The following is a 144,179-nucleotide window of genomic DNA, read 5'->3' on the forward strand; positions in this document are numbered from 1 at the left end:
GGGTTCACTGTTTAAAAATCAGGGCCCACTGATTTACAACAGAGCTGTGGCATTTTTTTTCCTCTCAGTGAATCATGAGTCTTTGTAACTGTTTTCCTGAAAATCTAGTGGAAGCAGAGTCCTTGAATATTTTTAAGGCAGAAGTAAATAGATTCTTGTTAAGCTTGGGGATGAAAGTTTATCAGGGGTAGGCAGGAATGCAGATTTATGATTACAACTAAATCAACTATGATCTTATTGATTGGTTGAGCAGACTCAAGGGGCTGAATGGCCTACTTTTTCTTGTATATTCATATGTAAGTAAGTGTATCATGAAGATGTATGTGGAGCTGAGCTGTGTAAAGTAAATTGTGTCCCACCATTTTCTACTGGAGGGAAGCTGTGTTTGACTTCCCAGTTGAAGAAATCGCAATGTCCCAGTTACAACATGCTTGATGAAACCAGACTAGAAAGTTCATTGCTTTCAAGTTAAAAGCAACATAAACAAGTTACATATGAGATTGAAAATGCAATTGTAACTCAAGTGAACACAGGTGAGGAAGTCCATTTAGTCCAAGTCAATAGAAACCTACTGAACCCACTTGCAGACTCTATTGAATGACGCAAAGTCCTTGCTTCCATAACCCCGTGCAGACGTTCATCCACGTATTGATTGTTCTTTTTGCAAATGAACTTCTAGCACACAATAAACTTTCAACAGCAAGGATTAAAACCAATAAATTGTTTAGTTTACGTAAATACAATTTATGATAACTGCAAAAGTTATGAATAACTGGTTACATATGAAACTATCAAATTTCACAAAGAACATTAATGTAATAACACATTGGTTTAGGGTTTTTTTTAATATATCACTGGCAGGAATGAGGTCTCTGATCCAAATGTGTTTGCAGCTACATGCAGAATAAACTAACAGAATAGTCCCATAGTACGGGCATATAGTTGACAAATGAATTTCAACTTATATGAGTTACTATATTTTGGTTAAAAGAAATGGTCACATATTGTTGATAAGTTATTATATGCTAAAAGTTAATTTGCAAATAGAACAATCAATATCTGGATGAAATTCTGCTTGGATTGTGAAAGTGAGGACTTTGGAATCATTCAATAGACTCTACAAATGGGTTCCATAGGTTTCTGTTGACTGTGGATCAAATTGACTTCCTCATCTATGTTCATTTGAGCTACAATTACCATAATAGTTCTAAATGGGATACAGGAACAGAGGGATCTGAGTTTTTAGTTGCATCAATCGTTAAAAGGAACAGATTAAAAAGGAAAAGCAAACCAAGCACTAGAGTATTTTCTTGATGAATATGAGTAAAAAGTTGAAGTATTAGATATATAGCAACAGGAGTAGGCCACTCAGCCTATCAAACCTGTGCCACTATTTAAAAACAATCGTGGTTGGTTGAACAATTAAACCTTTTGACTGTACTATCCCCACAATCCCCTTTACAGCATTGTTAATCAGAAATCAAGCAATGTCTATTTTAACCACATTTAAAGACTCAGCTTCCACAGCCCTCTGGGGTAGAGAACTCCAAAAGTTTAGTTTAAAAAAAGGTCTGTCTAAAACGAATTCTCCTCATCTTGGTGCCAAGTGGCATCTCCCTTATCCTTTTAGAAGCAAAGAGGTTCTTCTGCAGCTGTACAGGGCCCTGGTGAGATCACATCTGGAGTACTGTGTGCAGTTCTGGTCTCCAAATTTGAGGAAAGACATTCTGGCTATTGAGAGTGTGCAGCGTAGGTTCACGAGGTCAATTCCTGGAATGGCGGGATTACCTTACACTGAAAGACTGGAGCGACTAGGCTTGTATACCCTTGAGTTTAGAAGACGGAGAAGGGATCTGATTGAGACGTATAAGATTATTAAAGGATTGGACACTCTGGAGGCAGGAAACATGCTTCCGCTGAGGGGTGAGTGCCGAACCAGAGGACACAGCTTAAAAATACGGGGTAGACCATACGGGGACAGAGATGAGGAGAAACTTCTTCACCCAGAGAGTGGTGGCTGTATGGAATGTTCTGCCCCAGAGGGCAGTGGAGGCCCAGTCTCTGGATTCATTTAAGAAAGAGTTGGATAGAGCTCTCAAGGATTGTGGAATCAAGGATTATAGAGATAACGCAAGAACAGGATACTGATGAAGGATGATCAGCCATGATCATATTGAATGGTGGTGCAGGCTCGAAGGGCAGAATGGCCTACTCCTGCACCCATTGTTTATTGTCTTTTAAATTGTATACCCTGGTTCTGGAAATGTGCCAACCTGGGGAAGCATCTTAATCGCACCTACCCTAACCGCTTTAAGAATTTTGTAGGCTTTAATGAAATCAACTCTCATTCTTTTTACTCTAGAGAAGACAGACACAAAGTTTGCCCAATCTCTCTTCACAGGATTGTCCCGCCATCCTAGGATCAAATCTGGTGAACTTTTATTTCACTTCCTCAATGACAATAATATCCTTTCTGAGGCAAGGAGACCAAAACTGCACACAGTATTCTAGATGCAGTCAAAAAAGTTCCTATATAATTGAAGCAAGACTTAACTACCCCTGTATTCAAATCACCTTGCAATAAACGCTGGTGTTCCATTAACCTTGCTAATAGTGTATTGCACCAGTATGTTAATGACATGGTAACAAGGACACTAAGTTCCTTTGTATGTCTACATTTTGCAAATTTTTACATTTTAAAAACACTCTACACATTTGCCCCACCTCCAAAGTGGACAGTCTACCAGGAAGTCTGCTAATATTGTCTGGTCTACATCTGACTCCAGGAACATAGCCATGTGTTTCCTCTTAAGTGGCTGAGCAACCCAATCAACTCAAGGGAAATTAGGGCAAAAATTACTAGCCTTACTAGTGGCACCCATCGTCCAGGAATGTAATTATGAAAAAAGATATAAATGCACTAAAAGTAGGGAAAAATAAAAATCAATTACAAAGGTGTTAATAGAAATGAGATATTACATCTATCAGAAAGGATGAACAGGTTGGGAATCAATTTTCTTGAAAAAGGCATAATAGAGATATTTAAAATTATGATTTTGATTAACAAGGAGGCCTGAATGTATGCAGAGACAGAAGGACTCCTCACCTTAGCCAAATTATTGCTGGAGCCACGTATCCAGAATTCATCATTTTTGATTGGGTTAGGAGGAATGAAGTGGTGTTTCACATATCCAAAGTTTGCGGAGACAGCAGCCATCATTTAGGAGTAATTTTTGTTACCTGGATTCCTATAATATGAGTTGTGGGATTTTGTATTGAATGGAAAGGTCTAAGCCTTGTGTGAGTGTGTTTGAGAGTGTGTAGTGCAGTGGGGTCACCTGTAGTGTGACATTAAACTAAGTTCCTGGTTGAGGCCATCCCCATGGGTACTGAACTTGGCTATCAGCCTCTGCTCAGCCACTTTGCATTGTTGCCTGTCCCAAAGTCCAACTTGGAGGATGTCACCCGAAGGTCAGAGGCCAAATGTTCCGTATCACTGAAGTGTTCCCCGACTGGGAAGGAACACTCCTGGCGGGTGATTGTTGTGCGGTGTCCATTCCTCCATTGCCATAGCACCTGCTTGGTCTCACTAATGTACCATGCCTCAGGGTATTCTTGCCTGCAGCATATGAGATAGACAATGTTGGCTGAGTCATCTGAGTACCTGCCGTGTACATAGTGGGAGGTGTCCCCACATTTAATGGTGGTATCCGTGTCAACACTCTGACATGTCTTGCAACATCTGCTGTGACAGGGTTGTATGGTGTTGTCCTGTAGGTTTGGCATTTTACTACAAACAACCTGTTTGAGGTTTGATAGTTGTTTAAAGGCGAGAAGTGGTGGTGTGGGGAAGGTCTTGGTGAGGTGCTCATCCTCATCGACAATGTGTTGCAGGCTGCCAAGAACATAGTGTAGCGTTTTGGCTCCTGGGAAATACTGGACAACGAAGGGTACCCTGTCGGTTGCAGCTTGTGTCTATCTCCATTGGTGGTCATTATGGTTTCTTGCTTTGGCAGTCAGAACTGACAGTCGATGAGTTGAGCATCATACTCTGTTCTTTTGAGGGCATCCTTGAATACTTCCAAGTGCCCATCATGTTCCTCCTCATCTAAACAGATCTGGTTTATGCACAGGGCTTGTCCGTAGTGGATGGCTGTTTTAATATGTTTTGGGTGGAAGCTGGAGAAGGGTAGCATCGTGAGGTTATCCATGGATTTGATGGTGGAATGAAACTCATTGATATCACTGTGTTTCAGTGGCTCCTCACTCTAAGTCCAGAGGAAGAAAATGTCGTCAATATATGTATAGTGTTGATTGGAGGTCCAGTGTAGAGACAAAGTCTTGATTGAACCTGTGCATGAAAATGTTGGCATATTGGGGTGCAAATTTGATCCTCATGGCTGGTCTGTGTGTCCGGATGAAAAACTGGTTGTCAAAGGTGGAAATGTTGTGGTCGAGAATAAAGCAGATGAATTGTAGGATGGTGCTTCGAGATTGGCATTTATTGGTGTTGGCTGTTGCCATGATGCCATCATTGTGGGGGATGCTGAAATGTCCATTCTGACAAGGAGTGCTCCCAATTCAACTGGTCCATGGGTGCTGAGTTTCTATAAGAAATCTGTAGTGTTACGACAGAAGCTGGGGGGGTCCCCTGTATAATGGTTTTCAAGATACCTTCAACATAGCCAGAGACATTCTCACACAGGGTCCCATTGCCTGATACAATGGGATGTCCTGGTGTGTTGGTTTTAGATTAGATTACTTACAGTGTGGAAACAGGCCCTTCGGCCCAACAAGTCCACACCGACCCGTCGAAGCGCAACCCACCCATTTACCTCTTACCTAACACTACGGGCAATTTAGCATGGCCAATTCACCTGACCCACACATCTTTGGACTGTGGGAGGAAACCGGAGCACCCGGAGGAAACCCACGCAGACACGGGGAGAACGTGCAAACTCCACACAGTCAGTCGCCTGAGTCGGGAATTGAACCCGGGTCTCAGGCGCTGTGAGGCAGCAGTGCTAACCACCGTGCCGCCCATAAGCTTTGTGTATCTTCGGAAAGCAGTAGAAGTCACCTACACGAGAAGTACGTGGGATGAGAGCGTGTAGGGAACTCTGACATGCACGCACACACATATAAGTTTGTGAGGTGAATTTGTACTTTCATATGTAAATGAACCTTAAATGAACAGAGTCTTACATGAATCCATGTTAACTCAATTTTTCAGATTAGAATCAGTCTAAACAGGATGGCACAGACAACAGCACACAGGGAGCTTAACACCTTCAAGATATTATCTGGGCTGACACCAATTGTTAAAGTTAACCTGAGAATGTAACTTGTAAAAAAAGTTTTGTGATTTACATATGAAAGAAGTGAAACTAACATGGTTACTCTAACAGATGAGAGACTTGACAAACAATCAAGGTATATTGCAATGTATAATTTCAGTAACATCACACTGTAAACTTTTGCTATAAATTCTGTATCTTACAATTGTGTACTCCACAACCACCTGATGAAGGAGCAGCGCTCCAAAAGTTAGTGTGCTTCCAATTAAACCTGTTGGGCTATAACCTGGTGTTGTGTGATTTTTAACTTTGTACACCTCAGTCCAACACCGCCATCTCTAAACCAAGGCACTGAGGCAGGCATTTTGAACAACCTGTTTGGCAGCCCGTGTGGCACTACTTCTGGGGTAATAGGCCTGATTCTAATTCGCACCCACCCAAAAATGTAGCCATTTAGCAACTCTCTGCCGATTCAGATTTGTGGAGTCAGAAAATTTCACGACTCTGTTTACCTAATTTGGGAAGAAAGATCTGGGCCAGAGTGAAGGCTTCCATTTGTGGCAATGATCAATATAAGATCATCAAGTAGAAGAAATACATGTATCCAGAGATTGAACATGGACTTCACTATCACAAGGAATGGTTGGAGCACACTATATAGGTGCATTAAATAGGAAGCCAGATAAGTATTCAGGAAGGAGGGAATGGAGAGTTATTCTGAGAGTTAGATAAGAAAGGGAGAAGGCCCAAATAGAGTATAATCACCAGCATAGATTGATTCAGTGGAATGACTTGTTCCTGTGTATTCAATATTGGATATCCTCAATGACATTGAAAGGGTAAAAGCTGAAAAGGTTAAATAGAGCTTCAGCGAGAAGTAAAATAAAAACAAATAAAACAGTAGATTAACATGTGCCTCCTAGACAGGATAGCAAAGTGCCAGAGTCAAAAAGCACAGTGCTGGAAAAGCACAGCTGGTCAGATAGCATCCAAGGAGCAGGAGAGTCAATGTTTCGAGCATAAGCACTTCATCAGGAATGTCCTGACAGGCTGTGCTTTTCCAGCACCACACGTTTTGACTCTGATCTCCAGCATCTGCAGTCCTCACTTTCTCCCAGCACAGTGCAAGGCCAGGAAGTGAGTGGTAGAACCAATCATGCAGTGGAGACTGCCCAATCAGCAGGATATGGGGAGGCCTACAATGTCTGATGTATGTCCTGTGGGAAACAAGTGACATCTGGTTAATATAAGGTTGTCAATTGATTGTTAGGAAGTGAATACATGACTTAGTGTATAAGAAATGAGAACTTGTGGATTTTTGCCAGAGCTCAGTCTTCGAATTTTCAATCTCTCGTGTACACATGAATAAAGGATCATGACCTGTACCGGAGTCTCCTAGGTGTATGAGAAGTTGAACAATCACAGTAATTCAATGTAATGTTACAGCCAGATAAGAAGTGGTGGACCAGTTTTCCACTTTTCTCACTAGTAGTTCGACCAAGTTTTGACTTTCTTTGTAAAAGGATGCTGAATTTCCAATCAAGTATACTTTTAACTTTATTTAGTCATGTATGAAATAGCCACAAAAGTATCCTCGAGTTAAACAAATTAGGGAAAACACACACACACACTCACAGAATGACATTACAGATACTTAACCTCGTCAAAATTAAGAATAAAAACTTGAGGAAAGGCAATAAAGGCTCACTCATTGTATCTATACGTGTTAGCTCTCATTGTAGTGATTGTTTTGCAGTATTGGTTAGTACGTTCTCCTGGAATCACTGTTTCTAGATCAAACTCTTCCTTTAAAATTCTTCAAGCTATAACCAGGTCTAACAGCTTAGAGAGAGATTTCAAAGGAGGGGTGTTTGTATTTGTGTTTGGCAGTTTCTATTCTCTCCCTGAATTCAAATTCAAGCACTCTCTATGTTGGTTGTATGTTCCAAAGAAACTTGAAGAATTGGGTGTCTCACATTAGTTTGTTTTCAGCCATTGTTTCATAGCAGAGGTGTTCTGCTTTATATATCCAGGTAGTTCTGGGATTAAGTGCGTTTCTGCTGTATGATTTGGCTAGAACGTCGCTGAAGAGTTAGGGAATGGTATTTTTGAGAACGCACTTCTCTGTTGGCATTAGCATGATCCCAGCAGGGATCGATTCCCGTGCTTTGTTCTTCACATGCGCTGATGTCCATGCTGTTCTGTGCATGTGTCAGGTGTCCGCACCGTTCTGGACATGCGGGACATTGGTGCTGGTCTTTGTGCCATTCTACACATGTGCCAATGGCCGCGAAGTCTCTGTGCCATTCCATGCATGCACTGTATCAGCTGCTCATAGAGCAGCTTTCTGTGAGAGATACTGTACAGGGAACAGGTTTCTTACAATTTTTAAATGTACTGTGTTAAATTTACTTTTGTTTCATTAACACATATGATTTCAACCTTCATTCAGGCTGTGCTATACTTTGTATTAGACTTTTGGTGATCTTTGCGTGACCGTGAGTGATTTTTTAGCTGGTCTGCGCCTAGCCCCACTTTTTCCCAGAGGCTCCATTATTTCTATTAAGTGATTTTCCATTCACTGGAACACAACTATGGCATTACAGCAGAACTACCTGTATGTCTCAGCCATTTCACTTGAATGATCTAGCCTCCATCTGAAGGAGATAAGAATGAGTCAATTCACACTTCCAGTCTTCATCTCAAGGAAATGTTATGCAGCTACAAAGTGAAACAAATTAGTTTTGGCCATCTTTGATTCCAGTCATACAGTCACAGTCATAGAGATGTACAGCATGGAAATAGACTCTTTGGCAGTCAATGTTCTTTGTTTCAGTAAAATCCCTTTTATCAGTTGAAACTACCTTTTAGTTTCAAATCTAACCCGTGACAATGATACTGTTTAATATTCCATATCACACATTTTCATAACAGTGACATGATACTACATTGTTCCTGACTTGGTTGCATTTGAAATTAGAACAGATCCACTTAAATTTATCTGAAGAAACTATATATTGTTCCAGATACTGTGCTAATTGGCATGATAGTCCTTTTTCTTAAAACAAAAATCAAGCTAGGATTAAACACTTGTCATGTCAGTAACATTCAAAGCATCTTTCAATCTGTCCCTGCTAAAAGCATGTGATCTCCCCCATTCTTTGAAAGGATTTAATTTTAAGGACATTTCCTTATGACAAGATGTTATACATTGTAGACTGTGAAGTGTGGAAGAAGAGTAGTTACAACTGGTTTACAAACTTAGTTGCACATGAATATAAATCATACTATGGCATCTGGGGAAATTAAATTCATTTAATTAATTTATGCGCTATTGCTAATGCTAGTATTACTACTGGTGACAACTAGGATTGATGCATCCTAGGTAGCATGGATTAGAAGTTAGCAAAAAGATAGGAAACAGAGGGTAAGGATAGATAGGCATTTCTCAGACAGGAGATGAGTTGAAAGTGGTGTTCCCCAGAGATCAGTGTTGGGCCTCTTACTTTTCTGATTTCTGTCAAGGATATGGCGATAGGTGTTGAGGGCAAAATCTCTAAATTTGCAGATGATACTAAGATGGGGAGAATAATAAGTTGTGAGGATGATGCTAAGGGACAGACATTTGTCAGATGAATTTCAATGCAGAGAAATGTGAGGTGAAGCATTTTGGTAGAAGGAACAGGACTTTACAGGTTCAAATGGCACAACTTTAAGGGGAGTACAGAATTAGAAGGTCCTTAGAATTCACATGCATGGTTCTCTTGAGGTGGCCAGGCAAGTTGAAACAGTTTTTAAGAAAGGTTATAGGATCCTTGGGTTTATAAATAGAGGCATAGATTATGAAACAGGAAGTGATGCTACACCTATACAAGTCATTGGTCAGACCAGATTTGGGGTAGTGCATTCAGTTTCTGGGCAACATATTGGAAGGATGTTAAAGCCCAGGAGGTAGTGAAAAGGAATTTTACTAGAATGATACCAGGAATGAGGTATTTTAGATACAATTAAAAATTTGTGAAATTGGGCTTATTCTTCTTGAAGCAGAAAAGTTTGAGGTGACCTTATTGAAATGTTCAAAACTATGAACAATTTTGACAGGTAGAGAAGGATATTCTGTTTCTACTAGTTGGTATGTCAGTAACTAGGTATCACAATTTCAAGACTGTCAGTAAGAGAGCTAAGAGTGAGATGAAGAGAAACTTTCTTTATTCAGGGGAGAGTTGTTCTGATTTGAAATACGCCACTTGGGAGAGCGGTGGAGGTTGATCCCCTTAGGAGATTCCACAAGACAGCTTGATATATATTTACAAGTGATGAATTTAGAGGGCTTCAGAATTTAGAGGGATGGAGAATGGGACTGGCTGGGTAGCTCTTTTGGGAGCCAGTACAGACATGATGTGCCAAATGGCTTCCATCTGTATTGGAAAATTCCATGATTTTATGACTATGAAACGACCAAAATGTTACAAAAACCCAACAAACTCACTAATATCTGCTGTTCTTACGAAATCTATACATGCCTGCAGACTCACAGAAATACAGATGGTTCTTTAACTTTTCCCTGAAGTGAACCAGCAGGTTGTGACACCGTAAGATGTTTGCTATCATGGGAATGAAATAAACACTGTGATGCAATTTACTTTTGTCCATAAAAGGCCTCAGTCAATATTTCTCAGATTACATAAAAATAGCCTCCAGCTGCAAACATTAGTCCCATATTATCGTGAATTCTTCACCAAATTTCATTGCATGAAGTAACTTCTCTCTGAGTATTTCGATGCTGCTATAGTTGGGAAGGTCCAGGGTCCTAGTACAAGTATAGGCACATGGATATGTGGAATCTGGTTCTTCACTCCTGTTGTTAATAATCTGAATTCTGAGATTACCAATCCCTCCCACTGGGATTCTGTCACTTCCGGTCAGGAAGGCTAGGAATGAAAAGGAGCAGACACAAATAAAAATCATATGCAGAAATAAGCAGACTTTTTTGTTTTGGAAAAAAACGAACATTATTCCCGACTGGTGGCCAAACCTGTATTTGCTACTTATCTTTGAGGAATGATAGCTGGAGCCCTGCACATCCCCAAATCATCAGAAGTCAGACAACACCAGGTTATAGATAAAAATGAGGACTGCAGATGCTAGAAACCCGAGTTTGGATTAGAGTGGTACTGGAAAAGCACAGCAGGTCAGGCAGCACCAAAGGAGCATGAGAATCGCTGTTTCGGGCAAAAGCCCTTCATCAGGAATAGAGGCAAGGAACCTGCAGGGTGGGGAGATAAATGGGAGGGGTGTGGCGAAAGTAGCAAAGAGTACAATAGGTGAATGGGTTGGGGATGGAGGCGATAGGTCAGAGAGGAGGATGGGGGAAGGTCGCAAAGAGTATAATGGATGAATGAGGGTGGGGATGAAGGTGATAGGTCAGAGAGGAAGGTAGAATGGATAGGTGGAAAGGAAGATAGGCTTGTAGGACAGGTCATGGGGACAGTGCTGAGCTGGAAGGTTAGAACTGGGGTGAGGTGGGGGGAGGGTTAATGAGGAAACTGGTGAAGTCCACATTGGGATTGAAGTGTTCCGAGGCGGAAGATGAGGCTTTCTTCCTCCAGGCATTGGGTGGTGAGGGAGCAGTGGTGAAGCAGGCCCAGGACGTCCATGTCCTTGGCTGAGTGGGAGGGGGAGTTGAAATGTTGGGCCACAGGGCGGTGTGGTTGATTGGTGCGGGTGTCCCAGAGATGTTCCCTAAAGCACTTTGTGAGGAGGCGTCCAGTCTCCCCAATGTAGAGGAGACTGCATCGGGAGCGATGGATACAATAAATGATATTGGTGAATGTGCAGGTAAAACTTTGATGGATGTGGAAGGCTCCTTTGGGCCTTGGATGGGGGTGAGGGAGGAGGTGTGGGTGCAGGTTTTGCAGTTCCTGCGGTGGCAGGGGAAGGTGCCAGGACGGGAGGGTGGGTTGTTGGGGGGCGTGGACCTGACCAGGTGGTCACGGAGGGAACGGTCTTTGCTGGGGATGGGGAGGGAGCAGATTATAGTCCAACAGGTTTATTTAAAATCACAAACTTTCAGAGTGTTGTCCCTTCATCAGCAGATAATATCAAATATGACTTTAGAAATCTGCTATAATCTTCAGTGCTAAAAACCTATACCTGCCTGGGGTTCTGAAGCATATGCATTTTGTGGTTGTGGCTGGCTTAATGCTCCCTCTTGGCACTGCCTACTGGTCCAAAATACATATCAGCTCACATTTTAAACTGAGAAAGCAGAAACATACAAATTAGGGAGTTTCTGCCCTTATTCCCTGCACCTTTGATCTTGTCTGCTGCAAGGTCAAAACACCAAGTAAGTTCAAGCTCCAGATATTTAACTTGACCAGTCCATATATTGCTATCTTTAAAACTGAATTTGAACTTCAAAGTGTCTGTAAAAATGCCAGAATATCAATTAAAAATAGATGGAATTTTACTTATTCGATCACTAGGATATTAATAGTTATCACAACATAGAATTCCTACAGTGTGGAAGCAGGCCATTTGGCCCATCGAGTCTGCATTGACCATCTGAAGAGCATCCTACCCAAACCCAACCCCGACTCCATTTCGAATGATGAACCTACCTAGCCTGCGCATCTATGGCCAATTTAACTTGGCCAATCCACTTAACCTGCACATCGCTGGACTATGGGAGGAAACCAGAGCACCCACAGGAAACCCACAGAGATACAGGGAGAATGTGCAAACTCCACACAGTCATCATAGCGTGGAATCAAACCTGGGTCCCTAGCATTGTGAGGCTACAGTGCTAACCACTGAGCCACAGTGCCAACGACAGGCAACATCAGCTCATAGATGAGGAGATTCAGTTACAAGAAGAGACTATGGAATCTAGGAGGCTCATAAATGTTAATGGAAAATGTGGGAGGTATTCCAAACTTTAAAGTGTTTAATACAGAAGGTAAAGATGAATGTTTTCCACTGGTAGGAGATCCTCTAATCAGAGAGTGCGTATTGAAGTTAATTTGCAAGGTCCAGAGGGATGTCAGGAAGAATTTTTCTCATGCAGTAAACTATGATGATCTGGAACACACTTGTAGAATGGGTAGTGAAAGGAAATTCAATAGCAACTTCCAAAATTTGGAACATTCTAACTCCTGCCGCCAACTGGGAAGGCACCAGAAATGGCAGCTGGCACGTAAGGAATTGGTCCTGATGCCTTTCCAGTCAGCAGCAGGAAAATTGGTGAAGTCTAAAACACTTTGGCATGTGGGTGTATGGACCAGGAAAAATTATAATCACTGGGTTGCAAGAAGGCATGGAGTTACCATAAAGGCAATCTGTGCAGTCTTCACGTTCAAAAAAGTAAACAATTTAATATTGGTCTAAATTAAAAGAGATGGTCACGTGCACAGCTGGTTCCCCATTTGAAAAATCTTTGAGGTGATTACATCAGGTGATTGAGAATTCCAGGTTCCAGGTTTGTGGCTGTGAGACCCATATAGGATGAGGAATTTTTTCAATACTTTATTATAAATACTTTTCTATGGATTTTCACTGTCAATTTCTCTACATGCAAGAGCATATATCTTTGGATTCCAAGACATGTTCTCATCTAAAATAATTGACTGCTGGGGGAAAATACCATTATTTTTGCCATTACTACAAAATAAGAGCAATCATTTTAGTCTGAAAAAATACTAGCTTTCAAAAACACAACTCAGGAATAGAAAGCTGACCTGCACTTAAAGGAGTCTGCCATTTTAAACAACCTGACACTGACACTGCTTCTGCACGTGTGCAGTAACTGCCCCGCCCCCCCAACCGTCCCTAGTGTTGTGGCATGAATAAATAGTCTTCTTGAATAGGACTACAGTGCAAGGCAGTGTAAGGGTGAGCAGGAAAGTGAGGCAAATTGAATATTTCTTCTGAACATTTTGGACCAAAACAGACCATTGCAAAATGGTATGATTGTTTAAAGATTTGGATGACTATATTAATAATTTCTCCTTCAAACAAAAGCATATTTTCCTTACTTGTTCACAGGATGTATGTCATTAGCTAATCTGTAATCGCTGTTGAGAATCTCACAAGGGTTATGGCACAGATGGAGGCTCATCATGCCAGCACCATCTCATTAAATGTTCATCATCGGCACGAGGTAATTGCTTGCTTTTTCCCCATATCCTTGCACATTATTTTTTATCCACATAAATCATCCAATACCCTCTTGAATGCCTCAATTGAACCTGCCTCCACCACTCTTCCATGGCAGTGCATTCCAGACCCTAACTACTCACTTTGTTCAAATGTTTTTACTCATTTCACCCTTAAAAAGGATGGCAGATAGGAAGGCCATCTTCAGCTGCCACCTTGAACCAGTGGGATCCATGTGATAGTATTGGAAGCGAGTTGCAGGATTTTGACCCAGTGAGCACAGGAATACCTATTCAATTCACGATGGTGCATGACTTAGAAAGAAGGCTGCACTTGGTAGTCTCCTCATGTGCAAGCACTCCTTGTTCTTCCAGGTATTAAAGATCATGAAGCTGTTGTCAAAGAAGCTTTGTCAAATTGCTGCAGAGTATCTCATAGATGATGTACAGTACTATCAGTGTATACTGGCTGCAAAGTGAATGAGTATTTAAGCTAGAGGATAGGGTGCTGATCAAACCTGTTGCATTATCTTGAACGGTGTTCAGCATCTGTTGGGGCTATAGTCCTCCAGGCAACTGGGGAGAATTTCATCACATTTCTGAGTTTTGCCTTTTGAATGGTCGACAGGCAATGGGAGAAGCTACTCAGATCAGAATTCCCAGCTCTGTCCTGCTATTCTGCCCACATATTTAAATGGCTGGTCCAGTTAAATTCCTGAACAATGATAAACCCTGTGATGTTGATATTGGGGGATTCAGAGATAGAAATGCCATTGAACATCAAGGGAAGAAAATTAGATTCTCTCTCATTAGTATTGGTATGACTTTGTAATGGGCCATGATGGGACACAAGTCTGTTTTATTAAAACACAATGAACATGTTTACCAAGAAATTGTTTCTTCATATCCTCAGACAGGTTTTCAAACACTTCCCAAAAATTCCTGACTATTGCATCAGTTCGTGCATATCCATCATAAATTGCATTCTGTAAAAACAACATAGAGATTAATAGAGATTGATCTGTTATCTCATATCTTTAGGTAGTTGAGGGGTGAGTTGAGATCTTTAAAATATTTAAGGGGAGTTTAATTTTCTTGAGTAAGGGATTTTGAACAGGGTGTTTGAAATGTTATTCAGGGTTAAAAATCAGGAACAAGATTTACATACAAGTGGCAAACTGTATCATACCCCAAATAAGGATATTGAATGTGGGGCTCATTGAAAATTAAGACTGAAATCAATGGATGTATGTTAGGTAAGCTTATCGAGGGATGTGGGTCAGATTTGCTTAAAAGGGAGAGGGCCAATGGATGAACCATGATCTAATTACATGGTGGAACAGATTTGAGGTAAATGACTTTCTTCTATTACACTTCCACCCAGTTGTACTTTCCACTGAAATTGAGTGACTAATACAATCCCCACTGGATGGTGTAGATTAAAAGTATCCAGTGATCATGATGAAGAATTTGTGTGTTTTGGACTTTAGAAGCTATTGTATTATCACACACACGTGCACAAACAACAAACAAAGTTAAATACAAGTGCCGCACCTGTTCCAGCAGCTCCCACTCGTACTTGGTGTTCCCCTGGATAACATCCCTTAGTTCTTCAGGTAGGAATATGTCCACAACTGGCAGTGAATAACGGCTCCTGAAACCTCGTGAAAAGGCTTCAAATTCTTGCTCTACAGTTGTGTTAAGCCTATAATCCACATAGGCATCAACAAACTGTTTTCTATTTTAAAATAAAATAGATTTAGGGAATGAATAATTTGCATATACTCCCTCAGCCTTTAAACTCAAGGGAATAAGTCTGATCTCCATTTATCCATGTATCATATCTACCAGATGCAAACGTTATTAAAATCTTATAGAAGTTTCCCATCTATCACTTAGGATCATATGAAATAGGAAAAGGAATAGGCCACACAGCCCATCAAGCCTGTTCCCCAATTAATTAAGATCATGGCTGATCTGATTGTGGCTCTAATTCCACTTTCCTGCCTGTCCTACTTGCCCTTGACTCCTTTGTAGAATTAAAGTCCAACTCAGTCTTGAACAATTCACTGTCTTTTCTGGAAGATAATTCCAAAGGTTAATAATACTAAGAGAAGAAATTTCTTCTCATTTCCATCTTCAATGGGAGACTCCTAATTTTTAACACTGCCCCCTAGCTTTAGATTCCCCATGAGGGAAAACTCCTGTCACCATCTACACTTCTTCGGGGGCCCTTCAAAATCCTTTACGTTTCAAAATCCTTTATGTTTCAATAAGATCACCTCTCATTCTTCAAAATCCCAATCACACAGAGCCCATCTCCTCAATGTATTTTCATAAGGTAGTTGCTTCATCCTGTGAATCAGTCTAGTGAATCAACAATGAACTGCTTCCCATGAAGGTAAAAAAAGAAAACTGCAACAGTACATGGGATTCTTGGTGTGGCTTCACTAATGTTCTGTATAGTTGTGGAAAGTGTAATGACTCATGCTGAAAGAGCCTGTATTTTCTTTGACTGTGTTTGCTGACACCGGTGCATGCCCCTTTAAATGGTTTCAGGGGTACGTGGTCCAGGAGTTCGGTGGGTGAGGCAAGGGGAGGGAAGAGGAGAAGAGGAAGATGGGGGAGGGGTGCAGAAAAGGATGACACATTCTCACTCCATCCTTCTGTGGCTTCTATAGTCCCTCCCCTTCCTCACTCCACACTACCCCCATCTTCACCCTACCCTTTTCCATCATCACTCAAAACCCCCCCCCATCCCCATGCTCACCCTGCTATGCTTCACTCCCCTCCTCACTTCCACCCTTCCCTATCCTTGCTCCCGTCCCCATACTCATTCTCCCACTTCCTGCATTCTCATTGTTACTCTCCTCACTTCCCCTTTCCCTTGCTTCTCCCACTTCATTTCCCCCTTCACCATCCTTACTTGCTGCATCCTCAATCCCTCCGCATCCTCAGTTCCCCAACATCCTTACTTCCAGTCCCCTATGTCCTCACTTCCCCCTGCCATATCCTAATTCCTTCACTTCCCCCATTCTCAGTCACCCCTGCTCCATGCAAGTGTTTTTCTGGATTAGCGGACATGCACAATTGCCCTGTTGCAGGTGTCTGCGGGATGTCTCTTTAAGAATAATTTAGACTGGGTTTTTAAAATTATTTATATTGGCTTTCTAATTATGACATCATTAGGTTCCAAGAAATGTCCACGTGACCTGTGGTTGTCATGGAGATAAGTGGCTAAGAAGCAAAGGCTAAAATGAAACAAGAAATGTTGGCTGACACCAATGATCTACTGATAATTTCCAAGTCTGCACGCCCACCTCCAATTGTTTCCATTCTGCACATGCACTTATGAAATTTAAAAAAGCTGATTTTAAAAGCATTTACAAAATAAATTTGCTTGATATTTGTTTTACATGTCCCAATGTATGCTTTCATTGAACTCTGTGTAATTTGCATGTTTACTAACTTTTAATCACTCAAATTAGTTCCACTTTTATTGCTTCTACCATGCATGCTCTTGCACGTCAGCAGGCACAGCCTAAATAAAAAGCAATGTGATTGTGTTTTCCCTGTTTGGCAGTTCCATGGACTGGGAATGTGTGCATTCTCCCTGAATGGAACAAATTTCAGTTTGCAGATCTCTGGTTCTGCAGCAGAGTTTTGAGAACAGAGACTGTGCTGCCTTGTACAATTAGCAAAGTCAGAATGCTGAAGACAAGAAGAGTGACAAACTGAGAATTGGACAATACCCTGCTGTTTCTGCCCATCAGATTGTTTAACAAAGTCAGACAGTAAGTCTCTGGGAATCTGTGCTATCAAGACTGTTGATATCTTCACGGGATGTGGGTGTCGCTGACTAGGCCAGCATTTAGTGCCCAACCCTATCTCCCAGAGGAGAGTTAAGGGTTGATCACATTGCTGTGTGTCTGGAGTCATATGTAGGCCAGACTAGGTAAGGACGGCAGTTTACTTCCATAAAGGACATTAGTGAACCACACCCTTTTTATCCCCAATGATTGACAAATGGCTTCACTGTCATCATAGACTCTTAATTTCAGACTTTTTTTTATTGAATTCAATTTCCACCACCTTTTGTGGCAGAATTTGAACCGAGACTACCAAAACATCTGAATAAACAGTCAAGCAATAATACCACTAGATTACTGGCTCCTGCAAGTGAGAGAGAGAGGGGTCATAGATGTATGCCCCTTGTTAATGGTAAATGTGTCCAGGCACTTCGGTCAGAATACAGCGACTGGCTAATACTACTCCTGGTGAAGCAATTGGATGGGAATAGAGAGATCTTACAAAATGAGAACAGGTTGGAAACACTGTTGGGTATCCATGGTCCTACATTATGTGGAAATCAATGCAAGTGCTGTGACTGCACAATTGTAAATGTAACTGATTAAAAAGCAAATCAATTCAGCAACATACAATGAAAAGGTTACCTTAATGAAGATTTTTTTTACCTATTATGCTTTTGAACTGGTGTGTTGTTACCATTAGGTATGAGTTCCTTCCTAGCTGTCATCCCATCAGCTGTTTCTATGGGAATCTGCACACAGAAAAAAGGGATACATTTTCTTTTGTTCCTGGCCTTTGTATTTTTTAAACATATTCAAAGTACATTCAAACTGCATCAACTTTAATGTTTGTTTATTTTCTTATGAATTTGATTAACTCTTGCCCAGAGTATTGTCCTCCAGGATGTTGTGAGCTTGGAATTGGGAGGGCTACTTAATTAATTAGGGTGGTGTGAGACCTGACCCTGTCACCTTCCTGCCTCCTCAGGATTTAGGTCTAGGAGGGAAAGGCTCTGAGTCCCATCCCACCACCAGTTGAGCCTCAATTAAGAACTACTTAAGGACTTCAGCTTGCTGTCATTGGGTACTGGCATCTGTCAAAACCTGACAGGTCAACCTCTACAGGCAGTATGTCCATTTTGGAAGGAGTGAAATGCAATCAGTGGTCAATTGAGGGGCTGGACATCATGTATGGGTAAGAGCCCACCCTTGCCCTGGACGTCCTTTGCCCCTCCAGGGTGTGACTTCTCTGGGTCCTCCACGATCATGGGTTCTCTTTCAGCAGCAGCTATCTGCTCTGATTGGTCACAATTTCAAGATAGTCAGCAAGACAGCTAGGAGTGAGATATGGAGAAACTCCTCGACTCAGTTGTTACGATTTGGAATAAGTTACCCAAGACAATGGTAAAGGCAGATCCCACAGTGGAGAACCACGAGGTATCAAAGCGGTTTCAATATTTGAAAGTGATTAATTTATGGAGATAGAGCTGGAAAATGGGACTAGTTGGGTAGCTCTTTTGGGAGCCAGTATAGACATAATAGTTTGAATAGCCCCCTTTCGTACTGTAAAGGTCTATGATTCTATAGTCGACAGCTCAGATCAGGCAGGCCATCCAACCCAGGGGCCTTAACTCGGGGCAAAGACACACTAGTGGGCTTGCAAAGGCCTGATTGAAGTTAGATTTGAGCTGAAAATGTGTTGCTGGAAAAGCGCAGCAGGTCAGGGAGCATCCAAGGAGCATGAGAATCGTCGTTTCGGGCATGAGTCCTATAGAAGGGCTCATGCCTGACACGTCGATTCTCCTGCTCCTTGGATGTTGCTTGACCTGCTGCGCATTTCCAGCAACACATTTTCTGCTCTGATCTGCAGACCTCACTTTCTCCTTGGAGTTAGATTTGTCCAGCCATCCCTGGAACACAGTATTGGTCTCTCACCATCCCTTTGGCAGACTGGTGAGATCATTGTCGTTTCAAATCGGATTCTGTCCGTTCACACTCTGTCAAGCACTGAGTTTATCAAATGGCTTTGTTTCTAGTGAGTGACTATGAGAATAAACGTATTGTCCCAACCTCACCACTGAGTCAGGCATATTTCATATGGTGGCCCAGCCTATTTCTGAGGGGTGTGGCAATTGATAAGGCTCAGAAAAAGGAGGCAGAATTAAAAGGAGTTGGAAAAGACTTGAAGAATGGTCGCTATAAAAGAAAATTTCATCAGTAAATGAGATAGCCAAGCAGTAAATGGGATATCAAGAGCTCACTGTTCTCTCCCAACATTCTCCTGAGTAACTTGTATAAAGGTGTTTCCATGAGGCCAGTCATCAGTTTTAACTTCTTTTGACCATCTCATTAGCTGTATATGATACCAAAGGTAGAGCACATCAAAGATGGAAATCTGAAAACTTAAGCAGGAATTGTAGGAAGTGCTCAAGCAGCCTATAGCTTCTAGATGGAGAATGGTTCAGAACTGTGACTGGGGGGGGGACAAGGGTCTCATGAAGGAACAGGCCTTTTCAGAAGGTTAGAAGTGAGGAGATGGAAGATATGTTTGGTGGTGGCTTCATGCTCAGGATGGTGGAAATGACAGGGGAATGTGCATTGAATCTGGAGGTCAGTGGTGTAGATGGTAACACCACTGAGGAACATCATTGTGATTCTGCAAGGGAACAGAAGAGAACAGGCAACAACAGAAGTGTGAGATAGAGTGGACATGTCAAAGGACCTGTTAACCACAGTGAACACAAAGGTAGGAGGGAAAATCCTTGACTGAGGCAAAGGGAATATACTGGGAATGCTAATGTGGAAGTCTGTCTTGTCAGTTATGACAAAGATCACAGCACCTTGCAGAATGGAATAAAAATTTTGTAGGATATTAGGTATGAGGGAATATGCTCAAGGTCTATCTCTCAGAACCAAAATGAGAAGTCAAGGAAGAGTTGGTAATGGAGTACACAAAAGGATAATGACAGCAAACATGATGAAAATCTCCAGTTCAGGGTGAGGGCAGGACTTGCTATCGATATTGTCATCAATACACCAGGAAAGACTGGTGAAGATGGTAATGAGTAGAACAGGAACAAGGAATGCTTCATATCCCCTACAGAAAGGCAAGCCGAGTGAGGACACATGCAGATGGTCTTAACAACACCTTTAACTTGGGAGGAACTAAGTTGTCAGATAAATGAAAAGAACCAATTTTACCAGGTAGATGAGGGTAGTGGTGGATGGCAATTGCCTGGCCTTCCATTCAAGGAAGACTAGGAGAGCACTGATTGTTCTGAATGGAGGTATGAAGAAATTGGAAATTGGTGGTGAAATGAGGATGGCTAGGGCCAGGAAACCAGAGGCTGTTGATATGATGGATGGCATTCAAAGAGTTACTGATCGAGGAGGGAAGATGCAAGATTGGGGATATATGCTAAAAATAAATAAGCTCTGTGAGGACAGGAATCAACTGAAAGAATGGGCCACCTAAGAGCAGTCTTCTTTGTGGATCTTGGTGGAAAGGAGGAAGATATTAAAGACTCCATGGGTGTTATTCAAAGAAGGGCAGCGTCCTGTTAGATATTTGTTTTAAGAAAAATCTTGTAGAACCAGCTGCAATCTTTCCCATTCCCTGGCCCAATATTTGCCTCAAAACCACTCCTGGCATGTGGTTGAAACGTACCTTCCAATATGGGCTAGAAACCTGGGGAATCAAGGCAGGTGCCTACAGACCTGAAGCCCGCTGTTGAGCCTTCTTGGTCAGTATGTGCACTGCTTGCATTCTGATGCTTCTGAGTGTACTAGTCCTATTTCCCTGATCCCTCTGGTTGTTTTGTTGCCTTTCCATTTTCAGTCAATTTCAAAATGAACTGATTAGCGACATAGTACAGAAGTAAACTTACTGTAAAATCCAGATAAAATGTCTCTTCAATATCATCATACTCATAGTCAAGGACATCCTGGAGTGATCTGTATTAACAGGAAAAAAGCATACTGAAATTGAAAATGAACTGTATTGCCAGTTTCAAAGCATGATTTATTTAGATTATGCAGTTAATTGTAAAGTGGTTAATATCCATTGATCAGAAAGTGCTCATCAAAACAGACTTAAAACACAGTACTTATGGCTAACTTGTGCCAAGACATTGTAAAAATCTGAAGAACAGGCACAGTTATATTTTCTGTTGTGAATTTGAGACAAGGATGCAAGGTCCATTTTTACAGAAATGTCAGCAGTAAGATCAGCAAGCAGGAGTAGGTCATTCAGCTCACTGAGCTTGCTCTATAATCTCTCTCCTACACAATAACATCATGGCTTGTGGCCTTAATTCCAGTTTCATGCCTGTCCCCATAAACCCTGACTTTGTTGCAGAACAAAAATGTGTCTAACTCAGTCTTGAATATATTCAAATGATCCAACCCCTCCCGCTCTCTGTGGAAGAGAATTCAGAAAGCTAAAAGTAAAATTGCCATAGATCTACCGGACCATAAAGCTGCTCTCTCATTAGACAGAGGGTGAGGGTGAGAAAGAGTGAGTCCTTCATGGTAAACTGAGCTAGAGCAGGAATTGAACATGTGTTGTAGGTATCTGCATCACAAAGAACCCACCATCTAACTGAGCTAACCAACTCCTGTGCAAACTAATGACCCTCAGAGAAAAAATTCCTTTAATTTCAGTTTTAAGAGGGAGATTCATTAATTCTAAATTGTGTCCTGGTTCTAGATTCCCCAATGAGTGGAAACATCCTCCCAGTAGTCCCCCTGTCAAGCCCTCGCAGAAACTTACACCTTTCAGCTAAATAACCATCCATTTTTCAAATCTCTAAAGTGTATAAGCCTAACCTGCTTAACCTTTCCTCCTAAGACAATGGCACAAGTTTAAGGTTGAGATAATTTGGTGGATTAAAGCAAGAGAAGTTTGGAATTCACTCACTTTCCTTCTGTTGGCGAGAGTTCCTTCAAATCGTCCAATGTTGGCGGCACGTGAAGCAGCTTTTTGTACAAAGCCAACGGGAAGTGAAAATTGCAAATGAAACCATTGGACACAACAAATCGGCAGAGAATTCCCAGCAGATAAAATGCATCATCCATCTCTGGTTCCTATTGCATATTTTGAATATAAAAAATTGCATAATTCTTGCATAAAAAGTCTCTGTAACATTTCTGACAGCAAAATCCAATTTCAGTTGACACCACGAGAACCATTCCCAAATTGTGTGCTCTCAGATGGTGGCCTCACCTGCCAGGTGGGTTTACTGAAAAATCTCAATGTGAGTTCGGGATGATGTTCCAATGATTAATCAACCTATTCACAATATCATGCATATTGTGATTCATGCTCTTCAGAGTGTGAGATTCCCCATAAAGAGCTCAAGAGATGGGAGCTGTCATGGCACTGAAGAACTATTCAGATGAACACTTGAAATGCTACAGCCTATAAGGTTTCAGGCCAAGTTCTACATAAAAAGAGATTAGTATTAATGGATGTTTGATGGTTTCGACAAGATGGGCTGAAGGGCCTCTTTCTGTTGTGTAAAAACGCTCTAAAACACCATAGCTCAGGTACTTGCAGGAAACAAGACACTTGAATTACCAACAGGAATACGGTCAGAGCAACATCCCTTTAATAAGCCTGAATAGATGTCCATGGCTGCAGGGTCCTGGTTCACATACTGTACCTTGACGCCATATCTTGACACGTTCACAATCGATATGTGGAGCTTGTTCAAGGATCAACTATTGAGTGTCCTGTCAGGCAGGGAGGAAAGGGTCATGTGAGGGAGCCGTGGTTTAATAAGGAATTGGAATCCCTTGTTAAAGGGAAGAGGGCGGCCTATGTAAAGATGAGGCATGAAGGTTCAATTGGGGCGATTGAGACTTATAAGGTAGCCAGGAAAGATTAGATTAGATTACTTACAGGGTGGAAACAGGCCCTTCGGCCCAACAAGTCCACACTGACCCGCCGAAGCACAACCCACCCAGACCCATTCCCCTGCATTTACCCCTTCACCTAACACTACGGGCAATTTAGCATGGCTAATTCACCTAACCTGCACATCTTTGGATTGTGGGAGGAAACCGGAGCACCCAGAGGAAACCCACGCAGACATGGGGAGAATGTGCAAACTCCACACAGACAGTCGCCTGAGGTGGGAATTGAACCCGGGTCTCTGGTGCTGTGAGGCAGCAGTGCTAACCACTGTGCCACCATGCCGCCCCAAAGAGAGAGCTAAGAGCAGCAAGGAGGGGACATGAGAAGTCCTTGGTTGGTAGGATTAGGGAAAACCCAAAAGCTTTCCATAGGTATGTCAGGAATAAAAGAATGACTAGGGTAGGAATAGGTCCAGTCAAGGATAGTAGTGGGAAGTTGCGCATGGAGGCTGAAGAGATTGGAGAGACACTGAATGAATACTTTTCATCAGTATTCACTCAGGAACAGGACATTATTGCCGATGTGAATATTGAGTCACAATTAATTAGAATGGATGGCTTTGAGGTATATAGGGAAGAGGTGTTGGAAATTCTGGAAATGGTGAAAATAGATAAGTCCCCTGGGCCTGATGGCATTTATCCTAGGATTCTCTGGGAAGCAAGGGAGGAGATTGCAGAGCCATTGGCCGTGATTTTTATGTCCTCATTGTCTACAGGAATAGTGCCAAAAGACTGGAGGATAGCAAATGTGGTTCCCTTGTTCAAGAAGGGGAGTAGGGATAACCCTAGTAACTATAGGCCGGTGAGTCTCAATTCTGTGTGGGCAAAGTCTTAGAGAGAATTGTAAGGGATAGGATTTATGAACATCTGGATAGGAATAACGTGATCAAGGATAGTCAGCATGGTTTTGTGAAGGGCAGGTCGTGCCTCACAAACCTTATTGAATTCTTTGAGAAGGTGACTAAGGAAGTGGACGAGGGTAAAGCAGTAGATGTGGTGTATATGGATTTTAGTAAGGCGTTTGATAAGGTTCCCCCGGTAGGCTACCGCAAAAAATATGGAGGTATAGCATTGAGGGTGTGTTAGAGATTTGGATTAGGAATTGGCTGGCTGGAAGAAGACAGAGGGCAGTAGTTGATGGTACAGGTTCATCTTGGAGTGCAGTTCTGCAAGGATCTGTTTTGGGACCATTGCTGTTTGTCATTTTTATAAATGACCTGGAGGAGGGGCTAGAAGGTTGAGTGAGCAAGTTTGCAGATGATACCAAAGTCGGTGGAGTTGTTGACAGTGAGGAAGGATGTGGCAGGTTACAGCGGGATATAGATAAGCTGCAGAGCTGGGCAGAAAGGTGGCAAATGGAGTTCAATGTAGGTAAGTGTGAAATGATTCACTTTAGTAAGAGTAACAAGAAGATGGGGTACTGGGCTAATGGTCGGATACTTGGTAGTGTGGCTGAGCAGAGGGATCTTGGTGTCCATGTACACAGATCTCTGAAAGTTGCCACCCAGGTAAATAGTGCTGTGAAGAAGCCATATGGCGTACTGGCTTTTACTGGTAGAGGAATTGAGTTCCGGAGTCCTGAGGTCATGTTGCAGTTGCGGCCGCATCTGGAGTATTGTGTGCAGTTTTGGTCGCCATACTATAGGAAGGATGTGGAGGCACTGGAACGGGTGCAGAGGAGTTTTACCAGGATGTTACCTGGTATGGTAGGAAGATCGTATGAGGAAAGGCTGAGGCACTTGGGGCTGTTTTCATTGGAGAAAAGAAGGTTTAGGGATAACTTGATAGAGGTGTACAAGATGATTAAGGGTTTAGATAGGGTTGACAATGAGACCCTTTTTCCACGTATGGAGTCAGATATTACGAGGGGGCATAGCTTTAAATTAAGGGGTGGTAGGTATAGGACTGATGTTAGGGGTAGATTCTTTACTCAGCGAATTGTGAGTTCATGGAATACCCTGCCAGTAGCAGTAGTGGACTCTCCCTCTTTATGGGCATTTAAATGGGCATTGGATAGGCATATGGAGGATAGTGGGCTAGTGTAAGTTAGGTGGGTCAGCGCAACATCGAGGGCTAAAGGGCCTGTACTGCGCTGTATTTTTCTATGTTCCATGTTCTATCTACAAAATCCACTTTTTCTGGGCATGGGAGTATAAAAGTAGTGATAAAAGTATTCTGAAATTTCTGATGGCTATTTTTACAAAGCACACACTACAACAAGCCTTACCCGGCTGGGAAACCAAAGCAGCCCCGATTCTTCGTGTTGCTGAAATATCTGCCCATTGCTATGTAGTTCTCGACCAAGAAGGGTGAAGAATTCCTGCGTCACCCCATAACCAAAACTGTCTTCCCCTGTAAATTCAACCTGTACTGGCAGAAATCAAGATTAAAACATTAATGCCAACTGAAATATTGACTAGTGTATCTTTTGATGTCCCTTTGAGTAAAATTTAGTGGAGCCTAGTAGGTCATCCTATTAGAGGGATGGAGTGGACTGGGAGAAATTGGATATAGGTTCCTGCATTAGATTCCCAATGTCAGGAAACCTATCCACACAATTAAATCCAGGGCAGGAAGGGCCCATTGGGAGCAGGATGCCAGCTAGGTTCATTAACAGGCTGACAAAAATGTCAATTACAACTCAGCTGACTGGAATGCAGCGGTGGGTGAGGGATATAAATGAGATATGCACAGCTTGCATGTGCCTCCATAAAAGCTTTATGGCAAACGGTAAGGTTTGACTCATTGTTGAGGTGTACCTTCTCATCGACAGGCACTGTGTGCCTGAAATGAGGGGCCCAAAAAGGTGGGTAGGCAGGTGACACACACAAACACAACACACCAACCTGGCCTCACTTATTTGTCTCCAGTGACGATGCTTTGGCTTGGCCTTGGTACATTATACACACAAAAATCAGGCAAAAGAGAAGGCCCCCACAGCGTTGCCCCCATTGTCAAGCAAGATCATGGTTGATCTGATTTTCCACATTCTCACCTCCCCCTTGCTTAACCTCTATTCCTCTTGCCCATCAGTTATCAGCACCAGCCACTGCCCAAGGTGGGGGTTATGGCAGTGTGGTGGTATTGGATGAGATGGGGTGAATTTTGAGCCCTGGGATCTTTGATCCTGCATGACACCCATGGCTTCATTCATTAATTGTAAGGGTCTCACTGCATGACTTAGATCTAGGCTTTGCTCCTCAAACACAATTAGGTCATTCAGTCCATCAAGTTCACACTGACCATCCTAAGAGCATTCCACTCTCCATATACCTGTAATCCTGCATTTCCTATGGCTAATCCACCTAACCTGGACATCCTTGAACTGTGGGGGAAAACCAGAGTACTGGAGGAAACCCACGTAGACACAGGGAGAATGTGCAAACTCCACACAGACAATTGCCCAAGCATGTAATCGAATCTCGGCCCCTGGCACTGAGAAGCAGCTGTGTTAACCATTGGGCCATCATGACACCCACAAAGTCTGGAGATTCTTCCACATTTCAGAGGTGTTGTGAGTTTACGATCAACCAAATATGCTTGTTGTTCTAGCTTAGTTCCCACTGACCAATACTCTCTCCATCAGGGGAGCACAACCAAGAGCCAATAAGGCACCACAGGCATGTTAATTGATCCCCCATGGCACTGCACATTAGAGAATGTTGTAAGTGGGGACTATGACTGCCGGTCTATAGCCACATCCTGTGAATGACTTTAAAAGGAGAAATAGGCCAAAAACAGAAAAGCCTGAGCTGGCCCCTTTGTTTGTCTTAAAGGCCAGGGAATTGCCAACACCAGACTAAAGTGAAGCCATATTCAGCAAGCGCTCGATCTCAAATCTGCTCTAGAACATGGAGGTTGTTACAGCAGGAATTAAGTTGCAGGGGATAAAGAAACAGGACGCACGATGAGTGTCTTCTTTATTACAACTGCAGAGACTTCAACCTTTGTAAGCACTGAGAGTCAGGGATGGTGTGTGGGCATAAAATATAGGAAAGACTGATCATTTCCAAACAGAGCCAAATCCATGTGGGAGAAAGGATAAATACGGTATAGCTCCATGGGATTGAGAGGTGGGAAACTCAAGGAAGAGTGAGGGAATCTAGTGAAGCGGTGATAGTGAGGGAGTGAGGAGTTTGGGATATGAACAACAAATGGGAAATGGTCATCTCGAAGGGGGAAGGCAGCAAATAAAAAGAGGATTTTTCAACCAGAAACATAATATATCCTTATTGCATGCTTTCGAATGAGAAAATGGTTTTATTCTGTATGTGAAACTTTTTTTTAAGGATTAACAAATAAGGGATCCTGCTCATCCTACACACTAGTATCGAAAATAACTTCCAACTCTTTGGTCTGTTCTGTGGAAAATCATCTCTGCAAAGCAATTCAACTTATGTTTCCTAAAGTGAAATAAGTTCTCACAAAGCAGTGATCGAAATTATTTTGAAATGGAATCTAAAATTACAGCTTTTGACTTTGCGTGCAATGCTAATATTAAAACTACTTTCATGTCATCTTGACTAGTTGTGGTCAGATGCAAAAAAAAGTCACAAGTGATAATGAATCCTAGTCGTCCAATGAATTGTAGCAGTCAATACCTGGAATGCAGCATATTGATCCCCTGTTCCTTGGGACCTTAAATTGTCCAGGACATCTCGGAGAACTGCATCTCTGGAAACCTCCAGCGATAATATTGGCTCAGATATAAAGGCTTGCTGAAATAAATTATTTCACATGTAAGTTCCACTTTACAAGTGCACATAGGAAGAAAGAGAGAAAACACATGGTGGTGACCTCAGGACCAACACAGGAATTGAACCTACACTGTTGACGTCGCTCTACATTACAAACCAGCCATTGAGCCAACTGAGCTAATTCAACATAGACTAACATGTATTATGCTTCACAACTAACTGACGAAGGAGCAGTGCTCCAAAAGTTAAAGTTTCCAAATAAACCTGTGGGACTATAACCTGGTGTTGTGTGATTTTTAACACTCTCTAATGGGAGAGAGATGGTTTTGTCCTATGGGACCATGGCTACTCTACCAGTGAATGAGTCACACAGTTTCCTTTCCATTGTGTATGAAGACAGCTGATTGTAATATTTTATGTGGGCCTTACAGTATGTCTACAGTAGTGAGTAGAGTGGGTTCTTTCTTGATTATATGTTTTGTTAATTTATATCTCTTGATTAAACTTAAAAATATAAGCCAAAAGTATTTATTTAACCTGGAACAGCATTTTGTTGAGGAATAAGACAGAGCTATTTTCTGGGTCTGTAGATTGAAAGAAACCTTCAGTCAAGTGAAATGCTCTTCTTGTCGGATGTGGGAGTTTAGGGAGAGTTGACGTTTTACTGAGGATTATATTTGCAATAAATGCTGTTGGTTTCAAATCCTATCAGATCGAATGGATCGGTTGGACAGACAGTGAGAGGCAATGAGGAATTTACAAGAGCAAGGGGATGTGATGGATGGCAGTTATCAGGAGGGAGAAAAGTCACAGATACAATCACATAGATGGGTTAACTCTTGGAAAGGTAAGAGAGGTAGGCAGGTAGTGCAGGAGTCTTCTGTGGCTATCCCCATTTCAAACAAGTATGCTGTTTTGGGACTGCTGTAGGGGGTGAAGGGATTCTCTGGGGCATGTTGTGCGAACAGCCAAATTTCTGGTATTGAGACTGGCTCTAATGCAATGAGAGGTATGTAGAATTTCAAGAGATCGATTGTGTTTGGGGACTCTCTTGACTGAGGTATAGATAGATGTTTCTGTGGCCAGCAATGAAAAATCAGAATGGTGTGTTGCTTCCCTGGTGCCAGGATCAAGAATGTCTCAGAGAGGTTGCTGAATGTTCTCAATGGGGAGAGGGACCATCAGGAGATCATTCTACACATTGGAACCAATGACATAGGAAGGGAAAAGGTTGAGATTCTGCTGGGAGATTATAAAGGGAGTTAGGCAGGAGGTTAAAAAGGAGATCCTGAGGAGATCCAAGATGGCGGCGACTCAGCAAGTCTGAGTTTACAGTGCTCTTCCCAAAACCTGGGTAAAGTGAGTTACTCACCCCCACCACACTTACCAAACCACCCAAAAAAATTTTCTAACCTTAATTAGCTGCTTACTATTATATTTAAGCAGTTTAATATTAAGTGGATAATGAGTAAACCAAAGGGATCCCGCAGCTCTCAGAAAACAAAGACCCCTCCCCCACCCTCCTCTCCTCCGGCTGCAGCTGATGTAAAAACAGGCCTTGAACAGATGATTGCCAGGCTGGAAACGACACTCGTCAATTTCATCGCAGAATCCAGACAGAGATGGAATGCATTCGAAGAAAAGCTGCAGAAACACAGCCAGGCTCTCGAGGAATTACAGGGCCGAGTGGAGGGGGCGGAGCTAAAGTCCACGACCTCCGAGGCTGCAGCACAAACAGCTACAGAACAGGTGAGAGCTCTGGAGCAGAGAGTCCGGGCCTTTGAAATCTACATGGATGACCTGGATAATAGAAATCGGAGAAAGAATATCCGTCTTCTGGGCCTCCCTGAACAAGAAGGGAAAGGACAATTAGCGGTATTTCTGGAGCGATGGCTGCCCCAGCTTTTAAACCTGGGGGCTGAAACTGACCGGGTAAGGGTGGAGTGGGCCTACCGGGTCGCAGTACGCGGATCTGGCCCAAACCAGCGCCCACGCCCGGTCCTGTTCCGGCTGCAGAGTTATAGGGAGAGGCAGATACTCCTGGACGCCTCCAGAAAGCTTGGAAAGGATCCTAAAGCCATGATCCATGAAGGATCCAAGATTATGTTATTTCAGGACTTCTCCCCAGCTTTGGCACGAAGGAGGAAGGCGTTTGATGAGGTGAAGAAATGTCTAAGGAACTTAAATATTCAATACACCTTACGCTACCCAGCGACGTTATGCTTTACCCACGAAGGATCCGAGTATAATTTTAGATCACCAGAAGAGGCTAAGGAACTTTTAGACTCGTTTAAATAAATCGTAAGAGACAATTTATGTTGGCTTGCCTCTTCCACACTCCGTGGGGAGAAGTGGATACTTTACTTTACTTTTGCTTCTGGGAGCAGGGTTGTCTTCCCTTGTTATTTTATGTTATTATACTTAACTGTAATCTGTTGGAGTTGTAATTTTATAGTTATGTGTGTTTGTACGTGGCATTGATGCTATCAGATATACTCAGGTGTGGGTGGGGAGGGGTGGGGGTGGGGCGCTCACTGTTAACTCTAGCTCGGTATTATATCTAAATCCTATTAAGGAGCGCCCGGGTCAAGGGTGGGACACTGTTTGGGAGAGGATATGGTGGACCTTTAGAAAGGAAGTAAGGCCCCCTGAGAACAAGGGGGAGGATCTCCATTCAAACATGTTTTTTTTTGTTCTTATTGTTTGGAAATAGTTTCCTTTTTATTATACTGTTATGAGTGTATTAGAGAACATTTTCTCTTGTTTGAAGGATGTAAGTGACTCAACTATACACTCTGGATAATTGTGGATTAGATTAGTAGTTAACTGAGTTTCATTGTTTTTCTTTCTTCTTTAGTATCATTCCTTTGAATTTTGATGATTATATATTTAAGATCTATTTTTATATTAATGTTTGTGCTTGAAAGTTCTGTTTATTTTTGTAAATCTGTCAAAATATTAAATTTCTAATAAAAATAAAAAAAAAGTGAAAAAAAATGGAGATCCTTGAGAGTAGTAATATCTGGATTACTCCCGGTGATACGAGCTAGTGAGAGCAGGAGTAGGAGGATAGAGCAGATGAATGCATGGCTGAGGAGCTGGTGTATATGAGAAGGATTCACATTTTTGGATCATTGGAATCTCTTTTGGGGTAGAAATGACCTGTACAAGAAGGACGGATTGCACCTGAATTGGAAGGGGACTAATATACTGGCAGGGAGATTTGATAGAGCTGCTTGGGAGGATTTAAACTAGTAAGTTGGGGGTGGGGGCGGGGGGGAACCCAGGGGGATAGTGAGGAAAGAGATCAATCTGAGACTGATACAGTTGAGAACAGAAGCGAGTCAAACAGTCAGGGCAGGCAAGGACAAAACAGAGAACAAGGTAGGACTGATAAATTAAACTGCATTTATTTCAATGCAAGGTGCCTAACTGGGAAGGCAGATGAACTCAGGGCATGGTTAGGAACATGGGACTGGGATATCATAGCAATTACAGAAACATGGCTCAGGGATGGGCATGACTGGCAGCTGAATGTTCCAGGATACAAATGCCACAAGAAGGACAGAAAGGAAGGCAAGAGAGGAAGGGGAGTGGCGATTTTGATAAGGGATAGCATTATAGCTGTGCTGAGGGAGAATATTCCCGGAAATACATCCACGTAAGTTATTTGGGTGGAACTGAGAAATAAGAAAGGGGTGATCACCTAACTGAGATTGTATTACAGACCCTCTAATGGTCAGGGGGAAATTGAGACACAAATTTGTAAGGAGACCTCAGTTATCTGCAAGAATAATAGGGTGGTTATGGTAGGGGATTTTAATTTTTCCAAACATTGACTGGGACTGCCATAGTGTTAAAGGTTTAGATGGAGAGAAATTTGTTAAGTGTGTACAAGACAACTTTCTAATTCAGGATGTGGGTATACCTACTAGAGAAGGTGCAAAATGTGACCTACTCTTGGAAAATAAGGCAGGGCAGGTGACTGAGGTGTCAATGGGGGAGCACTTTGGGGCCAGTGACCATATTAGTTTTAAAATAGTGATGGAAAAGGACAGACCAGATCTAAAAGTTGAAGTTCTAAATTGGAGAAAGGCCAATTTTGATGGTATTAAGCAAGAACGCTCACAAGCTGATTGGGGGCAGATGTTTGCAAATAAAGGGACAGCTGGAAAATGGGAAGCCTTCAGAAATAAGATAACGAGAGTCCAGAGACAGTTTATTCCTGTTAGGGTGAAAGGGAATGCTGGATGACTAAAGAAATTGAGGGTTTGTTTAAGGAAAAGAAGGAAGCATATGTAAGGTATAGACAGGATAAATCGAGTGAATTCTTAGGAAAGTATGAAGGCAGTAGGAATATACTTAAGAAGGAAATCAGGAGGGCAAGAAGGGGACAGGAGATAGCTTTGGCAAATAGAATTAAGGAGAATCCAAAGGGTTTTTACAAATACATTAGGGACAAAAGGGTAACTAGGGAGAGAATAGGGCCTCTCAAAAGATCAGCAAGGTGGCCTTTGTGTGGAGCCACAGGAGATGGGGGAGATACTAAATGAGTAATTTGCATCAGTATTTACTGTGGAAAAGGACATGGAAGATACAGAATGTAGGGAAATGGATGGTGACATCTTGAAAAAATGTCCATATTACAGAGGAGGAAGTGCTGGATGTCTTGAAACACATAAAAGTGGATAAATCCCCAGCACCTGATCAGATGTAGAACTCTGTGAGAAGCTAGGCAAGTGATTGCTGGGCCTCTTGCTGAGATACTTGTATCATTGATAGTTACAGGTGAGGTACCGGAAGACTGGAGTTGGCTAACGTGCACCACTGTTTAAGAAAGGTGGTAAGGACAAGCCAGGGAACTATAGACCAGTGAGCCTGATGTTGATGGTGCACAAGTTGTTGGAGGGAATCCTGAGGGACAGGATGTACATGTATTTGGAAAGGCAAGGACTGATTAGGTACAGTCAACATGGCTTTGAATGTGGAAAATCATGTTTCGCAAACTTGATTGAGTTTTTTGAAGAAGTAACAAATAGGATTGATGAGGGCAAAACAGTAGACGTGATCTATAAGGATTTCAGTAAGGCGTTCGACAAGGTTCCCCATGGAAGACTGGTGAGAAAGGTTAGGTCTCATGGAATACAGGGAGAAGTAGCCATTTAGATACAGAACTGTCTCAAAGGTGGTGGTGGAGGGTTGTTTTTCAGACCGGAGGCCTGTGAGCAGTGGAGTGCCACAAGGATCAGTGCTGGATCCACTACTTTTCATCATTTACGTAAATGATTTGGATACGAGCATAAGAGGTATAGTTAGTAAGTTTGCAGATGACACTAAAATTGGAGGTGTAGTGGACAGTGAAGAAGGTTGCCTCAGATTACAACAGGATCTTGATCAGATGGGCCAATGGGCTGAGGAGTGGCAGACGGAGTTTAATTCAGATAAATGCAGGGTGCTGCATTTTGGGAAAGCAAATCTTAGCAGGACATATACACTTCATGGTAAGGTCCTACCTAAGGAGTGTGGCTGAACAAAAAAACCTTGGAGTGCAGATTCATAGCTCCTTGAAAATGGAATCGCAGGTAGATAGGATAGTGAAGAAGGCGTTTGGTATACTTTCCTTTATTGGTCAGAGTACTGAGTACAGGCGTTAAGAGGCCATGTTGCGGCTGTACAGGACATTGGTTAGGCCACTGTTAGAATATTGCGTATAATTCTGGTCTCCTCCCTATCGGAAAGATGTTGTGAAACTTGAAAGGGTTCAGAAGAGATTTACAAAGATGTTGCCAGGGTTGGAGGATTTGAGCTATAGGGAGAGGTTGAATAGGTTGGGGCTGTTTTCCCTGAAGTGTCGGAGGCTGAGGGGTGACCTTATAGAGGTTTACAAAATCATGAGGGTCATGAATAGGATAAATAGACAAAGTCTTTTCCCTGAGGTGGGGGAGTCCAGAACTAGAGGCCATAGATTTAATATGAGAAGGGCAAAATATAAAACATACCTGAAGGGCAGCTTTTTCACGCAGAGGGTGATAGGTGTTTGGAATGGGTTGCCAGAGGAAGTGATGGAGGCTGGTACAATTGCAACATTTAAAAAGCACCTGGATGGGTATATGAATAGGAAGGGTTTGAAGGGATATGGACCGGTTGCTGGCAGGTGGAATTAGATTGGGTTGGGATATTTGGTCGGCATGGACCAGGTTTACATCAGTGGGCATTATGAACTCTATTTTAGTGTGCAATGTGACTGAAAGCCCCTGAATTGCTCCTCTGCTCCTTGAAATACAATTAAATAGCTGGTAGTATTATTAATGTACTCTATTTATACAGTACTTCACAATCTAAATTGTTTGTATTCAGGGATCAAATATTTTGGATGCACTTCTTCAAAACATAAGTACCTACTTTCTGCAGCATCTGGGATTCCATTTTCCATAATTTAAGCTTTGTTTCCATATCAAAGATGCAGCGAAATGGAATTAATTCTTCTTTGATCTGTTCAATATAGTAATCAAAACCAGTTAAGCATATTTACATTGATATTTCTGGAAAATAATGGTTTAATTTCCTCTTCCTGTATCCCCTCCTGTCAGACTTTCCATTGATGCTCTTTTACTATTCCAGTCACTTCATTTACAATGTGCTAGTCACAGCTTTCTGAACAGTCCACTTCTCTGCAGAAATATTGCAAAATCTATGGGCAGATTGAAAAGATAACTGTGCAAAAGCCATATTTTGCTGAGTAACTAAAGTTCCATGTAGAAATGCAAAGATTCTTTGAGTAAGTTTGTTTAAGGGAACTGGGAATAAGCTCAACAGTCTCACCTTCCCAAAATAAATTGTATTAGAAAGAAAAGGGACTGTTGAGAATTCAAAATCAACATTGCAGAAACGTAAATGCAGAAGATGGAAGCATAATTAGCAAGTGGAAGAAACCAAGGTTATAAAGGAATGAGCTGAAAATGTATTGATGGAAAAGCGCAGCAGGTCAGGCAGCATCCAAGGAACAGGAGATTCGACGTTTCGGGCATAAGCCCTTCTTCAGGAAAGTATGCCCGAAACGTCGAATCTCCTGTTCCTTGGATGCTGCCTGACCTGCTGTGCTTTTCCATCAATACATTTTCAGCTCCGATCTCCAGCATCTGCAGACCTCACTTTCTCCTATAAAGGAATGAGAGCTGGATGAGGTAACTTGCCTTTGCAAGCCTGCTCTTCCATTAAGCTGCCTCACTGGACAGACAGGGACAAGTACATCCCAATAGAGATCAAATCAGGAGAACAGCCAAATCTCCTCACAATGTATGTCAGTGTGGCCCAAGACCAGCTCTTCTCAGTTCTCTTAGACCACACTTGCTTCATAAAACAAAATGATCATTATTCACAAAGACAAGCATGCACCGGAGAGAGCCTACCTTGCAGAGTACTGAGAGATATTGTTTAAACTGTTCATATTCTGGTTCAAAAGGCATATAACAGCCTCTCATTGCCTGTGGAGAAAGCATATGATCAATTCAAAAGATCATCTTGGCTCAAGCAGTAGGTTGTATCCCTTTGTTACCAAAATTACAAACATATCCTTTTTCTGGAATGATATACATTGCTAAAATCTGCCATTTTTAGAATAACAACTTAGATTTCTATAGAATTGTATGGTCAAGCCAGTTCACTACATTCTTTATGATGAAGATTATTGCCAGCATTTTCTTTAAGTGTAGGAGCCTGTTTGATTTAATGTGATACAGAAAATGACTTCCTCTTTTAACAAGATGGTGGTATTATAGTTAATATAATGTTTATGGCACATTGTTGATGGATTGCAGGTTTCATTGCTATAATAAACATTGTTACAGACTTTGAGCAGGACATGATGTGAGGTCTCACCTTTCCAAGATCCAAAGCTGTTACCTCACATTACTGTGGATGGTGTTAATGGCACTCCCCTCAGCAATAACTCTTTCAGATCCCAGAATAACCTATCATGATGTTCACATTGGAAAATGTACTTCACGTGACAGATTGTCAGATAAAATTTGACAGCAAGTCCCATAAGACATTTCTGGATAGCTGAAAACTTGAGCAAAGAGGTTGGTTTCCAAAGACACTTTAAATGGAAGAAAAGACTTAGCAAAGAAATTCTAGTACTTTGTGTGTGATCTCAAGGAAGGCCATAAGAATATTTGATTTGATTGATTTACTGTCACACGTATTTTGTTACAAATACAGTGAAAAAAGTGTTGTATAGTATTACCACTCTCCAGTGCCACCTTGGAACACAGAAAAATAAACCAAAACGCCAGATGTAAAGGCAGAAAATAAAGAGATGATGAATCTTACAGTCCTTCTTGTTAAGTGCTTCGCTATGGGCCTGGATTCAGGCACTCCACCATCCCAGTGCTGAAACAGTCACCAGCATAAAGACGTTGGGGTGCCTCGAGTCCCTTCGCTACATCACCGCAGCTGAAACCTTGTTGCTGTTCATCCGCACCACCTCTCCTCCACTGATGCCATCGTGAGTCCTCACTGGGCTGACCTTGCAATTCCACAGGCACCAATACTGATACTGCCGGATCCCACATCGGGCCCAACTCAATTCTGTCTTCTGGGCCAACCTCGCCAATGCCACCTAGATCTGCACCAGTCCAAACTCAACCGTGCCGTCGCTGACCTGAGTCCGCATGGTGGTCCGACCTCACCAATGCAGCCATCATTGATGCTACCAGGTCCTGGACTGGGCCCAAACTTGACTCCACTGCCATTGCTGGTAATCCTTTCATCCCCTCGCCTCAGAGTCAGAGATGTACAGCACGGAAACAGACCCTTTGGTCCAACTCATGCATGCCGATCAAACATCCAATTTTAATCTAGTCCCATTTGCCTGCACACGGACCACATCCCTCTAAACCCTTCCTATTCATATACCCATCCAGATGCCTTTTAAACACTGTAATTGTACCAGCCTCTACCACTTTCTCTGATAGCTCATTCCATATGCATACCACCCTCTGTGAGAAAGTTGCTCCTTAGGTTGCTTTTATATCTTTCCCCTCCAACTCTAAACCTATGCTTGCTAGTTCTGGACTCCCCCACCCCAGGGAAAAGACTTGTTTATTTACCCTATCCATGTCCCTCATGGTTTTATAAACCTTCATAAGGTCACCCCTCAGCCTTCTCTTATTATTATTCCTCTTCTATTTCAATTGGCTTACCTCTTGGTGAAGAGCTCGGTCACGGCAATGGCATCAGCAGGCTGGAATGGGCCCCCCAGCGCGGACTGGAATGTGGCCCTGCACCGCAGGCTTGTGGAGCAATGCGTTTGGATTCCTGCATTGTTGAGGCAGTCCAAGGGCCGATTCATTGATGCTGCAGCTGAGGAGAATTTGGGTTCCCGGTGGTACCTGTGCCCTCTGCAGATTCATGGAGACAGCAATGAAGGCAGGCTAAGGCTGAGTACAAGACACGGAGGCATCAACTGTGGCTGCATCGGCAAGGTGCACCTGAAGCAGATTCATGGCGGTGGAGTAGAGTTTGGGCTAGTGCTGTACCCAATGGCATCAGTGGTGCCTGAATTGGTGAGGGCCACATAGGATGTCAGTGGAGAAGCAGTGTCACAAAGCTAGTCCTTTTTTTTCTAAAAGCTGTTCCATGGCTCAAGGATACTCTGTCCTTGATTTTTTTTCAGAGGGGTAATAAACCAGGCCGGGCTCCGATCAGTCTGGTCTGTTATAGAGATGAAAAAGATTTTGAGAGGCCTTTTGTTTATATGTGAACAGATGAGACTTCAGGGCAAAGCGGTCAGGTTTTAGAAGTGACCTGTATAATGAAAGGGGGTGGTCTGCTCTCTAGCTGAGCAGTTTAGTTCAGTTTTGAACTGGTGAGGAGTTCGACAGGGAGCTGTGTGGAAACTCTCTCTCTCTTTCTGCCCTTCAACTTCAACCTGTAGCCATGTGTTCCATTTATATTGGTTTTTAAAGGAAGTTTGTTTATTGGTACTGTTGTGTATATTCAGAACAGCATAATTAAGTCTAGTTTGGACAGGCTGAGTTCTGTAGAGGTTCTTTATTCTGTTCTTTGGGTTTCATTGTGTAATTTTGTGAATAATGTTTAGTCTACTTTAAAATCTCGTAGTCAACCTAGCTAACTTACTCCAGGTAATTTTCACTATATACTTACCGAAACAAATTGCAAAGTTATGGTCTGGGCTGTCTGCTTAAGAATGTTTGCGACACTTAAGGACTATGAGGTTGGACACTTACTTTCTTTTTTCATTTTTTCGCCATTATATTCTATGTTTTGGTTTATTTTTGTGTTTTAAGATGGCGCTGGAGAGTGGCAACACCAGATAACACTTTTCACTGTATTTTGTAACAAGATACACGTAACAAAATCAAAATAAGCTTGCCTCTGCCAAGAACACACCTCCGCCACAGGTTCACTCTGAACCCACCTCACTGCCGATTGTTGATGCCACCAATGCCGCTGATCCTTATAAGTAGTAAAATTAGAAAGTTAAAGAGAAAATAAAACAAAGAGAAGAAAAAGGAAAAAAGTGGATGGAGCAGACAAGCTCGGGGCTCATGAGTCCAAACACCACCTATTCCACCCACCGCCACCATTTTAGACTGATAATGCCACGTGGTTTCATGTTTTAAACAAAATGCTCACTGCACAAGATTTAAACAAACCAAGTCTTACTAACTGGACACCATATTTAGTAAATTATTTTTTAAGTCCAAAGATCTGAACAGAATTCCCATTCTGTTTTAGTTCCATCCAAGAGTTCACATATAATTTCCATTCACTTTGATTTTCTTTAATTCTGTTTGGAACTTAGACTTTGAAAGTTCGCTTTGTGAGTTCCACTGCCAATCCCTTCGACTAACTTTACTAGGCAGAAATGACAATCAGGCATTCCTGATGAACAGCTTATGCCTGAAACATCGACTCTCCTGCTCCTCGGATGCTGCCTGACTTGCTGTGCTTTTCCAGTGCCACACTTTTCCATTCCGATCTCCAGCATCTGCAGTCCTCACTTTCTCTCAAAAATGACAGTGTTAATTCTTCATGAATTTGAACTTTCTATTTCATGATCAGGCACCACTTGCAGTTTCTGTTTAATATTTCAAATACAGGAACACTTCTGTTTCCTAATAACCTCAATGCTTTTTACTGTGGCTGCTGGCTGATGTACTACAACCTGTTCACAGCCTTCCGAGCTGACTGACCGCTACTATGAGACAAACACAGATCTAAATTGAAAACAAAAGACTGCTTTCATTTAGCCCCAAGGCAACTGCCATATTTGGGATGTCTCAATTAACTCCATATCATTTTCAGATCAAATGATCATTTTAAAATTGGAGACTGTCATATTTATTGCGTCAAGGGTCAGTAACACAGATTAAGTAGTGTGGATTCAGTCTATTTAAAAGGATCATACAGATGTATTAAACAGTTCAGACCACAGTTTGCAGGAACAGATAACTATCTACGTATCCTGACTCTAACACACTTTGACCTCACGATAGAAGGTACTCAGTCAAATGCTTTCTTCCTGGTCCTAGGCTCATTATTGTATCCAGCTCTTAAAGCAATAATACAACAGATGCTTTGAAACTATTCCTGTTTACCCTTTTCTTTATGTTATATTGGGACCACTTGAATCTCTTTGGGATCACGGTAGACATCTCATCTCTACCATGGTGGCCAGGAATGGCACACTTATTATGGACTATTTTCAAAAAAACAGGTTATCCTCACTTATCAGTTAAAACTTCAATTCCTAAATCTACAAGTTATACTCCGAAAACATATGAATCCTGAAAGTAGAGCAAAGGGAACTGAAGCTATTGTTGCCCAGGAAACCAAAGAAATAAATGTGTAAATTGCACAATGTTGTATTATTAGTCAAAGATAATTAATTGCCCATTGGCTTTCAGCATATTTCACTGATGCTTCTCACAAAATACATACATTATTTACGAACGGATCCATCACTGCTCGAGGAGCTTTGGGGAAGCATTGCGCAGCAAAAGCCTGAAATCAATAACATGTCAGTAAGTAGAAGTGAGCATTATTTTCCAAATATTGCTTGGTGTTCATCCTATCAAATTTTATATCAAATGTAAATAAAATGTGAGCGTTAACTGTATTTTCTTTTAGCTAATGCAAATCCCTAGAACCAATTAAGTAACAACCTCCTCTTGCTGAGAACAAAGGTGGCAATGTCACCACTTATGAGGAGCTCTTGTTGTGCAGGAGTAATGCTCCTATTTCTGGGACAGAAGCTTTGAGTTCAAGTCCCACGCAACAGTTTGTTGGCCAGAGTCATAGAGATGAACAGCATGGAAACAGAGCCTTCGGTCCAACCCATCCATGCCGACCAGATATCCCAACCCAATCTAGTCCCGCCTGCCAGCACCCGGCCCATATCCCTCCAAACCCATGAGGGTGAACTTAACACAGTCAAACGTGCAAACAGGTTGATTGTCAGCCTGCAAGTTCTTCCAACCCAACTGATGGATATTTACAAAGGGCCATAGGTAGGTATACCACCTTAGTCTGCACAGACGATACTCCCTGGTAATATGCACCAAATATATAAGTGGCTTGTACTGTGGTCCCTGTAGTGGAGGACTTGTCCTAAATCTGCTTAGCAATGACCACTTTATATGAACATTAAAGCTACTGAGCCTTACTTTTAAAATGGTTCAAGAGCCTTCAAAATGAATTGTAGGAATTTGATTTTCTAATTCAATTACAGGATGGAGGTGTCCACTTACCGTTAAAGAATCTTTAATCACTTTCATTACTGGAATGCAGAAATTTCTTTCTTGAATTGTGTGATGTCTGCAGAAGTTTACCTACCACCAATATAATTAAACACAAATTAACATTTTGCAATTTAGTGCATAAGCATCTAGGGGCAGTATTTAATGGGTGTAAGAGAGTCCCTCTTGCTGGCTGGGAGCTGGTGAGACTCCGGTATTGTGCTTTTAATCACTGCATCAGTCAATGATGGCCCGTTCCTGAGATCAAACACCCTGGGAGAGGACAGTTAGCCCAACAAGAGTGGCTGGTCAATCAGAGGTGGCCTGCTGATTGTGTTTAGGGTGATACCACTGGCAAACCAATGACTGCTGCTGTTACCACACCCACCCATTGACCAGGATCACCATGGATTCAGGTGCAGGTGAACGGTGGCAGATGGAAGTCGTGCAATGGAAATGGGAAGGAAGGATCGACAGAAAAGACAGGTGCTCACTTGCGTGGAATTCCCTTTCCTCACGTCAACGCGGAGAAAACAGAAGTAACCAACTGCCCCCACATCTTCTTGCAAATCAAGTCATTGATGCATTGTTAGGTGAATACCAATGGTGGTGGATGAAGGTCATCAGTGGGCATTAACTGCTTGTTAAGAGCCTCAACTTTTGTCTGGGTGGGTAGATATGCCCTTGTCCTTCACACACACACACCCACCTACCAAACTCTACCCATTTGGACATACAGTTGCACAAGTCCTTTAACTCTGGGGATTTCTTTCTATTGTGTCAATAGAGGAATCAATGGGCGCTGTTTGCCATAATTAGTTATCAGAAACAAAAAAAACACTGTAGATGCTGGAATCCAAACCCAGCAGGAGGCTGGAAAAACGCAGTGAGCCAGGCAGCTTTGGGAGGTGGAGAAGTTGACATTTCGGGTATAAACCTTCAGGATTGGGGGTGGGGATAGGGGGAGCTTCAGATAAAAAGGTCTTTGCTACATCAATGAGTCCAAATGTAAACTTAGGGAACGCTTCGCTGAGCCGTAAGGGCTAGCCTGACCTCCCAGTCACCATTCATTTCAATTCCCCTTCCCATTCCCTCTCCGACATGTCCATTCTCGGTGTACCCCATTGCCACAGTGAATCAGACTGCAAATTGAAGGAACAACACCTTATCTTCCGCCTGGGCAGCCTACAGCCCAGAAGGCTCATCATGGAGTTCTCCAATTTTAAACAACCTTCTCACCCATCCCCGACTCCCTTTCCAGTCCCGCCTCCTCCCTTCGAACAACCCCTCCTTCCAGCTACCAACCGGATTCATTCCTCCCTGCCAACCAGGTCTTACCCACCACCTGTATTCACCATCACTACCTCACCACTCCATCCCTCTTCCCACCCAAAACCCTCCCCTTTATCTGCAGCCCACCCTACCCCCACCTCCATTCCCGAAGGATTATACCCAAAACATTGAATTCTCCACCTCCTGATGCTGCCTGACTTGTTGTGTTCTTCCAGCCCTCCTGCTTCTCTACAATTAGTTATCAAGCCCATCTTGATTGTATCATGTAACCAATAGGCAAATTCATACGTTATTCTCTCAGGTTCTACATTTCTCAATCCTGACTGTAGTATTCCACATACAATTTTGGGTTATTTCCACATTTGCAGTACAATTCATTCACATGATGGGAGTTGCATTTGTTTCCCATCACTAATTGTCATGGGGAAGATGATGGTGTAGTCTGTGTGGTATAGGTACACCCACACTGCTGTGAGGGAGGGAGTTCTGGGACTGTGAAGGAACAATGCAGGAATAGTGATACAGTTTCAGGTCAGGATGATGTGCAGCTTGTAGCAGAACTTTCAAGTGGTGGTACTTCCACGTGTCTGCACCCTTTTCCTTCTAGATGGTAGAGGTCAAATGTTTGGAATATTTGAAGGACAATCAGTGTATTGTTATAGTGCATCCCCTCCATGGTACACACTATTGCCACTATATTGATAGTGGAGGGAGAGGATCTTGAAGGTGTTGGATAGGGTGCCAGTTGAGTGGGCTGCTCTGCCCTGGACGGTGTTGAACTTCTTGAGTTTTGTTGGAGCTGCACTCATCTAGGCAAGTGGAGTGTATTGCATCACACTCCTAATTTGTGTTTTGTAGATGAGTGAACAGGTTTTGAAGAATCAAGAGGTGAATTTCCAGCCTTTCACCTAATCTTGTAATCACAGTATTTACACAGCTGGTCCACTTCAGCTGCTGGTCAATGGTAACCCCAAAATGTTGATGGGGGTGGGAAATCAACAGTGGTAATGCTAATTAATGTCAACAGCCATAGTTAGATTTAAAAAAGGACACTTTATATAGAACACCATAAGATACAGGAGCAGAAGTAGAACATTTAATCCTTCATTCCATGAGATCATAGATGACCTGATGATCTTCAACTCACACTTTCCTGACTTTCCCCCTCAGAACTCTTGATTCCCTCACTGTCTATCTCAGCCATGAATATGCTTAATGACCCGGTCTCGATAGCCCTCAGGTGGTAAAGAATTCCGCAGATTCACTATCCTCCAAGTTAAAACAACCCCCCCAGTTTCACAATAAAGGTGAAAAATTAACAAAAGTAATTGTACAGGGAGGTTCTCAGGACTCTGAAGTTTCGATGGTACATGGCAAAGAGATGAGTCCCAGAGAAAGGGAACAGGCCCGGAAAAGGTGGAGGAGAGTAACCAGAAAAAAACTGAAATTTGCACTGACCTGGTAGAGTGTTTGTAAGATTTTTAATGAATTGTGTAGTTGGGGATTGCATTGTGAGGCGCCTGTCATTGTGAGTTGAAGAAGGCGATGTGATTCTTTCTGATACATCCTCACAAGGCGCAAGAAGAAATAATAAGGCATCTTACACCACCAACGTTCTGTCAAGAAACAACACGGAAATATTCATGGAAAATAAAACACAGCCTCCGACTTGGCCATTGATCATAATGAACAGTATAATGAGCTTTCGAGATAGAACAGTGGGTGCCATCCTTCTAACAGTCATGCTAATTTGCTGATACTTTCCTTCAGGGAGCTCTGGATCAGCTATTTGACCTTCAATGGAGAACGTCTTAATGTAGAATCTCTGACCAGGAGATGTATTTCTGCCTCAGCATCCTGTCCAATCATTGTCATCCAAGATACTGCATTTACATTGCACCCTTTACCAGCTCCTAATATCTTCAAACACTTTACAACCAATTGTGTTTCTTTGGAGCTACTGTGATGATGCTGCTCCTACATTAAACGTTATGGTATCCTTGGCTTTTTTTTTCAGAAAAGTCTTAAAAAGTACAGATTCCGAAAAGTCCGAGCCAAAGGTTTTCAGGGCCAATTTAATTACAGCTAATAGATACTGCCTCAGGCAAAAGGCTTTTAGGTTTAAATACAATGAAAGGGGAGAGTGGCCAGTTCTCCCAGCTCAGCTTTTCTCTGGTTTGATTTAGTTTTTGACCATCTGGCTATTTACTGAGAGCAGTCAGGCAGTTTGAAGCTGTTAGACCCAAAGAAGCAGGTCCATGCTGATCCTCTCTCTCTGACTTCTCTCCTGCAAGACCGCATGTTTGATTCTACCTTTTGTGTCGAGGGGTGCTTATGGGGATTGTTGCAAGTGTTTGGAAAAGCATCAGTAAATTGGGATTATCTGTTGGTTTCCGGATAGGTTAAGTTATTTGGTATTCTGTTCTCTTGTTTGTGTTTCATTCAGTAATCAACTCAGTGGTTTAACCAACTGCATCCCTCCTGGAATAACCACATTACACCTGCGTAAAACAACCAGCAAAGTTAGGGTCTGGGCTACTTCCTTGAAATGTTTTGAGGGAGTCTGGCCTGGTCCATAACACACTGTAGTAGAGGAACTGTAGAAGTACATGTTCTTTTTGAATTATTTTCCTTTAATTATGACCAGCTGTGTTTTCAATCATGTTTAAATATTAAAACTCACCAAGAATTTTAAAATAACTGTCTTCAAGTGAGAGAATGGATCTGCTTAAAGATTCGAGCAGCGTTGCTGAGTCCCTTGACTCTCCCAGGACAGCAATGAGCTCTGGTATTATAATGTAAACTCGCAGTGTTTCCACACAGGTCGGAGATCGAGGTAATGATGGGATCAGGTGATGCTGGACTGCAGTCTTCACCTGTAAGATCATGAATAACAGGATATATATAAAACTCCTTTATAATAAGTACATTCCTCATTATTAATGTAGTGCTCCTCAATTAAACATTTTTAAAAAAATCCTCATTGACATTACAATGTTAGATCATTAATTTCCAAAAAAATGACTTATTGTGCTGTTCGATAGATGGGTATGGTGCTTACACTGTTGGAAGCAAAAATAGAGATTGCTGGAAAAGCTCAGCAGGTCTGGCAGCACCTGTGGAAAGAAACCAGTTAACATTTTGGGTCGAGTGATCCTTCCTGAGCTTATACTATTGGGGTTGGTATTTCCAATGACAGAAATTTCAAGCAATGTCACAGATTAAACACACAGGTGTGAAAATTCCTTATTTCAGGCTATTCCCTAATTCAGGCTCTTTCCACATAATGATTTGTACATGCCTGTTTTTGATGGTTTTTCTGATGGTTTACAGAAGACAGGGGATGAAGAGATGTTCGGTCATTTACCCTTTGCTTTGTAATAGTGTTTTGTTACAATGGGCAAGTGAAGGGTGAAGTATTGGTTCTCAAAATCCTTTGGACCTACACAATTGGAGCTCAATTTGTAAAGTGACAGTGAAAAAAACTAGAAGAATCAGGGTTGGAGGGTTGAGCTATAGGGAGAGGCAGTATAGCTGGGCTATTTTCCCTGGAGCATTGGATGCTGAGGGGTGACCTTATAGAGGTTTATAAAATCACGATGGGCATGGATAGGGTAAATAGACAAGGTATTTTCCCTGGGGTGGAGGAGTCCAGAACTAGAGGGCATATGTTTAGGGTGAGAGAGGGGAAAGATTTAAAAGGACCTAAGAGGCAACTTTTTCACAGAGAAGGTGGTGTGTGTATGGAATGAGCTGCCAGAGGAAATGGTGGAGGCTGGTACAATTGCAACATTAAAAGGCATCTGGATGAGTATATGATTAGGAAGAATTTTGAAAAATATGTGCTGGCAAATGGGATGAGGTTAATTTAGGATATCTGGTCACATGGACAGTTGCACTGAATGGTCTGTTTCCATGCTGTACATCTCTAAGATTCTAAATATCTTTTCTTTTTTCACACATCCATGGAATCTCATGTTCTGAAATCAGATCTAATATACTAGGAATAACATTTTCAGTTCTTGGAGGTTCTGACATGCACATTTGAAACGTTTTGTCTTTAGCTGGCCTGCTGTGTGATTCATGCATCTTCTGCTTTCTATTTCAGCTGACAACTGTGTTACCTAACACAGTTAGGATTGTTAGACTGTAGTAAAGCAACTGGCTGAACTGAATGGTTCATAGCCAATAATGAAAAACAGTTTTGCATTGAATCAATAGATCAATTTATATTGCATTATTGACTTAGAAATGAAATGGGAAGCAGGCATGATGTAAAAATAATCTGCTGATTCACCACAGAGTCATAGAGATGTACAGGAAACAGACCCTTCAGTCCAACCCGTCTATGCCGACCAGATATTCCAAACCAATCTAGACCCACCTGCCAGCACCCGGCCCACATTCCCCCAAACCCTTCCTATTCATATACATGTCCAAATGCCTCTTAAATGTTGCAATTGTACCAGCCTCCACCACTTCCTCTGGCATCTCATTCCATACACGTACCACCTGCTGTGTGAAAAAGTTGCCCTCTTTTATGTCTTTCCCCTCTCACCCTAAACCTATGGCCTCTAGTTCTGGACACCCCAACCCCAGGGAAAAGACTTTGCCTATTTACCCTATCCATTACCCTCATGATTTTGTGAACCTTTATAAGGTCACCCCTCACCCTCTGATGCTCCAGGGAAAACAGCCCCAGCCTGTTCAGCTTCTCCCTATAGCTTAAATTCTCCAACCCTGGCAATATCTTTGTAAATCTTTTCTGAACCCTTTCAAGTTTCACAACATCTTTCCAATAGGAAGGAGACCAGAATTGCACGCAATATTCCAACAGTGGCCAAACCAATGTCCTGTACAGCCGCAACATGACCTCCCAACTCCTGTACTCAATACTCTGACCAATAAAGGAAAGCATACCAAACGCCTTCTTCACTATCCTATCTACCTGCGACTCCACTTTCAAGGAGTTATGAACCTGCATTCCAAGGTCTCTTTGTTCAGCAACACTCCCTAGGACCTTAGACACTGAATGGTAAGTCCTGCTAAGATTTGCTTTCCCAAAATGCAGCACCTCACATTTATCTGAATTAAACTCCAGCTGCCACCCCTCAGCCCATTGGCCCATCTGATCAAGATCCTGTTATAATCGGAGGTAGCCCTCTTCGCTGTCCACTACCCCTCCAATTTTGGTGTCATCTGCAAACTTACTAACTGTACCTTTTATGCTCGCATCCAAATCATTTATGTAAATGACAAAAAGTAGAGGACCCAGCACTGATCCTTGTGGCACTCCACTGGTCACAGGCCTCCAGTCTAAGGAACAACCCTCCACCACCGCCCTCTGTCTTCTACCTTTGAGCCAATTCTGTATCCAAATGGCTAGATCTTCCTGTATTCTATGAAATCTAACCTTGCTGATCAGTCTTCCATGGGGAACCTTGTCAAACACCTTACTGAAGTCAATATATATCACATCTACTGCTCTGCCCTCATCAATCCACTCAAGTTTGTGAGACATGATTTCCCACGCACAAAGCCATGCTGACTATCCCTGATCAGTCCTTGCTTTTCCAAATACATGTACATCCTGTCCCTCAGAATTCCTTCCAACAACTTCCCCACCACCGATGTCAGGCTCACTGGTCTATAGTTCCCTGGCTTGTCTTTACCACCCTTCTTAAACAGTGGCACCATGTTAGCCAATCTCCAGTCTTCCAGCAGCTCACCTGTGACTATCGATGATATACATATATCAGCCAGAGGCCCAGCAAACACTTCTATAGCTTCCCACAGAGTTCTAGGGTACACCTGATCAAGTCCTGGGGATTTATCCACCTTTACCCGTTTCAAGACATCCAGCACTTCCTCCTCTGTAATCTGGACATTTTGCAAGATGTCACCACCTATTTCCCTTCAGTCTATATCTTCCATATCCCTTGCCACAGTAAATACTGATGCAAAATATTCATTTAGTATCTCCCCCATTTTCGGCGGCTCTACACAAAGGTCGCCTTGCTGATCTTTGAGGGAGCCTATTCTCTCCCTAGTTACTCTTTTGTCCTGAATGTATTTGTAAAGACTCTTTGAAATCTCCTTAATTCTATTTGGTGGGCGGCGCGGTGGCACAGTGGTTAGCACTGCTGCCTCACAGTGCCAGAGACCCAGGTTCAATTCCTGCCTCAGGCAACTGTCTGTGTAGAGTTTGCACATTCTCCCCGTGTCTGTGTGGGTTTCCTCCGGGTGCTCCGGTTTCCTCCCACAGTCCAAAAATGTGCAGGTTAGGTGAATTGGCCATGCTAAATTGCCCATAGTGTTAGGTGAAGGGGTAAATGTAGGGGATTAGGTCTGGGTGGGTTGCTCTTCGAAGGGTTCGTGTGGACTTGTTGGGCTGAAGACCCTGTTTCCACACTGTAAGTAATCTAATCTAATCTATTTGCCAAACCACTAAAGACCGTTTTCACCTTCTGTATGTTTGTTTTGATCCTTGATGCTAGTATTCCTGGACAAGTCAGATCCCAGAATCAAACCCCACTTGATCAATCGTATGCTTAATTCTAATTTTTAGATATTTAACATGGCAGTGAGTCAATAAAACACATTCACATGAGGCTACAAGATGACCTTTAACAGTAGAATGTGAGTTTATTGCACAAAAGAGAAAAAGGCGGATGGGCATGAAACATCAAATAGTGAAAATGACCAGAGAATGAGTGTAAACAACACAGAATCACATAAATAGCCCTGAATGTGAAAAGATTTATAAAAGGACACTCTAGTATTTCACAGTGGGTGAAACTAAACACTATCAGGGTGAATTTGTTTTGAGACATATCAGGGAGTGCAACAATTTTGTAGAGGAATCTTTTCGACATTTGAACCTATAATTTGCAATTTAAGATGCTTTCACTCTCAAGTTGTAGCTGACGTGGAATGCATTTTGTAATATTAAGACAATTATAGTCCTATTGAGTGGAACATGCTGTTGAGAAGGTGAAAATCATTACAAATTTGGTAAGATTCAAGCTGAAATGCTTTTTAAACAAAACAAAAATTTAAAAATCGATTATACATTTTGGAAAAAACACAAAACATTACCTGCTGCAAAACTGAGGAGTTTTTTGCTAACATCACAAAGCCCAGATATGCTGCAGACAGATTCAGACCAGATGTTTCCCCATTTGTTTTGAAATGGCCATCTTTGCTGATTTGAAAGATATAAAGAATGTTTCCATTATACGTCAGTAATCAATCTAATATTGAACTAGTTTCTTCAAATTTACTGCAGTTTGATTTGAAGTACAATTTCTTGTGTTAACACAATGTTTACAGTCATCCAAAACAGCAGGTGGCACCATGTGCTGGAGGTCAAACAAACAGTCTCCCCGGCTGAACTGTCACCTTCACCACATGTGCAATGATCCAATAAAGAGATAGGTAAAATTCTTACAGCCCTCCCGCCCAACATCCCATGAATTCCACGGAATGATGGTGTGTTTTGGATCCAAACTCCATCATCATTAACCCTCATTAATCCTTGTACTCATCTTCAATCAGTGAAATTGACTTTGTGTAGCCAATGCCAACTCAACAACATTTATATAGCATCTATAATGCAACAAAACATTCCAAGCAGCTTCAGATGTGCATCATTAGACATACATTTCACACCAAGTTAGAGAAGACAACATTATGGTTGATCAAAAACTTGATAAAACAGGTTGGTTTAAGGAATGATTTAATAGAGGAAAGATAAAGAGACTGAGGAGATTCAGGAGTGAACCAAGGGCCTGAACGGCTGAAAACCTGGCAATCAATTTTATGGGAAAAGGGGATCACAGATATACAAGAGGCAGCACTGGAGGAATGCAGAGTTCTCGAGTTTAAGGGGTTTGCTGGTTATGGACCAGAGCCAGTGTTGGCCAGTGATTAGAGTATAGCCTCAAATCTCAGCTATGTCACTGCAGGACAGTGTAAGGAAACAATCTATTCCTCAAAACATCTTTTAATATTTCCAGATCAAATAGCACAGTTGATATTCCTTCAGGCACAGCTGACGTTTGTCTCAGTGTGGATCTCTGGGAATAGCCTTTAGAGCAAAAAGAAAGTCCTGCATCACAGAGCTGCTGAGGTGAAGCTTGACAAAAAGCACAAAAATCTCTCTTCTGACTATCTTCACAAAAGACAACAGTGTCTTCCCCACCACAGCCATGTTGAGAGCAATGTGTTGAAGAGCAAGACTCCTGACATGTAGGAAGGATCTGAAGATGAGGGCTTTTCTTACCACCATTCCCTTTGAGGTTTTTTTTGTGATCATTTAGAGAAGACAGTAGGAACATAGGAACATGAGTAGGCCATTCAGCCCCTCAAGACTGCAACAGCATTCAATGAGATCATGGCTGATCTGTGCCCTGCTCCATTCAGGCCTTTGTCCCATATCCCTTAATATCTTTGCTTAACAAACATTTATCCGTCTCATATTTTAAAACTAATAACTGTCATTTGTGGAAGAGTTCCAAATATCTACCACCCTTTGTGCATAGAAATGCTTTCTATCATCTCTCCTGAACAGTCTGACCCTCATCCTCAGATTATGCCCCCTAGTTCTAGAATCCCCAACCAGTTTCTTTCTGTCTACCCTGTCTTTTCCCATTAATATCTTGAACATATTGATCAGATTGCCCTTAACCTTTCAAATTCTAGAGAAAACTGGTCTAAATTGTGTAATCACTGCTCATAACTTAACCTCTGATGTCCAGGTATCATTTTTATAAATGGCTGTACTCATTCCAAGGCTAATATATCCTTCCTAACATGTGATACTCTGATCTACTCATTGTACTCCAAGGGTGGTCCTAACTAGGATTTTGTTTTATTGCATCCATGTGCTCCAGTCTTCTAGATATAAATGCCAGCATTCTATTAGCTTTTGATTATGTTGTGCCCCTGTGAAGACTCTTTGTCTTATAATAGTGTTTTGGCCCATGGAGCAAGTAAATAAAGAAAAAAGTGGATCTTGAGACACCTTTGGAATGATACAACTGGAACCGATCAGTTTGTAAAGCAATAAAATGAAAAACAGCAATAAGAAAAAAATAGAAGCAATGTTTTATATCTTTCATCCCAGAGTCACGGAAACTTGCTCAGAAATCCAGATCTAATATACTGGGAATAAAACTATCAGTTCCAATGGAGGGTCAGACATGTACACTTGAAGAGGGAGAAAGTGAGGACTGCAGATGCTGGAGATCAGCGTTGAGAGTGTGGTGCTGGAAAGGTATAGCAGGTCAAGCAGCATCCGAGGAGCAGGGGGAAATCGATGTTTCGGGCAAGGGCCCTTTGTCAGGAATGATTCATTCCTGACAAACGGCTTTTGCCCAAAACTTGGATTCCCCTCCTCCTGACTGACTGCTTTTCCAACACCACACTCTCGATGTGCACTTGAAACTTTCTTTGTCTTTTGATGGTCTGCTGTGTGATTCATGCATCTTCTGTTTTCTATTTCAGCTGACAACAGTGTTACCTAGCAGAATATGTGTTCATTGTAAGACTGCAGGAAAGCAACTGACAGAAGCAAATGGTCCATACCGAATATTGAAATTAGTGAATTGAAGTAGATCCCACTATGTTGACCCCTTTCTTCTGTCAGTCCAAAAGTGTATTTGATATTGGGATGGGTATACAATACACTCCAAATGGTCAAAAAAAAAGTTATGATACCATGCAAATGGGGGAAACACATCACAACTTGCATGTTATTTGCATGCTAGCAGTGCAGTAAGGATAATATCAGTGCATTAAAACTATTAATTGACTGGTTGCTGTATGGCAGTTGATCACAGTGTTCAAATCCCATTTCAAGATCGAGTGCTTAATCTGGGCTGACATCACTATACTGTCGGAGATGTTTCCTTGCAGATGAGACATTAAACTGTTTCCCTTCTAAACCAGCCATAAAAAGATTCAAGGAACCTTTCCAGAATGGAGCAGGAAGGATCAGTATTTATCCGTCAACAATATCTAAAGTATCAGATGACTTGATTGTTATCTCTCTGCCATTTGTGGAATCCCACTGTGCACAAACTGACTGCTGCATGTTCTACATTACAACAACAGTGAGAACATTTTAGAAGTGTTTTATAGACTCTGACGCCTTTCAGGATGTTCTGAAGCAAGGGGTACTATACAATTGCAAATCGTTTCCTTTCATTCAAAGTATAGCAGCAAAAATTCTCAAAAATTCTGAAGTCACACATCTAGTGAAAGTGCATTATAGCAAAACAGCAGAGCAATGAACTGGTGTCTGTGCCTAATGTATTGCAGATAATGCTGCACCACCTGAAATATTGAAACAATGCTTACACAGATTTTTACTCAAAGAACAACTGAAAGTGTGGCAGTGTTTCAATATAGGAAATCGTTGGCCATGAATTCCCAAACTCAAATTGCTTGTGGAGTTAAGACAAGGTTCAGAGTAGGCAGATGAGGTAGATTCAGGTTCAAGACTGATCAAAGCTTGAACATACTACATAATACAGAAAAGGATGGTTTCAAGAGAGAGGTGGCCCTGCAAATCATCAAGCAATATTTTCACAAAACTCTTTCCTTTCTCTAACTTGTTTAGTTGTATGAATTTCCTTGGAGTAAATTAGGTAAAATAAACACCAGAAAATAAGCATGTGATCCAAGTTAAAAATTTTGTTATTCCTTAGGCTTGTACAACAAGATGACAAACTCAGATAAGATGAGCAGCAAGTCTAACTGCGATGTTTTGATGTTAATTGTTCAGCAATGAAACATTTGCTTACTTGACATCAAGGAAACTTCCACACAGAGTTTGAGATGAAGAAAATGCCCGAACAATTCCCCTGTAAATGAAATTCAGACAAATTTAACCTATGTTATTTTGTAAATGTTAGCTGCTTCCACTAACATATAGATAATTCAAATTCTCAGTAACTGTGTAGCTGAATCCTGTGAACAACAGGTTTTGCTTGGGCCCCATTACTGGAGTAAACAGAAATACCCAAGTTGAATTCTATACTATCAATCATATTATAGGCATTTTCAAACTAAATTGTATTTAGAAGATGCAGTTAAATGTGTCATGTCTTGCAAATAGTTCACTAAAATATGCATCCAATTGGTAAAATATTATCTCAGACTTTAGTTTTTTTTAATTCATTCATGGATTGTGAGTATCACTGGCCCTATCAGCACTTATTGTCCATCCCTGAACTACCCAGAGGGCAATTAAGAGGAAGTGAGGTCTGCAGATGCTGGAGATCAGAGCTGAAAAATGTGTTGCTGGAAGCGCGCAGCAGGTCAGGCAGCATCCAAGGAGCAGAAGAATCAACGTTCCGGGGATAAACCCTTCTTCAGGAATTCCTGAAGAAGTGCTTATGCCCAAAACGTCAATTCTTCTGCTCCTTGGATGCTGCCTGACCTGCTGTGCTTTTCCAGCAACACATTTTTCAGCAGAGGGCAATTAAAGGTCAACCACTGTGGGTCTGGAGTCACATGTAGATCAGACTGGGTAAGGATGGCTGTTTTCCTTCCCTAAAAGGCTTTGGAAAACCAGATTGTTTCTCACAACAATTGACAGTAGTTACATGCTCACCATTGGTTGAGGTTTCTGTTTCACTCTAGATGGTTATGAATGTTCAGGTCATTGAGTACACTGAAGGCTGAGATCAATAGAATCTTGCAATATAAGAACATTTAATAAGAAGGGCATCAGGCAGATAAGCAGAGCTGAGGTTCAGGACCAGTCACATGTTAGAGTGGTGAAGTTGACTTGAAAAATCATATGGTCTATGACCTGCTACTGTTTTTGTTCTGAATGTACATGGGCCACCAGTGATTGGAACTTATTTTCTCAAGTTGTTTTAAATTAACTGTAACCCATTTAAAATGTGCTATTAAGTCTGACATAAACAATCTGGTAAAATTTAAGCTTGTTCTACTGTATAAGACAGTTACAAGAGAAGGTTAACCAGATAAACTCTGCCAATCAGAATATAAACTCCTCCTGAGACAAGATAACCAGACTTTTCTAGTATCAGTTACTAAGTTCCATCAAGCTAATAGTAATGTGTACTTACTTGTGCACTTTATCACAAGAGACTCACACAAACTCAGATGTAATGTAACTACCTATTAAGTACTATGTAATAAACCTACACTGTTCAACAAGACTAAACCTGTCTTTTGCCAAAGAATAGAGGTTTATAAAATCATGAGGGGCATGGATAGGATAAATAGAGAAGGTATTTTCCCTGGGGTGGGGGAGTCCAGAATTAGAGGGCATAGGTTTAGGGTGAGAGGGCAAGGATATTAAAGGGACCAAGGGGCAACTTTTTCATGCAGAAGGTGGTACATGTATGGAATGAGCTGCCAGAGGAAGTGGTAGAGGCTAATACAATTACAGCATTTAAGAGGCATCTGGATAGGTATACGAATAGGAAGGGTGTGGAGAAATATGGACCGGATGCTGGCAAGTGGGACTAGATTAGGTTGGGATATCTTGGCATGGATGAGTTGGACCGAAGGGTCTGTTTCCGTGCTGTACATCTCTATGACTCTAATTTGTCTCAGTATCCTTCCTCACTTGATGTCAATAAGTTAGACAAATACTAACATGAAGGATTGCTGGCAGTGAATCTGTCCAAGGCATTTCAGCTGATAAATTGGACAGTAACTGCAACATCCAACAGTGTGTCTTCAGGTGCTTGCAGAAAAGAGATTAAAATAAAAGGGAGTTATATCGAGATAAAGGATGATTAGCTGGATTTTGCACTAAGACACTTACTTTCTTGTGTTTTTGTCCAATTCTTGCTCCAGTAACTGGTCTACTGTCACGATTCTCCTCAAAGTATTGAAAGATTGATTGACACAGGGCAACAAATCCTGAAGAGAAAAACAAAACCCAACAGGGGTTGCATGTTCATCTGAACACAAGGAACATGGACTGGAAACATCAATTCTCTCCAGTAGCAACCATTTTACAGGGTAGCATTGCCCTTGCCCCATAACTGAACAAAACTGGGGCAGTGAGGGGGGGCCACTGTCACCAGATTGCCATTACCATCTGCACCTCACTGTGAGTGGTGACCACTGCCAGTACTGCATTTGGATGAGCAATTGAGCTTCACTGAATCGTGACCTTGTATTTTGGGATCTCACTGGGTGCAAGCTGGCTGGCTCTGTTAGAGGCAGTGAGGGGGTGAGGTTGGAGTGTGTGAGGAAGGAAGGGTAAACTGTCAGGGAGGTAACACTTTTTGAAGGGATAAGTGGCTTTCCTTGAAGGAGGGTCCCCACCTGCCTTCCACAAGCCCATGTAAAGAAACCTGCCACACTAGGCATTTGGTGTGGGCCTCCCCCACTGCCAGTTAAATCCCAGCGCTGACTGGATTAAGGCCTTATTCATTGATTCACTAGCAGGCAGAGCTAGCAAAACTGTACGAGGATCTTGTTGGACTATTAAGGGGGCTGGATGGGTTTTACATACCCTCCCACCAAACCCTACAAATCCAGTGAGGACAGCGTACAAACTGGTCCAATGTCCCTTCTCCAGAGCCATGTAACTTTCTTCCCTTCACGCCTAGATTCCACCTACTTTTAATGATACCCATTAAATTAATTAAGTCATTAGCTAATTAATTAATAGAATTAAAAGGGAGAAGCTCACTTTTTTCTGTGTTACCCAATAATCATCTGAAGTGTTTCTGAGCCCAGTCGAATGCCCATTCCCAAATCTGTGGTCTTGAACCACCAGTATCTCCTTATTGCAACCAACACCATCAAGCGGCTTCAAGTACATTTATCTCCTTACCATTTCATCACAGCACTCTGCAAAGCTTTGGTGGCCTCCTGCAAAAATTCTTTTCACAGCTAGTTTTGCTCCATGTCCTGTCAAATTATACAATTACAGATTGAGTGGGCCGCAGTGTTACTCAAAAGACATATTGATCTGTTCTTCCTTCTGTACTAAGTTCATCGTTTACACCCACGAGCCTTTCAGGTCCTATCTTTCCATTCCAAACTCAGTTGCCCAGATTTGTAATGGAAAGTGCCTGAAAATGCCTTACTGGCTGAAAAGTCATGAATGGTGCCTAACCATCAGTGATCATTGCCACTCTTCATCTAATGTTGGAGGAGTGGCTGTTCATGAAGTAGCTGAAGTTGGGGGTTGGGCCTAGAAGACTACCCTGAGGAACTAAGCAATGTTGTGCTAGTGCCCCTATCTCTGAGTCATTAGGCCCTGGTTCATGTCTCACTTGCTCCAGAGGCACATAACATCTCTGAACAGGTTTGGGAAGAAACAAAATCCCCCAGAGGAACTGAAGGACGTAGTGATAATGTTTCTACCTCGGAGCCATGATGCATGGGTTCAAATGTTACCCGCTCCACCTCCTCTTAACATTGATTTTTTTAAAAAACTACCCCAGGGAACTCCTTCAGAGATGCTCAAGATTAAGGGTCTCCCACAGCCATCACTATTTTCCTTTGTTGTAGGTATGATTTAAACCTGTGGAGAGTTAGCACCAGATTTCCATTGACTCCAGATTTTAACAGAGCGCCTTAATGCCAGACTCAGTCAAATGCAGACTTGATGCCAAGGGCAAATCACTCTCACCTCTTCAGTCTAAGTTTGAATCAAGGCTGTATGGAGGCCACGACTGAATGGCTCTGATAGAACCCAAACTGAATACAAGTGATCAGACAATTGCTAAGCAAGCCTTGAGGAAAATTGGATGTTCTGGGCTTGGAGAGATTTTCTAATCAACCTGTTCAGAGATGTTGTTACATACCTCTGGAGCAGGTGGGACTTGAACCCAGGTCTCCTAGCTCAGAGGTAGAGATACTACCACTGCACCACAAGAGTCCCACCAGACTGAGCTTGTATCCATTGGAGTTTCGAAGAGTGAAGGACATCTTGATTGAGATACACCTGTATTAGCTCCTCAGTGGTCTTAAGGTAAATGTGGGCAAGAAAGCTTCCTTTTGTCAGTGAGTTCAGAACTACGGGCTCGCTGTTTAATTCTTAGATGTCATCCAGAGACGAGGGGAACCTATTTTTCTTCAGAGGGGGTATGTGAACAAGGTGCAGCGGTGGGAGTCATTGCAATTTTTTAAAAAGCAGAGCTAAAATAGATTTTTTATCAGACAAGCGAATCCAAGATTATTGAAGGGTGATAGGAATGTTGAATTTGAACCACATCTTACTAAATGACAGAGCAAGCTGGAGGGACCAAATGGCCTCCAGCTATTCCTAATTCATATGTCCCACCACTTTGCTGATAATGAATAATAGACTAATGGGATAGTAATCTGTGGGACTGGCTTTTTCTGCTTTTTGGGCACAGCCACTTACACCAGTTTTCTACATAGATGCCAGTATTGCAGCTACATTGGCATAGCCTGACTATGGGAGCAAGTTATAGGTATATCATTTTACATTGCTTACCATCTTCATATCCATTATAGGCAAATATGTCCGTTATGTTAATGGAAAGAGGCACCAACTGATCTCTGGTCTCTTTGTTTCCCAATTGCCCTTCCTCTCCACGACCAAAAGAGTAGATTTTGCCACACGATGGAACAAAAACAAGTGTATGATAGCTGTGTAAACATACATACGTCTGATAACTCACACTGGAAGGACTTTGCCTCAAACAATTTTGGTGTTGAACTTTGAATTAGGATTTGGGACAGAAAGCAAAAGGAAATTCTCTTCTTGCTGATTGTTGGGGAAGGTGTACTTCTATGTGGAGCCGTTCCATTTTCTACTAGGATTTTGCTGATTCCTATTGGCTCAGGAGAAGAGAGCATTTGGACTTTCTTCAGACCTTGGCAGATGCTTCGATAATAAATGAGGCTTGGGGTTCCATCATGGATCAAGCCCAGGACTCCACCCAGCATTCCAAGCCAGAAGTCGCTAGTGCCATCACACTCTCAAAGCTGGGCTTTTATCTGGGCTAGGGCTTGCAGAGTTATGGGAACATTGGTCCAATGGAATTCAGCAGCTCTCCTCTTCTGCTATTGTGGTCCACTGGGTAAGGTGCCTCTGCTACCTTGCTCCAAGGTATGGAGGTGGAGCAGTATAGGAGGATGCTGCATTTGGTCATGACTAGCATCCTGCAGGCTATGTGGGGCAACTTTGTCCAAATAGATCCTGGAGCTGGTGGAGGTCTTGGTGGGGTTGGGAGGGATGCTGTTGGGCTGTAGTTGAGCAATGGGATGGACTGAATGGCCATTCTGGAGTGTGGTAGGTGTGGGTCTTGGGCAAAGTGCAGTATGGACAGCAGCCTCAAGTCTGAAAGAGGGAAAGCTTGGTCCAAAATGATGCCAACTAGGCTCACTAAACTACACCTTACTACAGCAAACAAAGTCAATATGACCATCATGATACTTCACAAGATTTCAGACCCCGGTAATTTAATGATATTAAAGACAAACAGTGCTGAACAGGGAAACATTAAAGTGGATTACCTTTATCTGCATTTCAATGTATTGGTGCTTTACGAACTCACCTTCCACATGCTATCTGAGAAACTTTACTTCCAAACAGGTAACCAACCAGATGAGGTTTAATCTCATCCTTTGTGGAGTTGTGTCCAAGTTGTCCATAACTCCCAGCTCCAAAGGTGTAAACAAGTCCATCCTAGAGAAGGCGCAGATGAATGACTATTTGTAAAATAAGCACACAAAATTAAAGAACCTGGAGCACATACTGTATTGTTCATTGAGCCAGTTCCATGATTCAGTACAATCATGGCTGATCCAACTCCCCTTTCCTGCCTCTTCCTCATATCCACTGACTCCCTGCAAGACAAAAGACTCAATTCTATTTCAGTCTCAATTCTATTTGAATGAATGAATGATAGAGCATCACAATGCTCTGGGATTGTGAAGTCCAGAGATTCACAACCTTTTGAGAAAAAAATTTCTCTTCATCTCAGTCCTAAATGAGCAACCCTCATCATGACAATTCCTTGAGGAGTGCAAATGATTTCTCGGCATCTAGCTTATCAAACTGCTTCAGAATCTGAAATCAATTCAGAAAGTGCTGGAGAAACTCAGCAGTATCTGTGGAGAGACAGAGTTGAGAATGTGGTGACTCTTCTTCAAACTTCGGAATCTTGTATGTTAATGAGATTGTTCCTCATTCATCAACACTCATGCAAATATAGGCCAAATTCACTCAGCCTTTCATCAGACCATTCCTTCAGCCCAGAGACTTAGTCAACTTTTGCTGTAATGTTCCCAATGCAGCTACATTTTCCCTTAAATATGGAGATCCAAACTGCACATAGCATTTCAGATCTGAACTCACAAATGCCCCATACAACTGTAGCAAGACTTCTCTATTTCTTTTCTCAAATAGTCTTGTGATAAAGACCAACTTGCTATTTTCCCTCCTAATCGTTTGCTTTACTTGTATGCTAAATTTTTTGTGTTTTTTCACAATTGCATCCAGGTCTTATTGAAACATCAGCATTTAAGAATTTCACATCTTTCAAAAACTGTTGCACATTTCCATTTCTGCAACTTGCTGTCCATCTACTTAACTGAGCTGAAAATGTGTTGCTGGTTAAAGTGCAGCAGGTCAGGCAGCATCCAAGGAACAGGAAATTCGATGTTTCGGGCACAAGCCCTTCATCCTGATGATTTTCATCTCTGATCTCCAGCATCTGCAGACCTCACTTTTTACTCGTCCATCTACTTAAACCGTCCTGCTTACCTTTCCACCAAGCTTTGAGTTATCAGCAAACTTAGATTCATTACCATCCACCCCTTCAGAAACGTCATTACAAAAGTATTGAAGAGTCAGTAGTCTATGTTGTATATGGTCTTGAAATGGACAATACTTAGTTGAGTGCAGTAAGCAACATCCATTGATGATGCCATGGGGACTTGGTCAGAGCAAAAAAGGAGTTTGTGGGAGACAGACCTGTGGATAGTATGCTTCTAACAGTGTCTGTGGTAATGTAAGGCATAGTCATGCAGCCTGCAAATAGTTGTCATCGTATTATAAACTTTATCATTTACTCAACAAGATTCTCCTTGACAGATCGGAAAGGTGGATTTCCTAATCCATATAGGACAATTTGTTCTTCAGGGAACTTATACACCCAACAATCCAGTGCCCTTTTAGTTTCATTAACTCTGATGCTGTATCAGTTATCACACATCATGGTGGTATCTAGTAATATAAACTTGTAACTTTAACTGATTCTATTTTGCATAAACAAATTCTCTGCAAATAGTCAACATGTTACTTCTACAATAGGAAGACTATACTCATAAATGAATAATTTGTATTTATTCAACCTGAGACAGCAGGTTGAAGTTCTGTCAGTTTTGCTAACAACTAAAAGGCTACACTGCCTATTGTGCTCTTTCCCAGAGCCGGGTTTAACTCACACCGCATACATTTGAATCTTGAAAGTGTAGCAGCTCTGCCACTTTCCAATTTCTATCATGAACTCTTTTGTCATTGGTCTGTTCCTTCAAAGTGAGGCTTCATTAAAGATTAAAGAACTTCCAGTATCACTCAGAAGCACCATGAAGATTTTAATTTCAGTTTCTTCCTTAACAAACCTTTGTCAGGACAGCAGTGTGTTCTTCTCCACAGGCGATATAGATGGTCCTCTTACCCTTCAACAGTGTCACATGGTTGGGCTCAAGTCTGTCTACGAGAAGGGTCGAAACAGCAATTAGCTCACTTTCTTACTCCAGTAGCAAAGTAACAACAAATGCCCAAGCTATTTTGAAGAGAAGGTTTTGGAATGGATTAACTATGAAGGTTAAAAAAAGAATTATTAAATGAGTCACAATAAAATAATTCTTACTGTACACATTAACATTGTTCCAAACTTCTGTTCTAAAATTCTGTGAACCCTCAGGCAGTCTGCTTGTGTTTAAGAATGATACAAAGAAATTACTCATTCTATTGTAAAATGTCCTGTGATATTTGGTAACTTCAGTCAGCAATTTAAAAATGGAATCACAGGGAAGACAAACAGATGGTTTGCATGTAACTTTAAACCTAAGAAAATGAATCAACAGGAAAGGGTAAGACAATTGGTGAACTAGCTGATTTCAGATTTCTGTAGTGAACTGACAGAACAAAAGGCTCAGGAAAACTCAGCAGGAAAATGGAAGTTCGAAATTTGTGTTGGATTTCCTTGACTGGAATGTAAGGTGTCTAAGATGAGCAGTGTGACAGTATCAGAGCAATTAAAAAGGACCACTCCTACAGAGTTCAGGATCATATATGCAGATGTAATAGATCAATCAACCAGTCAACATTCTCCAAGCAAAGTTTAAAAGACTGAAGAATCTCTTTAACAAAGCCAGCTGCATAACTAGATTAGGTGCTTCTACAGAGAACTCCAGATTGAAGTCTGAACACTTCTCACATTACATTTGGGTTGGTACTTGCACTCTGCATTTAAAGTAGATTAAGCCTGTCTTTTGGTGCAAACCCCATTCTTAACCCAAGATATAACCTTGAACCTTATGCTGGCGAGTGATATTTCAGCACATTGAATCTATACATCGCCTCTTGACATTCAATGGCATTTGCATTGCAGAATCCAAACATATGAATTAGCCACAGAATTAGATAATTCAGCCCTTCAAACCTGTTCCACCATTCAATCAAATCATGGCTGATTCATTGTATTCTTAACTCCACAGTACCATCTACCCCAATAACCTGCATGATATAATCCCCAGTTATCAACATCCTGGAGGTTACTACTGACCAGAAACTGCCCAGGACCAGGCATATATTTTGGCTACAAGAGCAGGTCAGAGGCAAAATCCTGAGGCAAGTAACTCACACCTTTGACTCCTCAAAGCCTGTCCACCACATGATAGGGACAAATCAGGAGTTGGATGGAATCCACTCCATGTGCCTAGTTAGTGTGTGGTTGGACTCTAACTATCTTTAGTATCACAACGGAATGCTACCCAAGTCCATGGAACTTTCTTCAAGAGCTCTTATTTTACATCTTGACCTGTAAACACATTAGCTTCATGCAGGGTTGCAGCTTTTATTCTTTTCCAGTTCTCAATATTAACCACATGACTTTGACACCTTTACTACATGGTCACCGTCATTTATTATTAATCCCATTACTCAACATCTCCCCCGTCCTTATCCCCGTTACGTTCTAAACATTTTCCTGCAAAGCCTCAGACTTCAGAGCATCAGTCTATTTGGTGCTTTAACTAATCTCCTTTCTTGGATCTCATTCAGAGATTGATAATGTTTTGCATCTCTCAGTTGGAGTGTCCCACTCCTGGTTGATTATACAGCTTTCTTATGAGCAAGAAGTCCAGGATTCTATTGGTTTTTTGTTAAATGAAATCAATAAATTACAATTTCACTTTATAATCCCAAGGTGTATTTCAACCATATATTATCTCAGTTGTGCTACGATCATTCCCTCTTTATGTTGGTTCTATACTGGTGGATTGTAGCTGTTTAAGAGAACAGCTCATCACCTCCTTCTCAAGGGTATTTACAGATAGGCAATACACATCAGCCTAGCCAGTGACATACACATCACATGAATAAGTAAAAATAAATTAGACGTTGTCTTTCACTTCTCAAACTCTTTGCACTGCCATTAGAACCCTTGAAAATATTATAACTTGTTGAATGAAGCTTAAATGTATTTTTAGCAAGCCAGAATTACTTATCAGCCATGATCGAATGGTGCAGCAGTCTCAATGGGCCGAATGACCTAATTCTGCTCCCATGGAGAAAGTGAGGACTGCTGATGCTGGAGATTAGAGTCAAAGAGTGTGGTGCTGGAAAAGGCATTACATTCCTGATGATGAGCTTATGCTCAAAATGTCGATTCACCTTCTCCTCAGATGCTGTCTGACCGGCTGTGCTTTTCTAGCACCACACTTTTTGATTAAGTTTGCTCCCATATCTTATGGTCTTATGTACAAACTGACTGGTCGTGAAAAACTAATTATATTTGGGGAATGCCACATTTCTCAGTTTTAGACCAAACTTAATGACTAGCATTTCAAAATACTATTTTAAATTTGCTTATCTTCTAGTATAAATCAATAGTTTACCATTTTTACAATTATAAAAACTGAACAAGAAAACCGGTCACTACTTCCTGCATTAATGTCTGTGAGAATTCTTCAATGTGATTGGCTACTTAAGTTGATCCCATTGTTACCAGCAACCAGAGATCTCTTTTTGCTGGCACCAGTATAAAGTTAAGGTCAGGAAAGGGGAAGACTCTGCAACAGAGATCTCTAGATCATTATACATAATATAAAAGCAAAGTACTATGGATATAAAAACAGGGTGGCATGGTGGTTCAGAGCTTAGCACTGCTGCCTCACAGTACCAGAGATGTGGGTTCAATTCCAGCTTCGGGTGACTGCCTGTGTGGAGTTTGCACATTCTCCCCGTGTACGCGTGGGTTTCCTCCAGGTGCACGGTTTCTTCCCATAATCCAAAGATATGCCGTTTAGGTGAATTGGCCATGCTAAATTGCCCCTAGTGTTCAGTGATGTGTAGGTTAGGTGCATTACTCAGGAGTAAATATAGGACAACAGGGTAGGGGAATAGATCTGGGTGGGTTACTCTTCGGGGGATTGGTGTGGACCTGTTGGGCCGAAGGGCCTGTTTCCACACTGTAGGGATTCTATTATTCAATGAAACAGAAGCCAAAAATGCTGGAGAAACTCAGTAGGTCTGACAGTATCTGTCAAGAGACAAACAGAGTTAATGGTTTGAGTCTGATTTGATTATCCTTCAGAACTTTAGATCATTGTTTTCTGGCTTTCTTCAAGGGCGATGGCAAACCATCTTCTCCACTTGCTAATTGTATATCAAGTTACCATTTAATTGTATTCAGGTAGTGGGTATTACCCAGGGATTGACATATGCTCCTACACAGAGGAATATCATGAAATGGTAAAAACCAAAAGAATTGCACATGCTGCAAATCAGAAAAAATAACAGAAATTGCTGGAAAAGCTCAGCAGGTCTGGCAGCATCTGAAGAGATAATCGGAGTTTACTTTTCGGGTTGAGTCACCCTTCCTCAGAACTCAATGAAATGGCATGTGTTTGGGATTTTGGAGGTGTGCATTTTTAATACGTACCTCTACAAATGAAAATTTCCAAGAGTGTCATGATTTGGCTCTGGTTCTATCCTCTACCATCGAGCTTCTGGAGATGTAACGCCACTGATTGCAAATCTGAGCTCTCATTAAATAATTCCCTGATTTTGGACGGATGCATGGCATTGTTTTGAAATGGCAACAATGGAAAGGAAAGGGAAGGGCAATAGTTTCTGTAAAGTTTCTTACCCTCTGTGTCCTTGAGTCCTAGCTGTCCATGATTATTTCTCCCCCATCCAAACACCGTCCCAGAGAGAGACAGGGCGAAGCTGTGTTCTCCTCCTGCAGCGATCTGTGCCACTGGCATCCCGGTGAGGGATATCACACTCTGAGGACTGTGCTGGGAGACATCTTTTGTACCATGACCAAGTTGGCCATAAGTGTTCTGTCCCCAGGCAAAGAGTTGGCCATCTTTTAACCGAAAACAAATAAGAAAAAAATATTAAATTACCTTTGGTTCCACTAAGTTTACCAAGTTTAAAATCATCATGTTTAACTTTGACAAGAAAACTGAGAAAGTGGAAAATCTACAGTAGGCCGATTTCTTTTATGTATTGAGAAGGCTCAGAGTTTTAAAACAGTTAGTTATAAACAGTTAGCAGTCCATTTCTGCTGCAGTCAAAATATCTGAATATACACAGTTCCACTGAGTAGAGTTATACCACCTTTGAAACAGGAGGTGAAAGCTTTGAGCACCATCCCTGATCATTCCAGTACATGGAGATGAGAATATTGTCTCTAAAAATGAGATTGACACCTGCCTACTCATGTCCAGCTGTAATGACCACTAGTGAGTGATAGTATTTACATGATTAAAGTGACATAAAGGGTACTTGCATTTATTAGCCACGATATAGAGTTTAAAAGTAGGAAGATTATGTTGGAACTGTAAAAAACATAGATTTGGCTACAGCTAAAGTCCTGCATACAGTTCTAGAATCTACATTATAGAAAGGTGAGATTGCGATGGAGAGGGCGCAGGGGAGATTTACAAAGATTTTGCCAGGGCTGGAGAATTCAAGTTATAAGGAGAAACTGGATAGACTGGGGCTGTATTCCTTGGAGCAACAGAGTGAAGAAGAGCAGGTGTGAAATGTATGAAAGTATGAGGGGCACACAGATAGGGGAGACAGGAAGAGACTTCTCCCTTTGGTGGAGCAATAAATGACCGAGGGTACAGACTTAAGGTAAGGATCATGCCTTAGAGGGATATGAGGATTTTAGTTTTCACTCAGATGGTGAAAAGAATCGAACTCACTACCTGTAAGGATGGTAGAAGTATTTACACTTACACCTGTGTTGCCAAGGAGCTTATTTTCAACCAACACAGACTCAATGGGCCAAAGGGCCTTTTTCTGTGCTGTATACCTCTCAGACACTCTTCTCATCTTTCAGCCAAAAGGGATGAGTTTGAACACCCTGTACAGATAGTGATGGCAAGTGGAGACCAGCATACCAGTTTTAAAAACTGGGCTGAAGCCCAGGGAGAAAGGTGATGCAGGGCTATTTAGTGGTGGTACCGTTTAGTAAAGAGTAGATAGGAGACTTCATCCTTGGCTGTATCGCAGCAGAAGATACTGTGAAGGCAAAACACTGCAGGGAAGGCAATGGAACAACACTTCAAGTACTTATCTCTAGAACCTGGCTTGAGAATTGTGTGTGAGAGACTTAGGGCTTGCCATAAAGACAAGGCACAACAGATGGACTAATGACCGTGTTCCTTACTATTTGTTTTAAGTAAGATTGACAATAAAGTAATATGCTAGTCCCTCATTATAGCATGCAAGCATGTTTAACATAGATCACTTACATGGCAAACGTCACATCCAGTAAATGTGGCCACAAGATATTATTGCAGCAACCCACTTGAAAGAAGAAAAAAAAAATCAGCCATTTAATCATTTGTGTGATCATGTACAGGCTTGCATTTATGCAGTTATTCTGGAGCATAGATATTGCAAACTTTAGGGATATAGAGGTGATATTGTCTGGGACAAGTGAGGTCAAGCTTGCACACCAGGCATCAGTTAACAAGAAACGTGAACAAGATATGAACCTAATGGACTGTGTTATAACAAGACCTCAACAAACAGGCTAACTTACAACTAAAAACATTTACTTGCCAACACAGTACTTTGAGAATTTGAATTCAATCACGAGAAAAAAGCTGACCGATAACAGCCCCAGATGAGACCTAAAAGGCAATTCAGTTCAAACTGCCAGATTAGGGCAATTAAGGATAGGTTTTAAGTGCTGGACATGACAGCAATGCTCTGGCCCAGAAGGCAGTGGAGGCCAAGTCTCTGGAGACTTTCAAGAAAGAGATGGATAGAGCTCTTAGAGATAGTGGAATCAAGGGTTATGGGGATAAGGCAGGAACAGGCTACTGATTGTGGGTGATCAGCCATGATCATAATAAATGGTGGTGCTGGCTCGAAGGGCCAAATTGGCTATTCCTGCACCTATTGTCTGTTGTCTTCTAAAAATGGAAAGAACAGTCATTCAACCTTCTCGATTTAAAAAGGTACCAAGGATTGAATATCGGATAGTTTTGGGCAATATACTCAAAAAAACAAAAGTATATACTTGCATTGCACGTCTCATGACCACAGGATGTTTGAAGGTGCTTTACAAACAATTAAGTAGCTTTGAACTGTTGTAATCTAAGAAGCACAGCAACCAACTTGGACACAGAAAAGTCCAGAAAACAGCAAATGAGCAGATAATCCAATTTCTTTTCGTGATTTTGATTGAGGAATAAATATTGGCAATGAAACCAGAGATATCACATCTGCTCGGAGAGTCACACAGCACAGAAACAGACCCTTTGGTCCAACCAGCCCATGCCAAACATAAACCCAAACTAAACTAGTTCCATTTGTTTGCTCCTGACCCATATCCCTCCAAACCTTTCCTATTCATGTATTTATCCAAATATCTTTTAAATGTTGTAATTGTGTCCACACCCACCATTTCCTCAGGATGTTTATTCCACACAAGCCACTCTGTAGAACATTTGCCCCTCGTGTCTTTTTTCAAAAATCTGCCTCCCCTCAGCTTAAAGATCTGCCCTCTAGTCTTGAAACCCCTGATTATCTTCTTCAAACTAATGTTATAGGATCCTTTAAAACCCCAAAGAGGGTAAACAAGTCCTTCCTTTAACATCTCATCTGAGCAACAGTAGATCTGACAATGTAGCATTCTGTGTAAAGTTTTTCAGCTTATTTCCTTTGGCATTAAAGTCCTATATTACTCTGAAACTACAATTTTCCAGCTTAGAAGCTAGAGTGCTCCCAACAGAGCCATAGCTGACGTATCTAATCGGGGTAAAAAGATTTAGTCAATTAATATATTAGCGAGTTTTAAGAAGGTTTGTAGCTTAGGTTGAGGTTCTAGACGTAGGTTTGCTCGCTGAGCTGGAAAGTTCATTTTCAGATGTTTCGTCACCATACTAGGTAACATCATCAATGAGCCTCCAGATGAAGCACTGGTGGCATGGCCCACTTTCTATTTATGTGTTTAAGGTTTCCTTGGGTTGGTGATGTTATTTCTTGTGGTGACACCATTCCCCGCAGTGATGTCATTTCCTATTCTTTTTCTCAGGTGGTGGTAACTGGGATCCAAGTCAATGTGTTTTTTGATAGAGCTCCGGTTGGAATGCCATGCTTTTAAGAATTCTCGTGTGTGCCTCGGTTTGGGTTGTTCTAGGATGGATGTGTTGTCCCAGTCAAAGTGATGTCATCCATATGTAAAGATACTAGTGAGAGTTGATCATGTCTTTTTGTGGCTAGCCTCCACACCGGAGGCTCCCTGCCTTCATTCCTGATGAAGGGTTTTTGCCCAAAACATTGATTTTCCTGCTCCTCAGATGCTGCCTGACCTGCTGTGCTTTTCCAGCACCGCTTTAATCTAGACTCTGATTTCCAGCATCTGCAGTCTTCACTTTCGCCATGTCTTTTTGTGGCTAGTTGATGGTCAGGTATCCTGCTGACTAGTTTTCTGCTTGTTTGTCCAATGTAGTGTTTGTTACAGTTCTTGCAAGGTAATTTATAAATGACATTAGTTTTGCTTGTTGTCTGTATAGGGTCTTTCAAAGTTCATTAGCAGCTGTTTTAATGTGTTGGTGGGTTTGTGGGCTACCATGATGCCAAGAGATCTGAGTAGTCAGGCATCTACTCAGATCTCTTGGCATCATGGTAGCCCACAACCCACCAACACACTAAAACAGCAGATAATGAACTTAAGAATAGTAATTATTTTTTATGTCAGGCACCCTGATAGGCTTGACCTTTGCTGTATCAATGGAAATTTGATCACAGAATTAACCAATGAACATAATAATCATGTTACATATAGACCTAAAATCAGACCTGGTTCACAGAAGGATTATTGTTTACTGTTACATCTTCTTCATCTTTTTGGCTTCTGATTAAGTCACTACAAGCATGTTTAAGATTAAATCTTACTTTTGGACAGTGTCAGTGAGTGATTGTTTCCACAAGCCACCTGAATGATGTGGGTATCACTCAAACTCTTAAGCACTCTGAAAAGAAATAAAAGATAATTGTCAATACACCATATCTAGATTTTTATTAGAAATATAACCTGTTTCATTACTTGATAGGCTCTGATATATTGTTTAAAATAAAAATTGTGAAGATTAGACTTTACAATATGACTGCACACTAGCAGAATTTTGCTTATCCTAATCTCTCTGAATAGGAAGGTGACAAAGCACAAAGTTTAAACAATGATAGGTAAATAGCTGTTAAACACATCCAGATGAGTCAGTGAACCAACCTTGATTTGGAATGATTGAGCAAAGGTCATAGGTTTAAATTCTATTCCACAGACTTGAGCACAGAATCAAGGTTGGCACTACAGTGCAATACTGAAGGAGTGCCTCACTGATTGTTTGGATGAAACATTAAATTTTGACAATGTGTCCCTAAGTACGGTACTTGGTAGTGGTCTTTAGAGTGAATTCTGCCATTACTTCACTATGCCCTAACATTTCAGCAACACAATTTATATTATAATGGTGCAGAACTCAACAAGAATACAAAAAAAAATACAAGTTTGAAAACATGCAAGTTACTAGGATAATGTAACTCTTACTGTGGTTTCATCATGGAGAATTCTTTTACTTTAGCTGCTGTTTCCTTCGATTTAACTTCACTCTGAAAAACGATTCCTGTTTTAGAAAGGAAGAGGATGTGGGATATTCCACTCTCCGCAATGTCAATTTTCTGCTCCTTGAAGTGAGTAAATTGTCCTGACACAAAATCAAAACAGAATATTAATATTTAGGTGAAGGGCATTACAATGAATATGTTTCTGGGCTAATAATCCAGGGATCAAATGTTCAAACCTTCGAGAACTTGAGAATCCAGTTTTTAAAAAAATTTCCATGAAGCTATCTGATTGTTAAAACCTATCCAATTCACTACAGTCCTTCAAGGAAAGATACCTCATCCATAACTAGTCATTGTAAAGAATTATAACCCCAAAACCATTGTTGTTGACTCTGAAATGTCCCAGGAAGCCACTCAAAACACGACAGACCCACTAACAGTTTGAAAATTATGGTAAGGTCTGAATAAAATAGATGAGGGGAGACTTGTACCTACTCATAAAAAGGATCACACACAGGTCATTGGTTGAGATTAGATTCCCTACAGTGTGGAAACAGGGCCTTCGGCCCAGCAAGTCCACACCGACCCTCCGAAGAGTAACCCACCCAGACCCATTTCCCTCTGACTAATGCGCTTAACACTATGGGCAATTTAGCATGGCCAATTCACCTGACCTACACATCTTGGTGACTTTTAAAAGTGATTTGCAAAGTAGTAAATGTGATGTGAGATATAAAAAAAAATTTTCATGCACTAAATAGTTAAGTTTTGGAATACATTACCTGTTAGTATGGGTGGAAGTAGAATATATGGAGCCATTTGAAAGGGTGCTTATTTGAATAGAAACACTAGGAGGTTGGGGAAAAGGCATGAGAATGAATAGCTCACAATCATTACGTTCATTTGAAGAGTCAGTGTAGACATGATGGCCCAAATGGCCTCCTTCTGCACTCTAATGTTTTTATAATTTTGAAGTAAAGGCAAACTACTGCAGATGCTGGAAATCTGACACAAACAAGGAGTATGCTGGACAAACTCAGCATCTTTGGAAAGAGAAACAGAGTTAACATTCAGAATTCTGAAGAAGTTCATACTAGACTTGAAATGTTAATTCCGTTTCTCTCCCCCTGATTTTGTAATATGTTGGCATGGAACTAAAGATGTGTAATGCCCATGTCACAGATGTTAATATAAGCCAAATTTATGTTAACAATCAGGTGATTAACAAGTTAAATTCAAAGGGGCAATTCTGTCTTGCTGCTGTGAATCTAGATTAATTGCACAAAAATTGTACCGCAGCTTGAGAGTTCAGGACAAGTAAACTTGTGTATTCACTTGAATTTAAATGATTGGTGATTAATTTAGTAGAGACATTTAAGGTGATACTAGGTTTATCAATTAAATAATGTTTATGTATATAATAATAACATTAAAATGAGAATACTGGTAAAATCAGAATAAAGCAATCACAATAATTTTGATAAAATAAAAAGTTACCATTTGAACATTCAGATGGAAAAATAAATTCAACTTCAAGTTAATCTCTCTTCTGGTCAATTTATCTCCACCAATTATAATAACAAGGGAACCAACAAATAATGAATCTCTCAAAACTTGAAAGGATTTGGAAAAGATTTACAAGGCTGGTGCCAAGGTTGGAGAGTTTGTGCTATAGGGAGAAGCTGAATAGGCTAGGGATACTTTCCCTGGAGTGTGGGAGACTGAGGGATGATCTTATAGAAGTTTATAAAATCACAATGGGCTTGGATAGGCTAAATAGCAACAGTTTTTTTACCCAGGAGGGGAGTCCAGGACTAGGGGTCATAGGTTTAAGGTGAGTGAGGAAAGATTTAATAATGGAGCTCAGGGAGAATCTTTTTCACACAGAAGGTGGTGCATGCATGGAATGCACTGCCAGACAGTAAGTGGAGGAGTCTGGTACAATTACAACACATAAAAGGCATCTGGATGGGTATATGAATAAGAAGAATTTAGAGGGATATGGGCCAAATGCTGGCAAGTGGGACTAGATTTAAAGTCTGGTTGAAGATTTGTAGCTCGGGTGTCCGTTGTTGTGGTTCTGTTCGCCGAGCTGGAAGTTTTTGCTGCAAACGTTTCGTTCCCTGGCTAGGGAACATCATCAGTGCTATTGGAGCCTCCGGTGAAGCGCTGCTTTGATGTTTCTTCCGGTATTTATAGTGGTTTGTTCTTGCCGCTTCCGGGTGTCAGTTTCAGCTGTAGTAGTTTGTATGTGGGGTCCAGGTCGATGTGTCTGTTGATGGATGTTCTTGCCGTTTCCGGGTGTCAGTTTCAGCTGTAGTGGTTTGTATATGGGGTCCAGGTCTATTTGTCTGTTAATGGAGTTTGTGGATGAATGCCATGCCTCTAGGAATTCCCTGGCTGTTCTCTGGCTTGTCCTATGATGGTAGTGTTTTCCCAGTCAAATTCATGTTCCTGGTTGTCTGAGTGTATGGCTACTAGGGATAGCTGGTCGTGTCGTTTTGTGGCTAGCTGATTTATTTAGAATATCTAGTCGCCTTGGACGGAGTTGGACGGAAGGATCGGTGCCCATGCTGTATATCTCTATGACTCGAATCAGACCCAGTCCTTGCTAACGGGGTGTGTATTAATGGCGAAGTCAATGAAGATGTCAATGAAGACATCGAAGGTGTCTTTTCAGAACCGGGCTTCAGAGGTCGCTGCTGCAGCTGCCTCTGTGACTGGGAAAACGAAACCGAAGCACATTAAGATCAAATAAAGGGAAAACAATCTTTGTTTAAGGAGAGATCTGAGGGAAGCCGATACCACATAGCTCTTGAAACGCAGACGCTTTCACCTGGCAGAATAATCAATAGCCACATTGCAATCAATACCCAAACGGTATCCTTAACACAAATGCAATACAAAACTCGAAAATGCACATTAAATATAATTCCTGTGACAACTTTGTTTTAAATTATCAGACTGTAGCAACTGCCATACAATTCTTCACAAGAACTTCATATTAATAATAGATATCATATACATGGTTAGCTATAGACTCTGAACACTACTTTACATTATGTCTAAATTAATACATAATTATCTGTTCTATATATGATCATTTAATTTTAAACAGTTCTCCTTCCTATTATAGACAGGATTGTAATATTTCCATCTCCTCACCAGGTTTTGATTTTCGCTTCCATCCGCGGACTCTGGTATAAACTTTCCCGTTTTCCAACACAAACACAGTGACTCCTTCCCGGCTGCAAACATGTTGAACCCTCTCTCCTTTGAGAATCTCCTCTGACTGGGAGCAGGGATTCTGTCCGCTCCCTGAGGTCAACTCTCCCCAACACAACATCCTTCTCTCTCTCTCTCTCTGCTCGCTTTATTATTCCTCCTTCAATCACCAGGGAAACCGAGAGAGAGGAAAATAAAACAATTACAACTCAGAAAGTCAGATATAAAATACTCCTTTTCCCGGATCTGCTGCAATGTTCGTTTAAACTTAGACAAACTGTCTCTCCCACTTATGCAAGAAAACATATTTGCTGATTGCCTTCTCTTAGCCCCGCCTCTGAACCAGCAGTGAGAGCCAATAGCATCGAGAATTGCACTATTTTGGGGCGTAACCTTTCAACTGTATTGACCCACTCATTCATAGCGACTGGAAGGTTTATATGGTCCTGCATTATATTGTTCTCTTTGCAATCCACAAGACGATGGCATTACGTTCTAAAACTTCCACTGGACTGAGTAAATATTTCAGGAGCAAAACAATACCATATGTCATTGTATTGCAATGTTTAGACGGGAGACCTTTTCTGTTTAGCATCTGTACTGCTGTGACTCCCAGCTTCTCACATTATTCACAAGAAGCTGATTTACTTATTGTTCAAAACGGAGAGAAATTAAGACATTGGAGCAAAAACAGGCCATTCAACCCATCATGTCTACTCAGCAATTTGATGAGATCATGGTTTAACTAATAATCCTCCACTCCATGTCCCTGCCTTTTCTTCATACCCTTGATTCTCTGATTAAAAATCCATCTATATCAGCTTTGAACATACTTAATGACTCAGTCTCTACAGCTCTCTGTAATACAGAGTTCCACAGAGTTGCTACCCTCTGAGAAGAGATTCCTCCTCATCTCCATCTTAAATAAGTGACCTCTTACTTTGAGATCATGCCCTTTGGCCCTAGACTGTCCCACAAGGGAAAACATTTCCCTGCACCTCCCCTGTCAAGCTCCCTGAGAACCTTATATGTTTCCATAATCGAACATAGAACATAGAACAGTACAGCACAGAACAGGCCCTTCAGCCCACGATGTTGTGCTGACCACTGATCCTCATGTGTGCACCCTCAAATTTCTGTGACCATATGCATGGCCAGTAGTCTCTTAAATGTCCCCAATGACCTTGCTTCCACAACTGCTGCTGGCAAAGCATTCCATGCTCTCACAACTCTCTGTGTAATTAAATGTCTCCTCTCATTCTTCTAAACACTGAAGAGTACAGGCCAAACCTACACAACCTCCTTTTTAAATATTGCTTGCTAGTTTACCCATAACATATATTTTCTCCTTTTTTAAAAAATAAGTTTTTTTGTTAATTATCAACATTTTCCCAATCCTTTGGCTTACCGCTAATCATCACAACATTGAATCTTTACCTTGCAATTTGATGCTATCTTTAAATTCCTTGGTTAATAATGATTCCTTGATCCCCTTCCTGGAATCCAACTTCCACATTGGGATATATATTTATTACGAGTCAATAACTATAAACATCAGCCATTGTTCATTGATTGTCTTTTCTGCTAAACCTCTTTCTCGGTCCACTGCAGCCACCTCTACCTCATTTTTTTGAAACGGTCTTTCCTTAAGTTTAGAGTAGTTACTTCTGACCCAACATAAAAGGTTCTCAGGGAACTTGACAGGGGAGGTGCAGGCAAGTGTTTTCCCTTGTGGGACAGTCTAGGGCCGGAGGGCATGATCTTAAAGTAAGAGGTCACTTATTTAAGATGGAGATGAGGAGGAATCTCTTCTCAGAGAGTAGCAACTCTGTGGAATTCTGCACTACAGAGGGCTGTAGAGACTGAGTCATTAAGTATGTTCAAAGCTGATATAGATGGAATTTCTAATCAGAGAATCAAGGGTATGGAGAGTTTCTCACTCTCAAACTTAATGCCAAATTCTATCAGGTTCTGTATATTGATTCCTAGATCCTACCTGCTTGGATCATTTACTAAATCTGTTTTATTACCAGATCCAAAGTAACCTGATGCCTGGTTTGATCCACAACATATTGTTCTAGGAAACTATTCCAAATACACTATGAGTTCTTCCTTGTATCTACCTTTGCCAATCTGATTTTTGCAAACAACATAAAAATCACTCACAATTGATGTACTGCCTTTTTTAAATGTCACATTATCTCGTATTTATTCTCTGCCCTACAGTAAAGCTACTGCTAAGAGTTCTATAGAATACCACCATCAGTGTCTCCTTCCTCTTCTTATTTCTTGCCTACACCAGTATGAATTCTACATCTTCCGATGCAAGATCATTTCTTGCTATCTTACTTATTCCATTTTGTACTAAGTTGGCAGAAGGGGCCAGATGTAGAGGACATGATTTGAATAATCAGCAAAATTAAAAACAGTGAAACAAGGAAAAATGTTGATGTACAGCAAGTGGTTAGTCATGATCTTATTAAATGATGGAGGGGGTTCAGGGAGCCAAATCGATTACCTCTGCTCGCAACCTGCATGTACAAATGACCTGATCAAATGTTTGAAGGGGCAAATGGCTTTCTCTTGTTTTTGGTAAATCTGAGGATTTTCCAATACAATCTCTGACATCAGTGGGACTGTGAGGCTGAAGATTTTATGTCCCTCATGCTGGAGTATATTTTCAAAACAAAACATTCAAAAGATGTTACATATTACAGTCTGCATTCACCTTGTGTAGGAAGCGTACAGGGATACTTCAATGGCTCAGACAGTCGGCACGAGGTTGAAATATTTGCAAGAAATCATAAGGAGCCAGGTGATGGGTTGATCTGCTTGTGTCTGTGAGATTGCAATGTATCCATAAGGCAAAGTATCCATAAAAGCAGCAACAGACTGAGGCAGCAATCATGTGGAAGGAGAGCAATGATTGAGACACCAATGACCTCTTGTCCATTTTAAACCCAAGCAAGGATAAAAACTCTCAGCAACTTAGTTCTGACACAATGCAAAATAAAAATCAAACAAAGCATTTATTTTAATTAAAATTCTTGCAATAAATTATAAATGACTGTTTACACATGAAAAAAATACATTTCACAATGCATTAAGAACAATAATGCATTGTTTTAGATTCTTCAAGTAATCTTGGTAAAAATATGCTTCAAATAAAGATTTAACAGTATGCTTTCCACTGTGCCTCAGTACATATGACAATAAATTAAATTCAATTCAATTCAGAATAAAGTTATATGTTGAGAGTACATTGGCAATATGTTTCACCCCAGATAACTGACATATTACATTCTGAGAGGAAAAAGTAGTCAAATATTAATATTAACATTAAGAATTACAAATTACAAGACTGTCATATTATTACATATACATAGATACATTAAAGATAGTGCAAAACAAAGTGCCCCTACATTCAATGGTAAAGGCTGAACAGACTGTGTCTCCTTTTCTTGAGAAGAGAAGCTTGATGCCTGCCTTTTTGATGGTGAAATGTTTCACTAAAATACAGAGTGTTTCCACGTTTGGAATGCTAAAGTCAATAATTTTAAAATTGTCATCAAGAAATCAAACAGAACTCAGAAGAAGCTTTTTCACCCAGATATTGCAAAGAATCTGGAACTCTCTCCCAATTGGCTTCCTGCCTAATGGCAGTATGGTTTTACCTTCTGTCATGAAGTTGATGTGTAAAACAATGGCAAAGTAATAATATAGGGAAAGCAAGGCGTCATCTGTTTAAGATAAAGTGCTTGATAGTTTAGAGATTTAAAAATGAATGTTTAAAGGTAAAGAGATGCAGGTGCTTGAATTGACACAATGTATCAAAAATCCATTTTTTTACCCAGACAACAGTTTAAATTTAGCCAGTTAATTTAAAAAGGCACTTGGAGACTAAGGATCAATTAACTTCAAATCTGATGGTGGTGACAACCTGAAATATTATGAGAATCTGATGTGTCAGAAATGGGTATATAACAGAAGGGAAATTGGACAGATAGGGAGAACAAACTGCCATTTGGGAAAGAAATATGAGGCTTGCTTTAGAAATGGCCACACTCTCTAAAAAGCACTATCTACCTACAAAAGGTAGATGGCGCGTTTAGTGAATATTCTTGATATGAGAAAATGACTGAGAAGGCATTTTGGAAAAAGGAAGATGACAGAAAAAGATACTGAAAGTTCAGGAGGATCCATTCTGTGAACTGTGAGAGACTAAGTTTAGTTTATTGTTCTTATTAATTGGATTTATAGACATGGGACCTGTGTTATTGAAACAGCATACCAATGGAATTTAGCTAAGTAAGGGAATATTTAGGAGAGATTTATTCTGTTTGCTAGTAATTCAGATAATTTGTTCACTATTGGAGTTAAGATAAACAAATTGTTGTTTATTAATTATAGAATCATTTCATTCACTCTATTTCATTTAACCGACCTTAATAACAGATTGGGTAAGATATAGGTTAGCTCACTTGCCAAACTTCTTTTATCAGATTACAAGGTGAGGAGATCTTTTCCGGGTGTTTTGTGTTTAATTATCAGAGGGTTGTCACCCTCCACTTTGTAACACATCACAAAATGGAATGCAGGGTTCAACAGGCAGCTCACTGCCAACTTCTCCAGGAAAATTGGAAATGGGCAATAGATGTTGGCCTTGACAAGTCACACTCTGACACCATGAACTAATTATTTACAAACCTGAGAGAAATAACCTGAGAGATGGCAATTGACTAATGGTTGGAATGCTGGTGTTGATAAGCACATGAAATAGGCAGCCTCAAATAGTTGTGCTGATAAGAGTTACATGAGGAATGATGGGATGGTAGCACAGATGCTGGCCTGGGCTGGATACAATGCAAGGCCCATTTCTTTGGTATTCTTTCAATGTTATTTTATCTGATGTGATGTTGTATTGGTTCTATTTGGTACAATTCTTAATAACTACAGGGCTACCTTTTAATTTCTCTGACTAGGTTATATATTTGTTCCACTTATTGTGTTATTACATCTGTTTCTGTTAAGGAGGATTAATGTCAACATAGGTTTTGTGGCCACTTGTGGCATGACCATTCTCAAAATGCATGTAATATATCCCCTCTCTTCCATTCTGTGTACCTGTTCTATTGAATTAGTATCATTCCCTACAGCCAGGTACAGCACATGACCAAATACGGGGTATAATAATTTAGTGGCTGTATGGATGACATTTGAGAAACGTAACTTCAAATCACACCATAGTAGCTAGAATTCTAAAATCAATTAAATAAATCTGGAATGAAAAGTCAAACTAGTGGATTACAATTGTGATTCAGAAATAGCTGCTGCCTTTATGGGGTCTGGACTACACGTATCTCCCGCTTTTCGAATGTTTGCTTTATGTCACTTCACTTTTACAAAAGACCCACATTAGTACAAAGTTAAAAATCACACAATGCCGGGTTATAGTCCAACACGTTTATTTGGAAGCACTAGCTTTCGGAGCACTGCTCCTTCGTCAGGTGATGAAGGAGCAGCGCTCCGAAAGCTAGTGCTTCCAAATAAATCTGTTGGACTATAACCCGGTGTTGTGATTTTTAACTGTATCCACCCCAGTTGATCACTGGCTCCTCCACATCATGGCTACATTAGTACCTGTTCATGAAATTTTTTTCCCATTTAAATCATGCATCTTTGCCTTATGCCATTTTCAGCAGACAAAAGGTTTCCTGGGAATGCTTGACTTTTGAATAGTGAGGGATACCCATATGTGGCTCTAGAGTAAAGGAAGGAGAAAGTGAAGTCTGCAGATGCTGGAGATCAGAGCTGAAAATATGTTGCTGGAAAAGCGCAGCAGGTCAGGCAGCACCCAAGGAACAGGAAATTCAACGTTTCGGACATAAACCCTTCATCAGGAAGGGCTGATGAAGGGGCTTATGCCCGAAACGTCGAATTTCCTGTTCTTTGGATGCTGCCTGACCTGCTGCGCTTTTCCAGCAATACATTTTCAGCTCTAGAATAAAGGAAACGTATTTGACTCTTAAACTGCCCTTTCAAATGGCTGAACAAGTTTCTTTATTGCCTCCCAGAAGGTGGCTCACCATTGCCTTCTCGAGGGATATTAGGATTAGGAAATAAACGCTGGTCTTGCTGCTACTTGTTATATATTATTTGTTTCATTAGAGGAGATTTAAAGCACAGGAACACCATATGAGCACTGGATACTTTCTGTGCTGTAATGAAACAAATACAATTTATTGTATTAAGTCAGATTTTCTTAGTCAATCACTGACATCTTTCAGATTAAATAAGTAAAAGCCCCAGCTGCAAATATTAGGGTGGTTGTGCATTGAATTCTTCACTGAATTCAATTGCGTGAAGTAACTTTTCTCTCAATAGTTCGATGCTGCTGTAGTTGGGAAGCTCCAAGCTCATGGTACAGGTGTAGGCACGAGGATATGAGGAATCTGGTTCATCGGTCCGGCTTTTCAAAATCCTAATGCAGTAATTCTGAATCCCTCCTGCTGGGATTCTGTCAGTTCCTGACAGAAAGGCTGAGAAAAAGAGTAAAATATTCAGTGAAATTAAAGTCTAATTCAGAACTATACAGATTTATTTTATTCAAAAGGGGCAAAATAACGTTTTGACTCTCAGTACTGTCTTTGCAATTGCCTCTGAAAAATAACAACTGGTGCCTTGTGTTGTCGCATGCCACATTTTCCATCATCCTTTCTGGCTTCACCTCCTTTCTCTTTGGGGTCTCCACCTTGGGATTCATATCACCACCTTTGAATGTGCTCCTTCCTAGTTCTGTATTTAGTCTCAACAGACACTAGCTCCCATTTAAGGTTGAGCTGCCAATTCTACCCTCAGTCCTGGATCTTTGAACCTGCTTTATGAGAGTGGACTAGAGGATGCTACAAAAAAGCCAAGTAGCATCAGTGATGTAGATTCTTGGATTATGGTTTAGATTCCCTACAGTGTGGAAACAGGCCATTTGGCCCAACAAGTCCACACTGACCCACCGAAGAGTAACCAACACAGACCCATTTCTCGACATTTATCCCTGTATCACCTAATCTTATGGGCAATTTAGAATGGCCAATTCACCTAACCTGCACATCTTTTGGACTGAGGGAGGAAACTGGAGCACCCAGAGGAAACTCACACAGACAATGGAGAATATGAAAAACTCCACATAGCCAGTCACCTGAGGTGGGAATCGAACCTAGGTCCCTGGCACTGTGAGGCCACAGTGCTAACCACTGAGCCAGCATGCCACCCAATGTCCAACTTAGCTGGCCCATTTGCTGGAGGGAGTTGGTTAGCTCAGTTGGCTGGATGGATGGTTTGTATGCAGAATTATGCTAAATGCATGGGTTCAATTCCTGCACCAGCTGAGGTTATGATGAAGGACTCTCTTTCTCAAACTCTTCCTACTCATGTGGGGTGGTGACCCTCAGGTTAAACCAACACCAGTCATCTCAGAGATCTGGGGCTTGTTACGGTTGTCTTTAAAACTGAATGTGGACTCCTAAACCACCAGCAAAAATGTCCAAATATCATTTAAGAACAGATGGAATTTCAAATCAAAAGATGTGCAGGTTAGTTGAATTGGCTAGGCTAAATTGCCCATAATATTCAGGCATTAGTCAGGAGAAGGATAGAGAATAGGTCTGGGTGGGTTAATCTTTAGAGGTTTGGTGTGGACTTGTTGGGGCAAATGGCCTGTTTCCAAACTGTAGGGTTTCTGTGATGAATTAATCCTGCTCGCTTGCTCTTTCCTTGTAGGCCTGCATTTTCTTCCTTTTCTCAAGTATTTCCACCTCACTTTTTTAAAGTTACCATTGAGTGTTCTTCCACCATTCATTCAGCCCTTGGACTACTGGATCAGAACAACTCATCACACAAAGGAAATTCTCATCCCCCTTCTGGACTTTTCACCAAGGATTTTAAGAAACAGGCTCTTCGGCCCAACAAGTCCACACCGACCCTCCGAAGAGTGACCCTCCGAAGAGTAACCCACCCAGACCCATTTCCATCTGACCAATGCACCTAACACTACGGGCAATTTACCATGGCCAATTCGCCAGACCTGCACATCTATGAACTGTGGGAGGAAACTGGAGCACCCGGAGGAAACCCACGCAGACATGGGGAGAATGTGCAAACTCCACACAGATAGTCGCCAGAGGCTAGAATTGAACCCAGGTCCCTGGCGCTGTCAGGTAACAGTGCTAACCATTGAGTCACGACGCCACCTAACTGATGAACACCTCTTATGAACTCACACAGTGAGACCATGTCACTACAGCTATGTTCTTAATGGATGACAAGATAGGCTTGAGGGACTGATTGGACTTCTCGTGGTCCTACTCCTATTTAGAATGCTTGGATGTACTGAATGTCCTCCTTTAGTACTGTACACTAAGATCATTTATGGTTCTTAAGATCCATCCACCCTGGATGGCTACATTAATATATCTCAGTTTCACCAAATAAAAACAGCCTTGGCTTGGTAATGAGCCAATTAAGATGCACATATGACCATTATAGTCATTTACACGCACAAAGTCTAGATCAGAATGATGCTGGAAAAGCACAGCAAGTCAGGCAGCATCCGAGCAGGAAAATCGACGTTTCGTGCAAAAGCCTGTCATCAGGAATGGCTCCTGATGAAGGGCTTTTGCCTGAAACGTTGATTTTCCTGCTCCTTGGATGCTGCCTTACTTGCTGTGCTTTTCCAGCACCACTCTAATCTAGATTTTTTCTAGCATTTGCAGTCCTCCCTTTTGCTTATTTACATACACAAAGCCCACTTACCAAGAAAGCGCTTTTTCTTCTCTTCTGGTAAGTTTTCAAAGACTTGCCAAAAATTCCTGACTGCTCTGTCAGTGTTTTGGTATTCAACGTATTTTGCATTCTGTAAATATAAAACATAGCTTAGTTGGCACTGTATTCACTCCAGTTTAGATAAGGCCATAAAACCAGAAGACATAGCAGCAAACATTGGTCATTGTACGGATCAAGTCTACTTCAATGAGATCTTGGCTGATCTGAGTTGAGGGGTGATATAATTGAGGTATTACACAGGATGTTTGATCTCAAATTTACTCCTATCTTTCTTAAATCTCTATCTTTGAAACTCTTCAATCAGGCTTCTGTCCGGCGACAGAGCCTAAATGGCTTTTACCAAAGAGATAAATGATATTCTTTACAATGTTTACATTAAGTATTAGCAAACTGATTTGATGATTACTTGAGCAGATGTAAAGAGACTTGTACTGACTTCAGGGCAAGTCTGAGGCAGTATGTACCTGTCGTGGTTCAACCTGTGAATAAGCTTACACTGAGTAAAAATATGCTCCAGTTTCCTCTTTCAAAAACTGGCTCTCAGGAGTAGTTCAGCAACAGAGGTAGACTCTCCCATCTCGTCCTGCTCAACCAGTCTACAGTCTTTGACACAGTTAACCTCCTCCAATGCCTTTCCACTGTCATCCAGTTGTGTTGGATTGCTCATGTATAGTGCTTTTCTTATCCAACCAATTGAAGGCAGAGATTCACTTGCGATGGCTTCTCTTCTTACCCTAGCACCATTATCTCTGGTGTCCCCCAAGAATCCATCCTTAACAAACCATCCTATTCCTCATTAACTTACTGCCCCCCATACACATCCAGTGAAGGCACAGCGTAAGCTTTCATATGCACACTGACAACAACAGCTCTCCCTCAGCAATACCTCTTCCACTGTTACCAATTGATCCGATTATATGTCTGACATGCAGCACTGTTACGCAAAGTTTTCCTCCAAACAAACATTGGGAAGATCAAATCCGTTGTTAATGATCCCTATTCCAAACTCAATTCCCATTTCCTTGGGAACAGCCTGGATTAAGACAATCTGCTCTTGGCCTTTTGACAGCTTTTGATGTATGGTCCATACTCACTTTTGAAAAATTAAGTTGGATCTCACAGAAATCTACAAAATTCCAACTAGGGAAAGTTCAGAAAGGTTGTTCCCAATGACTGGGAAGTTCACAACCAAGATGATCTGACCTCATTTGTGCCATCACCAAGGCTGCCTATTTTAAAGTCCACACCATTGTCTGACTTAACCTCTGTCTCAGACTGTTTTCTGCTTAAACATTCAACCACAGCTTTGTTATCTCTAGATTTGACTATTCCTTGCTGGACTACAAACCAGAAGTCATGCAAGATCTGATTGTTCTTGTCTTTCTCACAGCAATTTCCGATTCTTCGGTCGCTCACTCTGACTTCCATAAGCTCTTGGTAAAGCAATGTCCTGAATTTAAAATTCTTATCCTTGTTTACCAATCCCTCTATGGCATTGCCCCTTTCTCTATCTTTATCTTCTGTCCCACAACACCCTGAGATTACTGTGCTCCCCTAATTCTTGTCTCTTATTCATTCACGGGATGTGGCAATTGCTAGACCAGCATTTATTGGGTATCCAATTAAGTGAAGGCAAAGGTATTGTGGTACAGTCACTATTAATCCAGAAACCCAGGCTAATGTTTTGAGGGTGTGGGCTCAAATCCTGTCATCGTAGATAAAGAGTATTTGATTTAAGGGAAGAACTGGAATAAACAGCTGGCCCAATAGTAGCTGTGTTTTTAATATTTTCTCAGGAACAAAATCTGCTGTCCTTACCAAATCTAACCTATATGTGACTCCAGACAGACAGGGAAGTTGCTGATTCTTAACTGCTCTTGGGGAATAAATGATGCCTAGCTAGTGACTCAAACAATTTTAGAACGTCGTTACAATTCCTCCATCTTTGGTTGTGTTTTCAGTTGCCAGAATCCCAAGCTATAGAACTTCCCCCTTTAAGATTCTCCTTAAATATAGATCTTTCATCAAGCTTTTGGTCACCTGACATTATATATCCTTATGTGATTCAGTGTGATACTTTGTTTTGGACAAGCTGAGCGAGTGGGCAAATACATGGCAGTTGCGGTATAATGTGGATAAATGCGAAATTATCTACTTTGGTCGCAAAAACAGCAAGTCAGATTATCCGAATGGCAATAGACTGGGAAAGGGGGAGGTGCAATGAGACCTGGGTGTCCTTGTACACCAGTCACTGAAAGTAAGCATGCAGCAGGCAGTGAGGAAAGCAGATGGTACATTGGCCTTTACAGGAAGAGGATTTGAGTGCAGGAGCAGGGATGCCTTGCTGCAATTGTATGGGTGAGGCCACCCTTGGAGTATTGTATGCAGTTCTGGTCTCCTTATCTGAAGATGGATGTTTTGGCTATGGAAAACGTGAAACAAAGGTTTGCCAGACGATTCCTGGAATAGTCAGACTGGCGTTGGCCTAGTGATGTTATCGCTAGATTGTTAATGCAGAGACCCACAGCAGATGGTGGAATTTGAATTCAATTTTTTTTTAAATCTGGAATTAGGAATTTAATGATGACCATGAATCAATTGTTAGGAAAAACCATCTGGTTCATTCATGTTCTTTAGGGAAGGAAACTGCCATCCTTAAGAACTAAGGATGCCCAATAAATGCTGGTCTAGCCAGCGATTGCCACATCCCATAAATGAATGAGAAAACATATGAAGATCAGTCAGTGTTCACTTTATAAGAATGACGTAGGATCTCTCAGAAACCTCTAAAATTGTAGCTGTGGTAAAACACAGGATGTCTATTCCCAATGACCGGGTAGTCCAGAACTAAGGATAGAATATAAAATAGAAAGCAGGCCATTCAGCCCTTCAAGCCCGCTCTGCCATTTCAATATGATCATGGATCATCTTCCAACTCAGTACCCTGTTCCTACTTTCTCCCCTATACCCTTTGATCCATTTAGCCCTAAAATCTATAGCTAACTCCTTGAATATATTCAACGTGTCAGCCTCAACTGCTTTCTGTGGTAGAGAATTCTCAGAGGCTCACCGTTGCTCTCTCTCTCTGAAGAAAGTTCTCCTTATCTCAATACTGAATGGCTTACCCCATATCCTTTAACAGTGATCCTGGTTTTCGCCTTGATGTGGTTTGAGGTTTTGAACTATTTTGGACAAATGTACAGCATTCAATCCTGTACAGCCAATCACTATAAAGGACATGGAAAAGTAAATATGCAGCATAGTACCGTACCTGTTCTAACAGCTCCCAGTCATATCTGGTGCTCCCCTGGATAACATCCCTTAGTTCTTCAGGTAGGAATGTGTCCACAATTGGCAGTGAATAACAGCTCCTGAAACCTTGTGAAAAGGCTTCAAATTGTTTCTTCACTGATGTGTTTAGCTTATAATCCACAACAGCATCAACATATTGTTTTCTATTTAAAAAAAAGATTATGCATAATGTCCATGTGACACCTCCATTTGATCACCTTAATCATATTGCCACAAGAAAACAAACTATTTGATATATGTGTGAAATTTTTTGCCACAAGTTCATATTCCACCCTGTCAAATTGTCGTAATTTCCTGAGAAATAGAAATGGACAGCAGGTGGGAGCACTTAGAGTGTGGCACTGGAAAAGCACAACCGGTCAGGTAGCATCTGAGGAACAGGAGAGTAGTTGGAGATTAGATCAAGTAAGCTTTGTTTTCAGTGCATTTCATTTGGACAGCAAGCACACCCCTTTGGAGAGCTCAATAACCCTTTGAGTGTGGTCATACAGCCCCTTGAGATTGGAGGTTAGAGAGTACTTGGGGGGGGGGGGGGTGGGCAGGGTTACAAGAGGGAGTTTAATTCCTTTTGGAAGTTGAGGATAAGTTGTTACAACTAGTAGAGTCTGGCAGGGATGTCTGTAACCAAATGAAATTAGGGAGCAGGTGATGGCTACATGTTAATTCAAGAATAACTGGATGAGATCTTACATCTCTATGCAATAAATAGGGTTGGAGTTGCTAGTGTGTGAGCAACAGTAAAAATCCAACTAGGAAAGTGTACAGCTGGACTTTTTCTAAACAACTTTTAATGACTGGTGCTTTTCTGACCTGCTTTGAGGATGGAGGGTCAGAGTCCTGTGGGAGGTGGAGTGTCATCTATCCTTTGGAATGGTTAGATATAAATGAAACTGTTGACTTGTCAAGGCCTGTCACCAAGTGACTAAAAGTCTCAAACAAAAAGGGGATTATCATTGACCAGAAACTGAACTGGACCAGCCTATGAATGCCATGGCTAAGGCCAGATCAGAGACTAGGAAGTCTGTGGTGAGCAACTCACCCTCGATTCATCGAACCCTGCCCACAATCAACCGGTCTCCTGATTAATGCACATGCTGGATAATAAGCGAGTTACCGTGGAGAGGGAAGGTTAAAGGGTGCTGGTGAGGGATATGAGTTGGGATTGAATTGGTACAGGGCATATAAGCAAGATAGGGATGGTTGGGGACATGAGGTCATAGAGAAAATGGGCACAGCATGGTGCAGAAAGTAAGAGAGGCCATAAGGGACAGGTGCAGGGACATAGATGAGGGGCTAGAGGGGCAGGTCATTAAGTGTAGGCTGGCATGGGGAGTATGAAAAACCATAGTGTGGCTGTAGGTATAGGTAGGCCTGGGTATGAGTGGTCAATGAGGGATACATGCAAAGGATCTGTTGCAGATGGGGAGATAAGCATAGGACATTTGAGGGGCCCTGGGGATTGAGTGCAGGTGGCGTTGGGGCTATGACAGGTTATTTGAGGTGGGGAGATGGGTATAAGGTTGAATAGGAAGTACGAAAGATGCCAAGAATTGGTAGATGAGCATACGAGACATTATGGGCCCTGGATTGGTGCAGGGGCATAGTGGCTTTGACAGGCTGCCCAGGTGAGATAGATTTGAATAGGGACTATGAGACACAATGGGGGATGGATAGCTGGGCACGGGGAGTATGAATACCCATGGGGATGGGTACAGGGACATATGTTGCATGGATGGGGCAGAGAGTGAGGGGAGCGAGAGCAGGAGGGATGTTTTATGTTGGAATCTTCTGAACTTTGCTTAGTGTCAGCTTTCCGAGTGTGGCTGTCTGTGCAGCTACCACCATTTCCTCCCCACCCCCCCCCGAAGGAACTGGAAAGCTTCTTAGGCTCTTTCACATCACCTTGACCCAACTCCCCGTCCAGCACGTAACCTTAGATGAAAAATGTGAAGTGCGAGGGACTGTTTCTAAGATGTGTTCAGACTCTGCACCTCCAAACCCAGGAATGGAAGCTGAAACCTAAGTTTCAATATTTCACGTCAGAATAAGTATATTGAAGTAACCCAGGCTTGAAGCGATATTGAAGTCTGATCTCAATCTCATCTTCAGAACCAACTTTGATCTGTACTTTAAATAGTTGCATCTATGATTTAGCTAATAACTTTACCACCATTCACTTTAGTAACTTTCAGCAATAGCTGTGTAAGAAGCTAACCTTGTATCTTATTTAATACGCAAAACTGTGCTGCTGTTTCAATTTACAAATAACCACTGAGAAACTAAGAGGGAAACACATGGGCTTATGTAAATTTTCAGCTCACAGACTCTGAGGAAACACCTGGTATGTGGTCAGGGTTCAAATTCAACACAAATCAAAGACAAATTCATTCAGTATTGACTGTTCAATTTTTACATTTACCTATTATGTTCTTGAACAGGTATCTTGCTGCCATCAGGAATCAGTTCCTGCTGAATTATTTTGCCATCTGCTGTTTTTTTGTTTACCTGCAAAAATAAAGCACAAAGTTATGGAATGTACTCATTTCTTCAGGTTCATCTCCAATTCTCAATGATATTCTACAAGAAGTTCAAACTTCACCACATTTACACATTTCACCCTAATCCAATCAATTCATTTAGGCTCCTCAGACAGAGATTATTTTTCTCCTGAGCTGTTTGGTCCTGGGTATGGGGAACAGGATAGACCTGTTGCTTCTCTCCACTCTGGATCAGGGCTCATTTTTGGACAGTGGGCAGGACCCCTCCTGTCTCAGAGACACAGCCTTACTTCTGTCAGCTTGCTGTACAATAAGAAAGAGGAGGAAGCAAGATTAAAAGGGGCAGAAAGGCCCTGAAAATAGTTTTATTTAACATAGTGCATTGGAAGCTGAGGCCTCTAGGAAGAGTTAAGGGGAAATAGAGCTCAGTCCTCATCCACAACATTCTCCACCGTGTACTGTGACCTTTTATGAACGTATGTCTGGCAGAAATTAGATACCAGGTTACTTGTATGCAGGAACTTTATTTGTAAGAATCTTATCCAATGCTTTAAATTGTCTGCTCCATTTTTTTAAAGCGCTCAGCTTCCAATTCTTCCTAGCAGTTTGCTACAGATTGTTTACTTTTCTGAGTCCACGGTCAAGACATAATTATTCAAGCACCGTGAGCATAGAATAGTCAGACTTGCATAGTCAAATATTGAATGATTGATCACCTATGGCTTCCAAAAATGCAGTGCAACACGTGTAATCAATGTGACTGTTTGAAGACTGATGTGCTGTGCCTTATGTGAATTAAATGAACCAATGACACCATCTGAAGGAAGAGAGGGGAGTTTTTACAGCATCTTAGCCAATATGTATCCTTCTGCAGATTATCTGACCATGTTACTTCTTGCAATCGAAAGGAGTTTAAATTACCACAATGACCACTTAAAATGTACTCAACTAGATTTTATTTCCTTTGGTATGTCCTTATCTGGGGAATGTGCAGCATAATTTAAAACAGTATACAAGACAAACTGACATCTCCTCACTATCTCATTATGGCTTGATTTTCAGAGTTGCATTACCTCTGGCTTCTCCTAGTCACCTCTTGTAACTTGGAAAGTTTAGACTTTCCTTCTACAAATGTAAACATAATTTCATTATTGGGTGAGACTAAATTTATTCAGTTTCCTCTTTTTTTTGTTACAACATCGACCAAATTAGTTGAAGAAGTCAGTCAGTCAGAGTCAGAAAACAGGGCAAAAATAAACCATTACACTGGACTGCAATGTTGTGTACGAAAGCATCGGAGCATAATAGCAAGAGCTGATGAATCCCTTGAGCCGGTTTTGCCTTTCTATAAAATTACGATTTTAGCCTCAACTTCACATTCCTGCTTGTTCCTAATGACCCTGGACTCCCCAACACGCTTTCTAATGTTGGTCTGAAACATTTTCTCAGACTCCTGGGCTAACCTCATACAATGAATATTGGGCTGTTCATTAGGACAGTGCAGAAATCTATGCCTGTTTTAGAATGTTATGCAGCCCTAAGCAAAGCGAACATTCAGCATCGTGAAAGCTAAGTTTCATTCTGTTGAATTTATTGTAGAGAGGCTGCTTGATCGTAGCATCTGACATGGATTACTGCCAGCACAGCCTCCAGAACAAAGGTATTTTTCGGGACTAGTGAACTGCTGGTGGAGGTACAACTGAAAAGGCTTCAAACTAATTAGGTCCACTCTTGATCCTCCCAGTCAGAGTGAAAGGTAAAGTCACCATAGTCCTAGTGGACTACAGGGCTGCTCTTATTAAGGGTCATCACACCTCAGGCAAGAGGAAAGTTTAAGGAGGAGAATCCTTCATGATAATATCAGCTGGTAAAGGAATTGATCCCACACTGTTGGTGTCACTATACATTGCAACCTAGCTGCCTATCCATCTGAGCTAAAACAACTCCATGGTCAGAACGAGCTCCACTATATCTGAAGGAGCTACTCCTATTCCTCTGTTCCTTCCAGTTCACATTTTACTTTCAATATAGTTTGAAAAATTGGTCCATTAGTGATGTAGCAGTGGAGTAAACTTACTGTAAAATCAAGACATAACATCTCTTCAATGTCATCATACTCATAGTCAAGGACATCCTGGAGTGATCTATATGAACAGAAAAAAGATACATTAAAATTTAGATAATTCATTTTTCTTTTTTTAAATAGAATATGGTAAAGTCAGCAATTGTTCTCAACCCTAATTGTCCTTGAATTGAGTGCCTTGCTAGGCCATTTCAGAGGGCAGTTAAGAGTCAACTCAATTGCAATGGGTCTGGGTCACATGTAGGCCAGACCAGATATGGATGGCAGATTTCCCTATCTAAAGAACATTAGTGAATTAAATAGGTTGCATTCAATGGTAGTCAGACCAATCATTATTTCACCATTACTGAATCTAACTTGGGATTTATTATTTGTATCTAATTTAAATCAACTGCCTTGGTGGGATTTAGAATCCAAGTCACAGCGCATCAGATAGAGATCTGGGTTATTAGTCTAATAGATGCCCCTATCTCCCTTTGTTGATCAATGCATGAGGAGATGTTTTGAATCCACTCACGTTCCCAGTGTTGGTGAGAGTTCCTTCAGATCTTCCAATGTTGGTGGCACACTGAGTAGTTTCTTGTACAAAGCCAATGGGAAGCGAACATTACAAATAAAGCCATTGGACACAGCAAGACCACAGAGAATTCCCACCAAATAAAATGCGTCATCCATTTCTGGTTCCTGTACATATTACAAAGAAAAGGAATGGAATTGTGAAATTCTTCCTTGCAAAGTCTTCACAATGCTTTTTAATCATATAATCAAGGTTTCAGTTGACATCACAAGAGAAATTTTCCCATCTATGTGCTTCCAAAGGAAAGCTTCACCTGCCAGCTAAGAGCTTACTGAAATTCTGACCTTCAATTTAGAATATGCCAAATTAATGCAATTTATTTTACCAGGCAATTTCTTTTGGATACAATATTAATTTGTTTAGAGGCCACAGCAGGAACACATAGTAAACAGGATTACACATTACATTAGCAAGAAACAGGCTCTCCTACTTCAGGGATCCAGAAAGTCATCTCTTTTTGTAATGATACACCAATTTGGCCGTGATGAAGAAATATCCTTTGGTCCCAATCCCAATATCAACAACTCTTCAACTAGGTGGTTTTTCAAAATTATTTAATTCACTCATGGGATGTGGGTATCTTGAGTGAGGCCAGCATTTATTGCCCATCCTTAGCTGCCCTTGAGAAGGTGGCAGTGAGCTGCATTCTCAAACCAGCAGAATGCCAACAGGGAGAGAGTTCCAGGATTTTGACCTGATGATACTGAAGCAACGGTGATTATTTCAGAGTTGTTGTAGCTGAAATACTTATTTTGCAACCAGTCACGGAAGCAGGAGAACCGATTGAGGGGCTTCTCTCTACGTTGTGGCACATTTCTGCTCAACACATCTGTCTTAAACATTATTCAGCATTCTCAACGATTTAATATTTAACCCTAAGTCTGAACCCCCAGAAAAGAAAAATTTCACTAATTGTACACTACAGGAGCCATTCATCATGAAAGCATTTTGGAAATCAGGATAGTAGAATCCTGACAATTCGGATACAGGCCATTAGCCCAACAGTGACCCTCCAAAGACCATCCCATCCAGACCCATTCCTCTACCCTATCCATGTAAACCTAACTAGGTAGCTAACCCACCTAGTCTGCACATTCTGAATGCTATGGGCAATTTAGCACTGCCAGTCCACCTAACTTGCACACCTTTGGACTGGGGGAGGAAACTAGAGCACCTGACAGAAATCCACACAGACACAGGAAGACTGTGCAAACTCCACATGGACAGTTGCCTGAGGGTGGAATTGAACCTGGATATCTGGCATTGTGAGACAGCAGTGCTAACCACTGAGCTACCGTGTCACCTCTCAAAACATGTATTCATACAGTTTACATTTATAAATTTAATGTCTCATTACATTTGCATTGACATGTTGTTAGTTGGAATGACACTGCAGCTGAATTGTCATAGTGGAGCAGTTTTTAAACATTATCTTTATTAAAAGTTATTTATTTATAATAAACTATTAATTTATGGGCAGAGGTGCTAAGGCTGGTAAGTATTTATTGTCCATCCCTGGTCAACATGAGAAGGCTAAGACTGGACATCTATAGTACAGGGACATCCTTAATTCTCAAATGGATAAATTACTCAGTTACCAATAAGAAACAAGATGCCCACGGTAGTAACAGGAACAATGTAAAAAGCAACATCCCTTGAATGGTTGTTTTTGCAGGAGCAGCAGGAGCAATGGCAGCAAGGACGAGGGGGTGCTAGGAAGGTAAATTTCCCTCTTAAAGACGTACCTCGTGAATAGGCGGAGTGAAGGCCCAAGAGGAGTGGACACGGACACAGGGATGGCTGAGCAAGTGAACTGATATATTTGGGCTGTGGCTAAACTCAAGACACCGCACGTATGTGGAGGGTTGGTAAGGGAGCAGATTGTGGAAAGGCGCAGAAGTAACAGGGTTGTTGTCATGGGTGACTTTAACTTCCCTAATATTGATTGAACCTACTCAGTTCAAATAGTTTGGATGGAGCAGTTTTTGGTCAGGTGTATCCAGGAAGGGTTGCTGACTCAATATGTGAATAAGCTGATTAGAGGGGAGGCCATATTGGATTTGGTGCTTGGCAATGAACCATGCCAGATCTCTCGTTGGGAGGACCATTTCAGTGATAGTGATCACAACTTCCTGACCTTTACTATACTCACTGACAGGGAAAGGAGCAGAGAGTATGGGAAAATATTTAATTGGGGGAGGGGGAATTACAATGCCATTAGGCAGGAACTGGGGTGCCTAAATTGGGAACAGATGTTCTCAGGAAAATGCGCAACAGAAATGTGGAGGTTGTTTAGGAAGCACTTGCGGATAGTGCCGGACAGATTTGTCCCACTGAGGCAAGGAAGGGATGGTAGGTTGAAAGAACCTTGGGTGACAGGGGATGTGGAACATCTGGTCAAGAGGAAGAAAGAAGCTCACTTAAGGTTGAGGAGACAAGGATCAGACAGGGCTCTAGAGGGTTACAAGGTAGCCAGGAGGGAACTGAAGAATGGACTTAGGAAAGCTAGAAGGGGACATGAAAAAGCTTTAGTGGGCAGGTTTAAGAAAAACCCCAAGGTGTTCCACACTTGTAGGAACAAGAGGATGGCCAGAGTGAGGGTAGGATGGATCAGGGATAGTGGAGGGAACTTGCACTTGGAGTTGGAGAGGTAGGGGAGGTTCTTAATGAATACTTTGCTTCAGTATTCACTGCTGAGGGGGATCTTGACATCTCTGAGGACAGTGAAAAACAGTCTGATATGCTCAGACAGGGTGATGTTAGGAAGGAGGATGTGCTGAAAAGTTTGAAAAACATAAGGATAGATAAACACCCTGGGCCAGACGGGATATATCCAAGGTTACCACAGGAAGCAAAGGAAGAAATTGCTGTGCCTTTGGCAATGATCTTTGTGTCCTCACTGTCCACTGGAGTGGTGCCAGAAGATTGGAGGGTGGCAAATGTTAGTCCTTTGTTCAAGAAAGGGAATAGGGATAACCTTGGGAATTACAGACTAGTCATTCTTATGCCAGTGATGGGCAAAGTATTGGAGAGGATTCTGAGAGACAGAATTTATGATTACGTGGAAAGCTATAGTTTGATTTGAGATAGTCAGCGATGCTTTGAGGGGGGCAGGTCATGTCTCACAAGCCTTACTGAATTCTTTGAGGATGTGACAAAACACATTGATGAAGGTCGAGCAGTCGTTTGATAAATTTCTCATGGTAGTTTCATTCAGAAAGTGAGGAGGCATGGAATTAAGGGAAATCTGGCTGTCTGGATACAGAATTGGCTGGCCCTTGAGGACAGAGGGTGGTGGTAGATGGAAAGCATTCAGTCTGGAGCTCAGTGAACAGTAGTATTCCAGAGGAATCCGTTCTAGGACCTCCGCTCCTTGTAGTTTTTATAAATGACTTGGATGACGAAGTGGAAGGGTGGGTTAGTACGTTTGTCAATGACATGATGGTTGGTGGAGTTGTGGATGTTTGGAGGGCTGCGTAGGTTGCAACGGGATATTGACAGGATGTAGAACTAGGCTGATAAGTGGCAGATGGAGTTCAACCTGGAAAAGTATGAAGTCATTCATTTTGGAGGGTAGAATTTGAATGCAGAATGTAGGGTTAAAGGCAGGATTTTTGGCAATGCGGAGGAACAGAGGGATCTTGGGGTCCGTGTCCATTGATCACTCAAAGTTGCCACCCAAGTTGTTAGGATTATTAAGAAGGCGTAGTATATGTTGGCTTTCATTAGCAGGGGGATTGAGTTTAGGAGCCGCGAGGTTATGCTGCAGCTCTATAGAGCCTTGGTTAGACTACACTTGGAATATTGCGTTCAGTTCTGATCGCCTCATTATAGGAAAGACTGGAAGCTTTTGAGAGGGTGCAGAGCAGATTTACCAGGATGCTGCCTGGACTGGAGAGCATGTCTTAAGAAAGGCTAAGGGAGCTAGGGCTTTTCACATTGGAACGAAGGAGGATGAGAGGTGACTTGATAGAGGTATGCAACATGTTGAGAGGCATAGTGGATAGCCAGAAACTTTTTACCATGTTCTATGTTCTAGGTCTTATTAACTGCATGACATGAAGGCATTGGTATCCATATTGTAAATCAAACTTTTGTCCATTAAAATTCACTTATCCTGTGTGTTAAACACACAAGAATAGACAACAAAAAGAATGGTTACTGTTATTTTTTGGATTTCTATTGCATACTTATCAGTCACACATTATAAGTCTTACCCTGTTAGGGAACCAAAGGAGCTCAGAAGATTTCTTGAGTTTGAATATCTGTTTGTTGTTATACAGTTCTTGAGTAAAGAGGGTGAAGAATTCCTGAGATACCCCAGGGCCGTAACATGGTTCACCTTTAAACCTGACCTGAAATGGCAAGAAGTTGATGCTCATGCATTCCAAAATATTTGAGAGCTTTATCTTTTGATAACCTTTGGTGTCCCCTTTCTCATTTCATACACTGTTGCTCATGAAATATGTTATATCACATTTCTTATGAATTATCAGCATATGAATCAAGTATGTGTTAGCATTGTTTCATTTCCTGAGTAATAACCACACCACTAGTGATATGGTTAAGAACTGAAAAGTCACCACACATTCAAAGTGCTAGTTGAATTCTCAAAGGATTGCAAATAGGGAATCAGCTAATTATATGCTGATATAGTATATTGTAAACCCTGGCCCTGAAGATCAAAAGGACCTTACAGCACACTCTAACCATGTGAGGAGTATAGTAGAAGATTTCTGAAAGAGGCTGGGACACTTACAAGCCAATCAGACCTCTGCTTCTATTTTACATAGAGTCATCGAGATGTACAGCATGGAAACAGACTCTTTGGTCCAACTCATCCATGCCGACCAGTTATCTTCACCTAATAGAGTCCCATTTGCCAGGACTTGACCCATATCCCTCCAAACCCTTCCTATTCATATATCCATCCAAATGCCTCTTAAAAGTTGCAATTGTACCAGCCTCCACCACCTCCTCTGGCAACTCATTCCATGCATACACCACACTGTGCGAAAAAGTTTCCCCTCAGGTCTCTTTTATATCTTTTCCCCTCTCACCCTAAACCTATGCCCTCTAGTTCTGGACTTCAAGCATCTGCATCAGAAGGTATGTGCCCATCAGATTGGAGAGGAGGAGTAGGCCCTTCAGTCCATCAGGTCTGCTCTGTCAGTGAGACCATGGCTGATCTGATCTTCCGTAACTCCACTTCCTCCTTTTCCACGTAACCTTTGATTTCCCTCATTTGATGAAACATCAGTCTGTAGCTGGTGACTGAAGGATGATGGTGCACTTGGAGCAGAAGCCTTGCCCTGGACTGCAGAAAATCATTTCCCCACAGCTGATCCAACTTATGGGTTTCCCAAATTCCCATCATTTTTGTAAAAATATTGACCAAAAATAGAGACTTGAAAATGCAGTCAGAGTTTCACCTTTTGACTTCATGTGCAAAGGATATGGACTAATTTGTAAAAAAAAACTATTTTGATGCTGAGTTGACAATTAGGTTTGTACAACTACTTCACAAGTCAAACAAAAAATCACCACTTATTGATAGGTGTAGTCCCGTACCTCAACAGCAGTGTAATAAGCAGCTGATTGAATCCTTCTTAATTCTTGCAGTCCATCCTGAAAAATTGACATCCTCGAAACGCAGAGGCCTAGTATTGGTTGACAGATCTGTTGAAACAATTTTTTTTTGCATTGAAGGAAACTATTATAGTTTGTAAATGTCCAGAGAGAGAGAGAGAGAGAGAGAATCCAAAACATAGTCTTGAGCCTGAAAGTAACATACATCATTACTAAATGGCTGAGAGACTAACCACCAGCTGTTACCGATATCTACACTCACCATATGGAAAACTGAAACCAAAGTAAATCAATTTACTGAATCACTCAGAAGAAATTACCAACAAGATTGCATGTTTTGGAATTTGTACTTTAACATGAATCAAGTCCCATGTGAATTAACAAGAAAATGATACTTAAAACAGAAGGTACATTTCAGGTTAAAACAGTCACTGAAGAACCACAAGCAGTTGCATCGTTCCTGTTGCCACAGATACATGGCATTGCGTTGTCATAAAGTTCTACTACATCCTGTTCATTGTTTACACACAGTGGTATCTGACAATAAACTTCACTTTCAGGTTTTGCAGGTACACCTACTGCCAGCGAAGCATGCTTCTCTGAATCCTCTCTCCCTCGAGTCATGGCAGCCCCGATACTGTTGCTTTCCAGAGTTTATTTTCAACACCCCAGCTTATCTTTGGAAAACACTTATTAACTCTAAGCCATGCATAAAGCTTTCCAGGTTACAGACCTTTTTTAGCTAGTTCTAAAAGACAATTTGCCCATAAGATACAGGAGCAGAAGTAGGCCATTCAGCCTAATGGTTTAGGCTGTTATTTAACCATGTATGATTCATTTCTCAAGCCCATTCTCCTGCCTTAATAATCAAGAACCTATCTCCAAATTAAATACATTCAATGACTCAGCATTCACAGCATTCTGTGGCAATGAGTACCACAGGCTCACCACCCTCGGGCTGAAGAAATTCCTCCTCATTCCAGTCCTAAAAGGTCACCCCTTTATTCTGAGGCAGCGCCCTCTGGCCCTAGTCTCTCTACACCTCCACTCTATCCAGGCCTTTCAGTATTGTGTACATTTCTATGAGATTCCATCTCATTCTTCTAAACTCCATTGAGTACAGATCCAGAGACTTCAACCATCCCTCTTATGACAAGCTCTTCATACCAATCATCATTCTTGTAAACCTCCTCCAAGGCTAGAATATCTTTTCTGAAATACAAAGACCAGAACTGCTCTCAATGTTCCAAACGCAGAGCCTTACACAGCCTCAGAATTACATTTCTGCTCTTCTATTTCTCTTGAAATAAATGCCAAAATTGTATTTGCCTTCCCAACTGCCAATTGAACTTGCATGCTAACCTTAACAAAATCCTGAATAAGGACTCCCAAGTTTCTTAGTGCTCAGATTTTTGAAGCCTTATGCCATTTGGAAAATAGTCCGCATCTCTATTCTTCTGACTAAAGTGGGTAACCACACTTTTCTAGATTGTATTACATATGCCTTTCCTTTACCTACTCTCCTGGCCTGTCCAAATCCTTCTGCAGCCTCTTTGCTTCCTTAACACTACCTATCCCTCTGCCTATCTTTGTGTCATCTATAAACGTAGTTCCTTCGTTAATGTATAATGTGAATAGTTGTGCTCCCAATACAAAACCCTGCAGAACTCCACTAATCATCGGCTGTCTTCCTTATATCTACTCTCTGCTTTCTGCCAGTCAGCCAATCCTCTATCCATGTCAGTACCTTGCTTCTAACACTATGGGCTTGTATCCTATTTAGCAGTCTCCTGCACAGCACCATGTCAAAGACCTTTTGGAAAGCCAAATAGATCACATCCAATGGCACTCCATTGTCTAACTTGTGCATTAACCTCCTCAATCTCATCCTTATTAATGGATGCTAAAATCATACCAATAACTGAGGTCAGGCTAACCAGCTAATAGTTCCTATGTTTTGCCTCCCTCCCTTCTTAAACATTGTTGTTACATTAGCGATTTTCCAGGTCATGTGACACTCTGCACTTCCAGCAATTCCTTAAAGATCACCACCAATGCCTCTATAATCCCCTCAGCTATCTCCTTCAGAATTCTAGGGTACAGTCCACCTGGTGCGGATGATTGATGCAGCTCAGACCTTTTCAGCCTTCTCAGTATCTTCTCCTTCGTGATAGCGTTCACCTCAGCCGCGGAACTCTCTTGAAGTTCTGGTTTGCTGTTAGTGTCTTTCACTAAGAAAACTGATGCAAAGTACCTATTCAGTTCACCCACCCTTTGTTCCCCCATTACTACTTCTCCAGCCTCATTTTTCAGCGGGCCAGTGTCCAGTCTCACTTACCTTGTGTTCTACTTTTAGGTTACTGGCTAGCTTTCTCTCATTTTGCATCTTCCGCCGCCTTATTGTTTTTTATGTTATCCTCTGCTGTTTTTGAAAGGCTTCCCAATAATCTCTGCCACATTGTAGGCTTTTCCATTTGTTTTTAGGCTAGCCCTGATTTCCCTGTTCTGTCATTGCTGCCTTGTCCTCCTCTTACTATGTTTATTCTTCCTGGAGATGATTTTCTGCTGTGCGTCCTGAATTACTCCCAGAAAACCCTGCCAGCCCTCCCTCATTGTAGTTACTTTTCCTCAACAGCAAGACTGTTACATCTGATTCCAGCATCTCCCTCTCAGACTGCAGGCGAATTCTATCATATTATGGTCACTGCACTCTAGAAATTCCTTCACCTTAAATTCCCTAATCAAGTCTGCTTTATTACACATCGTCAAATCCAGACTTGCCCGCTACCTATTGGGCTCTACCACAAGCTGCCCTCAAAACCATCTCCTAGACGTCCTTTACTTGAGATTCTCTGCCAACCTGATTTTCTCAGTCCACCTGCATATTGACAGCCCCCAGGATGATTGTAATAGTGCCTTTCTTGTAGACCTTTTCTATCTCCCGATTTATTTGCTTCCTCACATCCTGACTACTGCTAGGAGGCCTGAACCCAACTCCACTCAGGGTGTTTTCCCTTTGCATTCCTCAACTCTACTCAGAGATTCTACGCCTTCTGACTCCATATTACTTCTTATCAATTTGATTTCATTTCTTACTAACAAAGGAACTGCACCACCATCTGCTAGTCCTTTCAATAGGATGTGTATCCTTGGATATTTAGTTCCCAGCCTGGATCCCTCTGTACCCATATTTCTATAATACCCAAAACATCGAACCTACCAATTTCAATCTGCACTACAAGCTCATTTACCTTGTTTCATATACTGCATGCATTTAAGTACAGCAGCCTCAGTCCTGCATTGATTGCTCCTCTTAATTGTTTTGCTGTACCTGAAGTTAGATTCCTGACCCTTTCCATACTCTCTATCCTACTACTGGTTCTGGAAACTTTAATAGCCTCTGCTGAGCCTTCCCTGTCTAACTTTTTCCCTAATTTTCCATGCAACTGAACCAATCAGTTCCCCCTATTCCTCCCCACACCCCCACTCCAACCCCCCAAATAAAACCGATCCACAGCACTAGTTATGTGACTTGCCAGGACTGTGGTCCTACTATGATTCAGTTGGAGTCTGTCCCATCAGAACAGCTCCCTCCTTCGCATCAGTGCTGTCCCATGAATTCAAACTCGTTTCTCCCATTCCAACCTTTAAGCCATGTGTTTACCTCTTTAATCTTGTTGACCCTGTTGTCAATGTGCTCAGAGCTCAGGCAGTAATCCAGCGATTATTACGTTTTTGATTCTGCTTTTCAATTTAGCCACAAGCTGCTCATATTCTTTCAGCAAAGCCTCTTTCCACTTTCTACCGATATCATTGGTACCTAAGTCGACCATAACAACTGGATCTTTCCCCTCCCACCTCAAATACCTCTGCAACCCAGATGAGATATCCTGAACCCAAGTATGAGGCGGGCAACGCAGCCTTCGGAACTCTCGAGTCTGGCCACAGAGAGTTCACACATTACCTCCAAGAACTCCGGTCGCTGTTTCTGCTAAACAGAGAAATAGACCTCTTCCTGAGAAGAACTTTCTCTTGACATGAATTTTCTATGTTCCTCTTTTTATCTCTATATGCATACTTTCCCTTTGTGTTTACATCTGCATACTGATCACCTCCACCCTCCAGCTCCTCAAAGAGGCAATCCTGCTTCTGTCATAACTTACTTCCTTTTATGCCTAATTGAAAAGGCAGCTTGTGGGTCCTGAAGATACATATATCAGCAAATGCCAGTGCCTCACCCACCAACCCGACTGAAGATATCAGTAACCAAGGGCACCACTAAAATTGATCAATCTCCATACAGGTGATGAAAACTTAGTGAACAGTGAGAGCTTCTCTCTTGCAACTTGTAACACAACATTGAAGACGGTGATAAAACACACCTCAGTTCATACATTTATAATTACCCAATGACTAGCATACATGTTACAAAACACAAGATAATACGTACATTTTGTTTAAGTATTATGGATTCCAGATTCAATAATTCAAGTTTTGTTTCCAAATCAAAGATGCAAGGATACGGAACTAATTGTTGTAGAACCTATGAAAGAAATAAACAAATACTGTAAGTTCATGAAACCCAGTGACACATTTATATATTATTCCTAAAGTAATAAATGATTTCTAAGCAAAATACACCCAACACAACTTAAGAATTTCCATTGATGTTGTCTTACTGCTCCAGTTCGCCGTTCATTTATGAATGTGGAACGATGCAAATATATGATTTCCATAAATAGCTGTCTCTGAAGAGCTGGCAGATAGCAATGCCCCAAAGTAAAATTGGGGAATTTATTGTGACAGGATGAAAAAGCTTCCATTCTGAGCAATAGCTTGATGGTGCTCAAAATTTCTCAAGATTGTGTTGAAATACATCAGGGGTTCTGACAGCCACTGTAACCAAATTTACTTGAAAGACCAAGTATGGGGATCTTCAGTGTTTTAAAAAATGTTTCAGTTTCGAGCAACCGAGATGATACTTGGTAAATGGGAACTGCTAGGAATTCAGGTTACAGCTGTGGAAGTAATAAGTCACGGCAAATGAAACTCAACAAATGGGAGAATCTGACACAGACTCAGAAAGAGGGAAGACTCAGATGGTTAATGCTGCAGATGTCAGGATTGCTCTCAATAGTCCCTCACTTTAACTTCGGTGTATCTCAGAGTTTGATCAACCGGTGAAGCTAGTGGTTTCATGTCACTACAATGCAGCAGCAACAGGAGTGGTGTTCACCACAAACAGAGTATTGCCAACAAGGCAGAAAGACATGCTGTAGGTTATATGTCCAAAAGACTGGTGGATCCTATTGAGCAGCTTGAGCCTCCAGCTGTTTGCAATCAGCAAGTGTGGGATCGTGTTCAAATAATGACCAGAATCAGTGAGTGGCAAAAATAGCCTCTTATTCAGTGGCACAGCACAAGTTTGAGGTGGCAATAGAATCCTGAAATACAGTTCTTACGTACATTAAAATTCCATTACTATGGTGTAACATTTTTTATCTGTAGTACATAAAGGTTTGAGGGGCTTCTGTCCTGGGAGACAGGAGATGGGTTAAAACATGCGCTAAGTGCTGGCTGCTACTTTTGAAGGGACTAAGAGTGTCTGCCTGGTCTGTTTGCATAATTAAGAGGCGTTGGTCCTTTTGTCTTTTAAGTTAGTAAATGCAAGCAAAAAATACTAGGCCTATATGCTCTAAAGAAGTTAGAAGTTGTCCCTGTACTTAAGAATAAAGGATATTAAAGGGATTACCACAGCTGGGTTGTGAGATTTGTTTACTTTTGCTGGTGCAGGTTCATAGCTCCTTGACAGTGCAGTCGCAGGTAGATAGGATGGTGAAGAAGGCGTTTCGTATGCTTTCCTTTATTGGTCAGAGTATGGAGTACAGGAGTTAGGAGGTCATGTTGTGGCTATACAGGACATTGGTTAGGCCATTGTTGGAATATTGCGTGCAATTCTGGTCTCCTTCCTATCAGAAAGATGTTGTGAAACTTGAAAGGATTCAGAAAAGATTTACAAGGATGTTGCCAGGGTTGGAGGATTTGTGCTATAGGGAGAGGCTGAACAGGTTGGGGCTGTTTTCTTTGGAGCGTCGGAGGCTGAGGGGTGACCTTATAGAGGTTTACAAAATTATGAGGGTCATGGATAGAGTAAGTAGACAAAGTCTTTTCATTGGGGTCAGGGAGTCCAGAACTAGAGGGCATAGGTTTAAGGTGAGAGGGGATAGATATAAAAGAGACCATTGGGGGGACATTTTCATACAGAGGATGATACGTGTATGGAATGAGCTGCCAGAGGAAGCGGTGGAGGCTGGTACAATTGCAACATTTAAGAGGCATTTGGATGAGTCTGTGAATAGGAAGGGTTTGGAGGGATATGGGCCGGGTGCTAGCAGATGGGACTAGATTGGGTTGGGATATCTGTTGGCATTGACGGGTTGGACTGAAGGGTCTGTTCCCATGCTGTACATCTCTATGACTCTATAACTCTATGCAATTTCATGGAAGCACTGTTTTGTCAGTTTGTTTCTTAAAGGGATAATGGCCCAGTTAAAAAGGATTTAACGGGTACTTACTAATTGGAGAATTTATTCAGGTCCAGGAGATGTTTCATAAGGGCTGATTAATATTATACTGTTTCATGGAGACTTGATGGGGATGGTATTGTTCTGTATGCTGTGCTTATTCAGGAGGTAGCAAAGGCTGATAAGATGTGAAAATGCCGTAATGGGTTTGAGAGGGTTGTTTTGATTAGAAAGGGTTATTTTAAATTTGGATAGTAAAATATACTACCGAACCACAGCTTTATAAGTGAATGAATGACAGGTAAATAACAGACTTATGAATGAATGAATAGGAACCCAGTATTAATGAATATAGTGAGCTGGTGAGTGAGTTAATAAAGATAACCGATAACACAATATCTCACACAAGGTACCGAACAAACCCAACAGCGTGTGCTTGCAAAACTTGCAATAAAATGTTTCATGTTAGATTCGCTTCTGCAATTGGAAAATATTTGCTGAATAACCCTGAATGAATGAGAAATACCTGACAAACTATTTAGGATTACCTGCCGGATGCACAATGTAGGGCACTTGTGTGTATTAGAAGCTACAACTATCGATTCACAAGGCCTTATTCAGAGTCATAGAGATGTACAGCATGGAAACAGACCCTTCGGTCCAACACGTCCATGCCGACCATATATCACAAACTAATCTAGTCCCACCTGTCAGCACCTGCCCACATCCTCCAAACCCTTCCTATTCATGTACCCATCCAGGTGCCTTTTAAATGTTGCAATTGTACCAGCCTTCACCACTTCCTCTGGCAGCTCATTCCATACACATACTTTACAGTCAGAAAAAACAAGTAGAACACTATGCCACTTTCTACCAAAGACAGCAATTCATTGGTTAATTTCTCAGACAATGAACTGATGAGTAAAAATCAACTATTTTGGTTTAAAATGTAATAAAACCAGCTGTTAACAATCAATCTGCCTTAATGGGTTCATACTCTGTGGCAACTCCTCCACAAATCACAGTCCACTTGCCATCTCATCAGCACTCTCCACTTATATCGTGGAAATGTTGGTTTTCCCTTGAATTTGCATTCTTGGGCAGTGTCCTGATAAGTACAAGATGAAAAGCTTCACAAGAAGTGTCTATTTTCAAAAACACTGAAGATGGTATTAGTGACTCATTAAGAATCAGATGGCACTCTGAATTATGTTTTCGAAGACCTGCTGATACAGCCTCGAATCAGACTAGTGGTTTAAGGATCGAGAGGTTTTCTAGTTTGATACTGTAGTGCTGAGTACGGCTCTGAGCTGTCAGAATGTTAGGACTGGCATAACTCGCCTGCGGCTTCTTCTGTGAATCAAAATTTGCAAAGCCACACAATCAACAGAATCACTTTTCTTTGTTGGCCTTATCTCAGCCTGTTGTCATCTTGTACAGCTCAATCAAATAGAGTCAGAGATGTACAGCATGGAAACAGACCCTTCTGTCTAACGCATCCATGCTGACCAGATATTTCAACCCAATCTAGTCCCACCTGCCAGCACCCGGCCCATATGCCTCCAAACCCTTCCTATCATATACCCATCCAAATACCTCTTAAATGTTGCAATTGTACCAGCCTCCACCACTTCCTCTGGCAGCTCATTCCATACACGTACCACCCTCTGTGAGTAAAAGTTGCCCCTTAGGTCTCTTTTATATCTTTCCCCTCTCACACTAAATCTATGCCCTCTAGTTCTGCACTCCCCGACCCCAGGGAAAAGACTTTGTCTATTTACCCTATCCGTGTCCCTCAATTTTGTAAACCTCTAGAAGGTCACCCCTCAATCTCCAACGCTCCAGGGAAAACAGCCCCAGCCTGTTTAGTCTCTCCCTATAGCTCAAATCCTCCAACCCTGGCAACATCTTTGTAAATCATTTCTGAACCCTTTCAAGTTTCACAACATCTTTCCGATAGGAAGGAGACCAGAACTGCACGCAATATTCCAACAGTGGCCTGACCAATGTCCTGGGCAAAAGTGAGGACTGTAGATGCTGGAAATGAGAGTTTAGATCAGAGTGGTGCTGGAAAAGCACAGCAGGTTAAGCAGCATCCGAGGAGCAGGAAAATTGACATTTCGGGCAAAAGCCCTTCATCAGGAAGAGAGGCAAGAAACCTCCGAGGGTGGAGAGATAAATTGGGGGTGCTGGGGAGAAGGTAGCAAAAGGTACAATAGGTGAATTGGGGTGGGGATGGAGGTGCTAGCTCAGAGAGGATGGTGGAGTGGATAATTGGGAAGGAAGATATGCAGGTGGGACAGGTCATGGGGACAGTGCTGAGCTGGAAGGTTAGAACTGGGGTAAGGTGGGGGGAGGGGGAATGAGGAAACTGGTGAAGTCCACATTGATGCCCTGGGGTTGAAGAGTTGCGAAGCAGAAGATAAGGCATTCTTCCTCCAGACGTCAGGTGGTGAGGGAGCAGTGGTGGAGGAAGCCCAGGACCTGCATGTCCTCAGCAGAGTGGGACGGGGAGTTGAAATGTTGGGCCACAGGCCGGTGTGGTTGATTGGTGCGGATGTCCCGGAGATGTTCCCTAAAGCACTCTGCTAGGAGGCGTCCAGTCTCCCCAATGTAGAGGAGACTGCATCGGGTGCAATGGATACAATAAATGATATTGGTGGATGTGCAGGTAAAACTTTCATGGATGTGGAAGCCTCATTTGGGGCCTTGGATGGAGGTGAGGGAGGAGGTGTGGGTGCAGGTTTTGCAATTCCTGCAGTGGCAGGGGAGGGTGCCATGACGGGAGGGTGGTTTCTTGGGGGGCGTGGACCTGACCAGGTAGTCACGGAGGGAATGGTCTTTGCGGAAGGCGGAAATGGTGGGGAGGGAAATAGATCTCTGGTGCGGGATCTGTTTGGAGGTAGTGGAAATGTCGGTGGATGATGCGGTTTATGCGAAGGTTGGTATGGTGGAAGGTGAGCACTGGGAGAGGTTCTGTCCTTGTTACGGTTGGAGGGGTGGGGTCTGAGGGCAGAGGTGTGGGATGTGGATGAGATGCGTTGGAGGGCATCTTCAACCATGTGAGAAGGGAAATTCCAGTCTCTAAAGAAGGAAGCCATCTGGTGTGTTCTGTGGTGGAACTGGTCCTCCTGGGAACAGATGAGGCGGAGGAATTGGAAATACGGGATGGCATTTTTGCAAGAGGTAGGGTGGAAAGAGGTGTAATCCAGGTAGCTGTGGGAGTTGGTGGGTTTGTAAAAAATGTCAGTGTCAAGTCGGTCATCATTAATGGAGATGGAGAGGTCCAGGAAGAGGAGGGAGGTGTCAGAGATGGTCCAGGTGAATTTAAGATTGGGGTGGAATGTGTTGGTGAAGTTGATGAACTGCTCAACCTCCTCGCTGTAGCACGAGGTGGCGCCAATGCAGTCATTAATGTAGCGGAGGAAGAGGTGGGGAGTGGTGTCAGTGTAACTACGGAAGATGGACTGTTCTACGTAGCCAACAAAGAGACAGGCATAGCTGGGGCCCATACGGGTGCCCGTGGCTACCCCTCTGACCTATCACCTCCATTTCCATCCTCACCCCCATTCACCTATTGTACTCTTTGCTACCTTCTCCCCAGCACACACCCCCATCCCACCCCTCTCCCCAAAGCACCCATTTATCTCTCCACCCAGGAGATAGTCAAACCATGTTGATTATCCCTAATCAGTCCTTGCCTTTTCAAATACATGTACATCCTGTCCCTCAGGATTCCTTCCAATAACTTGCCCACCACCAACGTCAGGCTCACTGGTCTATAGTTCTCTGGCTTGTCCTTACCTCCCTTCTCAAACAGTGGCACCACGTTAGCCAATCTCCAGTCTTCTGGCACCTCACCTGTGACTATCGATGATACAAATATCTCAGTAAGAGGCCTAGCAAACACTTCTCTAGCTTCCCACAGAGTTCTCACATACATCTGATCAGGTCCTGGGGATTTATCCACCTTTACCCGTTTCAAGACATCCAGTACTTCCTCCTCTGTAATATGGACATTCTGCAAGATGTCACCATCTATTTCCCTATAGTTTATATCTTCCATATCCTTTTCTACAGTAAATACTGATGCAAAATACTCATTTAGTATCTCCCCCATTTTCTGTGGCTCCACACAAAGGCCGGCTTGCTGATCTTTGAGGGGCCCTATTCTCCCTCTAGTCACCCTTTTGTCCTTAATATATTTGTAAAAACCCTTTGGATTCTCCTTAATTCTTCTCTCCTCAATTTCTTTCACTCCAAAGGATAACAATCCCAGCTTCTCCAATTTAACGTCAAAATCCCTCCTCTTTAGAATTATTGTGGTAAATCTCTGCTTCATTCTGTGAAGGGCCCTCCAATTCTTTCTCCTGCTCACACTCTCAGTTACCATGTGCAATGAGAATTCTCAGCAGGGTTCCTATGCCATGGACCCCACAGAGTAAACTCAAAGGAAGAAGCCTGCATATTCTCATAACTATAGAGTATAGTGTGGTCTGAGAGCAGATTCGGATGAATTCTCTTGGCTCTGACTTGTTTTATGGAATAGGGAGAAAATAACAAAACAGAATGATCATCATTCACAACTTACAATGCGAAGTCCTGAGAAGTAGCATTGAACCTGAAATTCTGGAACATCAAGGCCACGCATTAACTGTGAAGAAAACATAAAGCGAATATCAGTGATTCTATCTATTACAGGGGGTCTAACCCTTCTCTACTTCACCATCTTCTCTCTGCTATCTCACACTCACTGTATCTCTACTACTGCTTATGCTCTACCATTCTCACTCTTGCGGTCAACATCTTACTCACTCACCCTCACCCAAGCCAATTTAAAAAGGATAAATACAAGGAATAATAATAAATAGCATGTGACTGCAGATATTTTGAGGTGCAATAACGCTAAAAGATGTAATTGAGGGAAACACATTCATTCATCATGTTCTCAGTTATAAGGCATCTTTAATTTGTACAAATGTTTACAAATTTCTATCACTATTTGACCTCACATATCAAACTGTGTACCTCATTAATTATAATTTGGGAATTTCCTGGAAACCACCTCTCAGCCAGTGCATAAAAATAACATAAAAGTAAGGAAGAGTGAGAATTAATTTGCAAGTATTTCACTATGACACAAATACATTTTAAAACAAATTCAGAGCTTCGAACACTGAGGGAATAAAAGAATGGACTGAGAAGGAATGTGGAGGCAGAGAAAAGATCGAGGAGAGAATGGAGCAGGGAGAGGGATCATGGTTAGATCCATGATGGGCTCTATTGGTTCTCTCTCTCCCTGCCCATCACCTGATCTTTTCCAAGGCATTGTATGTAGACATGTGAATAAATCTCATTCACTGACATATGCTCCAGCATTTCTCTAGAGCTTACTGCTTATGCCCCTTGGTGTTAGTAAATGCAGCCATACACATCAGTGTTGTTGGAGTTTGCACTGTGAGCGCTGAAATAAAACTCTGACTCAAAAAGTATATGACGAGACTCTGTTTAATCAGCCTGTACTCTCGGGCATTTCAAGCTCTTACTTCCTTTTTACAAGAGAGGATTTCAGCTGCATCCACTGTGTCAGTTAGATACAAAGTTTCATCCTGTTTTAAAATGGCAGCCCGGCCTACGTCCAGATGTCATGACTCTAAACTCAACGTACATGCACACACTCACACTGACACACCCACACCTTTATCATGAAGGAGAGAAATAGGGTCAGGAGATCTCTACCTCTCTCTCACACACAATCAAATACACCTTTACCATGAGGGAGGGAAATAGGCCAGGAGATCTCACTCTCTCTCACACACACAAACACACACTTTTCCTGAAGGCAGTGGCACATTTAGAAGTCCAGATGCTTCCACATTGAGCTGACTTTTGTTGGAGCAAGGCTAGACCTCAACATAGTCATCGAGTCATAGAGATGTACAGCATGGAAACAGACCCTTTGGTCCAACCCGTCTATGCCGACCAGATATCCTAACCCAATCTGGTCCCACCTGCCAGCACCCGGACCATATCCCTCCAAATCCTTCCTATTCACATACCCATCCAAATGCCTCTTAAATGGTGCAATTGTACCAACCTCCACCACTTTCTCTGGCAGCTCATTCAATATACGCACTACCCTCTGTGTGAAAAAGTTGCCCCCTAGGTCTCTTTTATATTTTTCCCCTCCCACCCTAAACCTGTGCCCTCTAGTTCTGGACTCCCCGACCCCAGGGAAAAGACTTTGCCTAGTTACCCTATCCATGCCCATCATAATTTGAGGAACGTGTCTAAACCTGCCAGAACGCTATGAAGGTACCCTTTCGGAAACTGTAGGCTATTTAAAACAAGTTTCACAGTTCTGCAAGTGAATCAAACACAGATATGTAGCTAGTATCCATGGGAGTGGAGTGAAATGGTGGGGCCTATGGCTTTGGAATGCAGATAATTTTGCCCATCATGTCATGTCCTCTTGGGCTTAATAGGTGGCCAAGGGGTTATAAAATGAAGCATCATCTTTGAAAAAGAAACCATGGAGGAATTCAGAATTAATTTTATGTGGTAATGTACAATGCTCTGCTGGAAGCAGATTCAGTTGCAGATATTAAAGAGAATTAGTTAAATATTTGGAAACAAGAAACTGGCAGGTCAACGAAAAGGAGAGAGTCAGCTTACATATTATGAATCTTTCAATGAACAAGCACAGACATAAGGGGCTGATTATCTTCCTTCTGACCTATAAAGCTCTCCAATTTTATCTTTCTCGAAAAATATTTAGTGTCAAACAATTACTCATAGGGTTGCATTGATAAAATGTGATGCAGCATTCATATTTCTGTTGGAAGTGTCCATAAACATTTATGGGTTTTACATATTCAACAGCTTCTAACTGCATGCACAATGTTTACAAAACCCTTTTCCTAACAGTGACATTTTTATTACAATTTTGCATTGAAGTTTTCCATGGATTCTAATATTCATGTTTGAAATGGAATGACCCATGTAAACTTGCCACACTAAGTATACCATGCAAGGACTGCACAAAACACTATATAGGACAAACAGGAAGACAGCTAACAATCCACATTCATGAACATCAGCTAGCCACAAAACGACACGACCAGCTATCTCTAGTAGCCATACACTCAGACAACCAGCAACATGAATTTGACTGGGAAAACACCACTATCATAGGACAAGCCAGACAGAGAACAGTCAGAGAATTCCTAGAAGCATGGCATTCATCCCCAAACTCCATCAACAGACACATTGACCTGGACACCATATACAAACCACTACAGCTGAAACTGACACCCGGAAACGGCAAGAACATCCATCAACAGACACATCGACCTGGACCCCACATACAAATCACTGCAGCTGAAACTGACACCCGGAAGCGGCAAGAACAAACCACTATAAATACCGGAAGAAACATCAAAGCAGCGCTTCACACGAGGCTCCAACAGCACTGATGATGTTCCCTAGCCAGGGAACGAAACGTTTGCAGCAAAAACTTCCAGCTCGGCGAACAGAACCACAACAATGTAAGTACACCTGCCTGCCAGAGGTGGCGCTCTGTGCTGCCACCTCCACATCCCATGCTGCTATAAAGAGAGGCAGGATATACCACCAGCACTTCACTGGGGACTCTCATTGATTACGTTACCTAGTCACGGTGACAAAACATCTGAAAACAAACCTTCCAGCTCAGCGAGCTAACTTACATACTTATCATCAACCTGAGCTACAAATCTTCTCAGATTGTTAACAAATCTTCTGGTCCATGCGTCCCTCCTTCTGAAATTGCTGTCAATTTTGAAAAAGTCTCTGATATAACTGCACAGAGGCCAGGTCCTATCACCCTTTAGTTATCAGTGCACAGCACTTTGGCCGACCAACGTGGAGTCATCAGAGGAGATTCTGATCTCCTGGTTATATCGGTTAGCCAAGGCTTTCCTGATTGGGATTATTAACCCGGGCCAATCAAGTATCTCGTTATCGATGAGGTCTACATGATCCCAACCACTACAGTCTCATTGAATGAGAAGTCATACATAGCAAATAGAAAGCAGCCCAAAACCTATTTTTTGACTTTTAAAGCCGGTTTCCACTGAAATTACAGCAGGAAGATGCGACGGGTGATCCAGCAGTTAACATTAATGTCGGAAAACAGAGAGCCCTGGAATCATATCCAGCTTAGCCTCTTACTGAATTAATTGCCCACTTACTGTTAAAGAGTCTTTAAACATTTGCATGACAGGAATGTAGCAATTTCTCTCAGGAATCTTTGAATCTCTGCTCAAATTTACCTGCCGGAATATAATTAACCATAAATTAACATTTCAGGAATTAGTACACAAGTAATTTGAGACATACTATGCGGCAGGTGAAGGATACCTGACAGGAATACAGGTATTTTTCCTATAACACCGTAGTTCCATTCAGTGAAACCTCGCTTAATAGGAAATCGCTTAATATAAATAATGGGACTTATAGGAAAAGGGGGTTAAGGGCAGGCTAGCAAAAAATATCATTCGCGATTGATCTAAAATCATCCAATAGTCTAACATAAAGTATAGCACAGTCTGAATGAAGGTTAAAATCATATTTATTAATGAAACAAAAGTAAATTTAATACAGTACATTTAAAAAATGTAAGAAAGTTGCTCTCTGTTGACAGCTGACATCACACAAATGCAGAAGGGTGTGGACACCAGGACAAGCACAGGACCAAGTGCACAAACCAATCTCCACTGGAATCGCGCTCTTGCAAACAGAGGTAAGCGTTCTCAAAAATACTATTTTCTAATTCTTCAGCGATGTTATCGCCAAATTGCGTTGCTGAAATATGCATTATCCTTGAACTACCTGTAAATGACTCTGAATCATGAATTTCAAAAACTCTCTAAGGCAATTTTTTTCCTTCTTTCAGTTTGGGTTTGCAGTAGAGGCTGACCCATCATTATTGTATCAGGTGAAACTGTAAGTGAACCCTGGGCAATCTCAAAGAAGAGATATTATGGGCGCAGTCAAGGTATATTCCCACAAAAGACAAAGGCAGTGAAAATGAGCCCGGAGCATCCTGGATGACAAATGGGAGAAAGAGTAAGGTTAGGAAACAAAAATCTGCTTTTGATGATGCCAGGTTGATACAACAGCTGGCAGGATTATTGGGAAGTTTGAAAGGGAATTCAAAAGGCAAACAAGAAGCAGAGATAGCATGAAAAGAAATCAGCAGCTAACATAAAAACAAATTAAAAAGTTACTGGCATACAATTAGTAAAAAGGAGGTAAAGAAAGGAGACCAAAAAAAAGAGGATTTACACATGGAGGCAAGGGGCATGATTGAGGCATGAAATGAATATTTTGCATCTTCCTTTAGCAAGAGAGAAAGTTGAGGGGGGGCACAGGAGGTAGTTCACACACGTGAAGTGTTTAAACTTGATAAGGAGGAACCATTCAATAGGCTGTCTCTACCTAAAAAGCCCAGAAATTACAGGCCAGCCCACTTAACCCGGGTATGGGGAAAGCTTTATGATATGATAATTTGAGGCAAAATTAATAGTTACTTGGGCAAATGTGAAAGTCAACATAATTGTGTTATGGACAAATCGTGTTTAACTAAAGGTACTGGAGGTTTTGATGAAGTAACAGAGACTGGTAATGAATCACCGAATCTCTACAGTATGGAAGCAGGCCATTCAGCCCATTGAGTCCACATTGACCTCTGAAAAGCATCCCAACCTTCCCATGTAACCCTGTATTTCCCATGTCTAATCCACCAAACCTGCACATCCTTGAATACTATGGGCAATTTAGCTTGGCCGATCCACCCAACCTGCACATCTTTGCATTGGAGCACGCAGACATGGGGAGAATGTGCAAACTCCACAGACAGGCAGTCGCCTGAGGGTAGAATAGAACTCATGTCCCTGGCAGAGTGAGGCAGCAGTAACCACATTAACCACTGAGCCACCATGAATTTGTGGAAAGTAACTATCCCAGACTAGGGTGGATGCTGGGGCATGGAATAAATTTACAGAAGAGACAGGCAGATTTTTAATTAGCAATGGGTTGAAGGGTTATGGAGGGCTGGCAGGAAAGTGGAGTTGAAGCTGAGGTGAGATCAGCCGCAATTGTATTAAATGGCCGAGCAGGCTCGAGGGGCTGAATGGCCACATATGGATTTTATTGGTAGAGGAATTGAGTTCTGGAGTCCTGAGGTCATGTTGCAATTGTATAAGACTCTGGTGCAGCCGCATCTGGAGTATTGTGTGCAGTTTTGGTCGCCATACTATAGGAAGGATGTGGAGGCACTGGAATGGGTGCAGAGGAGGTTTACCAGGATGTTACCTGGTATGGTAGGAAGATCGTATGGGGAAAGGCTGAGGCACTTGGGGCTGTTTTCATTGGAGAAAAGAAGGTTTAGGGGTGACTTGATAGAGGTGTACAAGATGATTAGGGGTTTAGATAGGGTTGACCATGAGAACCTTTTTCCACGTATGGAGTCAGATATTACGAGGGGGCATAGCTTTAAATTAAGGGGTGGTAGGTATAGGACTGATGTTAGGGGTAGATTCTTTACTCAGCGAGTCGTGAGTTCATGGAATGCCGTGCCAGTAACAGTGGTGGACTCTCCCTCTTTATGATGAAGGGCTTATGCCCGAAACGTTGAATTTCCTGTTCCTTGGATGCTGCCTGACCTGCTGCGCTTTTCCAGCAACATATTTTCAGCTCTCCCTCTTTATGGGCATTTAAACGGGCATTGGATAGGCATATGGAGGAAAATGGGCTAGTGTAGGTTAGGTGGGCTTGGATCGGCGCAACATTGAGGGCCGAAGGGCCTGTACTGCGCTGTATTTTTCTATGTTCTATCCTGTTCCTAGTTCTTATATTCTTAAAACATCTGAACAGAAGAAAACACACAGAAGAAAAATAACAACATTAACAGTATCAAGGAGAATGACTGGAGACACTGATCGGGAAGAAAGGTTTCAAGACTTAGCTGAAGATGAGAAAGCCATTAGATTGTTCCTAATCAGGGACACAGGCCATATAAAGATCCAGAATAACAAGAGATATTTGTACCCACCTGGTAGAGTGTTTGTAAGATTTTTAATGAATTGTGTAGTTGGGGATTGCATTGTGAGGCGCCTGTCATTGTGAGTTGAAGAAGGCGATGTGATTCTTTCTGATACATCCTCACAAGGCGCAAGAAGAAATAATAAGGCATCGTACACCACCAATGTTCTGTCAAGAAACAGCACGGAAATATTCATGGAAAATAAAACACAGCCTCCGAATTGGTCATTGATCAAAATGAACAGTATAATGAGCTTTAGAGATAGAACTGTGGGTGCCATCCTTCTAACAGTCATGCTAATTTGCTGATACTTTCCTCCAGAGAGCTCTGGATCAGCTGGTTGACCTTCAGCAGAGACCGTCTTAATGTAGCATTTCCCCCAAAGTTCTGATCAGGAGATGCATTACTGCCTCAGCATCCTGTCCAATCATTGTCACCCATGATATCCAGCCTCTGAAGGCAGTATAAAACACACAGAAAGAGTTGCATTTATATAGCACCTTTCAACACCTCAGCGCACCTTGGTGAACTTTGTAATCAGTTAAACATTCGTGGCAGAACTGCCACTTTAGGATTATAAGAATTCCAGCTAATTTCTTAATTATTTTCTTTGAATGGCATCCGTTAATTGCATTTAAATCTTAAGTAAAATGTTTAAAAATCTTACCAAGGATTTTAAAATAACTGTCTTCAAGTGAGAGAATGGATCTGTTTAAAGATTCGAGCAGCGTTGCTGAATCCTCTGACTTATCCAGGACAGCAATGAGTTCTGGTATTATAATGTAAACTCGCAGTGTTTCCACACAGGTCGGAGATCGAGGTAACGATGGGATCAGGTGATGCTGGACTGCAGTCTTCACCTGGAAAATTGTGAACATCAGCAACAGAAATGCAAGCTCTTGACAAGAACTAAAAGCCACTTTATCCACTTGGTGCAATAAAGTAAGAACATAAAATATAGGAATGGGGGAGGTCTGTTTCAACTCTACTTTTCTGCATTCACTCCCTATCCCTTGGTTGCCTCAGTGGCCAAAATTCTATCCATTGCAGCTGTAAATCATCGCTAACTCTCTGAGCCCCTCTTCATCTCCTCTCAGCATTTTACCAGCATATTATCCCACTATGCTGAAAATGTATTGCTGGAAAAGCACAGCAGGTCAGGCAGCAGCAAGAAGCAGGAGAATCGACGTTTCGGGCATGAGCACTTCTTTAGGAATGGAAGAGAGCTTCTTCAAGGAAGGCATCCTTGCAAGAGGATTTGCAGTAGGTTAAAATCTTCGAGGCGATAATTCCACTATGCCCACTTCCCCACTTCACCCACCGCTCCCCTCCCCTCCCCGCCCCTCCAACCACCACCACCATTGGAGCCTCACCCTTCTCCTCTGCTCCTGGCCATTGAGGGTCAACGATTCACTAATAACATCTCCCCACCCCACTTCTGCACCCCAGAAATCCTCAGTCACACTGCACCAATACTCTTGCAATTAAGGCCATCATCCACATGATTTTGCTTTACTAACCGAATGATTTCCATTCCTGCTGTTGTGGTTCTGAATGTACATTGTGCACTCTTTTCTAAAGAGGTTCCCAAAGCTGCCCTGTTTTTATGACCCAGTTGGGCAATCAAGGACAATTAGGGATGAGCATCAAATGTTGGTCTTGCCAGTAGTGTCCACATCCCATAAAAGATCCAATAATTCCACTGTTTCCTTACCAGCATTACCTGCACAGTGAAATGGTGTCTCACTGAACCTGAAAGGGCTGTGTCTTGGATTTGCTCATAGCATTAGCAACCTCCCCCAATCTAAGGATTCTTGGAAGATTATTACCAGTGTTCTGTAGCTACTTACTAGAAAAATCTACTATGCTGTCCACAGATCCAGGAGTCTTATTGCCCCTTAACCTCAATAGGTACCCTATTCACTCATAGTTACTGCGTATATGTCTTCTTCCCCTTTAGCCCCTTCATTAAATCAGAGATGTTTGGGGATGGAATAAAGAACTTTCCAGCACGTTAAACTGTGAGACGCTATTGTCAGTAACATTACCTGCAAAGTTAAGGAGTTTTTTGCCAAATTCAAGAAGCTCAGATAGATTGCAGACAAATCCAGGCCTGACGTCACTCCATTTGTTTTGAAATGGCCATCTTTGCTGTTTTGAAATATACAGCAAGAATGATTATTAATGCATTGTGGAAACAATACAATATTGTACTGGCTTATTTAATGTTGCTGTAGATTTATTTGATGTACTGTATCTTTGTGTCATAGAGTCATAGAGGTGTACAGCATGGAAACAAACCCTTCGATCCAAACCAGATATCCCAACCTGATCTAATCCCACCTGCCAGCACCGGGCCCATATCCCTCCAAACCCTTCCTATTTATATACCCATCCAAATGCCTCTTAAATGTTGCAATTGTACCAGCCTCCACCATTCCTCTGGCAGCTCATTCCATACACGTACCACCCTCTGGATGAAACAATTGCCCCTTAGGTCTCTTTTATATCTTTCCCCTCTCACCCTAAACCTATGCCCACTAGTTCTGGGCTTCCCACTCCAGGGAAAAGACTTTTGTCTACTTATCCAATCCATGCCCCTCACAATTTTGTAAACCTCTATAAGGTCACCCCTCAGCCTCAGATGCTCCAGGGAAAACAGCCCCAGCCTGTTCCACCAACCCTGGCAAACATCCTTGTAAATCTGTTCTGAACCCTTTCGAGTTTCACAACATCTCGTGTCGAACCAAATCTATGTAGTCATTTGAAACAGGAAGAGGTAGAATGTGTCAGAACTCAAACGCTCACTTTCATTGGGGAATCTTTCACTTTCACCGCCTGGTAATGTAAAGTTATCTTTGTGCCAGAGAACCATAGGTTTGCTCTCTGACTAGAGAAAGATGGTGGTTTAATCTGAGGGTCACCACATCTCAGGTATAGGGTGAGGTTGAGAAGGAGGGATTTTCATGGTATTGTCAGGAAGTGAACCCACACTTTTTACATCATTCTGCATCACAAACCAGCCATCTAGCCAACTGAGCTAACTGACCCCAATAAAGCGATCTGATAAAGTGAACTGGTGATTTTCTTTTACAGCTTGGGCTCAGAAAAGACTTTTAAGGATGATGCAGGGTTTGGTGCGTTTGAGCTAGAGGGAGATGCTGAATAGGCTGGGGCATCGCAGGCTGATGGCGACCTTATAGAGGTTTATAAAATCAAAATGGGCATGGATGGGGTAAATAAGCATGGTCTTTTTCACATGGTAGGGGTGTCCAAAACTAGAGGTCATAAGTTTTGAGATGAGAGGGGAAAGATATAAAAGGGACCTAAGGGGTAACTTTGTCATGCAGAGGGTGGTGCGTGTATGAAATGAGCTGCAAGAGAAAGTGGTGGAGGCTGGTACAATTACAACATTTAAAAGGCATCTGAAGGAGTACATGAAATGGAAGGGATTAGAGGGAGATGACCAAATCCTGGCAAATGGGATAGATCAGTTTTGAATATCTGATTGATGCAGATGAGTTGGTCCAAAGGGTCTGTTTCCATCCTATACAGCTCTATGACTAAATAACTCTTTCCCTATCGTACCACTCCTCCCTGGTAGTTATTCATTAGGGAAGGCTCCCCCATGGAATATCATCCAACATTGTCATCATTTAACTTTATTAGTCCCTGTGATGAGTAGAGCTTCTCCAATTGAAATTGATTCTGTATAATCATTGCTGCATCAACAACAACAGTCTGCCTTTATACAGCACCTCAAATGCAATGGAACTTCCAGTATTCACTGCAGTGTCATGGGACAGAAATGTGACGCTAAGTCAAGGAAACAAAATTAATCCAAAAGCTTAGATAAAATGGCGTTTTTTAAGGAATTATTTAAAAGAGGCAACTGGAGAGACAGTTATTTTAGCAGAAATTCCAAAACTTAGGGCAGAGGCGTTATAAGCATGGCCAACAATGGTGGGATGAAGGAAGTTGCAGCTGCTCAAGAGATCAGTGTTGTATTTTCTTCTGACATTTTGAAATCATTCAGCTCCTTAAACTACCTTGTGGCAAAGCAGCACCCATGAGTTCTTCACAATAGAAGCAGCTTCTCAACTGCAGATAATGCTGGTCCATACCTGGAATACTGAAAGGAATTGTACCCCAATTTCTGGACGAATGATAGAGTTAAGGGTGCAATTGAATGGGTGGGAAGTGTTTGTCAAAAGGAAACTCTGGTCAATTAATTCCCAAAGTCAACATGACTGTTGGAGAAAAGGAAGGCCAGACAGACCTATCTCTTAACAAAGACTGACAATTCAACATAGTACAGGAAGGACAGGCACAATAACAAAATCAGCCTTGAACATCATCAAGTTTTTTTTTAGATTAGATTACCTACAGTGTGGAAACAGGTCCTTTGGCCCAATCAGTCCACACTGACCCTCCGAAGAGTAACCCACCCAGACCCATTTCCCCTCTGACTAATGCACCTGACGCTATGGGCAATTTAGCATGGCCAATTCACCTGACCTGCACATCTTTGGACTGTGGGAGGAAACCGGAGCACCCGGAGGAAACCCACGCAGACACGGGGAGAATGTGCAAACTCCACACAGTTACCCGAGGCTGGAATTGAACCTGGGACACTGGTGCTATGAGGCAGCAGTGCTAACTACTGTGCCATCGTGCTGCCCCAAGTCACACAATGTTTTTGGCTTCTCCACCTCTCAGCTTGTTTCATTGTATTAACCTCCTCAAGAAGATTAAGCAAAATAAATGACAGAAAATGTATCCTATTGAAAATACTTGGAACTTGTCTTTTAGTTTGGACCAAGGAAATAAAGCAATGAACTTAAATAGAATCTGTAACAAGTCCACTTTGGATATTTTGGAGCTTATAATTAAGCAATAACAAATCTGTTTACCTGACATTCAGAAAACTTCCACACAGTGCTTGAGGAGAGGAAAATGCCCGAACAATTGCCCTGTAATTGAAATTCAAACAGAATTAGAGTCATAAAAACATAGTGATGTACAGCATGGAAACAGACCCTTCGGTCCAACTCGTCCATGCCAATCAGATATCCTAAACTGACCTAGTCTCATTTGCCAGCATTTGCTTCATATCCTTCTAAATTGTTCCATTCGCCCTCCTACCCTGATGCTTCTTAAATGTTGTAACTGTACCAGCCTCCACCACTTTCTCGGGCAGCTCATTCTATATGTGCATCACTCCCTACATGAAAAGGTTGCCCCTCAAGTCCCTTGTAAATCTTGCCCCTTCCACCTTAAACCTATGCCCTCTAGTTCTGGACTCATTGATTCTGTCAAAAAGACCTTGGCTATTCATCCTATCCATGCTCCTCATGATTTAATAAACCTCTATAAGGTCACCCCTCAGCCTCCAATGCTCCAGGAAAAATAGCCCCAGTCTGTTCAGCGTCCTCCCATAGCTCAAACCCTCCAATTCTGGCAAATCCTTGTAAATCTTTCTTGTACCCTTTCAAGTGTAACAACAGCTTTCCTATAGCATGGAGACCAGCATTTTAAAAGTGGCCTCACCAATGTCCTGCACAGCCACCCCATGTCATCCCAACTCTTATAGCCAATGTTCTGACCAATGAAGGCAAACATGCCAAATGCTGCTGTAACCATTCTGTCTACTGCGACTTCACTTTCAAGGAACTATACATCTGCACTCCAAGGTCCTTTTGTTTGGCAACACTCCTCAGGGACCTATCATTAACTTTAAATACAATACCACACCTTTACCTAAATTAAACTACATCTGCCACTCGGCAGCCCATCTGATGAAGGTCCCGTTGTACTCGGAGATAATCTTCTTCACTGTCCACTATACTATCAATTTGGAATCATCTGCAAAGTTACTAACCGTACCTCCTATATTCACATCCATATCATTTATAGAAAAGATGAAAAACAGTGGACCCAGCATCGACCCTTACAGCACACCACTATTGTGCCATTAATTTGTCTCATTGTTTTTGTAATAGAGAAATGCCTATGGTACTACGTAGACTTTGTTAATTATCTCTTGTTTTTTTAAATGTAAAGCACTTCTGTTTATTTAAATGATAGACTGGGACTCTACCATATGGTCAACTGGCCTACCCTTGATTCTACTGATTATATTCTGTGTATATCCATGTACCACAACAGACTGGACTTAAAATAATCTATTTTGACATCAGAATGGGAATGTAGAATTAACATCCATGGGAAAAATCTAGGCATTTGTTTACATAAAGGAGATTAATAAAAGGTACTCATAAACAGTATTAATAAGGAATTGCATGGAAATTGAGGTTGGCAAACTGAATTTCTTAGGAAGGCAACTTACTTTCTAGTGATTTTGTTCAATCCTCGCTCCAGTAATTTGTCCACTGTCGTGATTCGCCTCAAAGTATTGAGGGCAGATTGATCAGTGGAAGATACCAAATCCTAAACAGAAAATTAAACCAAGAGGATTAAATGCACTCAAGGGGCACTGATGGGAAACATCAATTCTCTCCACAATCCTGCAATTCTCCCACCTTCACATTTATATTCAATCAATTTTGAAAATTGCTTTTGAATCCATTTCAACTATATTTTTAGTTTAATTAAATAATTATTTAAGGAAATTATACATGAAATGGAAGGATGGATGGGTGGGGTGAGTTCTGTTTAACTCAGTTGGAGAGTGTGTGTTTCAGAACAACATCAACACATGAGTTTGTCTCCCTGAGGTAGACTTGGGACTAGTCCCCTTGCCTGTCCTGAGGGTGGAAGTCAATAGCAAAGTACTAGTGACAAAACTACCAAGGACAAACATCCCCAGATGCCAAAGCAAGGCTTGAGTGAAGTGGAACAAAAATAGAAAGTGCTAGAGAAGCTCAGCAGGTCTTGCAGCATCTTTGGAGAGAAAAATAAAGTGAACATTTTGAAACATTAACTGTTTCTCTCGCCTCAGCTGCTGTCGGATCTGCTGAGTTTTTCCAGCACTTTCTGTTTTCGTTTTGGATTTCCAGTATCTGTAGTTCTTCATTTTAGTTTATATGAATGGAATGGAATTAAATTAAAAATGGAAAAGCCAATTTTCAAATATGAAACACAATTATCTGAACCATCTTTGAGCTAAATGAATGGCCATTCCAATTGTTCAGTCTTGCACACTGGAACTATTGCAACACCATTATGTGACGTAAGCAGTACTTATATTCTTACCACTGCACGGCTGCATGCTGCGAAGCTTTGATTTCCTCCTGCAAATATTCTTCTCACAGTTGACTTTGTTGTATGACCTGTAGTAAGTGGACAACAATGTTAATCAAAGTATGTGTTGTCCTGTTGTTTCCAATGTAATGTGTTCATTTTATATATCTGACCCTTTTCTATCACACTCTTCCAATACAAATTCATTTGCCCATGTTTGGAATGGAAAAAGCCTATAGAATTACACATTGACTGAAGAATTTACAGTATCATCACAGGAGGGGAAAGGAAAGATTACAGTATTACATGTTTACATAGGGAATTTCCATTCTAAATACAGCAATATGAATTCAAAACATGAAAGTAAATAAAAATATGGACTGAATTTGAGTATTTAAAGTGAGGACTGAATTATGTCTCTAGATCCTGGTATGGTTGTTCCCAGACTCGAAAGTTACATTTAATTTTCAATTCCCTGCAGGCACATGAGGTTGATTAGATTTATTTTGTTATTTCATATAATGTTGAAATCTGGTTGAAACTGCAACATATTGTACTACAGATTAACATTAATGTTAACCATTTCAATGGGGAATAGAATTTTACATTGCTCACCATTTCCATTTTTGTTGACCAGATCTATTATGTTGATGGGAAGAGGCACTAGCTGATCTTTGGTCTCTCTGTTTCCAAGTTGCCCTTTCTCTCCACAACCAAAGGAGTAGATCTTACCAGATGATGGAATGAAGACTAGTGTGTGGTAACTATTTAAAACAAACGCATCATAACTTTTCAGCGTTTTGCCTGGTTTTGCTTTGCAAATTAGCTCAAAACAGTGCAAAATTTCTCTTAGTCTTGAAACTTTGGAACTCAGTGCTTTAAAAGGCCAAGTAATTCTAAATATTTACTCGTACTGATTACTAAGAAAGTTTAATTAAAATAGAGCAGTTCCATTTCCCATTCACTTCTTACTGTCTTCTCATTTTAGTACTGTTAGCTCTGACGCCAATTATTTTCCTCTTTACTGATGGGATATAGGCATCACTAGCTAGGCCAACATTTATTGCCCTCCTCGAACTAACAGTTAATCACATGGCTGTGGTTCTGGAGACATATGTAGGATAGTATGAATGGCAGGTTTGCTTCCCTTCAGGACACTGGTGAAACAGGTGGGTTTTTTTGCAACAATGATAACACAAACATTAGGCCACCCTTTTATTAAGATTTTCTAAATAAAAAGAATTCAAATTTCATTACTTTCTATGGTGGAATTCAAACCTATGTCCCCAGAACATTAACTAGAAGGTCAGAGTCATGGATGACTAGCGTAGTGAAATTGCTACAACATCACAACTGAAAATGTGTTGCTGGTTAAAGCACAGCAGGTCAGGCAGCATCCAAGGAACAGGAAATTCGACGTTTCGGGCCAGAGCCCTTCATCAGGAATGAGGAGAGGGTGCCAGGCAGGCTAAGATAAAAGGTAGGGAGGAGGGACTTGGGGGAGGGGCGATGGAGATGTGATAGGTGGAAGGAGGTCAAGGTGAGGGTGATAGGCCGGAGTGGGGTGGGGGTGGAGAGGTCAGGAAGAGGATTGCAGGTTAGGAGGGCGGTGCTGAGTTCAAGGGAATCGACTGAGACAAGGTGGGGGGAGGGGAAATGAGGAAACTAGAGAAATCTGAGTTCATCCATTAAGGTTGGAGGGTTCCCAGGTGGAAGATGAGACGCTCTTCTTCCAACCGTCGTGTTGTTATGTTCTGGCGATGGAGGAGTCCAAGGACCTGCATGTCCTTGTTGGAGTGGGAGGGGGAGTTAAAGTGTTGAGCCACGGGGTGGTTGGGTTGGTTGGTCCGGGCGTCCCAGAGGTGTTCCCTGAAGTGTTCCGCAAGTAGGCAGCCCGTCTCCCCAATATAGAGGAGGCCACATCGGGTGCAGCGGATGCAATAGATGATGTGTGTGGAGGTGCAGGTGAATTTGTGGCGGATATGGAAGGATCCCTTGGGGCCTTGGAGAGAAGTAAGGGAGGAGGTGTGGGCGCAAGTTTTGCATTTCCTGCGGTTGCAGGGGAAGGTGCCGGGAGTGGAGGTTGGGTTGGTGGGGGGTGTGGACCTGATGAGGGAGTCACGAAGGGAGTGGTCTTTGCGGAACGCTGATAGGGGAGGGGAGGGAAATATATCCCTGGTGGTGGGGGAAAACTTGCGCCCACACCTCCTCCCTTACTTCGCTCCAAGGCCCCAAGGGATCCTTCCATATCCGCCACAAATTCACCTGCACCTCCACACACATCATCTATTGCATCCGCTGCACCCGATGTGGCCTCCTCTATATTGGGGAGACGGGCCGCCTACCTGCAGAACGCTTCAGGGAACACCTCTGGGATGCCCGGACCAACCAACCCAACCACCCCGTGGCTCAACACTTTAACTCTCCCTCCCACTCCACCGAAGACATGCAGGTCCTTGGACTCCTCCATCGCCAGAACATAACAACACGACGGTTGGAAGAAGAGCGACTCATCTTCCGCCAGGGAACCCTCCAACCACAAGGGATGAACTCAGATTTCTCCAGTTTCCTCATTTCCCCTCCCCCCACCTTGTCTCAGTTGATTCCCTTGAACTCAGCACCGCCCTCCTAACCTGCAATCCTCTTCCTGACCTCTCCGCCCCCACCCCACTCCAGCCTATCACCCTCACCTTGACCTCCTTCCACCTATCACATCTCCATCGCCCCTCCCCCAAGTCCCTCCTCCCTACCTTTTATCTTAGCCTGCCTGGCACCCTCTCCTCATTCCTGATGAAGGGCTCTGGCCCGAAACGTCGAATTTCCTGTTCCTTGGATGCTGCCTGACCTGCTGTGCTTTAACTAGCAACACATTTTCAGCTCTGATCTCCAGCATCTGCAGACCTCACTTTTTACTACAACATCACAACCCCAGGCTATACTTGACAAGTGTCAAAAACTATTGGGACCTGGTGTGAAACTTTCACAGAAGTTTTTTTACTGGGGCCACCCAGAGTAGTATTGCCCCTTGGAGCTCCATAATGGAAGTCCAGAGCTCTGCTGTTCCAGATTTCCACCTATTTTTCCCAAACCTCACAGTTATCTAACTCTCCATTCAGAATCCTCAAAGCCTGAATGTTGACTTGCTACATTTAAACCACACACTGATCCATTAGAATTAGAATTCCTACAGTGTGGAAACAGGCCCTTCGGCCCAACAAGTCCACACCAACCCTCTGAAGAGTAACCCACCCAGACCCATTCCCCTATCCTATATTCACCCCCGACTAATGCATCTAACCTACACATCCCTGAACACTATGGGCAATTTAGCATGGCCAAATCACCTAACCTGCACACCTTTGGATTGTGGGAGGAAACCAGAGCACCCGGAGGAAACCCACAGAGACACGGGGAGAATGTGCAAAATCCACACAAACAAACAGTCACCTGAGGCTGGAATCAAACCCGAATCCCTGGTGCTGTGAGGCAGCAGCGCTAACCACTGAACCACCATGCCATCCTACTATTTATTCACAAAAAAGAAGTGGACCGTAACAATATAAAACTGTCACTGAATTGTATTATAATGAAACAGTTGACCAGGTGGAGTTGCACTGTAGATGGTAATCTGTATTGGGTGACTAACGTATTGCATAATTTCAAATCTTTCTGGACCCTACATAAGAAAGAATCAAAAAGACATGACTGCACTTAATTTGATTTCTTGTCTTCAGATCGCACCTTCCACAAGCTATTTGAGAAGCTTTCTTTCCAAACAGATAACCGACCAGATGTGGTTTAGTCTCATCCTCTGTAGAATTGTGTCCAAGTTGCCCATAACTCCCTGCACCAAAGGTGAAAACAAGGCCATCCTGGAGGAAGAACAATAAATTGAGGACATGTTATATCTGATCTCAAAGGAAATCTTTGATTCTATACATCAGCTGCAACAGTACTAAAGCTCCCAAATTGTCACCTACAATGTTAGGATAGTCCCGCACCTGAATAGGGATGATTTGAGTGCTTCTAAACAAACCTTTGTTAGAACAGCAGTGTGTTCTTCTCCACAAGCGATATGGACAACTTTCTTACAATCCAACAGCTTCACGTGGCTGGGCTTCTGTCTACCTGTAAGATGGATTGAAAGATTGATGAAGTAACATTCCTTCTCCTATTTCCAAAGCAAATACCTGTTCTAGGATATTTTGAAGGGGAGTTGTCTCACTAAATGAAAACCATTAAGTAAATCATTACTATTCTGGCTTATAAACTTTTTTCCAATCAGTCTTCCGGATTGATTAGAGGGATTATCCTCTTGTAAAGTGCTCTTTGTTATGAGTCTTTCTGCACCAGGACTTTGTCAACAAAACATGATGAGAATAAAATATTGCTGGCATGCATATGATTTTAAACAAAAGTAAATTGTCAAATTGACTAAGTTTCAAGTAAATTGGAAATACACAGCAAGGCGGTAACATTGTGGTAATGTCACTTGAGCTGTTATCCCAGACGTTCAGGATTATTGTCCCTGGGTTGGGACTGTAACAGCTGATAAAAATTTGGGACGCCAGCTGAAATCAGAAATTTGGGAAATCCTGATGCTGGCTTCTGCAATGATGATCATGAGCTAATTGATTGCCTTTTGAAGATTCCATCATCCTTATATGATCTGGCCTATATGTGATTCCAGACCCACGACAAGTAACCTCCCTCTGGATTGACCTAGGAATGACACAGTTCAAGAGCTTTCCGCTTTTTACACAGCAAGTTTCATTGTAAAACTATTTGACAAGTATTACATCTTGTTGACCAAGACTCACCTGAGTTTTTAACATAATTGGCAAGAATTATTGGTGAACACATTCTCTGGCCCTGAGGAGTTTAATTTATGTTTATGGAATCCTAAATTTCTTCATTCCATGTGAAATTCCATGGATTTTTAAATTGTTTTAATTTTATTAATGATAGTTCAGTTTCATCTGATACCTATATCCCAATCACTATTTTGCTTGTTGCTTCCTGTGTTCTATGAAAATATTTCCAAATGAACTCCTGCTGGGCTGACTTGATGATATCACTGCTGCTGCATGCAAATCTGGAATTAATATGAGGAAAGGTGAATCCTATGGCAGAGAAATCATTAACTCATTGTGGGCAGCTTTCTTTGAGGCCAGTAGAGTCGATGAACTTAAACACTAAACACAAAGTTAGATCCACTGTTAAATGATTCTCTGACTTCGGATGGATGCAAAGCTTTGTTTGAAAATGGAAGCAAGAGAAGCGAAAATGAAGGGTAACTGTTTCTGTAAAGTTTCTTACCCTCTGTGTCCTTGAGTCCCAGCTGTCCGTGATTATTTCTCCCCCATCCAAACACCGTCCCAGAGAGAGACAGGGTGAAGCTGTGATCTCCTCCCGCAGTGATCTGTGCCACTGGCATCCCGGTGAGGGATATCACACTCTGAGGACTGTGCTGGGACACATTGTCCATACCAACACCAAGCTGGCCATAAGTGTTCTGTCCCCAGGCAAAGATTTGGCTGTCTTCCAGTGTAAAAGAAATGAGAAAAAAATTTTATTACCTTTGGCTAAAGTAAGCTTATTCTAAGTTTCAAATCATTACGTTTAACTTTTACAAGAATACTTAAATATAGGAAACATTTCTATTTTAGGGCTGTAAATTGCTGGGGGGAAAACATTGCATGGTGCCTTTAAAAGATCACGTGCTTTCTCTGTGCTCAGAGATTTAAAATAGATGTCTGTGAACAGCAGCTTTAAAGGCTACAAGTATTCAGAGAGCACCTGAATTCAAACATTCATATCGATTAACAGGCCCAGCAGAGGTTTCTACCAAGGCAACAGGTTTTTGAATTTAGCCAGTTTGAACCAGATAATTAGATCCCAAAAACCTATTAAATTTAAGTCTGATAGTATTGGCAACATAGGACCAATCCTATTGTAAGAAATATTCATATGCAAGGGTATGAAAATAAGGTAGTAGTACACCTAAAGTACACAAACCAGCCATCCCACTCAGACCCATAGTATCACTACCAGAGACACCATCATACAAATTGGCCAAAGAACTACAACAGAAACTGAAACGCCTGGTCAGCGGATCCAAACACTCCATACAATCAACACAAGAATTCTTGGTCATCATCAGAAATACACACATAGGCAAAGAAGAAACCATGATCTCATTCGACATGACGGCACTGTTCACTTCGATTGACAAAACCCTAGCCAGAGAAACAATAGCCAACCTACTGGACATACAGAACAGAAAACAGGACGCGGAACCTATCAACAAAGATGGCATACTTAAACTACTGGACTTGTGCCTCACTACACACTTCACATTCAACAACCAGATATACGAACAAATCAACGGAACACCCATGGGATCACCAATCTCGGGACTCATAGCAGAGGCAGTTATGCAAAGGTTAGAACAAACAGTCCTACCACAAATTCAACCCGAACTCTGGGTCAGATATGTCGATGACACGTTTGTAATCATTAAAAACACGGAAATAGAAAAAACACACCGGATCATCAACGCCACACTCACAGGAATCCGATTCACGAGAGAAGAAGAAAAGGATAGCCAACTCCCATTCTTAGACGTGATAGTACAGAGAACACCGAACGGAGAATTCACCACAAGGGTATACAGAAAAGCAACACACACAGACCAAGTCCTAAACTATGAAAGTAACCACCCCAACACACACAAACGAAGCTGCATCAGGACACTATTCAAATGGGCCACAACACACTGCAGTACACCAGAACTGCAAAAAGAAGAAGAGGAACACCTATACAAGGTATTCGCCAAAAACGGATACCCGCGCAACTTCATCAACAGATGCCTAAGAGAAAGACCACGGAATGAGGACATGCCACAACCCAAAGGACTAGCCACACTACCATACATCAGGAGCGCTTCTGAACTGACAGCCAGACTACTGCGACTCTTAGGACTCATAATGACACACAAACCAACAGCCACGCTCAGACAACAACTCACTAGAACGAAGGACCCGATACCCAACATGAGCAAAACTAATGTAGTGTACAAAATACCATGCAAGGACTGCACAAAACACTATATAGGACAAACAGGAAGACAGCTAACAATCCGCATACATGAACATCAACTAGCCATGAAACGACACGACCAGCTATCCCTAGTAGCCACACACACAGACAACAAGCAACATGAATTCGACTGGGACAACACCACTATCATAGGGCAAGCCAGACAGAGAACAGCCAGGGAATTCCTAGAGGCATGGCATTCATTCACAAACTCCATCACCAAACACATCGACCTGGACCCAATATACCAACCACTACAGCGGACAGCTGAAACTGACAACAGGAAGCGGCAAGGACAGACCACTATAAATACCGGAAGAAACATCAAAGAAGCGCTTCGCAAGAGGCTCCAAAGCACTGATGATGTCGCCTAGCCAGGGGACGAAACGTTTGCAACAAAAACTTCCAGCTCGGCGAACAGAACCACAACAACGAGCACCCAAGCTACAAATCTTTGCACAAACTTTGAGCACCACCTAAATTATAAACAGTACCAACTGCACAACTAATCAATATTCCTAACAGAAGAATCAATGGAAAAGGCATTCCTGACAGACGGGTCGACAGAGAAAGCACAGAACATTCCAGAAGGCATGTAATGTGGCTGTAATTTCAAGTGACTAAGTTTTTTTTTAATATGAGTAGGACTTGTATTTGTTGGATCAGCAACTATTAGAACATTGTTTTATTTGGGAATAGTTAATAGTTAAAAGGGATTTATTCAGTTTGTTAATAGTTTAGTTAGTTTGTTCACTAAATACATTGTTGCTTGTTGATTTTAAGGTAAGTGACAGGGATTTGTTTTATTTAACCACTAGAAGTTGCTGAAAAGCAGGTTGCACCACTTTTTACACTCCTTTTACAGATTATAGGATGAGGTTCTTCCTCTTTGGTGTTTCGGTTTTAGTTCTCAGAGGGGGGGTCAACTTCTGCACTTTGAAAGTCAGTTTTACCAAGTGCTTCTATAGTACAAAAACTGGTGGTGCTGTAAACAAAACAGAGGTTGCTGGAAAAGGTCAGCAGGTCTGGTGGCATCTGTGGAGATAAAGCAGGGTTAATGTTTTGGGTTGAATGACCCTTGCTCAGAATAGTTCAAGGAAGGGTCACTTGACTTGAAACGTTAACTCTGATTTCTCTCCACAGATGCTGCCAGACCTGCTGAGTTTTTTCAGCTATTTCTGTTCTTGTTTACAGCATCTGCAATTTTCTTGGCTTTCTTTTACAGAAAAAATAAACATCCTTTCACTGATAAAATTTTAACATTGGATTATTTTCTGATTGAGAAAAATAAGGGAACGATATAAGAAACTTCTATATAGCAGTTATACAACATAACAAACAAATTGACTGGATAAAAGTTGGCAAGTTCATAAGGGAATCTTCATGAATATTCAAGAAATAAGGTTAAATGATACAGCATCATGTGAAATTGGGAGGATCCCAAGATTTCTGAAGTATTAGAAACCCTCAGATAATTCTGTTAAAGATACTTTCCCCAGCAAGAGAAGATATCTTCATTGCTTGGGATTTTAGGGTAAAATCTTATTTTAAATATTGATGGATATTTTATTCCTTAAAATTCATAGACATTATTGAATAGCTTTAAATAACATCCAACTGGATTCTGTTGGATTTGGTGTTGCATTTTCTGATATTTTTTGGTATGTCAGGTTACTCATCCATTTTAAATTGAATGCTTTTTAAAATTCCTATTATTAAAATCACAAGATTATTAAATCATCTCATTAATGGTTTTTTGCTAAAACAGAAAACCAATCCTATTCTCTCACAAGCTCCTTAAAGTGGCCAAGAATATATCCTGAAGAGAGAAATCCCAGACCTTTAAAATATAATTCCAGCATAGCTAAGATTTATTAAAATTAAGCAGGATGCTGATGAAGGGCTTGTGCCCGAAACGTCGAATTTCCTATTCCTTGGATGCTGCCTAACCTGCTGTGCTTTAACCAGCAACACATTTTCAGCTGCTTGATTGAAGGCAACACTCTCCAATAGTTTCTTTCCCTACTGTTAAGCCTACAGACTCAAGGTTAAGTGTTTGTGGGATTTACGAGCTTGAAGTCAGTGAACAGAAGTTTTCAGGAGAATAATCCTGATTGAAATTAGCTCAAAATAAAGCTTTAAAACACAATCTTTGAGTAGCCTCTTTATATGACGTTGGCTTCCAGAATACCATGAAGGTAGAAACAATTGGTTCAATTGATAATAATTTGTGAGTCAGAAAGGGTTGAGCTCATGAGTCAGAAAGGGTTGAGCTCAGATCCTGCTGCAGATAGCCCTAGCAATTGTAGACCGCAGCACTAACTCTGAGTAGAGGTCCAGTAAGGGTACAAATATAAAATAATTGTGCTACATTTATCCCATTGTAAAGGGTAGATGGACCTTTTTACTTTTAGTTGCTGCTGCTCTGGGGACAATATTGTAAAATATTAAATAATAAGGAAAGCTATGTGAAATTATTTTATTGAGTAGTGTGATGCCATACTACAATTTTGCATTTGAGAAGGACACAATGTCAAGACATGTCTTCAGATTTAGACTTCAAAAGTGATACTATCTATCAGACATTTACCCTAATTATTTCTATATAACTTAATCATGGATATCTCAGGCTATAGCTTATAATATCCTGATCTAAGGATAAATGTATCTTCTTTGTGTTTGCATTATTATTCTGTAATTTGGCCTGGTGGAGAAAGTTCTACTCAACCCACACTGTGCTATTTACACACGGTGATGTGCAGCTCTGTGACATCAGCACAAGGTTGCTCCAGGATCTTGAAGCCCTTACAGAACAGAAACCACCTTGCTGAGCATTCCAATCTATGTGATTCGAGAAGCATGTGTGTGTGACTTGAACTAGGACCTGGCCTAGGATACATACAAATGACGGATGGACAGACACTGTTACATAGGCTTCGCATTAAAGCAATTTCTTTTACACTTTTAAATGTTTTAACTGTAAAAAGACATTCAGATAAGTCCATGAATGAGAAATGTTTTGAGGGATAATGGCCAAGTGCAGGCAAGTGGGACTAGTTTAATTTAGGATTATGGTTGGCACGGACTGTTTGGACCAAAGGGTCTGTTTCCAACACCTATGACTCTATAATTGACTTTCCTTTTCAATCATTCTCAGTTACCTTGATTTACTGGTTTAGCACAACTGGGTGAATTGTGAGGCCACTACAGAGGGCAGTGAAAAGATAGATTTATATTTGCAGTTTTTAAGAAAAAAACTGAATTCAAGTTAGAAAACTGCCAGGTTGAGATTTAAACTTAGTTAGAAAAGGGACTGATATTAGTTCATTTGAGTATTTTCAAGTTGAAAGTACCAAAAGGCAAAATTATTGTGTGCGTTATTTTGTGTTATATATTTCTAACAAGACTTGCATTTACACCATAACTTTTATGTCCACAACATGGCCCAAAATCAATGAAGTATTTTGCAACTGTAGCCACTATTGTAATGGAGGAAAACTAATACTGCAAATAACCATTATCTACATTATCAAGCTTCTTCCTTTGCAGCGTTTGTTTTTCCACACAACTACAGCAATACTAAATCCAGGAGCAGGCCAGCAATAATTAGGAGGACAACAGCGTTATGTAACAGGACAGGAGCAATGCCATTCAAGGACTACAAGGAGTGTTTTAGCTCGGGATAAATAATGATCAGGATACCAGTGGTAACACCTCTACCCTTTTTTGATAGAGTCATGGTTAGTTTTATATCCAGCTGAAAGAGCAGACAGGGCCTTGGTTTAACATTTCATCCAAATAACTGGACCTCCAACAAATACTGCATTCTTCAGAACTGCACTGCAGTGACAGCCTTAGCTGGTTTTGCATACGCACTCAGCAGAGGGATCTGAACCCACAATCCTCTGCCTTAAAAGAATGCAAGCAGCTGAGCTGTGATTGATATACACGTAACAGGAGATCAATATTTATTCTGATGTCAGCCACTCTAATCACCTTGACCTTTGCTGTAGCTGGTGCAAATGTGACATACCAGTGAATGCAAAGATCCCACTTTTAATCAAAGACTGTTATAGTGCCATGCTGGTGTCCCTAAGTCTAAGGTTAAAGTTAAAGTCCAACTTGTCAGAAGCTGATGAAAGACAATTTATTTTTCCAATATTACTCATTGAATATGCAAGTCATGTTACATATAATGCTAAATGCAGACCTGGTTCGCAACAGGACTGGATGAGTAGTTTCTTAATTTTAACCTACATCTGATTATGTTACAATAAACGTGATCAAAAAGTGGAAGAGCCCAGCAGGTCAGGCAGCATCCAAGGAGTAGGAGAGACAATGTTTCAGGCATAAACCCTTCTTCACTCCTGATGAAAGGCTTATGGCCGAAACATCAACTCTCCTGCTCCTCGGATGCTGCCTGACCGGCTGTGCTTTTCCAGTGCCATGCTTTTTGACTGTGATCTCCAGCAGCTGCAGTCCTCACTTTCTCCTAGTTACAATGAACATGTTCAAGATTAAATTTTACCTTTAGTCAATGCCAGTGAGTGATTGTTTCCACAGGCCACTTGAACGACTTTTCTGTCACTCAAACCCTTAAGTAACCTAAACATAAATGAAACAGAATCAGAATGCAAATTCAGTCAACATCTCAGAGATCTACCCCAAATAACAGTGGTGGTCCAGCTACAGCTTTCGGGCTTCAATGGAAGCTCACCACTACCTTGGGAGGGAAAATTACTGGTAGCCCAGTGACACCCCCGTCCTCAGGAATTAATTAAAAACAAATTACCATTTCTATTTTTTTCTAAGTAATGTTTCTCATTTATTTAATTTTGTGGGAGGATTATTTTTAAATGTTTCAAACCCATGTTTATAGTACATGGTCATTGGACTTTTAAAATGTAACTAGAACCCAACATATTTTTTCTTGTCCTTGTGTCTCTGCGTGAATTTCATAAAATAATTACAATGCCTACAGGATAATATTGCTCATTTGAAATATATCACTGGATAAACAGTTGTCAAACCCACCAGAGTAAGTTACTGAGTCAGCCTTGGTTCAGCTGGTGGTATTCTTGGCTTCTAATATAGAAATTTAGAGTTGAAAAAGGTGACGCTGGAAAAGCACTTCAGATCAGGCAGCATACGAAGAGCAGGAGAGTCGACATTTCAGGCATAAGCCTTGCCACAGGAGTGAAGGGCTTATGCCTGAAACATTGTCTCTCCTGCTCCTCAGACACTGCCTGACCTGCTGTGCTTTTCCAGCACCACACTTTTTGACTGACTCTCCGGCATCTGCAGTCCTCACTTTCTCCTAACGTAGAAATTTGTAATGTCAAGTCCCGTTCCAAAGACTTGAGGACAAAATCAACGCTGAAGTTTCAGGAGTGCTGTTTCATTGGAGAGACAAAGTGTTTGACATCGAAAAGCTTTGCAAGTTGAAAATGTCTTGCTGGTGTTCACGGTCATTGTCATCACCAAACCTAGTTCGTGAAACCTTACCAGTTCCACATAAGGGCACTGGAGAAATTCCATCAGCAATGTTTCTGCCACACACTTTGCAGGAAACAAGAAGATTTCAAAATTCCAACATTTTCCTTAAGCATTCAGGCAAAACTGAGACAAAATCAACTTTAATGAATGGAACACTGTGTCCAAATGGTTGAAAATCATCTCCCCGCTGCCAGATCCTGTTACCTCGACTCTCGGGTGGTTGGTGTTCCAGGTGAGGACAAAAGAAATTGCTTCAAAGACACTTGAAGCTCTGCTTAAAGCGCCACAGCAATGACATTAATGTTTGTGTGGAGTTTGTTATCAACCTGTCCCTCAAGCTGAATCAAGTTTTGACTCTCAATGTTTGAAAGATAACATGGATCGGCAACAGGTAGGAATTCTGTACTCTGCATCCTACAGTATGCAGCTAAAGATTTGTGGACTCAGAATCAACTTGTTCAGTTGTATGAAGGCTGATGGCAGAATTCAAGATCATGAATAGATGCTATCTTTGCATTGAAGGATAGCCGATGACAATGACAGTGATGCAGTGCTAATGGAGGGCTTTTGAATGGGACATTAAATCATGATAACTGGCTATTGGTAGTCTAGGGGCTAAATGGAGGTTGGTTTAGCTCAGTTAGCTGGATGGTTGGTTTGTAAAGCAGTATAACGCCAACAGCATGGGCTCAATTCTTGTCACCGGCTGAGGTGACCATGAAGGATTTAACTTCTCCCCTTGCCTGAGATATAGTGGACCTTAGATTAAATGGCCACTAGTTGTCTCTGTAATGAGTCTGATAAGACCATGATGACTTGCTAACTTGAAGGGGTAAATTCTGTCAATACTTCGCCATCTTCTAACTTTCAATTTATCATGCAATGCTGCAGAACCAACCAAACTATTCATTATTTTACACATAAAAGCCACCAGAAGTAAAATGATTCTTACTGTGGTTTCAGTATGGGGAACTCCTTTGCCTGGGTTTCAAGTTGCCTTGAGTTTACTTGACTACAATAAAGATTTCCGGCCTTAGAAAGAAATAGGATGTGGGATGACCCACTGTCTGCAAAGTGGATTTTCTGTTCCTTGAAGTGATGAAAATTTCCTACAGGGAAGAAAAACAAAAGCAAAACATTATTTGAGGTTAAAATGGTTATGTAAGCTTCAGGCAACGTGTGGTTGAACGCCACGATAACAGTTTGAGCATTTGAATTCATTTTTATTTTTAAAAGTTATCTCATTCTCAAAATCCTTTAGGAGAGGAGATCTGCTGTCTATAGCTAATGATTATAAGTAACTCCAGTCCCACATCAATGATGTTCCATAAGACCATAAGATATAGGAGCAGAATTAGGCCATTCGGCCCATTGAGTTTTCAAACCTTAAAAGGCCCAAGATGCCACTTACTCGCGTCAAAACATGACATGATGTGCTACAGGTATTTGCAGGGCAGGATGCGCTATAAGAGTCAGCCTTGCCAGTGAAGTTTACATTACAATGATAAATATACAAATTATTGAACCAGCAAGCTCAATTTAGAGTGAGTCGTGTCTTGCTGCTGCCAAGTTACTTAAAAAATGGAGCTGTTGCAATATTGGACACCTTACTGGAAGTATACTAAGGTTTTCAAGGATTAGTTATCATGTCAGGTTGCATTCAGGAAAGATACTGGATGTTACTGGGAGGAAATTGGATTATAAGGAGAGACTGAATAGTCTGGGACATTTTTCATGAGCATAGGAGGTTGAGGAGTGATGTTATAGAGGTTTATAAAATCATGAGGGGTGTAGATAAGGGCTATTAGGAAATTAGGTTAGGAAACACCTCTCTTTAAAAAGGGGTTCTAAAGATCAGAAACTCCACCCCCAATTGAATATGATGCTGAGTCAAATATTCTTACACATCACCTTCTAAACCCACAACCACTGTGATCTAGAAGGACAAGGACAACAAATACATGGGAATACCACTAGTGTTTCCTGTCAAGCCACTCACTATCCTGACTGGGAAATATGTCATTGTTCCTTCACTGTCACTGTTAAAATCCTTGAATTCCCTCCTGACCCACATTGTGGGACCACCAACAGCACACAGACTGCAGCAGTTCAGGGAGGCAGCTCACCACCACCAACTTACCTTCTGAACAGTTTATAGAGACATGGAAAAAATCTACAGAAAGCTGTAACGCAAAGGGATTTGGGGGCACTTGTACACAAAACACAAAATGCTAGCACACAAATGCAGCAGGTAATCAGAAAGGCTAATGGAATGTTGGTTCTTCTTTCAAGGAGATTGGAGGATAAGGATAGTGAAATTTTACTGCAGCTCTCCAAGGTGTTGGTGAGACCACATCTGGAGTATTGTGAGCAGTTTTCATTCCTTTATTTAAGAAAATATATCATTTCATTGGTGGCTCATAGGATGGTCCTGAACATGGAGGGGTTATTTTACATGCAAAAGCTAAATAGGTTGGGACTCTACTGACTGGAATTTAGATTAATGAAAGGCACCTAATTAAAACACATATGTGATTCTTATGGGGCTTGACAGGGCCAAATGCTAAGAAGGTATTCCCCCATATGAGACAGTCTAGGACCACATGGCACCGTCTCAGGAAAGAGACTAATATGAGGAGGAATTTCTTCTGGTACAGGGTTGAGAGTCTTTGGAACTCATTGCCGGAGGAAGCTGCAGGGGCAGAGTTGTAGAGTGGTGTAGCATGGAAAAAAATCCTTCAGCCCAACTTGTCCATGCCTATACGCTATTCTAAATGGAACTAGTCCCATTTACCATGTTTGGCTCACATTCCTCAATACTTTTCCTATCCATGTACCTGTCCAAAAAACTTCTAAATGTTTCAATTATACTTGCTTCTACTGATGAATAGTCTGGGACTTTTTTCATGAGCATAGGAGGTTGAGGTTTATAAAATCAGGAGGGGTGTAGATATGTGCTATTAACCCCCTTCCCTGTAAAACCCCCATGAAGCCCCAGGTACCTTCCCCTGCAACTGGAAAAGATGCAAAACCTGCCAGTGCACCATCCCCCTCAACTCCATCCAGGGCCCCAAACAGTCTTTCCAGGTGAGACTGAGGTTCACCTGCCTCTCTTCCAACCTAGTTCACTGTATCAGGTGCTCCCAATGTGGTCTTCTCTTCATTGGGGAGACTAAATGTAAATTAGGGAATGGCTCGCCAAGCATCTTAGCCGGGCCCACGGGGGCTAACCGGACCTCCTAGTCACTGCCCATTTTAATTCCCGACATGACCATCCTTGGCCTCCTCTATTGCCACGATGAACCAAACCACAAATTGGAGGAACAACACCTCATCTTCTGCCTAGACAGCCTACAACCTGGAGGACTCAACATCGAGTTCTCCAATTTTAAATAACCTCCATTCCTATGCCCCCACCCCCCCGACTCCCTTCCCAGCCCCTCCCCCTCCTTTCCACTTGTCCCTGCCACCAACCGGATTCATTCCTTCCATTGACCAACCAGGTTGTACCCTCTACCTGTCTTCACCTATCCCCCCACTTCACTACCCTGCCCTGCCATTCCCTTTATCTGCAGCTCCCACTACACCCACCCCAGTCCTGAAGAAGGGTTACACTCAAAATATCGACTTCTTCACCTTCTGATGCTGCCTGGCTTGCTGTGTTCTGCCAGCCTCCTGCCTGCTGGCTTTGGATTCCAGCATTTTTTGTCTTTACTACTTCCTCTGGCAACTTATTCCATCTGAACTCCACCATCTGTGTGAAAAAGTTGCCCCTCAGGTCCTTTTTAAATCTTCCCTCTTTCACCTTAAACCTATGCCCTCTAGTTTTAGGCTCCTCTACCCCAGGGAAAAAGATCTTGGCTATTCACCTTGTTTATGCTCCTCATGATTTTATAAACTTCTATAAGGACACCCCTCAGCCTCCTACATTCCAGAGAAAAAAGTCCCAGTCTCTCCTTATAACTCAAACCTTCAAGTCTCAGTAACATCTTTGTAAAATTTTTTTTGCACTCTTTCCAGTTTAATAACATCCTTCCTGTGGCAAAGTGACCAGAATTGCATGTAGTACTCCAAATGTAACCTTACCAATGTCTTGTACAGCCACAGCATGACGTTCCAACTCCTGTACTCAATGCTCTGACGGATGAAGGCAAATATGCCAAGTGATTTCTTCACCACGCTGTCTACCTGAGATGAAAGTGTGTTGCTGGAAAAACGCAGCAGGTCAGGCAGCATCCAAGGAGCAGGAGAATCGACGTTTCGGGCATGAGCCCTTCTTCAGGAACCCTTTTTCAGCTCTGATCTCCAGCATCTGCAGTCCTCACTTTCTCCTGTCTTCCTGAGATGCCACTTTCATGGAACCGTGTACCCGGACCGCTAGGTTTCTCTGTTCGGCAGCACTCCCCATGGCCCTGCCATTAATTATGTAATATCCTGCCCTGGTTTGTTTTGCCAAAGTGTAACACCTCACGTTTATCCAAATTAAACTCCACCTGCTACTCCTGGCCCAGTTGTATTCTTAAGTAACTTTCTTCATTGTCCACTATACCATCAATTTTGGTGTCATCCACAAACTTACTGACCATGCCTCCAATATTGCCATCCAAATTTTTTATATATATGACTAGCAATAGCGGACTCAGCACCAATCCTTGCGGCACAATGCTGGTCATAGGCCTTCAGTCTGAATAACCATCCTCTACCACCCCCTTCTGTCCCCAACTGGCTAGTTCTCCCTGGATCCCGTGTAACCAAACTAGCATGTGAAAACTTGTCGAAGGCCTAGCTAATGTTCACGTTGACAATGTCTACAACTCTGTATTCATCTAATATTCCAAGATGAACTCATAACAGTGGAGGCAGGATGAAGATAGACTCTCTGTCAGTTATATCTTTATATTCTCTTTATTCTTAAACTATTCAAAATGGTACTGGATTGTTGCAACAATTGAAGCTTTTTACTGTATTATTCATTGTAAAATGCAAGTGACAATAAATCATTCAAATTCAAACATCAACTTGGTCACCTCTTCAAAGGATGCAATCAAGTTAGTGAGACACAATTTCCTATGCGCAAAGCCATGCTATTCCTAATTAATCCTTGTCTTTCCAAATATACATTGGACCTTTCTCTCAGAATCCCCTCCATCAACTTACCACTGATGTGGTTCTGTTCGCCGAGCTGGAAGTTTTTGCTGCAAACGTTTCGTTCCCTGGCTAGGGAACATCATCAGTGCTATTGGAGCCTCCTGTGAAGCGCTGCTTTGATGTTTCTTCCGGTATTTATTCCAAATCTTCAACCAGACTTTAAACTTACCACTGACATCAGGCTCATTGGTCTGTAGTTCCCTGCTTTTCCTTGTAGCCTTTCTTAAATAATGGCATATTAGCCATCCTCTAGTCTTCCAGCACCTCAATTGTGGCTGATGATGTTACAAATCTCTCTGCTAGGGGCCCAGCAATTTCTTCCCTAACTTCCCAAATGTCCTGGGATACACTTGATCAGGTCCCAGGGATTTATCCATCTTTATGCATTTAAGACCTCCAGCACCTCCTCTTCTGTAATGTCAACTCTTTCCAAGATATCACTATTTATTTCCCCCAAGTTCCCTAGTGTCCATGTCTTTCTCCACAGTAAATACTGCCACAAAATATTAACTTAATATCTCACCCATCTCCCATGATTCCACACTTAGACAGACTCATAGTTCCCTTTGAGGGGTCCTAATCTCCCCAAGTACTATTTTGCCTGCTATATACTTGTAGAGTCTCTTTAGATTCTCCTTAATCTTATTTGCCAAAGCTGTCTCATATCCTCTTTTTGCCCTCCTGACTTCCTTTTTAAGTGTAATCCTACACCCCCTATACTCCTCAAGGGATTCACTTGATCCCAACTTTCTATACCAAGCATATGCCTCCTTCTTTTTCTTGACCTGAGACTCAATATCTATAGTCATCCAGTATTCCCTACTCATGCCAGCCTTGCCTTTCACAGTAACTGGAACATGCCATCCATTAACTCTCGTTATTGCACTTTTGAAAGCCTCCCACTTGCCAGTTATCCACTTACCTGCAAACAGCCTTCCCCAATCAACTTTGAAAGCTTGTATGTAATGACATCAAAATCGACCTTCCCCAATTGAAAAATGTAACTTGTGAAGCAGGCCTATCCTTTTCTCTTAAAACTAATAGAATTAGTTGTGCTCCCCACTAACCTCTCAGTCACTTGCCCTGCCTTATTTCCCAAGATGTGGTGGAGTTTTGCCCCTTCTCTAGTATGGCCATCTACATATTGATTGCTGACCACTGGGAGGGCCTGTGTGATAATCCCATAAAAGTGGTCATCTCCTCCTTGTTTCTCAATTCCACTCATTTGCCATCAATGGAAATCCACAAGGAATAGTCTCTTTGAGTACTGCCGTGATAGTTCCCTCCTCTCTTGCCTCCCTTCCATCCTTCCTGTAGGATTTGTAACCCAAAACATTGAGCTGCCAATCCTGTCCCTCCCTCGGCCATGTTTCAGCAATTCCTATGATATCCCAGTCCCATGTTCCCATCCGTACCGGAGTTCATTTGCTGTACCTGTCAGGCCTCTTGCATTGAAATAAATGCAGTCTAATTTATTAGTCTTCCCTCATTCTCTGCCGTGCTATTGCCTGCCTTGACTATAAAACTTGTTCTCTCTAACTCCTGGACTAGCCTCAACCTTTTCTCTTGAGAATACATCGAGATGGAACCCAGAGAAAGTGAGAGACATTTGAAAGGAATAGGAACAAGAAGATAATAGAGAGCAAGGTAGGAGAAGAAGAAAAGCTGAATTATGTAATAAAAGCTAAGGAGAGGGAGAAAATGGGTTTAGCTTCTGATTTACTAATCTTAAAGAGAAGACCCACTGGACTTTGATGGGTGCCCTCGTCACATTCCTGTTATTGTTGGTTAAAATGCCAATTAATGTGTCCTTGGTGGGTCATGAAACCCTGGGCAATGATAACGGCCCATCCAACCAGGGGCTTCAAATCAACTCCAGTGATGTGAATAGAGCAATGTTTCACTGTGAGACACATATTATCGATCCAAATCCCCTGAGAATTTACAAGTTTGATCAACATTTTTTTTTGTTTCCACAACGATATTGCTGGCTCTGTTCGCTCATCGTTGGATTTTGAACAAGATCAAACTGAGCTGATGTTTGGAAGGCGGCTGCTTCGAGGCTGGGAGCCGGATTCTGTCTGTTATTGCTGCAGCTGTCCATGTGATTGAGAGAAACGAAACCGAAAGGTGCCACAAACAAAAATGAAGAAACATCATTTAGCGAGAGCAGGGGAAGAGATGCGTGGGAAGGAATATACCACATCTCTCTGGAAATTTCACTTAAAACCCAAACATCGTAATCGACACTCACATTACAACCAATAACCGCGTTCCAACTAACCAACATATTCTAACCCATAGCTAACTAATAGTTGATGTCCACATTATATCTAGCATCCACATTATAACCGATATCCACATTACAATCGACACTCAAACTGTAACTATAGTTAGACAAATGCAGTGGGCACTGCATTAAAATAAACATAAAATTGTCCCCGGAATTGTATTTAATTTGAATGAATTATCAGGCTGTAACAAAAGTCATAAATAAAAATTTAACAAGGATTGGGCAATAAATGTTGACTCAGCCAGCGACCCCCATGAATGAATACAAACGCAATTTAATATTGATAATATATGGTGTCCCATCCCACACGTAGTTAGCTACAAACTTCGAACACTTTATATGCTTTGCAATACGTCTAAATCTTCGCATATACATCTTCAGATATATAACCATTTAATTTTAAACAGTTCTACTTCCTATTATAGACAGGATTGTAATATTTCCATGTCCTCACCAGGTTTTGAATTTCGCTTCCATCCGCGGACTCTGGTATAAACTTTTCCGTTTTCCAACACAAACACAGTGACTCCTTCCCGGCTGCAAACATGTTGAACCCTCTCTCCTTTGAGAATCTCCTCTGACTGGGAGCAGGGATTCTGTCCGCTCCCTGAGGTCAACTCTCCCCAACACAACATCCTTCTCTCTCTCTCTCTGCCTGCTCGCTTTATTATTCCTCCTTCAATCACCAGGGAAACAGAGAGAGAGGAAAATAAAACAATTACAACTCAGAAAGTCAGATATAAAATATTCCTGCACGGCAACCAGTAATTGACAATGCACCCACACACTGCCTTTGACAATGCACCCACACACAGAATATATTCAATTGTTTGGGGAAAATTCTCTTTTTATGGCTCCGCCTCTGATCAAGCAGCGCGAGCCAATTGCAAAGCGAATTGAAATATTTTGGAGACTAACCTTCCAATTTATTGAGTTTCCATTTCCGACTGATCGTGTTTGAATCATGAAAGAGAACTGAATCCGAAACCGAATCTGAGGCCACATCAGGAACTCGGAGTACAGTCGGCGAATGAAAATCGACTCAGAATATCAAAACAGATCCCATATAAACATGAAAGAGGAAACCACTCTGTTGGTAAACAAGCAATGGATAGTGGAAATCTAAAACAAAAACAGGGAATGCTGGAGTAACTCACCAGGTCTGATAGCAATTTTTCTCTCTGGAGGGAGAAAACAGAGTTAATGTTTCGAGTCCAGAATGACTTCTTCAGAATTGAAAGTTTTGGAATTTTTTTTATTTCGTTTTTAAACAGAGGATCAGTGCAATAGACAAAGGGGCTGTTAGTGGTGGTGAAAGGCAAAAAGATGTAAAATAGGTCTAAAGTAAGGTGTCAAAGGGAGAGCTTGGGTTCTCTCTACTAAGAGCAAAGTAAACAAGACACAAACTATCCAACAAAATATCTGAGAGAACTGGGATCCTGTAAATCACAAACAAAAACAGAAATTGCTGGAAAAGCTCAGCAGGTCTGGTAGCATCTGTTGAGAGAAATGATAGTTAACCTTCCAGGTCCAGTGACCCTTCCTTAGAACTGATGATAGATGGGAATAAAAACTATACAAGGTTGTGGGGAGTGGGGGAATGTGAGGAAAAATGGAGAAGAGTCACAATGCAGTCATGATTTGGAGGTGCCAGTGTTGGACTGGGGTGGACAAAGTTAAAGATCACACAACACCAGGTTATAGTCTAACACGTTTACTTGGAAGCACTAGCTTTCAGAGCATTGCTCCTTCATCAGGTGGTTGTGGCATTAGGGTGACACGGTGGCTCAGTGGTTAGCACTGCTGCCTCACACCACCAGGGTCCCAGGTTTGAATTCAGCCTCGGGTGACTGTCTGTGGAGAGTTTGCACATTCTCTCCGTGTCTGTGTGGGATTCCTCCGGGTGCTCCAGTTTCCTCCCACAGTCCAAAGATGTGCAGGTCAGGTGATTTGGCCATGCTAAATTGCCCATAGTGTTAGGTGCATTACTCAGAGGAAAATGGATCTGTGTGGGTTACTCGTCGGTGTGGACTGGTTGGGCCGAAGGGCCTGTTTCCACTCTGTAGGGAATCTAATCTAATCTAAATTGCTGTTTGTGACTATTAACATAATGCAGTTAGTTTCTGAAGTTATGGAATTCAACATTGAGACCTCAAGTCAGTGCAGTGACTGAGCAGAAAATGAGGCATTGTTCCTGGAATTTGTGTTCTGCTTTGTTGGAGCATTAGAGCTGACCCAGGACAGAAATGTTAGCATGAGTTAATTGAAATGGCAAGCAACTAGGATGTTGAGGTCAATCCTATGTACAGAGTGGAGATGTTCCACAAAGCAGTCACCCAGATGACTGCTTTGTGGGCGGCATGGTGGCACAGTGGTTAGCACTGCTGCCTCACAGCGCCAGAGACCCGGGTTCAATTCCCGCCTCAGGCGACTGACTGTGTGGAGTTTGCTGCATGGGTTTCCTCCGGGTGCTCCGGTTTCCTCCTACAGTCACAAAGATGTGCGGGCCAAGTGAATTGGCCATGCTAAATTGTCCGTAGTGTTAGGTAAGGGGTAAATGTAGGGGAATGGGTGGGTTGTGCTTCGGCGGGTCGGTGTGGACTTGGGGCCGAAGGGCCTGTTTCCACACTGTAAGTAATCTAATCTAAATGTATTTGCTCTTGCCAATGTAAAAGAGACAGCTTTGTGAGCAGTTGACTAGATTGAAAGAAGTGAAGACTGTTTCACCAAGAAGGTGGAGTTAGTATTACTGGCTAACCTGAGCTATGAAACAGCAAGAATGTACCTGTTTGTGCAGGACTTGACTCACTTGCATTCTGCTGTCTGAGCCCAACTTTTCCACCAACTCCCCTCTCCACTCACTTTATTACTGGCCCTTTAAACAACTGGTAACCAAGAGAAGGGAAAATCCAATTCTTATTGGCTCTGGAGTCAATGTTGAGGCCTCCCAGGGCAACTTCCTTTCCAACTGCATACCCACTGAGCTGCCATCTCTGCTGGGTCTCTCCAGCTGGTGGGACAGGACATATCCAGGGATTGTGATGATGGTGTCTGAGACATTGTCTGTAAGGTATGATTCCGTGAGTATGACTAGATCAGAATATTGCTTGTCTAGAGTTTAGATTAGAGTGGTGCTGGAAGAGCACAGCAAGTCAGGCAGCATCCGAGGACTAGTCTGTAGACAACTCTTCCAATTTTGGCACTTAGCCTCCAGGTATTTGTGAGGAGGACTTTGCAGGGTCTTACAATCCTTAAAATCCCTACAGTGTAGAAACAGGTCCTTTAACCCAATAGGTCCACACCATCCTTCCAAACAGACCTCGACTGGACTATTTCTGCCGTTGTCTTTTCTGGTGCTTAGGTCAATGCCTGGTAATCTGTCCGGTTTCATATCTTTGAGATTTTTTTAGTGATTGGTTCAACTGACTAGCTTGCTAGGCTAGTTCAGAGGGCAATTGTAAGTCAATCACTTTGCTATGGGTCTGAAGTCACATGAGGCCAGACCGGGTGAGGATGGCAGATGGCAGAAGGATATTAGGGAACCAAATGGGTTTTCCAACAATCGACAATGATTTCAGGGTTATCAATAGATTCTTAATTCCAGTTTTTTTTATTGAATTCAAAATCCAACATCTCCCGTGGTGGGATTCGAACCCAGGTCCCCAGAGCTGGGTACCTGGATTAATTGTCTTGCGATAATACACTTTGCCATTTCCTTCACACCAGAGATAGTCAGATAAAAATAAAATTCCTTTTCTGCAGCTACTGTAGCTCAAGTTCAAACAAACTGCCTTTGAGAGTCTCTCTCACAAAGACATATAGAATATCTTTCCTTATTTAAGGAATTCCCTCCTTCCGCCACTGACTCTCTACAACAGTACGAGCCACTGGCAACTAAAATTGAACAATATGAGAAGTAAACTTTCAACCATATTTACTCAATTGATATCCGATCACTTTGTAGGGTCCT

The 144,179-nt window shown here is 41.8% G+C and overlaps 2 protein-coding genes across 3 annotated transcripts; both read right to left on the reverse strand.

Moving 5' to 3' along the window:
• Nucleotides 1–8,254: 8,254 nt before the first annotated feature.
• Nucleotides 8,255–72,773, reverse strand: LOC132833445 (probable E3 ubiquitin-protein ligase HERC3). 2 transcript variants are annotated; one of them, XM_060851732.1, is made up of 25 exons: nucleotides 72,402–72,773; nucleotides 69,220–69,376; nucleotides 68,568–68,644; nucleotides 64,291–64,512; nucleotides 60,536–60,627; nucleotides 58,465–58,595; nucleotides 57,399–57,553; nucleotides 55,764–55,840; nucleotides 54,741–54,838; nucleotides 52,738–52,797; nucleotides 49,028–49,133; nucleotides 44,613–44,805; nucleotides 43,388–43,545; nucleotides 40,649–40,729; nucleotides 39,840–39,902; nucleotides 35,282–35,356; nucleotides 34,275–34,364; nucleotides 27,777–27,893; nucleotides 25,403–25,540; nucleotides 22,178–22,344; nucleotides 21,147–21,213; nucleotides 17,926–18,011; nucleotides 15,005–15,188; nucleotides 14,337–14,436; nucleotides 8,255–10,228 (listed from the first exon to the last, which is right to left on the reverse strand). In XM_060851732.1, the coding sequence occupies exons 1-25, from the start codon at nucleotides 72,580–72,582 to the stop codon at nucleotides 10,008–10,010; spliced, it is 3,096 nt and encodes a 1,031-aa protein (XP_060707715.1). In that variant the 5' UTR covers nucleotides 72,583–72,773; the 3' UTR covers nucleotides 8,255–10,007. The 2 variants fall into 2 exon arrangements, with proteins under 2 accessions (XP_060707715.1, XP_060707716.1); XM_060851733.1 differs by lacking the exons at nucleotides 69,220–69,376; nucleotides 72,402–72,773 and adding an exon at nucleotides 65,912–65,966 and having other exon boundaries at nucleotides 68,568–68,621.
• A 5,981-nt stretch (nucleotides 72,774–78,754) lies between these two features.
• LOC132833293 (probable E3 ubiquitin-protein ligase HERC3) lies at nucleotides 78,755–131,894 on the reverse strand (the record flags this gene model as incomplete). The annotated part of the gene is made up of 17 exons (XM_060851458.1): nucleotides 78,755–79,000; nucleotides 81,270–81,369; nucleotides 84,571–84,754; nucleotides 87,031–87,116; nucleotides 89,187–89,253; nucleotides 89,710–89,876; nucleotides 95,621–95,631; nucleotides 113,636–113,828; nucleotides 115,017–115,119; nucleotides 117,882–117,941; nucleotides 119,318–119,418; nucleotides 120,184–120,260; nucleotides 120,787–120,935; nucleotides 123,913–124,043; nucleotides 124,208–124,299; nucleotides 125,491–125,712; nucleotides 131,801–131,894. Coding segments are annotated over 17 exons (2,058 nt in total), but the record flags the coding sequence as incomplete, so codon positions are not given.
• Between the last annotated feature and the right edge of the window lie 12,285 nt (nucleotides 131,895–144,179).

The sequence above is a fragment of the Hemiscyllium ocellatum genome, chromosome 36 (assembly GCF_020745735.1).
Source record: "Hemiscyllium ocellatum isolate sHemOce1 chromosome 36, sHemOce1.pat.X.cur, whole genome shotgun sequence".
NCBI classification, from domain to species: domain Eukaryota; kingdom Metazoa; phylum Chordata; class Chondrichthyes; order Orectolobiformes; family Hemiscylliidae; genus Hemiscyllium; species Hemiscyllium ocellatum.

Bases quoted from the DNA above. Each gene is read 5' to 3' on its own strand.
- LOC132833445 (XM_060851732.1), bottom strand. From the start codon at position 72,582: ATGTTGTGTTGGGGAGAGTTGACCTCAGGGAGCGGACAGAATCCCTGC. The intron at 68,645-69,219 runs GTAAGAGTTACA...ATTTCTTTTCAG, and splicing joins TTCTCCATGATGAAACCACA to AGTGCTTAAGAGTTTGAGTG. The intron at 55,841-57,398 runs GTAAGCAATGTA...ATAATTTGACAG, and splicing joins CTATAATGGATATGAAGATG to GACATGGAGCAAAACTAGCT.